Genomic DNA, 142361 nt, shown 5'->3' on the forward strand with positions numbered 1-142361 from the left:
CATTCACAGAGCGCACAATCACACACACACACACACACACACACACACACACACACACACACACACACACACACACACACACACACACACACACACACACACACACACACACACACACACACACAGAGTAACAGAGAGGGGCAATTTAGATTTGCTAATAGACCTATGTACTTGTTTTTGGGAGGTGAGAAAATACTGAAAAATGTATAAAATCCACAAGAGTGTGGGGAGATAATGCGAAACTCTAGTAAAAGCACCTAAACCTGACGTAAAATATGATGGCAGGTCAATGTTTTGGGGCTGGTATGCAGTTGGTGGCTGAAGGTTGTAGAAACACAAAATCAATATTTGGCAGCTGCTATCTTAGACTCCAGATATAAGCCCTGTTGAAATCCTGTGGTTGGAATTGCAGAGGGCTGTTCTAATGCACAAACCTAAGAATAAATATCAAAAAATATTTAAAAAGTTGTGCATAGTGTAGTGGTCCAAAATCCCTCTCAAATGTCAGGAAAAGTCTCATATTCTTTGCAGAGGCATCTTCAAAAAATATCAGCAAATAGTGATACAAATACAGTAGATTTTTGGTAGAAATTACGCTTCATAAGAGAAGAATTTTATGTTTAATAACTAGCGATTTAACAGGTTTAAGCTTTAAATATCACTAATTGTATGTCATTATTATTTTTTTCATGTTACTTAAAAGATGCTAGTAATATATTAGTTCACTGTCTAGTTTTTTTAATAAACTAGTAAAATAAGATTTATTTCCACTTTTACAGCCTATTGAATTGACTGTAAGCGATACTCATCTGGCATGTTAGTGAAAATGGCCTAAGCCTGACAACATTTCACCAAGTCAGAAATCAGCTGCCTAAATGAAAAGGCTTGTTGATATGATATGTGTTTGCCAGCCATAGTATGTCTGTGGATGAGTTTACATATTGTATTTGGGACACACAGCTGTCTGTAGGCTCTGAGACTAGTGAGAGAAAGGGCTCCAGTCAGAAAAAAGCAGCTGTTCTTCAGGAATGATCAGTGTTACAATAAACATTTATATAACAGTCATACAACTGCTCATCACGTACACTGTATTCAGAGTCTGACAACTTTGTGTGAGATGGCTAGGTTGATCCCATCTATCTATCTATCTATCTATCTATCTATCTATCTATCTATCTATCTATCTATCTATCTATCTATCTATCTATCTATCTATCTATCTATCTATCTATCTATCTATCTATCTATCTTCTTTCTCAGTCTCTGTTCTCTGTTAAGTCTAAACACAAAGAATGGATGCATCTCTCTGTCATCTGCACTTGTTTCAATTTTGGTAGTTTCAATTTTAAATTTGGCCCTTTTTCTTAATCTACATATGAACACACACTACTTAAAAGTAAAAGAATGACCAGTTTACATGTGAAATGAGTTATCCCTTATTACTATCTTATAACATCAGCAGTAACCATATCCAAATAATCTTGTCTTTATGTTGTTGTTCAAAACCAGATTTTGGGAAATGTTTTAAGCCACAGTGAAATCCATCAGGTTTTCTCAAGCTGCCTCATAAAATGTCTGCTCTATTGTTCAGTCTTCTTGATGTGCAACTGTTAGAGAATTCTCCTGGTTGATTCATTACTATAAACGACATCCTGTCCTAGATCCATATTGAATGATGAGAGCAAAAGAGAGAAAAGATGTTTTTATAATGAAATATTCAATAGATACTAGGAAGGCCTCATTCCAACACACATTCAATATTTTATAAAGCTTTTTACAGTACAAGCAAATTGTGCCACACCTCTCCTGCACAAAACATAAACAGTTCTCAGCATTTTAAAGCACTGTTGTTTGTACTTAGTTACTCCTTAGCTGAGAAGGACTCCATTTTTCTCTCCATTTTTCAACGAGTCAGTGATTTGATTTTCATTAATATAGGATCACAAGGACATTTTTCTTATTGCTATGAATGCAGTGCTGGCTCTAAAATTTCACCGTTTGGACGGCACGGCCACACAGACATGCAGGATATACATTTCTGCAGCCAGACAAACAGGCCCAATCAGGCTTGTGCAACACAGGAATCTGATAGGAATCTTATTCTGATCCATTTCTTTCATAAGATAGCGTGTTGGTTCTAAAAACTTTAAGCATATGCTAAAGACTTTAAACATATGCTGCTAATTAACCTGAGAGGATCACGGACATTATAAATCTATATAATACAATTTCTTACACATTATTCATTAAAATGATTTGAAACGTTCAACATACACTAATTTATTGCCATCATTGCACCAGTATTGCAAGACTACTGATTTTTTTTCTCCCCAATTTGGTCACCTGCCAATTCCCACCCACAGGCCAGCTCTTCCCTATCATACATCAGCTATTGAACAAGGAATGTGAAGGCTAACATGTGCTTCCTCTAAGACATGTGAAGACAGCCACCATCATCTTTTCAAACTGTTTTGTTCTCCGCATCGCCAGACACTGTAACACACTTGTAGGGAAGCGATACTACCCTTCCACTGCATGAGCTAATAGATAGCCACAATTGGTTACTGTTATAACTGTTGCTGTGATTGACACATCAGAGAGAGTAATGCCATCCCTCCTATGCAGAGGACACTTGGAGCTTTGGCTGTGGATGGCTGTAACATCATCTGGATTCAAACTCTTGATGATAGGGCAGACAACCGTGTTTGTTTGGTGCTCAAGATGAGGCACTGAGAGGATGTGGGTGGGGAGGTGTTGAGACAAACTGGAACTTTTATTATCAGTACCCCAGAAATATATCACCCTCAGCATGAAAGAAGAACCTGGAGCACAATGTGGTCTGGCTGCACAGATCCAAAGTAACTTGATCCAGAAATTAGGTCAACTCACGTCATTGTGACGAAGGTTTGGAGCAGCAGGCAGTTCAACTACGTCACATGACAGGAACATGTATGTGGATTGAACTAGTAAGAGCTAGTGCAGTTTCCTGGTGTATGTTATGAAACATGAAAAAACACGCCATTAATGGTGAAAAAATCCTTTGTCATTACTTACTTTCAGTACCTGAGCAATACTTCAGTCATCCTCACAAACACGCACAGATCTCCTTGGTGAAATTCCACACCTCTCCTGTTTCTGCCTCAGGTTACATGGCTGCTGTCGGCCCAGTCTCTTTTTTCTCTGTAGCACAGTCAGTTCATGAATAACAACAAAACCACAAGGCACAGAGCCAAGATCACTGAACCATAAGAGTCAAGTTTGTAACTTTTCAGGCTATTAAACTCTAAATTATATTTAATTGACAGTGTGTATGCTGTTACAGATGACAGAAAAGGATGACAAAATAACAAGTTCAAGAAACACACAGAGTCGTTATTAGATCCAGAAACAGTGATGAATATGCTCTCATGTCTTACTCCCACTGACCTCCACACACATGCTGCAGACTCAACATGCTGCGTTATGACGTTAGTGATACTGAGGGTCAGATGTAGACCATGACAGAAAGAAAGCTGACCTTAAATACACACACAAACACACACACACACACACACACACACACACACACACACACACACACACACACACACACACAAGATAATTAGTCCTGAAGCCAAAGTGTACACACCGACTGTTATTTCAGTCTCTTCCTGCTTTCTAACCACGTGCTCTTCACCACAAGACAAAATGCCACCAGGCTGTCTGTGGTTTTTTGTGTGCCTCTATTAAAAAGGTAAACTGTGTGTATTAAGAATTCTAAAAGTCCTCTTGTGTGCAAGCCACACCTTCCTTTGTTCCACCTGAATGTCTACAGGATTTGAGTCAGCCATTATGAATGAGACCCTTCTTATACATGAGCCTTTTGAAAGAAGCATTTAATATAGCTCAAGGTTTATAAGTAAGCCTCACCCAGGAGAGTAACACAATACTTTATAAAATGCACATTATATCTATAATAAGTCAAAATAAAAGATCTTTTATGCATTTAAAGGCTGTTTATTTTACAAATAGAAATGATCAATATGAATGAAACGAGCCCGTTCATTTTTGTGTTTTTAAGAAGGCGTTCACCATGAGATCAAACATAAATCCATTTCAAAAGTGCAAAATTATCCGTCAGAATATGTCCATATTGTAATTCTAGCATTAAATGTTTATTAAAAAAAGTGTTTATATCATTTAATGTCATTTTAAAAAGATGAATATTCCATTTATTTTATTGTTGTTTATCTTTATTTAGTTATTTATTTATTATACTATTTATTATTTAATCAGTGCAATCGAGCAAATATTATAATAAAATTATAATACTAAGAGAGTAAGAAGTGTAAGACTTGAGAGTGTGATCTCATTTGCGAGGTTTCTTGAGACCGTCATTGTTCCTATTATAGTAGCAATGTAAAAGACACCTCTTCAGTCACTTAGTATTCTATAGTGTGGCTTCTTGCACACAACTAAACTAAAAGCAGGCTTTTCAGGGAGGTACAGTAGTGCACAGACTGGTCAGCCCAATTAGCAAGAAGCAAAAAAGTTTTGGATCTATAGAGCTTAGTTTTTCCACATAATTTGCTCTTCAGCTCTTACTGATTCTCTAAACTTCTTGTATTCCTGGCATATAACAAACAGAGGTTGGCCTGGTCAGCCAGATTTGTGCGCTCTCCCTAATGATCTCTTAATGATCATTAACTTTAATGACACGTAAAAGTTTCTTGTCCAGATGAGAGATTCAATGTGCAAGGTGCAAATGTGACCGCAGTTCACCTCCATGTTACAGTACAGCTTACTGGTGTCATGTTGCTGTGTGTGCCAGCCACTTGTTTCAGACCGGTGTTGGGTGCAGTTCAGATTCAATTTATAAAGGATTTTTTGAGGACTGATTCGGAGCAGTATGTCTCTGGGGAAGAAGTTATTTCTCAGTATACATGAGAATGGCCTTATGTTACTGAGGACATGTTTTACTTACCAAAAGAAAACATTTATGCACAAGTGTCACTCATTCTTCAGTGGATAAATTAATTTGTATACTTTATACTTCAAACTAAACCTTCTCTGAAGGTTTTAAAAGAAAAAATGGATGCTCATAATGATGATCCTTTTAACCATGCTCTACTGCTTTACTGTTTCACAGTGTAGGGATCTATAATCCTAGAATTGGATAGGATGAGTTTAGTTCCTCTCAAGGTTTTTAGCTCAGTGAGATTGTCCTTGAGACTGTCTGCTCTGGTTTACTCATTAGAGATCTTAAAATACAGTATATCCAGATGTCTATGAAGCTCCTTTGTGATAATGACCACTGTTAAAAATGATATATATTTAAATTGATCTTCTTTTATCCCTGTTCCTAAAGTCCATGTTGTGGTCCAGTCCCTATAGCATTCCATGATTATCCAGAAGCACTTCTCCATAATCCATCCACAAAAAGCTTATAAAAGGCATCAATAAGCAGTGTATACAAATATCAGCCAAGCTAGTATCACATACAGGGATGTGTGCTTGCAAACAGGCAGTTGGGCTGAAAAACATATTTGCTATACACACCACAGATGGCATGGGCAGATGTCCACTGCATAATGTGTAGAATAGATATATCATCATGGTAATGCACACTAAATCTAACACATGTGGAAATAAGCAGTGACCTTGTGTGCTTATGAATATGCAGACATGCAGGCTTATGAGTCAGCTACATAGATCAAGAGACTTTTTCCAGGCAAGCTGATCAAAGGACTTACCTCCTTGACTAGTTATTATGTTCTGACAGTTGTGTTGCTATTTAGGGCTTGATAGGAAAAGACACATGCAGTGCTGCAGAAATGCTGCAGTTACTTTATGGCTCATTTTCCCCTAAGAGGGAAACTCCACCTGCCAGGCCAATGGCAGACTTAAAGACTCAAACAGCATACACCAGTCTGACTCACTCTGATGTTGTTGTTGTTGTTGTTGTGTTTTTTTTTGCCTGGCCAGTCTCTTCTATGTTAAATTTTCTGCATGCTGGAACGACCCAGTTTGGATGCATTGCCTCTGAGACATTAATGTTTCCTTTTGAAGATGTTCACAGCATGACATCCCCATTTACAACGTGAATGGGAAAGGAAGAGAGCCGGAGTAATGGTTGGTGAGGACTGAGGAGGAACAACAAATGAACAGGACTAGATGTACATATGTGTGTGTTTATGGTATATGGATGCAGTGAGTGTTGCCATGTTTTGCTTTGAATCAAAGATGTGTAGATTTATGATTTATGTGAAAATAAATGTTGCTTTGAAGTTTAAAACAGATTGATGAGTGTCTGAAAAAAATAGCTTGAAAAAACAGTGGCATGATGTAATATTAATCCTGCCACATTAATGATGAACAGAATTGGTATCAGATTCTAGAATGAAATGGATCTAAATAACTAATCTAAGTAGTTTCAGTAATTTAACCACAATGCTGGAAGAAATGTTGAAAAAACGTGTGATCAGACTGTATATATGTATATATGTATCTTCTTCAGGATGTTCATACAAGCCATTTAATAACAGTTCACGCATTATAGAGGAGGTTCAGCACATAGTTTGCGTGCATATCTGTGTGCATGTCCTCATAAAGCAGGGATGAAGAGAAGCAGGATGTGGCTGCCAAAGTGGCAAGAGCATTCCTGAGTCTTTTTCCACGCATTAGCGAGAGCACACAGTGTGCTAGATTTCACATGTTTAATTAGAGAAGGGATTTACTCTGTGAAAGGTCCCTCATTTTCAGTCTCTCATTTTCTCTGTCTTGAATTGCTTTTCAATGTTCCCTTTTGGCTGTTTCTGTCTCAATCTTGTAGACTGTATATGCTTAATTTTGTGTGTGTTTCCCACACTGTATAGACACAGAGGTCATAAGCTGGACAGACACAGAGGACAGCTGCCTGATGTTCAGGCCAATTCTAGCTGAGGTTTGTCATGCTGCTGAAGCAAACAATGCAGCCATAAAGGTTGTCAAGTTATTTCTAGAGGTAGTTGCATGTCACCTCAGAAGGTGTAATGTATTGCACGGTTCTTGATCGAAGGATGGGAGTAAGGACTGGAAAACATCAACATTTTAACCTGCTAGTTTTTAAAGTGTACATACAGAGACATGCAACAAGCATGACGAATATACTGATTTCACAGATTCTCATTTTCCTCTCTCTCTGTTTTTCTCTGTTACACACATATACACATGTGCACACACACACACACAAATATATATATATATATATATATATATATATATATATATATATATATATATATATATATATATATATATATATATATATATATACGTATATATATATATATATATATATATATATATATATATATATATATATATATATATATATATATATATATATATACATATATATATATATATATAGGCACCCACACACAGGCACCCACGCACTCATTTACTCATTCTGCCCCTCTTATCTAAGAAAACACCTGCTGTCAGTTTGGACCCCGTATCATTGCATATCATACAAAGAGGATGTGTGTCAGTGAACTGAAAGTGTTTCTGAAGGTCCACATAGACTTGAAGACTGGAGAAACAAAAATGTAGAAAAGAAATGTTAAAGGAAAATGTAAAGTAGGGCAACAAGACAGAATTGAGCAGAATAACAATGCAAGTAATTACAAGAGAGAAACCATAGCAGTAAACGAAAAAAAAAAGCAGAGATCAGCAATTGCCTGTAAACAATGAAGGCCAAAAATATTTTTTTCAACTCAACTTTTAACAAGAAAAGCTGGCTAGGCTAAAAACCAACAAGAACTCACAATATACATGACAGGAATAGACAACTATGGGAAACAGCCTGGATGTCTAATAAAGCTCTCTGGCTACTGTGTCTCAAATGGAGCCAAAAGAGCTGTGCTATTGTATTTGTCCTGCTCAAATTCTTTGTAAATGTAACAGACGTGTAAGCTGAGGTGGATGTTATGCTCTCTGCAAACAGACGGAGAGATATTTTATTCCTGGACATTTAACTGTCAGGACCCATTAGACCCAATCTGAGATTATTTCTTATTTATAGACCTAGTTGTTTCTGAGTGTCTTTTGTATTATGCAATTCAAGAAACCAATTCAACCATTCAAGAATAACAATCAAAACCACAATAACTATAATAATTTTGATAAAAATGTCTATGCATTTGGGGGTCCTCAGTCTCAGAAATAGCAAAATTCCAGCCCAACTACAGCTCAGAAACCACATCCCAAAAAGATTTTGAAAAATATCCCACAAGGTTTGGGCATTGGAAAATGAAAGAAATGTTTCCTCTGTCATTGTGTGGTCAATTATGCATTTTTTGGCCTTTGCCTTGTAGAGACATTATCTATGCCATTAAATATTTCCCTCTCCAGATCTTTACTGTATATCTTACAATGGTCCTGGTCTTGTAAACCATAGAGTCTGCACTTAAGCATTCCCCTTGTTTAGCATAGCAAATGTTTGCTGAAATTATTCAAGCCATGAAAAAGCCAGGCATGATGGTGGCAAAGAAAAACTCCCTGAGACAATATGAGGTAAAAACCATGAGAGGAACCAGATTCAAAAAAGAACCCATCCTCACCTGGGTGCCACCAGATTGTGTGATTATTAAAAAGAATTTCCTTTCTATTAGTGTTCTTTATGGCCAAAGTGCATTTGTGCATCCAGTAACAAAACTGTGAACCTCACTTTGAGAATCACTTGGTTCTCCAAAATCTTTTTATAGTATTTTTTATCTTGCAAGTATTTAAGATGTCTTCCTTCTCAGCCAATGACTGAGCATTATAGATCAAATGAATGGGCTCAGTTTTAGCATCCAGTCATGTCAGCTTATCAGCCAAACAGGTTCATCAGTGTAGTTATTTTCAATAGTCATGCCATTTTTTTGTGTGCTATAAATGTAGTTACTACACAACCCATGCCCATTCATTTGATCTATAATGCTCAGTCATTGGCTGCGTGAAGGAAGGCATCTTAAATACTTGCAAGACATAAATACTGTAAAAAGATTTTGGAGAACCAAGTGATTCTCAAAGTGAGGTTCACAGTTTTGTTACTGGATGCACAAATGCACTTTGGCCATAAAGTACACTAATAGAAAGGAAATTATTTTTTATAATCACACGTGTGAACCCAGTAAGCCACCAGATGACCGACAAATCTGAGGCCCTGCCTCTGTTTCAATATGATGTTGTACTCAAAAACTTGTATATAAAACAAACTTTATTAGCTTACAGTAACTATCTCTATTTAACTAAGTTAGCCTCTTTTCTCCGATATTGCAAACATACAGAGATTAAATGGTGTTTTTAGGCAAGGTTCAGTCAAAAAACAGCAAAATTGCTTTGAAAACAAATCAACATCTAACACTTCTGGATAAGAAATATTTCAGATTTTATCATATTTACCTTTAAAAGTAGCAAGTGTTTTATTTTTACAAGGGTTTCTTGGCTGAAAATTTTGTAATGAGTATGATTTTGAAACAATTAACGTACAGCACTTCACTGAAGAATATTGTCTCAACATTTTATCTACTTCTGTTTGCCTCACACTGTGTTTAGCTTTTGTTTATGGTAATAGATTAGATTTGTACTGTACCATTTGTATATACTGCATGTGCATGATGAGTACTGCACCTTTACAACTCTACAGCTTTATGAACTGGTTCTTCGAACATACATTATTTGGTATTTCAAATTGCAGTTCTAATTCATGGTGTTGTTAACAGCAACGTTTTGAGGTTAAAGTCCAGGAAAAACAGCACTGTTTGCACCCTTTTGCTCAATTGCTAACCCCTTATATGACATTAAAGCCTTCTTTATGCTAAATTTGCTAAAAATTCTCTAAATATCCTGTGGATCCTGTGAAACCAGGATCTATGGAATATTCTCATGAATCGGTCCTCAGCAAAAAAATAAATAGATACAAAAAAATAAAAGAGTGAGCAGGCTTTGCTGTGAACACCTCCTCCACTCACAGACCTTCTGCTCTTGGGTCATGTGTGTGTGTGTGTGTGTGTGTGTGTGTGTGTGTGTGTGTGTGTGTGTGTGTGTGTGTGTGTGTGTGTGTGTGTGTATGTGTGCGTGTGTGAGAGTGTGTGTGAGAGTGTTATGTATGAGGGAGTCTTAGAGCTCATACCATGACTCACACACTTACAGTATCTACACAGCCCATCAGAGGCCATTTACACATAACAGATTTTTTCATCCAAACTTCTGATTCTTTTCTGGGAATTTCCAAACATGGAGGTAAGAGGTAGATGACTAAAGGTGGAATCTAATAAAGGTGATAATATTAGATTGTACTGAGTTTAGAATGTTTGGAGGCTGGGATCATGGGGGCATCATTATTTTTATACAATATGACGCATATAAGAGATGGTACATAACCATCAATATCCTGGTTTTTGTAATATATATCAGTTCTGATGCTCTAGCACATTGATCCTGACACCAACCTATTACAGTGTTGTGTGTGTTTAGTGCTGAATGTTATTTCATGCAAACATACACAATCCAAGTCTGTTACAAAACACTGAACTGAATGTATCCCACATACAGACATCCACACACACACGCAAGCCTTCTTTTCCCATGCACTTAATCAGATTATCACTATACACCCCCTGACAGTCTGTGTAAGTGTGTCAGGCTGCGACATACATCAACTGAGGCTGCTTCCTGTACTGTCTACAACAGAAACAGGATAATGGGCCGTACCTTTGCTTAAGTGTTGCCTTGACTTCGTTACATATTTATTCATTGCAAAAAGAAAGTCAGTTACTTTCTCAGCTTAGTCTTGTCATGTAAAAGAGATTGTGCTGTACTTATTTGTAATTAATCTGCTTTTGTGCAACATTGCACTGTTATTTTTTTACTATTGACACAAATGCTGTAATTTTATTTTATAATTTTTTGTTTTCAAGCAATTGTTCAGCAGTCTTCTTTACTTTGACCGGTTTTCACGGATGTCACCATAACAATGTTACTGTATATTAAAAACATAACAAAGTTCACTAAAAACTACTGACCAAAAGTCAGTAAATGCTAACACATATTTAATTACATCTTTTTATAATATGTATCTCAATATATATTGAAAAACCTTTATAAAACAAACAGATTCCCTTCTCCAGGGAATCTCCTATTCTGTGATTGATTAGACTTCTGGGGTTTCTCATTCAAGCTAAGAGAGTAGTTAAGCAACATGATTGACAGGTCATTTATAATTGTACACAGGCTAGGGCAGCTATATTGACTGGATATGTTCCTTTAAGCAGGAACCTTATTGACATCTGAATTATGTGAATTAAACTTTGCTTAATAATACAAAACAAGTAATATACAGGAAAGCATTTGTCATACTGGAAAAACAAACATTCACCTATTCATACCTCTCTCTTCTTTTAGGCCAAACCCACATATTCCAGGATGACTAAACTCATTGCTATGCAGAGACTGACACCTACTCTGTAAACCCACTCCTAGTATCACTCCTTTCTGTCACATCACTCACTCTTCTCATCCTCATCAACTCTTCCATACAGAAGGCAGGACATAACTCACCAGCAGCCTTGGGGACGATCTCTCGCTGTCAAACACAGCAGCTTCACTGAATCCTAGAAAAGCACAGTGTCCATGTGCTTACTGTACAGCAGCAGGCAAAGCCCAGAGATGGCATGAGATATACAGTGAAGAACATTGAGCTACAAATTCATTAATGTGCTCTTTAAACCATTAGCTTATAAGACTGTCAGAGCTTTGAAGTTCAAACCAAAGAAGTCAGAGCAACGTTCTTTTTTCAAATACAGGATATTGTGTTACAAAATGTGATAATTAGGTCACACAGGACGGGCACAGATTTATTACACATTTATTCAGTGAGCTTTTTCATGCACGGTCTATATAAATTGAATGGTGACATTCATATATAATGTATTTTGAGACTCTAAAATATAAATATATGCAATAATTTAATACAAAGATCAATAATTCACATCCAACTCTTGATTATCAATTAAATCAGCCGTGTTAGCAAATGCCCAACAAACTGAAGGCTCTCATACAAGTAGGATTGTAATGTTGAGAAACTCTCTCAATAGAATAGAAGTATCTTTTTGCTCAAAATAGACTGTTGACTGTGTCAACAGTCAAAGCTTGATAGATTTCATAAATTAACTTAAACCAAGGCAATATTTATGTCTTGCGTAAATATTCATCCTTAAAAGAATATCAGGGATTAGTTTCTGCTTCTAAATGGGTTAGATGTAAATATGTAGTAAATACATATACATATTTTTTCAAAACATTTTCTTTTTATTAAGATCATTAGAAGACATCAGAAATTCAGTCTTTAATGACTTAGTAGGCTGACCACACAACCCTGGTCATACTTCATTGCCCAGAGAACATGGCTAAGTGTATTTATTTGTATGATTTTTACACAGGCAATATTAGCAAGTGATTTACTTTTGACAATAAGCATGTAAAAAAGTTAGACTACACACAAAAAAGCAAGCAAACCCTGAATGCTTGCGGCTTTTGTAACATTACACTATTGGTGAAAAATTAAAAAAAAAAAATGCAGAAGGAAAATGTGAAAAACAGCTCTGTCTCTACAGTTCACATTACTACACACTTCCATCAATGTAACATTTCCATTTCACAACCTCAAGCATTCATCTCCACAGAAAAGAGATTTGAGTATGTTTTTATATCTGAGATTTCTGGTCTCCTACTCGCTCAGGCTATTTCACATCAACCTCTTGCACCCATTTTACAAATGATATATGACAGGGAGAAATAGTGCTGTGTGAACACAAATAACAACACAAAAAATAAAACCCAAAAATTGTCTTTGAACATTAATGCTGGAATGTATCTCTGTTGTGTCTGTGCTTTACTAAATGGCATTTCATACATCACCTGTACATAAAAGCGTGCATGCTAACAAAAGCTTGTACATGCTGACAAAATCACAGCCATGTTTAAAAAGACGTTTAAAGGAACATGTTTAAAGCTGCTCGAAGTTCCTTCACAGTATCATCGAGTCTTGCACTTCACTAGTGCCGTATCTCAACACACCCGTTTTTGTCTCTTGAACACATTCACACCAGACGCTGATGAAACAACTCTTGCACAGTGACCAGTAGTCAGTGTGCCGAAGTTCCATTGAGTGCATGCATCTTTGTATCTGTGTGTATATATGATCATGTCTTATTGTAATGTATGCTGACTAAACATTTTGTGCTTCCTAGTCCTAGTCTTTATTCTAGACCCAAGTCTAGCTGTGGCTTGCTGCGACTTCTCTGTCTGTCACTGGGGGACTGTGGGATCTCATAAAGCTGTGCTAACTTTCTGAAACAGTACCTTGTTAAGCCCTTACAATTGTTCTCTTGACATATAGGAAGCCACAGTTTCTATATCAATGCATACTTGATTTCAGAAAAGACTAAATCTGAAATAAAGTACCTGATTATCAGCATTAACAACAGCTGGAATATTTCTGTGTTCATCACATCACTGTCATTGTCATCCATTCAATCACACTCTCATGGCTCTTAGTATCTAGTACTTTAATTATTGCTTTAAATGACTTTCATTTTCTGAGTCAATGTGCAGAGAACCTAAAGCTTGTTTCAGTCTTCTTTCTCTTTGAGGTAAATCATCACAGCCCAAATAACACAGCCAAAAGAAACAACAACAGGCTGTCATGACAAAATATCTATATTAATATAACAAATGAAATGTACAAGAACCAATATCCTTGAGCTTACTGTAAGGCAAATAGAGAATACTCCATACTGATCACAAATATACAAACACAAATATCTTCAAGAGTCTCAAAAAACATAATAAATATATTGCATGTAAAAAAGACATCATTATTATGGGGCATGTTTGATCTGTTCTTTCCCCATTCTTTTCCTTCTCACCAGATTTGGTGTTTCACTGAGGCAACTATACATTGGAAATATTTTGAGAGTCACGAGCCTGTCGGATCCCATAGAGCCACTTGATGACACGTGCATTTCTCTCAATGACCGAAATACCGTAGGGAACCCGTTCACTGGGTCTTGGAGGACCATCGTCTTCATCATCATCTTCTTCTTCCTTGTAACCGTGCCCTTCATCTCCACACTCAGAGCTGGGTGTGCTGACACTGCGCAGCTTTGAAATAGAGACGATTTCAGAATTGGCACGTCCAAAATGTTCCATGCCCATACCCTCCAACTCGCTGGGTTCTAAGCCACAGTAATTGAAGAAGCGCTCTAGGTCAGCATTGGCACGTGCATACCGGTCACTCAGGTCTGATTTGGACCGGTGCAGTGAGGGACGCCTGCGCGTTGAGCCCCGCGAGCTTGCAGAGGACAAGCGGGTACAGGCTGGTGAGGCTGGGGGGAGCATGCCTGCTCGTAGTAACAGGGGGCTGGATGGTAGGCAGGGGGATGATGGAGAGTGTGAGGGGAGGGATGGGGATTTGAAGGATGGTGTGTGGGGGGGTGGGGCCTGGGGATGTGGGGTCTGTCTGGGTTTAGGCTGGGGTTGTAGAGGTTTGGACCGAGCTGGTAGCGGCATCCTCTGGGGCTTCCTGATCTCCGCTTGTGGCCGCACATCGACCCGTCGCACTGTCACAGGGTTTGGGCTGCTGTAATTGCCCTGTGCAGGGAGTCTGTAAACTCGGGCTGGCACAGGGGGAGGCCTGTGGCTTGGCTCTGGAGTAGGAGAAGCAATAGAAGGCTGGATGTGGCTGTTGAAAGAAGAGGAAGTACATGAAGAAGGCTTCAACAGAAAATGCCCATTAAATCCACAACTTTGCTGAGGTTCTGATGACTGCTCAGACATGGCTGAGGAAGAGGGGGAGTTAGGGGTAGGGGCCAAGGGTTGGGGCCCATCAGCAATGTTAATAAGGTTGCTCAGGACATCCAGATTGAGCGGTGTTGCCCTGCATGCTCCCTGTCCCCCGTTTTCTGTGTCTGAGGGTCTGCGTGGAACTTTTCTGGCCGGTGGTGTGTGCAGCATCATGCCCGGAGACATCAGTGGCTTGCGAATGACTGGGGGCTTGATGGGCTCCTGCCTGGTGAGAGCCACCTGCTGGCTCTTCACATACTTGGCCTTATCAGCCTCCAGACGCTCGACAGCGCTCAGCTTGCGTACGCCAGTCTCAGGAACCCTGCGGAAATAGTCTGGGCCCTTGTTTAAGATTCTGAGAGGCATGGCTGAGGAAAAAGGTGTTCCAGACAGACGGCCATCTGATGGACGAAGAGTCTCCACGGGCATGTTGGGTATAGGTCAGTGAATGTGAAAGTGAGCACTTGAAAAATGGGTGAAACAGAGGCTAATGGTCTGTACCCCCTGGTTCTTCCAAATGTCCAGCTCTTGATAAAAAAAAGGTATTTTGTGTTGATGCTTTTCTTACACGTTCCTTTTTGCTTTAAGTCCAACTCCCACCCAAGGGCCCTGACTCAAGTGATCTGCTCCTGCTGTTGTTGCTTGCTCTTTTTTTGTATCACCTCCTGTCTTTTATCCTTGCTCTTCCCAGTGCTGCTCACTGAATGAACACTTGTTGAAGGGGGTCGCCAGAGGTTGCATTCCACATCAGTCTGAAGAGTGACCCACCACAGTAAGTGCAGTTGGTCAAGTCAATGCTGAAGCAGGCAAAACAGTGTCATGCACACAAGCTTGTAATCCTTGAGGTTCCCTTTTTCAGGCCGAGGCAACCTGAAAAGAAAAGAAAAAACGTTCAAAATTGCGAAAAAAGAAAGAAAGAACTTGATTTTCTGCCTCAGCTCCACACATGTAAAGCACAGTGGAGCACTGAAGAGTAAATGGGACAGATACTTGGTTTTAATGCACTCTCTGGCTCCTCCTATTCCACTCTCAGAGCCTCCAGATGCTGTTTCACCAAGCAGCCAATAAGAGGAAAGAAAGGAGGTGGGAGAGACAGAATTGCTCTCCAGTTGGCTAATATCCGGAGCTGAGACCATTGTACACACCCACCCCCACTCACAACAAACACGCCTACTGAATTTTCATTCAAATGAAATACTTTGAAAGAGAACAAAAAAGGTGGAAAGGGACGAGGTAACAGCTGCAATATTTTATGTTGAGTTGCATTAAAATGTTTGAAGGAAAACAATGAAACCTTCACTCCTTTTGTATATTATCTTTGTGTATTATCTACACAAAGCACATTACTGTCACATTATTAGCTTATTGACATAGAGCTGGAAACTAAAAATGTTAATGAGCATTGACTCAGCTCTGATATATTTCCTAAACTCAAGCGTCAGTATATTTCCTGAAGTCGCTTCATCCTGATTTTCACATGGCTCCTATAAAGCCAAGAATAAATTCACTTTCCATTCCGTCCTCTTCTCTTTTGTTATTTTACTGAAGAATTAGACTATATCACACACTCAATGGCCTTTTCTTTTGCCATTCTTATCCTTATACAAACAGATATAATATAAAGAGAGAGACAAAACAAGAGTACAAGGTACAAAAGTCTAAGACTAGTCTCAGGATTTAATTACCAAATAAAGCAACACAAACACGTCAGACCCGATGTGTATTTTCTTTATAGAAACCGAACTTGTATGTGAATTGTACCTTCGAGCAGCTCCAACAGTGGAGGTAAAGAATATGTAAAAGCAGTTGAGGATAGCTTTGAGTGAACAGTTACTGACTGCTTCACATATACACTCAAATATGTTCAGCTGTCCCTCAGTGGCAAGGCTTTTAATAGAAGGAGCATTTGCTGGGGATCCAGGCAGGCTAGAACTGTTGAGAAAGATGAGACCCAAACATACAATTACTCACTCATATCGACACGAACTTACACCCTGACACCCTTTGACACACTCACAGTGTTTTATGTCCACCATCATGGAAGACTTAAATAAACACCACAATTCAATGCCAAACCAGACTCTATGCCATTAGAATGTAGCATACACAATGTACGGACATAAAATTTAGATTTTAGCTTTAGAGTTATTTTCACTGCTGTTTATTCCATTTTCCTCTTTTTGTTTTAACAACACTGACTCAAATGTGCATCTCAAAAACAAAATATTCGCAAATATCCCCACCCCAACATTCACACATTATTGTGCAATATGTACCTTAATCACTGCTCTTAGGTCCAGGAACATTAGAGACACAGGTAAAGACTTGGGCATATAATAAGCCAGACAAGACCAGACTCGATCATACAGGAATAAACTGGACGGTGTGGAAATGTCCATGATGTCAGAGAAGTTTGGGCATTTATAGAAGTGTGAATGGATGAAGAAAAAAAAATCCTAGAGTATCATCCAGGACAAACAGGAACATAATCTCTTCCAAAATATAAGACATTTTCAAATGCTAATTGTCCATTGTCAGATATTTACAAAAGGACATCAGCAAATTCCTGAAGTTGCTGTAATAATCATTCAGCTCCCCAAACATACAGTAGACATCAATGTATTTTCCATCTGCACTAGAAAACTACCTCTTAAATCTTCCTGTTTAATCCCTATATTTAAACGCTTAATGTTACAGTAGATGTCTGTTTCCAGGAAACAGCTTAATGTTTAGAAAATGCAAAACACATCTGTAATATATGAGGATTGTGTATATTATTTGAACCACCAGTTTACATTATTACAACAATTTTATAGCTGAAGTCTGAAGAAGGAAAGTGTGACACTGCATGGACTAAAATCAACAATAAAAACAGTGGGATACCATCAGTCAACCTCACAGAATACAACCAGAGTTAAAAAAAAAATGACCACATAAATTCCAACTGAGAGAAAGTGCATGCTGTAATTATAAGGTACGAAGAGGAGACTTTGTGCTTTTACAATTTCTATCAATTATAGCCTGGAGAGGAGAGCACACCAGACATAATCTGAGACATTTGAACAACAATAATAACAAAAAAAATACAATACAGGAAATGAAAGCAGAAGTAGCAGAAAACAATATCAGCTGGGAACTGAACAGTATTTATTTATTTATTTATTTATTTTTTACAAGGGAATTCCTTGTCTAAATGATGAGGAATAAAAATAATAGATAAATGGTTTCTGATCAACAGAGGCTAGTAGGCCACTACTAAGGTCAGAGAGAATGGCTGTTTTGACAGTTGGTTTGAAGTGTGTTTTTGTGTATTACTGCATGTGTGTGTATGTGTGTGTTTGTTGAGGGTTTATTGACACGTGAAGCATTATCTGGACCTAGCAGTGGCACAGACTAGACATTGGCTCTTTTCTCTCCGTTGAGTTCTGTTTAAAACAAACACAACTCCCTCATGTTGGGAAACACACAGCGTATCCAAAAAACTGCTGATGTCTACTTTTTTCAAGCCTCAACTTACCCTCTCTCTTAAGGAGGAACATTATTTCAAATTTCACATTTTTTGGCTAGCTATTGAAACCTGAAGCTATAAGAGAGAGAATGTGTAAATTAAAGCCAGGTGAAATGCACTGCAGGACTGAGAGAATGCGACCTCTCAAGCAAACACAAAGGTCATTTCTCTCTATCAGTAACTAGCTCTATCAAGAACCGTGATAACTTTGATCACCCTTTTTACACACAATCCTCACAGTCAACTATCAGGCTACATTGTGGGGTCTCACACTATGCCTTCAGCTCTTATTGCTGATCATTGAAACTGCCAATTTTATGCCAGTGGGTCTCAATTCAGTTACTGTGTTGCACACTTTGGTGTGTTTCCTTCTGAAATAAATTTCATTTACCTTTAAAACATAATTATTACTATATCTCCAACATGGAGACTCAGAAATCTTTTTCAATCCAATGCAAAATGTCTGATTTCTAAATGAATTCTTGGTTACACCAATTATGGATGAATCTGCTACAGCTGCACCATAGTTTTGCAAGAACATTTCAAGCATTAAAGGGTTAAAGCTGCTAAATTACCGATTTTATCCTTCCCATTAAAAGAAAATTAAGATTGATCTGTGGAGAAAGCTATAACTATAACATTAAGCGTAAACTAGTGTGTCAGGCTTGGTTACATCTCCCATGGGAGACATTCCAGCGTTTACTGTGCTTGATGAAGGACAGTTTTAATGCCCCAGATGGAACATGTACACACACACACACACACACACACACACACACACACACACACACACACACACACACACACACACACACACACACACACACACACACACACACACACACACACACACACACACACACACACACACACACAGTAACTGATGCCTGGTGCCTCAAGCAGGCAACCCTATCCATCTTTACTGTGGTCTCTTTATCAGTAAACGGCCCTTTCGTACATGCAGCACAAATACAATAGGACAACTCCTTCCGCTAACAGCAAAATAAACTTTGAACACAGGATCATTAGAGCACCAAAGAGTTGTAACAGTGTGCAGCCCAACCTCCTCCCAATAGCCCACAGCCCCCTGAGTCTAAGCCCTTGGGACTTTCTCAATATTCATAATTCCACAAGCATCCTGACACAGAGGAGAGAATTATCCAGCCATCCCTGTCATTCATCTTTGTGCCCCAAGCATGAGCACCGTTGTGTACATGTGGAACTGCACACAACTGTGCCTGTCACTGGAAAAGTAAAAATTAGTACAGACATGGCAGAAACTGAACATCTTGCAACAGCCTCTCCTTATTATCAGACTTTAATAAGATAGGCAAATAAGAGCAGGTGGTCCAACAACCCCCCTGCCCTATGCAACCCCTTGTGTGAATAAAAAAGCTCATTTGTCAATATTAGGGGGGGGGGGGGGGGGGATGCATCACTTTGATAATCAGTCAAAAAACAGAACAAAAGTTCCTAGAATTCAGATTCTGATAAGCAGAGCAAGAGCCTCTACATGTCTTTTGACTGTGCAGACATCAGCCAGCGTGAAGCCCTTCCCACGGCTGCACATTCTTCTCATAATCCCCATTCTTTTCTATCACATGCTGCCAGGCTTTCAGAGATAAAAACATCTGATTCAGTTTTTGTGAGGCCAAATCCATCAGGGTGTCATTGTTCATCAGTAACGTTACCTGAAGACACACTGGAAAAGACCGAACCGCTCAGGCAGATGAGCGATCCATCAGAGGACAGTTAGTAAGTTTTCATCTTCTCTGAATCAAGACGTTCTCTTGACCCTATTCAGGGCACGTCACTAGGGCACCTAAGGTCAATCTGAACCCTGAACCAACAGCAACTTCAGTGTAGTGGCATTATCACCTTTGAAAACACCATGCCCTGATGTCAGCTTGAAAACAATGACACTGCCTCTAGCGATGTACTGATTAAGCAGGACAGCAGACAAATGGTCTAATCTATTTATTAATTACTGAATATATATATATATATATATATATATATATATATATATATATATATATATATATATATATATATATATATACATACATTATAACCATCCTGTCATTTCTAAATGCAGTGCTTATGGGTTCCACACACAAGCCTTAACTCAGTGACAGAAATTCTAAAGGAATGACATATTGTGCTGCTCAAACTCTGCACTTCACCATCTAAGCCTCAAAATATGCAGGAAAAGCCACAGGGAATTTACAGAATTTACAAAATTACATCTTTTGTATGTCATCATGAGCAGAAAAAACATTCAAGTCAATGATGCATGTTCTTGTACACACATGTAAACATAATGACACACATTCCATTTATGGTAAAAATGTAATCATAAAGCTATGGCAGTGTTGCAAGCTCCCCAACGACATCACGGCAGTCTCAAAGAATGGTCTTTATCTATCTCCACAACAATCATCATAACCACTTCTTCCTATAGTCTAAGGGACTCACATGCACAAACACACACAACTGTTAACACAAAACACATAGACATTGAAAACACAAAACTTACAAGACACCCAAACATCAGTCAGCTATTTAACCCGGTTTAGTCAGTTTTATAAAGAGTTTCTCAGAGACTAATGCCCTGGTGACAGAGGGCTTCCGTTTGTTTTTCCTGACCATATGAGCAGGAAGATATACCCACATAAGCACACACACACACACACACACACACACACACACACACACACACACACACACACACACACACACACACACACACACACACACACACACACACACACACACACACATTTAGAGTTCCTTCATCCTGACTCATTCTTTGGATATTGTTAATACTCATCAAGGATCTTTCCTACATAGTCAAAAAATAAGAAGTGCACAAAGCATTCAAATGGGAAAATCTAAACTGCCAAACAAACATAAAATATAAGGCTCACATGAGAACAATCCAAGGACACACTTTGAGGATTGAGGATGAGGGCTATTGTCACCTCATGTAAAGTGGAGCTTATTGAGCAATAGCTTAGGCTCACTCATTAAGTGGTTACTCAGCCCTCAACGATCGTACAGAGAAACCCATTAACTTTCTGGAAACAGTGTTTGTGGCATCTATGCGATCTATAGTGCTCTACACCAGTGTATACTAGTTCTTCCACTCCTTAAAATAAGTTTGTAAAATTATCAAAAGAAAAAAATTTAGACATGCATGCACATCTGATCATCAATATTCTTAAACAATGGCAGTAAATTCTATTCTTAAATTCAAATGAAATTTTATGTGCAGCAACTTACCAATGGAGGTGTGAAAATCTGTCAGCTGAGACCACAAGAGTAATGTCCTTATGAGAGCAGACAGTGTTATTGAATGTAGCGTTACACTGAAGCTGTTAAGCGCATGTGAGCGAGTTGAGCGTGTAACTAAGAAGAGAACTCAAATACTCCTCCTTTTGCTCTCCCGGCTCCACCCAGCCTACCCAATCAGCTTGTCTGTTCAAGTACAGGCAGGAAGACCACTTCCTAGTAGGCACATGACAAGAGGGACTACAACAACATGTGTCCAAACCTCCACTTTTAGTGTAGTCATACTGCTACCCTTGATTTCCACAGTCTCTGTTTTTCTTCTCGCTAAAGCTACGCAGTCATTTCCCAAAACATTGCTCACCAGTCTTTTCCAGATTTTCCTGTACCTTTCTACCTCTGTGTTACTGTTAAGGAAGTGATACAACAGAGTTAGACGGCTTCATCAAAGAAGTTGTGGAAGAGTTATGGAAACAATACACTTGCAGTGTTGCTACAAGGAAATCCTGTCCAGACTCTCTAAGGATTTACCTGAAAAAATGAAGTGTATGTGTGCTTGTGTGTGGGTGCGTGTGTGTGTCTGAGAAAATTCAGGTACTTTACCAGTTATTCCATTTCTATAAAGGTGCTCATGTTCCACAAAACTGGTCATTTCATCAATATAGGGCAGAATATGTCCAAATGGTTATTATGTATATGAGTGCAGAAGGAAATGCATATGAATGTATGCATTCAAGACAAATCTATTCATTCATACCACGGCTTCTAAAAACTTCTTGCAAACAGGAACCCCTTTCAGAAGAAAATAAATAACAAGGACCTCTAATGATCACAAGCACAGATTTCAATTTTGTTTAGTGTTCCTTGATATTTATTTGAGTCAGAGATTTTCAGTTTTAAATTTTTCACTGAGGTACACAACAAAACCGTCAGATTAATCCTGCTACTACTTTTTAAACTGCAGTTAGATTAAAGTTGATTTTTTTTATACTTTTGACTTGTGTTAATTATAATTAATAAATTAATTATTATTAACCTACATCTGGAGGATAATCACCACCATCGAGTGAATTAAAACAAACCTAAAAAAGTCCAGGGACATCCTAGAGCTACATGATTGACCCCTGGGAGACTACACAGTATGAAACATTGCTTTAAACCATTTCAGTAATTCTGACATTTAAGCAGATAAATATACAAGGATAACTCTGTCTCTCCAAGCCAAAGCTTACAATTATTTATTCTTTATTTATTATTACAATTATTAGAAATTTATACATTTTTATTTATACAACCCAGACACCCATAAAATATATAAGTATACAGTATGAGCTCAATGTATAAAAGCTTAGAGATTATTATTACCAATCCACTATAACTATTGTCCACTAGTATGTGCTCAACCAGATGCAAAGCAGGTAACCAGTTAAAAGCAGCCCTTAACCTCTACATATATGTCAGGTACAGGTATGAATGTCTTAATGCTCCTCTTCATCAAGTAGCCTTTGAAACCCACACTGTCATTGCCAGAGGCTCATATATGACTCACACAACTGAAACAAATCACAGGTACCCATGGCTACAGTAAGAGATATCAATGAGAAAGTCTGTAATTCTGTCTGAGGAGTTGGCTGGCAGCTCCCTTCTTCCCCTTTGTGTCAGGAGCCACGACAGACAGAACAAAACATCCCTGACGTGTCACAGCTCACCGCAACAGTGAGCACTACAGTAGAAAAATACACAGCAGTGGAGTTTTAATGAAATGTCACTACAGCATGTCAAAAACAGAAAATTAATTGGTTACATAACAGCAGGACACTTCAACACTTTCCATCTTCAGTTGCTCACCATGCTATCAAGTTCAGTGCAGGAGGTGAAGCTTCACTGACCCCTGAACTCCAACCTCCTCACACTCTGGTTGTAATTTCATCTCTCCACAACTTGCTGAGATGTTTATAGCCAGTCCTATTGCAGGAGCTTGTCAGTGCCTGCTGCCTTTAGACCGAGTTATTCATCTGAACAGTGCAGGAATGGCAGACTCTTTGAATAGGGGGATTAAAGAAAAAAACTCTGGGTGGAGGATTACTGCTTCAGCCCATCTTTCATACAGAAGATCACAGCCCATGCTCTAGGCTCTAACACACAGACACACACACTTGTCTGATCACCAGACTTTTTTGCGCATGGGTATCTCCCCTTACATCTCCACACAAGTAATGCAAACATTACACAAGTAATGCCTTTCAAACTACTACTGTACATTAGATATCAGGGAATACACATTAGGCCATTAAACAGAAATGACAAACAATGAGCACAGCAGGAAAGGGGTAAATAAGACACAGTGTAGAAGAATAAGCTACATATGGTTTACATCTGAATAAACATACATGTCAATTAATTCTGGTAGTTTCTCCATTGTGGTTACATGCAAATACAGAGAATTGTGTACATTAATTTCAAAATCAAAGGTGTAGCAGTGTCTGTTTCCTACGACAAAACGCACTCATCCACACACACAGGTTAATGGGGCCAACCAGAGCAGGCTAAGTGATGACACCAATACAAACATGACAAAAAGGTGAGTGTATTCTTAATCACCCAGGTCATGCTTGGCTACAACCATGTTTCTAACCTTCAGACCCGTCAGCTGGTATTGGCCCACTTAAAGACTGTAAAAGAACGGATGCTGGATCCCCTACAGTTTGCCTACCATTCAGTGGACGACGCAGTCGACACTGGGCTGCACTACATTCTGCAACACCTTGAATGCCCAGGGACATATGCCAGGATACACTTTGTCGAATTCAGTTCGGCTTTTAATACAATGATTCCAGAAATTCTCCACTCCAAACTCCAAGCTTCTTGACAGGCAGGAAACAACAGGTTAGACTGGGAGGTGTTGCCTCCAGTATTCGGAAAATCAGCACTGAGGCTCCTCAGGGATGTGTCCTCACCCCACTGCTATTCTCCCACTACCAATGACTGCACTTCAAGTGACCCTTTTAATCTCCTGAAATTTGCAGATGATATGCTCATCGGTCTCATCCAAGATTGTGATGAGTCTGCATACTAGAAGGAGGTGAAGCAGCTGGTGCTATGTTACAGTCAGAACAGCCTAGAGCTAAACACCCTCAAAACTGTGGAGATGATAGTGGATTTTAGGAAAGACCCCTCAACACTACTCCCCTTCACAATATCCAACAGCCCTGTGTCATCTGTGGAGTCCTTCAAGTTTCTGGGCACTACCTTTTCCCAAGACCTGAAATGGGAGTGAGCATGAACTCCATCATCAAAAAGGCCCAGCAGAGGATGTACTTTCTACATCAATTAAGGAAGTACGGTTTGCCACAGGAGCTGTTGAGGCTGTTCTACACTGCAGTCATTGAATCTGTCCTGTGCACATCCATCACCATCTGGTTTGGAGCAGCAATAAAACAGGATAGAAACAGACTGAAACGCACAGTAAAAACAGCAGATAAAATAATTGGTGCCCCCTACTCACTCCCCAGGACTTGTACCATACAAGAACCTGAAACCAGGCAGGAAAATTCACTACTGACCCGTCACACCCTGAACACAACCTCTTTCAGCTCCTCCCTTCTGGCAGGCGATACAGAGCTTTGTTTACCAAAACTGCCAGGCACAGGAACAGTTTCTTTCCCCAGGCAATCACCCTGATTAACAACTCACCATAATTATATTCCCTGCTTCATATCTACAAGTAATACATTATCAGAACTGTCAGTCATCACATCATCCGTGTATGTTACACACACTACTGCTGCTGCATATTACACAAAAAGAATAATATTGCACAATAATGTTATTTGCACTACCATGCACTTCTCACACTTTATGTACATAACTGATCAGTCATATATTCTATATTCATATTTAATACTCATATTGTCTTTACTGTATCACATCATCTGTATTGTCTTGTATAGTATAGTGATATTTATGTCTGTACTTTTGAGAGTCACAAAAGGCTGGAACCAAACAGCTGGAGACAAACCAATAAACCTGATTCTAATTTACATATTAGCCTGGTTACTTGTCTTGAATGAATTCAGAAAGCTTTTTTGTCTCTGATAAATAGACAGAATAATATTGCATACATTTAATTAATGAGCCTAAGTTTTAGATTTCAATAGATTAGATGAGAGGTTAATGATTGCAAAATGTTTGAGAACCCCTGGCATACGGCTAAATTCCTTAAGGTCCATAAAAGCAACTAACACACCTGAATGTTGACAGCTTTTGATTATGGAACTTGTAATGTTTTGTTTTTTAAGACTACTCACATGCTACATGTGTATGCGTGTGTATATCAGATCAGGAAAAATAAACCCAATGGAAAAACTTGTGTGGTTCCAGAATACATTCCCAGACTAAACCCATATGGCTGGAACGAGTAAAGTCAGCACATGAACAAGGGCATTTAAATTATGTCATAACCACATCATAATAAGCAGTGCCTATTAGGTCTGAGATATGTGAGCACTGCTGTGGAGTAGACAACATATTCTGTCAGCACAAAGTCATCCCATTGTTTATCAGGAGATATTTATTATCTGTGCATTCTTTAGAATCCACATTACTGTTTCTAACCCAGTCAATAGACAACAGGAAACCCCAGATGTATTTAATTAGTTGTATTTAATTAGGGGTCCAAGCAACAGTATCTTGTCTGGCCTTAATTTAAAAAAAAAAAAAGTCATAAAGTTTTTTCATCTCTGATGAGTAGAACTATACAAACACTTTAGGTGAACATAATTGGGCAGGGTTTTTAACTCGACAAAATTTGTTCAAAATAAAAAAAAATCATCTCTTTCCAGAAGCTTTCAGCTGCTATGTTATGTTGTGCAAGTTGAAGCTTAAAAACATAGGCTTCATTTGTGTTTGGGAAAGGTGCAGCTAAGCCTCCCAGGAAGATAATTGTGGAATTAAGCTCTTTTTACAATACAAAATATTCATTCCAACAGGCCTTAATCGTTTCCACAACACTGATAGCTCATTAAATGCTGTAGTTTAGGGTAGGGGTAATATGAGGTACTGGAGGAGATTGTGTGTCTGTAAACACTTCCAGAGGGGTAAAAGAAGAATGGAAGGAGTAACCTACACTTGGAATCCCCACAGATCCATCTATTTTGAGTGTAGACTTTTAAGACCTGCTCAAAATGCCTCAAGGAAAGCAGCGTTATGAGGCAACCTTCATCATGAACTACAGTCAGTAGAAACCTGGGGGGAGATGGTAAGCATGATGTCAGAAGAAGTCTCTGAGAATAGAACAAGGGTGTCACAGAATATCCAACATTTCACAAGGGCCTGATAAAGGCTTATCTCCACAACAGAGACATTAGCACCAGGACCGAGCTGCTCGGAGCAAAGTCATCAGCACATGTGAAATAACAACATTGCTACGGAGTGAGCAACAAGATGAGAAAAGCAGACAGAGATAAGCGTGTGATCAATGACCTCCTGTCAGAACCGTGACAGGATAAAATTGCTGGAATAATTTAAGCAATATTGAGGTTATGAAATAGCGGTCAGTTTTGATTGAGGAAACCCTGTAAAATTCTTGAGACCTAACTCTGGTTACTCAGAGTACAAGTAAAGGCCATAAAGTTAGCCTTAATCTCTAAACACAGGAACTTAGATATATAATAATTTTCTAAAGCTTTCAATATCAAACATATTTGACAGTGTGGCTGCACATTTACTATTTTCTCCTTTCAAGCATAGCAGACAGACAGACAGACTGAAAAAAACACACTCACACACAGTTTGCTTGTAGGTTATACATCTTACATTAGCATACAGCTTGCACATCGATATTTATTTATTATCAATATTGTAATCAAGGATTTTTTATTTACCCTGAAAGAAATGTCACAAAATTGAATTAGACTGTGTGATTACACATAATAATTAAATGTAATAATAAAGTAATAATATACTGCATAGTAACATGTGTTCATGTCAGCTGACCTGCAACTGATCATTTTCTTGTCCATTACTATCTTTTTTTACACTTGGCCTGTGACACTATTATAACTGTGACAGTGAAATATTCAAACACTGCCCAACCTCTGTGTATATAGGTTGTTTATAATTCATTGCATTCTGATGAAAGATTAAAGGGGGGAAAAAAGGCTTCAATGTTTGGTTCTGATTAACTTTTCATGTTGCATTGAAATTACAACTGAAAGTACCAGTGTCTTGGAAGTAAATGCAAAAGAAAAGGAAAAAAAAGAAAATGTTTTTAATGCTCGTGCATGATTAAAACTAATATATGAGAGCAGTGCATTGACTCTTAAATACAGACGTGTGTTTTTGTGAGCCTGAGAGAAAGCTGTGGCCTAAAGCCTGTAGGGAAGAGCAGTGATGAGCGTCTCCTCCACTCTGTCTGCTTCAATATACTTACACATTATGTTTAAAACTAGGACCTGTGTGTAGCTCAGCGTAGGTCTGAATATTTGAGGTTACTGGGCGTTCACTCTATATACAACGTTTTAAGCAAACTTGCCAGTGTAAATACTCTAAATCCAGCGTTCAGACACCAAATTTTCTGTAGTATATAATAACTAGCTTGACTACTTGGGGTGTCAACATAAACACTGTTTATTTCACAAATCGGCCATTGAACGTTATTTACTTATTAACTAGTCAAAGTGTCAGCAGAACAACTAAATAAAGCACATTTTAATATTCAACAAAATAATGATGAAAAAATATTAAGAATTAAAACTTAATCTCACCTGTCAGAGGCTGCAGAAGCGTCTGCATAAACCAACACTGAAAAACTGTATAAATATAATTTATGTTATAAACTCGTGCACAAAACCGTCACATTTTGTTTAAAACCACCGGCTATGAAAAGTTCGGCTAAGTTCCCGCAGGGAGTGTACCTCCACGGGCAATTTTATTTAGGTGGAAATGGGAACCGTTATGGTAAAATGTATTTACTGCCTATACCAGAAAGAGTTTTTTTCTCTGTTAAAATAGCGGTATATTAATAAGCAGAAAAAATGCTCAACTTTAAGGACCCCAAAATTTTGTACACCCCCATTAAAGACATAGTACAACCCAAATCCAGCCATTGGTCGATTTGTAGTTCGGAGGACGCAGCCAAGTTTCCAAGGTAACAAGAAACAGCTGCGGTGGGAACCCGAAACTGCTCTTTGGGTGACGTCATGTCCATGAGGCCTACCTTAACTGACAGAACACTGAACCCTATTCACTATTTACTATATAGTGCAGAGTTTGTAAGTTTTGCCACTTTGCATCCATGACTGAAAATGCAGTAGATATCCAGTGTGCTCGTAAAGTTCAACATGTAAAATGTGCACAATAGATATAATGCATGTTCAGATGGGACACGTTGGGGACACGGATTTCTTACAGTTTTTGGTGGTCCGAATATCAGTTAACAAGTTAAATGTACAAAATTGCCAAAATGATGATGGAAAAACAATCCAAAATAGAGCCACCACAGGGAAGTTCCTCTTGATCCTATAATTATTGAGAAGAGTAAATCCTGCTTGTAGAAATGGGTGTCTATAGAAAACAGCAACACTCTCCAGAGCTACAATTCCCATTGTGTATTGGAGACAAGCCAGTGTTGTGAATAGTGGGGTTGGGGATGAGTAGGGGGATGGGAAGATAGTGGGTTAATCCACAGCCACTGTTTTTTATCTATACGAAGGTGGCACCAATTATGCAAAATGGTGATTAAATTTTTTGGCTTTAGAGTGTTAATTACGTTAATGAAACACTCGTCTTTGTGGCTAGACGTGATAGTGTTGAAGAAACCTTGCCACTCTGGTCTGAGATTATTTCATCTCAGCCAGGCAAACGCTCTTTTCACATTCATTATTGAATTACACTTGAATACTTGGTTAGGAAATTCAGTTTCATAATAGAATTCAAATGTAAGAGCAGTTAGAGGAAAATGACATGTCTAGACCAAACTCATACCATCTTGCCAGCAGTTAATTCTTTATATCTTCAGGTCTCTTTGGGTCTAGCACAATAAGCACTCCAGTGACCTAGACCCAAACTAAACAGTGATAGGTGAAAACAGAGAACTCTGGTAAACAAAGCAATTCAGTCCTTGAGGGAAACAACCTCAACCGTTGATCAACTCAAATTACCATCACCTGTCATTTTTTTTCGAGGTCTGCTATTATTGAGGGTTTTTTTCCATGGAACAGAAAAACATGCAGTTTTCCATACTGCCTATGTAATTGTGGCCAGAGGCAAGAGAGACATGACAGAACCATGAATGTGTAAATAACAACATAAAAAGCCTGGACTATGACAACACTGACAAAAGCTGTTACAACAAAAATATTTTATTGCATATGGGCCAAAAAAGCATTCTCTTGTATCTATATATGGCTTTGTATCTATAAAATTCATAGAATTGATTGGTTCATTAAGTTATTAATGAATTCATCTTCAGTAACCACTTTCTCATAATCAGCTTCACATTGAATCATAGCCTATCAACAATAACACAGGGCAACCGGAATGGGTAAAGAAGAAATAAAAAAAAAATAAAAAAATCTAATGTATACTAGCAAGTATTTTTGTGTGTTAGGCTCCACAGATGTTTCTTTATTATGAGAAGTAATGAGCATGGTCAAAAAGTGTTAGGCCATTATTAGTTTATAAAATAATATCAGTTTGAACCATCTTCTTTTATAAATGTTAGAAATATACTCTTATAAAATACTTTTAACAGTATATAAATAAACATTTGGGATATAAATATTACTTTTGGCAACAGCAGCTCTATCAATCAACCTCTTTTTTCCCTCTAGTATTGAACTATCTGATAGTAAAACATAATAAATAAGTCTAGGCTATCAACTATTGTTTTGGTTTGTAAAGAGTCAAGTTACCATGTGTATTCAATGACTTTCCTCAAAAAGAACCGAGGGCTTCTTCCTCTGTCTGATTTTACTCTAATGATGCCCACCATTAAAGAGAGGAAGTCTCTAGAGCTCCTCAAACATATAATTAGAGCTTCCTCTGGTGTTTTGGGCAAGTCAAATTTTCTCACAGAAAGAAATGCTCTACTTTATGGACCATCTTGCTAAGATTAGCCAATTGTGAGCTGAGGTTATCATTCATTTGCAAAAAGTTAGAGTTGTTCTAACTCTAACTCTAACTCTAACTCTAATCTAATACATGTACACAGTACACTGACGTCCATGCATCCCTTTTCTCATAAAGCCATTTTTATTGCAGTAAAATATTTCATTTCTTATACTACTCAATATCTTGAAGTACCATTTTCAATAATAAGAAACTTAAAACTGTAGCACAATGAGTCAAGTACATGCTTCACACAGTTCTATATATTTTTTAGGCTACCATTGATTGTTTCATGTTTATGATTGGTAAATTGCAACTGATCCACCACTGTATTCTTTCTACCATGTATTCATAGAACAACATCTATTTTTAATCACCATTTCCTTCCCACGTATTCTGGAGGCACAAAGGCCAACCCAGGATACTAATACTCAGTCAGAGCTCTCTCTCTCTCTCTCTCTCTCTCTCTCTCTCTCTCTCTCTCTCTCTCTCTCTCTCTCTCTCTCTCTCACTCTGAATATATACTCTCAGATATACAGTTACCAACCTGTACATTTCCTCATTGCTGATGATTTTGCATAAAATGTTCTATATTTTCTATGTATGTTTTAGATTCAGTGATCTGTAGAACCTTGCACTGTGTGAAAAGGTAACTTAAAAAGAAAGACCCACAATGCACTAGTATTCATTTGGGTGAAAATCTGCCTTGCAGTGAAAAAAACTGTTGTTGCTTAGGATAGAACCTGACCTCAGCAGCAAGGTGTTTTGGATGCAAGATAAATAAAGATTGAGGTGATGCTGCATCTCATCAGTTACTCACACCTCCCTTTCCATTTCTGTAAACCTGCAACATCAACTGACACCATTTTCTCTGTGCACTTGATTTCTATCTCCACCCCCTATCCCCCCCCCTCATTATTCTTATAATATGGTCTCCATTATTAGACCACTTCATTCATCAGCTGGTCCCCTCGCCCTGTGGAAATTACCCATCAGACCCACTGTGGAAAGATCAGCAGATGCCAAGCAGCAGAGACACACACTGGATTAAAACAGAACAAAGACCTACATCAACTCTCATTCTTCCCCATCTCAGAAACCAGCAATGATCTAAAGCTAGGAGTCACAACCCTCACCAGAATAAAGCCGTTATTGAAGATTAATCAATAAATGTTATTGCAGGAAGGAAACATGTGTGTGTGTTAGAATTCTTCAGAGCTGGTGTCACTCATCAAATAATGCCAACATAATGCATAAACCTCACAAAATCCTACAAGCATAAAGTTTGTACTGCACAATGAAAATACAATTCCTGCTAACTGGGAGTATTAATGATTGAACAAATCACAGGGAATTGTATTTATGCTTTAATGTCACCGTTTTGGGGGGGCACGGTGACTTATTGGTTAGCACGTTCGCCTCACACCTCCAGGGTTGGGGGTTCGATTCCCACCTCTGCCTTGTGTGTGTGGAGTTTGCATGTTCTCCCCGTGCCTCGGGGTTTCCTCCAGGTACCCCGGTTTCCTCACCCGGTCCAAAGACATGCATGGTAGGTTGATTGGCATCTCTGGAAAATTGTCCGTAATGTGTGATTGCGTGAGTGAATGAGTGTGTGTGTGTGTGCCCTGCGATGGGTTGGTACGCCATCCAGGGTGTATCCTGCCTTGATGTCCGAAGACGCCTGAGATAGGCACAGGTTCCCCGTGACCCGAGGTAGTTCGGATAAGCGGTAGAAAATGAATGAATGAATGAATGAATGAATGAATGTCACCAATTTGGATTATCAGAATACCAGTCAGGTTTATTGGCCAAGTTTGTTTTGTGCACAGAAGAAATCTGGTTCCAGCCGTTTGAAATTACCTCAAAATTACATCATAAGTACCCTTAATGTCACTTATAGGGATTTTATAACTATAACAGTATGTGGTGTATGTGATATAAGCATGTTCAGATGAAGGCCAACAGACATTTTTGCTTTTGGACGGTCAGTGTTTTGGCTTTGGGGGTTCAGGCTGTAGCATTCAGGAGTCCAGATGTGCAGTTTAGATCCATTTATTGACATATATTTAGCATAATGGATTTAGCACCATTATGGATAGGCTTCATAGAAATCAAACTCTACACAGCCACTGTAAATATGTCAGAGTTCCCCTTTTCCTGTTCCTGTCCTTACTTTTCAGAACTTCCCTAAACACTGCAGTTCCCTACATCTACCTCCACTTCCCTTTTCTCTCTTCAGATGAGCAGCTGCTCTGCCTCTGAATGGCGAGCCCCAGGAGAGAGTAAAGGGAGGAGGAGGGCAGGAGAACGGATGAGTGTGCCTAGACACCAAAGGTCATGGTTTGAGTCTGCATGGGCCATGGTTCTTTGTATAAAATCATGGTAGGGCAAGCAAACACGCCTACAACCCATCCAGATATAGATAATCTATAAAAACACATGCTGTTGTATTTGCACGTATACATATAAATAAAACAGAAAGAAAAACTTTTTTTTTTATTTGCATTTTTGAATTATTGATAGTGCACCCCTACTTTCCTGTCAAATTTTTGCACTTTCTTTCTCCCTGCACTAATCTAACACAGTTGAAGCTGCCTGGGAGTAAAGAGGCACAAGTTACCTGCTCACTATGTTCACGTACATAGTGATAGCTCCTTTCACAGAAGCACGTGGCTAAACTATGAATTATAAAGAAGGATAAATAATGGATGGTGCTCAGTGTTCTTGTCCTGGAACTCTGCAAATATGGCTGAAACTCAGTGACAGATGGCTGCATTGAAATAGCATTAGATTTGCACTGAAACAAATCCACCATTCATTCATTTCCATCATTTGAAATTATAATATCTGTCTTTTTGTTGCCCCGTGTCTCTGTTGTGGGAGTTCGATTCCCACCTCTGTCCTCTGTCCTGTGTGCACAGAGTTTGCATGTTCTCCCTGTGCTTCAGGGGTTTCCTCTGGTTACTCTGGTTTCCTCCACAAGTCCAAGACATACACTGTAGGCTGATTGGCATCTCAAAATTGTGAATGGGTTATAAGTGATGCAAAATTATTCAACTGTGAAAATGTCAGTTGAGTAGAAAAAACTTGAGTAGTTGGTGGAACACTAAGACACCAATGTTTTTCAAACACATTTCTGTATCAAATTTGTGTATCTCCATGAATAATCTTAATATATTTCTTTACCCTTGACACAAAGCCTTTAGACACAAAACATTTTTATTGTTTTATCACTATAAGTTTTGTTATATATTATATGTTTTTCACACTTCACTTATTATTTCCTTAACAATAAGTGTACGTACAATAAGTGAATTAAAAACTACAATAAAATGCACTCTAGAGATTCTAAACCTTGAGGCAATAAAAATAAAAACCACAGTTAATTACATTTTCTCTACAGTTTTGTCATGCCCATATACATATTTGTGCATCAGATCCAATTATTTAATTCATTTACCAGTCCATTTGACATTAAGAAAGAATTTTGCATTAAGAATTAAACTCTTATTCTAAATCTCTCTAACTCTCTTACTAAATCTTAACATAATAGCATGTACACTACAAATGTTGTACATAGTTAGAGATAGCAACACTGGAAAGCTTCTTTAAAGCATTTGATTCGATTTGTATTGAATTGTATTGTATAGAGTGACCAACACAAATTAAGGAGCACATCAGCATACAGGAAAACAGTGGCCTGAGCACAAAAAGGAAGTGAATGATAAAAAAACAAAAAATAAAAATAAAAATAAGGAATTTAAACATATGGGGAAAGAGTTCAGCATGACAGAAAAAGATGAGGAACAGAGGAACCACAATGAGGTCTTACCTCATGAATGGTTATAACTAGTTATGAGGGTCTCTGGTAGTTCAGAAAGGTTAGGTTTCTTATCTCTCACTTAGTTGAATTCAGCATAGAAACAATGCTGCCCTGATAATCTTGCTATGTGGAAAAACGTGCATTACAAGACTATTCAGACCCATTGGTTTTGTCCTAGACTCGCCCTTTGCCCTTGCACTGGACCTAGACATGCTGTTAAAACTTAATCATTATATGGTAATTTTTTTTATGTTAAATAAATAAGTGAGAATATTCCAGGATATTTAATATACAGTTCCTTCCAAAACTATTGTTTTTGCTATATTCTGAAGACATTTTGGTTTAAGATCAAAAGGCAAGTTAGACACATTCTAAATACGTTAGAACATAGCACAGTTTCATTAATTTAATTATTATTAATTATTTTTCCAGGTTTGTGTTGCACCTTCTTTAAGTTGCTGTTTGCTTTGGGGGTTTCAGTCACCTCTTCAGGAAGTGAAATGCAAGACCAAGCCATGACACTTCCTCCACCATGTTTGACCTATGAGCTCATATGTTTCAGATCATGACCAGATCCTTTCTATTTCAACAATTTGGACTTTCCATCACTATGGTTGAGGTTAATTGTTTTTCCAGACCTTTTGTGACTTATCTCTGGATTTCTTTATGAAATCTATTCTGGCCTTCTGAGTCTTACTGCTGATGAGTGATTCATATATGGTGGTATGGCTTCTACAGTATAATGCAGCAATAAAAGTCTTCTTCCCACAGTGGATTGTGATAGCTTCACCCCTGCCCTGTCCTGTGGAGGTAGCTTATTATTTTTCTTACAAAGTTTCTGTCATTAACTGCTGTTGCTTTCCTTGATTGAGCAAAGTATTGTACTGGCTATGACCAATGTTTGTGCAATCATTTTTCCTTTTTTTCTTAGCTTTAAAATCTAATTTATTTATTTTTTTCAAATAACAAAAAACTCTGATCTTTGTGTTGGTTTATCATTTTCTTAACTTAACATATATAGTTTTCACAGGTGAAACCCAGGCCTAAGCCTAAGAGTAGATATTCAGAGCTAGTAACTGTTCACACAATCAGACTAACAGAGCACGCCTGTTCAACAAGAAACACCTGTCAGTTACATCATCCAATATATTTGATCACTTGAAAAACTAGTGGGTTCAAACAAAAGGTGCCATGTTGTAAGTTGTTTAATACATGTAGATGTAAAAAAAAGTCTTTGGTGTATAGTGAAACACAGGTAATGCCACACACATGAATAAGACTTGCATAATGCTTTGTATGTAAAAACACTCTCATTTTAGGTAACTTGTGTAGTCCTGTAGTTTCATGTTGCTTGAGAAGTACAGGTTAGGAACCACCAAAGATTTAATATATATAAAAAAAAAAATTAAAAAAAGAAAAGACAAAACATTTTTCAAGTGTATGGATCGGTGTTGCTTTTTCTAGATTTTTATCATTACAAATACAGTTTGATGCTGCTATGTGATACGTTTATTTAGTAAAATGAAGCTGGAATCATGATTTGGCATTCAAACAAATATGCACGCATTCACACAATCCTTTGTAAGAAGCCAAACTTGTTGCTTGGGCTTTGACTGTGCCTGCAGAAGAGGCAGAGCACTGCTGTCATACCCTTAGGCACAACGCTTAATCTAATTACCTTTATTACATATCCTCTCTGTATTAATCTTTAACAAATGCAAATAAGACTGCTATTCCCAACCGATCTTGGATTTGTGTAAGAATATGTTCAATTTGGCAAGAGGTATTGTGTTGCAGAAGAAAAAAACTGGAACAAAGATGAAGGAGCAGTAATAAGTGGATAAGTGAGGTTATAAAGGGTCTGTACACATCTACACGCACTCCGCTTAGGACATTACTGCTATTGAAGCAGAACTTGGCGAGGAGTTACAGCTCAGGACCCAACAAAAAGCTGTGGTGAGCAAACAAAATGAGCAACAGAAAAGAAACAAGGCGTCTACAGAGAGTGACCCATTTACCCAGCATGCCTCGAGCTCTTTTGTGATGCCGGCATTCAAACAGGCTGAAGAGTGAAGAGAGACAGTGAGATGAAGACCAGCCAGTAAACTGGTGACACCGGGAAATACAAGAAAGGGTCATATTATGCTTTATGCCATCTCAGGTTTTGGAAACTAGTACTTCCACCTCCTACGCACATGCTGCTCATGTTTTAAACAGAGTTTGGAAAGAACAGCAAAAGAAAATGTGAATGACTGCATGATACCTTCAACAAAAAACAATAAATACAAAACATCTGAACATAAGAAAGACATAAGACAAATACAGTAATACAAACCTTACACATATACTGTATTCATCATTATGCATATATTCTTCTTCATTCGATCCACTTTATCTTGGTTAGATCCTGGGCACATGATGGGAATACACTCTAGATAGGATGCCAGTTCATACCAGGGCACCATGCAGGTGGTACATAAATCAGGCATGTTTGTATTCAGGATTTCTGATGCACAAATTTAAATTGGTGAAAGCAAATGTACTGTATGGAAAATCTCATTCTCCTGACTGCCAGGAACACTCAGCCCTCCAAACCGTAGCTAAATGGCCCAATCATCAACCACTCAGTACCAAATTAATGACAACTTTCATTTAGGGCTACATGTGGGTTGATCTGTCATAATATTTATTAAGAAACCCAGTAAATATAGCGTAAGTCATTACAAGTTTTTAAAAAGTGTTGTCAGTGATAGCTCATTGGTTAAGGTATTAGAGATCAGACAGATTTGAGTTCAAATCCCATAACTAGCACTTGACCACTTGAAAGTTTCTCAGAAAAAAAAACATCCACGAAATAAGCATGTGCAAGTGTATGATTAGATTGTGCAAAAAAAATAAATAAAAAATAAAAGCTAAATGACACCAGTATGTTTCTGCCTATGTGGCCAGTTACAGCTTATCCCACAAGTGTTGGTTTAAACCATATGCTTTCTTAAAATACTGTACCATGTCTTCATGTCAACCCACTGCTCGAAATAAACCATTACCAATCCCCACTTTTAGCATAGTATGAGGTCAGTGGTACTTTTTAGAACAGAAAAACAGCAAATAATATGTGGAACTGTTTTCTATGATTGCTTCATGGATTTGAACACTTTCTCCAGATATTGTATGAGTCTGAGCTACTTATTTTATATATACATTACATTTCCATCTATTCCAATATACAATATAGTATTAATGGCAAAAGCATTAGTCTTTGACTCTAGAGTTTTGTCTGTTTTAAATAAAAAATACTGCATATGTTGGTGGGGAAATGGTTTAATTTACATCTGAGTGTGGCTGTACTGCTTATAAGAGCTAGTATACAGTATGTGTTTATATATCAATATTCTTATGCAATCTGAGTCTATTGTAGTGTTTGTAGATAATGTACAGAGTCAATACTGTTTGTGTATATACATTGTTTATGATATGGAAATAGACTTTACAGAAATGGCTACATACTCAACAATGTAGGGCCTGCTATAGACAGATTCTGCATTTAGCTCCTCCACCACATTCGCAAAAATAAACAGACAGTGAATTTCTCTTGGCCATGTTGTAATGAGCATCCAACCCAAGGCCTAGTGGTAAGAGACTCCTGCCGTTGGGAGACACCTGTCATATAGGAGTCTGTTCAGAAAACGGCTATGTCACATGGGACGTCCTGTCGCATGCAGTACTGTTGCTGCGGTTCTGACTGCATGGCTGGACAGTCTTATAACACATGGCCAGACTGACCCCAAGCTATCGGTCAAGGGACTAATTTCTCTTTCAATCTTCATCTCAGCTCTTTTATTGTTGTGTAAAGAGACAGGACAATGTGAGAGAAGAGCAGGACAAAGACAAATGGTGTGCATGTTTCCTCCAGAGAGTAAAAAATGCTAAATCTGAGATTATATTAAGGCTGAGTGGGAGGAAAAAAGACCTTGTAGGACTGCATGATAACAATGGGGTAACGACTGGAAGGAGGGGTGAGGTTTAATGTATATTTGGGGGAAGCTGATGGGGACACGTGCAGGGGCGGTTCTAGGCCTTTTTTAGGGGGGCTCCAGCCCCCCTGTCTGTGATCTCAGCCACCCTAAAACTATAAGTATAATTTTTAACTTTCAAAAATAAAAAATAAAAATTATGTTAAAATGCAGGACATGTTTTCGATGGGAAAGAAAATTATTTATCAGTTTGATCCAAGAGCGAATTTTTTTTACTTTGCTTTTACGTGCGTGTGTTGTAGTCTTTCAAAGTGCGTCATCAGCTGTCTGCTTTATTTGAACGGAGAAGCACAATCAGTCAGAGTGCAGTGAAATTTCACTATTCTTATTACCAGAGTTGATAGCACAAACAAAATATTAATTCAACCAATCCATTCAATACTAAATAAAAATAACATTTATTGATTTGTTCTTTTGTGAATATTTATTTTATTAATGACTGCATTCATTGGACACACTGTTCGTAGAGAATGCACACATGCATGAACTGATTTGGTTCAAGACTGGCATCATTACATTATGCATAAAATTTTATTGTCCACTTTTGCCATTTTAAATAATACCATAACATTTGGCTTATTATGTAGTCATGTATAATATAAAAATTCTCACTGAGGGCTAAGCCCCCCTAAAGATGAAATCCTAAAACCGCCCCTGGACACATGCCAGTTTCTGTGGAGTGGGGAGATGGGCAAGTCTGTCATGTCTAATTTGATTCTGGGTTTTGTTCTGCCAGCTGCCATTGGTACCGTCTACAAACCATGTGACATCAGGGAGCTGATCAGAGAATTTTACACCCTAAATGATCCCCGAAAGACTCAAATCCTGACTTGATTTCACTGAATTAGTTCATTATTAAATAATCTGTATTACAAGAACAAGTTAAACAGCACTAAACAAACTTACCAGGCTAACTGTGAAATCAGATAGTTCATATTAAAATAAATATTTACTAAATATGTAGTTCTGTCTAGTCTAATTTAAATATTTCACCAAAATGTATCAAAAAATAAGACTTTTATGGAAGCTAAGCACACTAAACTATTCAAGACCCCCTAAAGAAGGTTTTAGTGTATTTAAGACCGTTTGTTAACATTAGTTATTACTGACAGCCAAGTGACACTGAAGAACACACCACTGCTCCTAGTGGTGATCTGACGAACTATATTTTAAATTGGATAATTGCTGCCACCTGGAGGCCACATTGAGTAATTACACTTAAACAAAAATTCCCCAAAACCTTTATGACAAATGGATCTTTGACGATGGAAACTCTTATCAGGGTTCAAGCAGGACAGCAGAAAAAAAACAATTCAAAGTATAAAATGTTTCGACATGCCTCTTTTACTTCCTCTCTGTGTTTAATTATAATTTCACCTCAGTCTTGCCAAGTTTGTTTTCAATCACATACAACAGACAATTTAGAAATGCTGGTCAGCCTAAAACACATCTCTAGACTGGGGAGGAAACCAGAGTACCCAGAATAATTCCCCAAAGGACATAAGAACATGTAAGAGGCAGGAATCACACTATCCATTCTTACAGGTGCCCGGAAAATGTGCTGACCACTAAGCCACACTGTCCCCTGAATCACTTTATGTTCATTTCTCTAATGTCATGACAAAGCCCTTGTATCAAATTGGCAAAGGAAAACAATTTTTTTTCTGTCAGTGTTATGCTTGTTGTGTTTAAACTTAGTGCTTCAATTTTTATTATCTGTCAGTTCTATGTACACTGCAACCAGTAGACTTTGTTTACTTATTAATTGTTATTTTCTGCAGTAAGATATTTAATGTTGTGTTATTTAAGATTCTCAACCCTGATTCTGTTTTTTTTTTTTACCACTGGCAGGGCTGATAATTATCCGGTTAGTCAAGTTCTACATAGAACCTTTAATGATTTTTCAGTGGAACCCTTAATGGTTCTAAATACAGAATGTACATTGTAGTTTGTAGCCAATCCATTTAATATGTGCACAGCAGGCATATGCAAAACCAAGAAATGTGTATTACAGCATGTCCTCCAGGAACCAGGGCTGGGAACTCACAAATGTAACCAGCTAAATTTATCCTTCTTGTAGCTCATAAGGCCTAGTGCGAGTCAAAGGGTTAGAGTTTTATTGTAGAGGTCTGCTTGCCAGAAGGGACCTTAGGTGACCCAGAACGAGCTGTGTTGCCAGGAAGAGATATTTCACCTCATCCTACTGAAATTAAACTGGCAACTTTCTTCTAACGAGATGCAGAATGTAAATGAAATTAGGTTGTTTTCATGTCACAGGATATAAACCACTTTTTTTAATGAGAGCCTTAATGAGTCACGTGACCACGTCAATTTAGCAATTAAAGCGTTTGTAAATAGAAAAGCAAGATAAGTAATGCAAACACGTATAACTTAGAATTTCATTTTAAATTCGTATTTAATTGTAAATATAAATGTACGTACTCTCATAGCTGTGTTTAAATGGGTTAATTAGACTAACAGTCGAATGAATATCTTCCCACAGGCCTGATTGGTAACTGGGTTGCCAGATTGGCCTGTGTGTACCTTTTCAACGTGTTATTTGTATTTATATCGACCTCGGGAAACTGCTCTCAGTATGTAGGATATAAATGGTATTTACAATTTACAATTTATTTACAATTTGCGTTGGTTTGAGCATGTACTCTGTGCACCAACGTGTTTGGAAAGAGATTTTGGTTTCAATCTGGCAACCCGCAATAGTTTTAAAGGCTAGGTCTTGCGCTCGAGGAGGATTTGAGGCAACATTTTGAGGCAAAAAATTTCTTATATTCGTTCGATTATTTGTGGTTTGTTTATACCCCTGTGGTCAATTCTCTCAGTGCATCCGTAAGTAGTTTTATTCAGATTTCCACCAAAGAGGGTGTTTGCGACGCGTGGCACAGTTTTAATACGAAGTTGTTGCGCATTTTTAATTTTGATGAAGGCCGCTTTGGTTTCATATCAAACCTGCAGGAAAATGAAGGAAACCACTGCAGCTTACTTATTAACATCACACACAAGGAGTTATAAACTTTGGTTTTGGATAAAAGCAGACATGCATGTTCTAATTGCAGCGAGAGGAAAATGCAAACAAGTGTAAAAAGATTTTTGTTTATTTTTGGAAAGTGCGTTGGATTTTAGTTTAGCAGCTTACATCGTGTGTTGCACTGCTTTTATTGTACAATAAAGCCAGTCAGAATATTAAAACGAATTATTTTGGATGTTTCTCTTTTCGACGTGTTGTCTTGGTTAACGTAAGAAGAGCGGCTGTTTATTCTGGCGCACAGTTTGCACTTGGACTAATGCCAGATTCGCCCATTTTAGTTACGTGTTGTTGCGCGCTCTCTTGCGTCTATTAAACACCTCGTTTTCCACGTGTTTTTCTTTCTTCACTTATCCTTACTGTATGGAAATGATTCCAACACTGAACAATGTCCAATTTGGCGATTAAGACGCACTTAACATGTCTCTGTTGCACGCGTTGTGATTCTCCACACACACACACGCAGGACGAGCTGATGCACATAAACAACCATTAATTAGTTTTTCACTTCTTATAACTTGAAATTGGAGATTAAAGCTGTGATCCATAAAATTATTTTATTAAAATTATTAAACAGAGAAAAATATATTTGGATTTGAATAAGTAAATCCATCTGATGTTTAATGTATGAGATGAATGTGTGTGTCCATGAAATTATCCTTTGTGTCTCAGATGCTGTGCCTGACTGCAGGACGGTTGAGGACGCTGTTGTCCAGAAGGGCAGCGGCTGCTCTCAGCACCACTAGTGTCAGAATGGCCAGTCATGGCCAAGGTAATAGTTATATTGTACTGTCTGCTTGCAGTGTACATTATGTTGCTATAAAAATTACTTGGTGTTAGTTGTGTGTCCACTAGGGGACGCTCTTGACTTAAGCTAGGGTAAAAAGCAATAGTTATGACCTCAGCGTGTGCAAGTTCTTATTTTATTCAGTTGCACTACTGATGTTTACCTCTGTTCCATCCTGACCTGAAGTGTCACAGCAGACTGACATGTCTCTACCCTTATACTACGATCGTCTGGACTCTCCGCTACCAGACAGACCGTACAACAATACCCTTACTGCTACCGAGAAGAGTTTGAAACAGAAGGAGAAAGGACCATGGAACAACCTTACAAATGAGGAGAAAGTTGCCTGTTTGTATTTTTTTTTTCTTATTCGTATTTTCTCTTTCTTATATATAATAATAAAAACCATTTCCATTGCTAAGAATCGCAAACGTGCATATATTCGATAACCTATGCTCATGTGGTGATGCTTTTATATAATATGTAAAATCTGGAACATGTTTCAGTAACATTACATTTTGTTTTGTTCTCAAAAATTTAAGGTTGCCAATAACTGATGTGTGGTTTTGTTGTGTGTCTCAGTGTACCGGATTATGTTTAAAGACTCTTATGCAGAGATGAAGAAGCCCTCCAGTGAGTGGAAGACCGTGCTGGGTGGAATCTTCTTCTTCATGGGTTTAACTGGCCTGGTGGTGCTCTGGCAGCGCATCTATGGTATGGTGGACCAATCATGTCTGAGTTCCAGTGAACTAAAAAAAAATGCATCTCAAAATTTAGTGTGCTACTGCTGAGGTGTTTTATTTTTTCCTCTTCCTTCCTCAGTTTATCCTGATCCTCCTCACACATTTGATGAAGAATGGGAAGCTAAGCAAGTGAAGAGGATGTTGGATATGCGAGTGAACCCAGTGCAAGGTTTCTCTGCTAAATGGGACTATGAGAAGGGCCAGTGGAAATAAATTTAGAGTCGTTTCAACAGCCTCTTCTGTTATAACCAAGGTGTCTGTCCTCAACTGTCCATGAAAATATCTAAAGGAAAAAATATACTGAATAAAAATCTCTAACTCTTAGTGAGAGTTGATGATGCTCTGACCCAATTCTTCTGCCATTAATTGTTGGAGTAATGTTCAATAAACTCTTTGATATGGAATAAATCAGTTTGTTCATTTTGGAATAATCTTTTCTACATCTGTATACAACCACACATGCATTCTAATGACCAGAAGCACAGACATTCTTTATTTGATTGGTCTTTATTCATTTTGATGATATCAGACATTAAAAAACTCCTAAGACATAAAACATTCAATTAGGGGCATGGTGATGTTTTAAATAAACCAAAAGCTTTAAAAAAATAGTTTCTTTTTTTGTCTTATTCAGTTGAACATAAAGTACAAGTACACATTAACAAAACATTTCAAAGAAATAATGGAGTTTAAGGCCATAGGAAAAAGAACACTATGTGTTATAAATATTGTGAAGACATCCAAGAGGCTTTAAATATTTTAGCTATGCTATTATGCTACTCTAAAAGTAATTTAAGTTACCTAGTTTACATAGTGTCCTGCCAAGGTCTTCACTCTACCAAGCTGTTCTTACACACACACACCACAAAACACTCAAGTCTTTCTCATTTAGTAAACACACACACGTGCACACACACACAGCATACAAGCAGCGAATTTTCTTTATATGGAATGCATTCTGTTAAAACAGTGTCTACAGAGCAGCTGTAATATAGATTTTCGGGCAGTTGTCTTCTCAGCATGGTTCAGCTTGGTTTGAAGTAAAATGTTTCTCTTAATTAGTTACTCTTGAATGAGATTGTGACTATATGGTATATATTAATCCTATTTGTATATTTAGATATGAAAAAAGTAGCATTTGGAGAAGAGCGGATTTCTATTTTAGCTATTCGAATGTAGTTGCATGTAGTATGTAGAGCATGTAGTTCACTAGATCTGGTATGAAGAGCATTGAACCTATACAGAAAACAGGAGGCTGTTTGGGATTCAGTACAAGCTAACATAATGACAAAAATGTACCCGCTAAACAAACACCATTAATGTGATCAGACAGAAAATGTTAAATGCATTTTGAAGCGAAGTATGTTGCTTCTGGTCACTGTAAGGTGCAGAGCAGCAGGCGGCCTTACTGAGTGATGTGCAGCTTGAGCCGCCATGACAGCAAAAATGACTAAGTTACAAATAAACACAACAGTACAGATGTAGACATGCCAGGTAAGAGTAAGACATCTGTGAGAGACTGCCTGTTAGTCCTAAAGGCTCACAAATTAAATAAAAAGACAATTTATATTTGCATACTCAGGCGCTGCAGTAGGAATTTTGAGCCCACTGCCTGGTTAATCCTGACAGTTTCCATTCCCAGGTCTTCGCAAATAGTCCTTACCTATGGAATAAGAAATATGCCACTTCAGTCTGAATCTGTGCCTTAATTTGAATTTGTGATTTTGTTTTCTAGTTTGTATGGATTGCATGTGCACAAGGTTTTAAATTCAATTTGATATTAGTCTTCACCCATTCATCCATACAAAGAGGTCAAGAGGATCTAGAGCCTAACTTGGAAACATTGGGCATGGTGAGGGTTCACACTGAATGCAATGCAAGCCTCTTGCAGGGTAACATGAACACACACACACTCACACATGGCAATTTAGCATTAAACCACTGCATGGACCATCATGTTTCTAGAATGTGGAAGGACACCAGAGAACATGGAGGAAGACTAATGACTAGGAAATATGAGGTTGTGACCACTATGCCATGCATAAATTATTAAATTTATGGCGGTATGATCCATTTCAAATTCAGTTCTTCAAATTCCAAAAATGTGTGCATAAAACACTACATCTGAACCTGAAGAACTGCAGTGGGAATGTATCGATTATTATAAAATTGAATTTGAAGCCTTGATCACACATTCACCATGGAATATAATTTCACTTTGAATTTAAAACATCTTCATTTTCTAAACAATTCAAATAAAGGCATAAAAATTCAGATTTATACATTTTTAATAGAGATTTCAGCAGACATTTCTCATTCCATACACATCTTCAACTCCTTTATAGCACGTTAGTGCACAGTAGATGGTAACGCTGTTAAGCTATCAAGCAAATCTGGGCTAAATGCTAGAAAGCAATGTGAAACATTCATTCTTTTTTAAATAGCAAAATAAAACGCTCTTCGCTGTAAATAATCAAGGACGTACACTTACACTAGAAGCACCCACCGACTCACTAACACACACAGAAAAATAGCATTTCAAGAATTACTAGAAATCACTGGCTGATAAATTAATTCGAACTAAAGTAAGCTAGACTCAACTAAGCATCTCATCTACAACCTGCTCTGATGGTGTTCTTAACTTTTAAAGCCAAGTATAACATAGACCACCACCAAAACCACACAAGACACAGTGGACTCTTGTCGAGATGCGTTTTAATCTAAGTTTAGTCAATTACACATTACGCTTTTATGATGCAGTGTGGCAACAATAACAGAGAGGAAAGGGCCAGCTCTAGCTCTCATTACAATACTCCCAAAGGTGTAAAGAAAGTTACCACCAATTTCAACCAATTTAGGTTTAATAATGAACATAAAGAAACACACAATGAAATTTAACTGAATTGCTCTTTAATCAGAACAGGCTCACACATCTCGGTGAGCACTTGGTAATCTAGAGAAATGAAAAGCTTCTGACCCTCATCATAAATCCCACACGAAGAATCACACGTCATTTCTGGGCACGTTTTAGACACAAAGCCTGGAACTCTACATTAAACTACAGAATTTTCCGGAATTTATCTTCAAAGTTGACCACATGGGTTAGGCAAAAATCTGTCCCATCATTGTCGCGTACTGGTAAATACCCCACATGGGAAAAGCTCCCACGGTGGACTCAAAAAGGGCTTGAACTGTAGTGCAAGATTTTCAACATGTCCGCTAGTTTATTTTACAAACATGACTGAGATTCCATTTAGACTCTATGAGTAGTAGCTTCACTTAAACTCCCCTCTCAAAAAAGCTCTGCATCATTGCTACTTGCTGTCATCTTTGAAGATAAAATTATAAGGTGTATATATTTTTTAAAAGACTAAAGCAGTAAATGATGAGTTTTGGTTAAACTCAGAACAAACAGAAATAAGCTGATCCGTTTGGAAAGTCTTTGAAAATCAATCAATTCTTTAAAAAAAGTGACAAGTAATGCAAGTCATGATATTGAGCAACATCACTGTTTTTGGGCCAAAAAGTCATGTTTCACCAGGTTGGGACTGTGTATATTATAAGTTTACAGTTGTGCTTGGGCCACTCACATGGCCCACAATGCACCACGAGAGTATTTGGAGGAGGTGGGTGTAAACATGACAATGCTTGGCAAAGAAAACAAAACAAGTACAAAACAAAAAAAATAATCAAATTTCTCTTGGTAAAAGTTCCTTCATGTATGTTTGAGGTGTATACTGGGTGGAGGCCGATGATCTGTCTTCAGTAATCTTTACAGGCGCCTATGAGTGAAGTAGGAGCCCAAAGCCACCGCCATCACCAGCACCATCCCTGCCAGCAGCCACTTGCCCCTTTCCTGTAACTTTTTGCTCTCTGCTGCTGAACCACTCCCATAGATTTCTGCAAAGCGCTCCTGTGAAGAGAGAGAGACAAAAAATCCAATCTGTAACATCACATTCACCATCAAGTGTTGAACACACATGAATCCAAAGTGGGAGGGAATGTGGGGAAAATTCTAGAAAATGCTCCATGATCTTTCTAGAAAATTCCTGCAGCAGTAACCCACTGTGGATCCTACAGCCAATCGTACGGCTTCTTTAAGGACCTGCCCATCACAGGCCTCCTTCTGACACGCCTCTTCCTCCAACAAGCTTGTGTGTGGTTAAAATAAAATGCAACCACCAGAGGGCGCACGCCTCTTTACACAGGGTTACAGGCTTAACAACTGGCTTTTAGAGCAGAATTCTATAGCAACCAGTTTTATGCAAAGTGGGCTTAAGGCTTGAACATGTTTCCAAAGAGAACAGCAAACAAATGGAGCATGCTCTCTGACTGAGCTTTAGCTGAGCATGTCAGTCAAAATCATGTGAATCTATTGCTCAGATTAGCCTGTCTGAGCACATATTGCAATGACATTTTCTATTCCATCCTTTTCTCTAAACAAGTCATTCAGAACTGAGATTTTTTTTGGTGTTCTGAAGGCTGTGTAGTTCCTGTGCCTTTCTCCTCTTCATTACCCAACAATGAGATCAGGCACATGTCAAATACAGCAAAAATATTTGGAGCACGTAACCCTGCTTACACCTCATGCTGTAGTCATGCAGACTGATGTCATCCCCCAGACTTGCCTTTCGCCCCCGATCCTGTGTCTGTCTGTTCCGGTGTAATAATCAGAGAGAAAAAATGCTAAAGGGTTAGACCAAAATGTGTCTGTGTATAGATGTATAGATTTTTTCCCCCATGGATGAATCGAAAATGAGGTTTATTACAGGCTAGATCTCATGTCCTGGAACATTTTATTATAGCCTGTACAGACTGCATGTGTGTGGCTTCACACTGTGAAATATTGCCATCTTCAACTGTAAATTTTTCAGAAAACTACAGACTTTACTGAACCGGATGTAAAAATATAGCCATCCACCAACCCGATCGAGACCTGACATGCTTTTATTCACTCAAGGAAAGGTTTGATGCTGGTTGTCAGGGACACATTAGCATTCACACAAAAAAAATGGAATGTGGCCATACACGTCTCTGAATGCCTCTGGTGTGTCAGCACACAGAATTCAACCTGTTCACACCTTAAGTTAATGCTGTCCATTTCTCACAAGAAACTGATGATTACAGACATGTTTAAGCCATTTCTGGCTATACTAACCATTTGTTAATAATTATACCACGATGTTGATTTCTCAAATCTGATTGGTCAGACGGTGCGCATTATTTTTGCTCGGACAGTAATACCAATTGCTACATAAATAACAGGTTAATATTAAATGTGTCTGTACAAGTCCCTGTGTATGAGTTGTTACTATAGAAACAATAATGTGTTTGTGCAATCAAATGCTCCACATATTCTAGGATTAATAATAAATGGATTTTGAAAACAAGTGTTGAAGTGTCAGGTGGCCTGAGGTAAAGCAGCAATTTGCCAATGATTGGAGTTTTTAAATTAAATCACAGAAAAATATTTCAATGTGTTTTTTTTAGCTGTTCCAGAACTTTAGTTCTTTCCTGTTACCAGTTGTGTTATAGCAGCTATAAACAGTTATTCCTCTTCGGCCTTTGTTGACATTCAGAAGAAAATAACTGCAGCTTGATGTTATGTGGACACGGTACTATTCCATGTATAAGCTGTTACTATAGAAATGACAATGTTAAAATGTGTACTGTCGGAAATGCTGTCGGAAGCACCACTCTGGAAAATGAGTCAACTTCTAAATCAATCAATATGCAGAATTCGAGAGTGCTGTGGTGGAAAAAGATTTTGACAACTGAAAAGATTTACAAGATACCCTATGATCCTTTACCATAATGGAAACAAAAATAATTAAATAAAAGATGATTTGTAGCCATGGTTTGTGACGCAGATACGCTGACCATCAAACCCACTTAGCAGCAAGGTACAAGGTGTACACACACATGCACAGCCAAGAGCAGAGACAGAAGGAACATTGTCTAGCACTTCTGGGCAAGGGTGGCTGAAGTGGGGCCCTTTAAATCCTGTCACATTTGCAGCAGCAGTGTCAAAAATAAACTATACGCAAACTGAGGACAGCAAGACAAAACAGTGCAGGAGGACAGGAAAGGTGGAAATAATGTGATCAAAACTGCTGAAAGGGTGATCAAAGGTTTCTGCTGGCTGGAGAGCTAGATTACGTGTCTTCAAGCATAAAGTAAAAGAGAATTAGAAATAGAGAATTTCTTTGGAAATTAATGAGAAAGGGAGTGGCGGTTGAGCACATGGAATGGTGGCAGCTGATAACGTTTCACAAGAGTTAAGAGTGATGTGACGACGTAAGCTTGTGACCTGCAGCTCAAATGCACATCACCGTCAAACTAAAAAAATAATAATAAATAAATACAGAGCATGTATCCATCTGGCACACATTGCTGTCAAGCACAGTGGGCTCAGCTTGCAATAACAAGCATACCTTAAGCTACAGGACATTCCTGCACACAAAGCTGCACTGAAAACAAATACTGTGCTTTACAGAGCCACTATTCATTAGAGCCAAGAACACACAGAACCACACGTTAAACTCAGAGAGGATGAGGATGTTCTGATGATCACGCCACATGACTCCTCATGATCAGCTGCTTTAGAAAGAATGCAAATATTGACTGAACTGAGGCAAGGTTGTGTAATGTACACTGTCTCATGCACACCCATGGGCTAGAACATATTGCATACATACAAGGTGAACTGGTATGTAGGGAATGTGTGAGAAAAGTAGGCAGGAGTGCAAACAATGGCATGTGACTTGCCTTGCAACATCATAATTACTAGTGCTGATTATTATTTATTATTTTTTTTCATCTTTGCAGTGAGTCAGTCGAATCACTCAAATAAACGATTCATTAAGATTCACTCCACAAAACATTTATCTACATGGTTTGGCTAAATGTGCACTCTAATTATGACAAGTGACAAACAGCTTAACTGGAGTAAAATAGCTCAATGTGTGTCTGTATTTAAAAGAATTATTTTTCACACCCAGCCCAACCCAGACTATTACTGAAATAGTGGAAATTTCCAGCTCTGACCAAACATGGCAAAAAACATCCAGTGAATGTGAAAATGTTGTGATGGAAAAGTTCACTGACTTAAAAACAGACGCGCTGAAGACACAAATCTCAGTCATAACCGAACCAAAAGCAGCTTCACAATTAACAGGTGTTTGTTGACGGGTAAAACAAAATGTGAACCTACATAAAATAGATGTCTGAAAATCATAAAACCAGAATAAAGGGACTGATTCTTATAGCGGGAATGATTCAGCCTTTTCTAATGATTCCTTATATAATACGTATCTACAGGGAGGTTGAAGGATACAGTTCTTTCTAATTAGGCTTGTGTATTATTATGAAATAAAGCTAAAATATTAAACCTTAAACCAGCACTTCATAAATCTAATCTCACTGCAGTTGAACAGTATGTGTGATTACAACAAACAATAATTCGGACACAAATTTTCCTGTACAGAGGAAAGAACAGAAAACCTGATCTCAGATCCTTAATAATAAAGTCTAAATGCAGATGTTGGGGCAATCAAATGACATTTATTTTTTTTTATTGTAAAATGTTTTAAGTCTTTAGGTAAATGTGTTTATACATCAATTTCTATAAAAGTAAAAGATGTGTGTTACAAAAAAGGTGAAGCCCAAAATAAATACAAAACTGTACAGCGAATGTTTTGGAAAGTTGTATAAAAAAATTTGAAAACAGTTTGTGTAAGACTTTCATATCTATGGCCTTTATTGTTGTTATTGTACCGCTTGTAGGTTTTGCATTGTTTTGTAGATAATGGACTATTTTAAACACCTATTAACTGACTACCCCAACTACTGCCTTTGGGATTACATTAAGTAAATTTTGAGTAAACAAGTTTTCCTTTCTTTTCTCAGAACAGGGAAACCTGGCAAAATGTTTGTGACTCAATCACTGCTACATATACGCTACATATGTGACGGGTTACAGAAAAAGTTAAATACTGGAGTGTTCTCTTACGTGTTCTTCTCTTAATATAACATAAAACAGTACACAGTGTCTGACTGGCAACATAAACAACAAAAAAGATTAAGATTCTTACAGTTCACTAAACCATAAAGTGCTCTTTGAGATTCCACATGTGCAGGACACAAACACACCAGTCAGTTCTTTCTGCTTGCTGATCATGTGCAGTGTTACTCAGACTGGTCATGTCCCCTAGTCATGTCTGCCAGTTGATTGAATCCTGCTTCATACAATCAGGTAGTGAACATGTCCAAACATGTTTGCATCAATACCATCCAGCACACAAGACATTGGGAGAGAAGGTTTCCTACACTATTCTTCTTATCAAAACTTAAGGCCTGCACGGTATAGTATGTGCTATATAAATGGTGATGGTGGGTGAACGATCACACCTGCACACAAAACCTCATCTGCCAGGTGCCTGAAGTATTGTAAAACACCCAAAGGATGGGTAAGTTTAGAAGATGTGTGCAGTGGGATTGCTGCTGCTAGGCAGCCGTGTCTGCAAACATCTCTCCAGTGCACAGAAAAGGGGATCAGGCGGAGCCGGGACGAAAAATCACAAAGGTGCAATTTACACTAGTCTTTATTACCACGATTATTTTCTGTGATCATGAGCGTATAACATTTGACATGTCTGTCAGGCAGATATCAATGTAGTGTGTACAGTGTATTTATCAGCTTTGCATTTTGAGACAAAGGACACACCCACAGGATATACTGCCATTAAATCATTAAACCGGAAAAAAAAACAACCCTAAAATGGTAGACGATCCTTATCATTATTTATATAGTAGAATTAAAATAATCTCGGTCAAATCAATCCCTGACGGCCTTCCTAGCTATCGTATTTGCATAGAAAAATAGGATCACAAAGTGTACACAATGGGAATGATGAAACTGCGTCTGTATGCCAGGTGTAAACATGAGTCTTTTTGTTAGCCAGATGATATCGAGCTGCATAAGCAAGCTGTAAAGGAGACACAAAGAGACAAGATTTCTCTCACTCTCTCAAAAAAAAAACTTGATCTCAAATCAGGAATATTCCCTTTAATTCATTAAGAGTGGAATTACGTGATCTAGTGACCTGGGAGAGGCAGAGACGACGCTTTAAGATGCTTTGTGAATACGCACTACAATGGAAACAGAGGTATGCAGGGGAGAACTCTTCCTGAAATAGGAAAGACATGGAAAATATAAAGCTAAAGTTGGCAAGAGAGGAGCGGTAGGGAGATATCACTGGTACATTGCCAAGGTTACAGCAGAAATATTGAGAGGTGTGTACACAGTGTGGCAATGTATATGTGTGAGTCACTGATGTCCTGAGTGCTTCAAGAATGAGTGCACTGGGAGGAGTAATGATGCAGCAATATACTGATGGAAACTGATGACTGAAAGTGTGTGTGTGTGTGTGTGTGTGTGTGTGTGTGAGTGAGTGAGAGAGAGGATTGTGCGTGTACGCGCACGCAGAGAGAGCCACAAGTCAAGCAATCTAGGTTTCTACACTATTGCAATACAGTGACCCCTTGACCTCTTCTTACCCCACTGGTCACTGGTCACTCACTCACACTCACACACTCACACACACACACACACACACACACACACACACACACACACACACACACACACACACACAGAGAGACAGAGCATCAAGTACTCTGTTGTGGCTCAGGCAGGTCATTATACCAAAATAGAAGCCATTGTCTGTGTCATCTGTCTGGTACAGGATGCAAAAAAGGCATTGGTTCGGCTACCTAAGGTTACTAAAATAGATATTCCTTTAAGAATTCCTTTAAAACATTTAAGATGTATGCATTTTTTTTTTTTTTTTTTACAATTTTGAACAGTTGTTAGTTAGCTCATCAGACAAGGAAAAACTCAGGTTCTGGTTCTATGTAAAGTGATCAGGCTTAAAGATGGTAGCTGAAGCAAAGGTCTGCTAGTTTGGTATGTAATCATGTTAAAACAGGCTAGAATGGAAACAAACAAATGTATGATTATGATTGTTATACACAGTTGAGAGGCTGTTTTAGACAAAAAGGTCTAGCAAGTTGTTGGTCAGCCTTTCGGCTATACCTGAGGTGTTAAATCCTCAGGTTGCTGCTAAAAGATGTCATTTGAGTCTTACTAATGTCTTTATGTTCTGTTGACCACAGGTTACTGTGTGTTGTCCTAACAGGGGAGTCATATGTCAGTTTCACAGCAAACAATCATTTTGTCAGTTTTCCCACAGGTCTAGAAAAGACTGATTAATCATTGTCAATTGTGACCACAAATTAACATGGCTAGTAATCTGTGTGTGCGGCAGGAGCTAGGATTCGAAAGCGTGTGATCTTGTTACCCAGTTACAGCATCATGGTGTGTTACACATGATATGGATTATGCTGAAACATGCTCTAAATACAAAGTGGAAACTTTTGTTTTACGAAAGTCAATAAGAAGTCAGGACTTCTTCTTTTGGCTGTTAAACCTACATGTCCACCAGGCAACTACTAAATAAAAAAAGACAAACAAACAAACAAACAAAAAAAACACGACATCTGCTTGTCCCAGGCTACAAATTTGTCCCGCCCCGAAGCCCTTAACTGGATTACAGAAATCTGAGAAACACAGAACGCCATCGCTGTCCCTGACTGTAACTTAGTTCTATTTCAAATTCATCATGTTTTATTGGATAAGCTTAACAGAAACAAGCAGAGCTCTGTTCCACTTGTTCCCATGAGCCGGCCCCCGGACAGAACAATCAGTGCTGGCAGGAAGGGCAGAACTTCCTGACACTCAATGGAATGCTGCTTGTCAAAAGTTTTTTTATTTCAGGCAGTGGGACAGAGGTGGAGGAAATCAGCTGATCTGAACCAAAAAAGCTGCTCTGAAAGGTGACATGACCCTGGAGAATAGACAGGAAAACAATTTGTGGATTTGTTCGGGTTATTTGGCTCAGTACATGTGACGTCACTTTCACAGAAATGTTTAACACCAAGGCACGGCTGATTATGTCAAATCTGGTAAAAGAGGACGGCTTTCAACGGTCACAGAACAGGATATGTGACAAGATGGGGTTGCTGAGAATTACAAAGCACTTTCAGAACAGAGCAGGATGTGTTTGGATGTTTGTCCATGTCTTTGATCAAAGAACATCAGTCAATAAGTTGGCCTGTGTTTACCAGAGTTACATCATCCCCAATAGAGCTTGTCATTTTCTTTAATCCCCCACAGGTCAATGACATCAGCATGATTCAGACCATCGTTTATGGGGCACCAGACTTTCAGAGAGGTGAATGTGGTTAACAGTGTTATTCCTGCCACTTTAGAAAGAGTGTTGCTGAAATAATGTCCTGTTACAAAAGGAATGTCCTGTTACAACCTTGTATCTCTGAGACAATAGTTTTAACTGGACATATCTCGCACTTCTTTAAGAAGCAGGCATGTGGAGTTAAGCTTTGTGTACAGAGCATTTTCAGAAATCCCCAAATGGTACAACGTCTTCTTGCACACCAAGACAACCAGCACCTAGATAACCGGGTCACTCGCTTAAATACAATTCATGCTACACAGAGTACAAAGATTATTATACAGCCATGAAAATAAATAAATTAAATGTTTGCCATTATGATGATTTTCTAAAAGAATTAAAGTTAATATGGCACTGTGTGCATGAAAGAACTGTGATACGCGAGGTGATAGTTTCTAATCTTTATTACTCGAATGTCTGCATTGCTCCTGGGTGTGTTCAGCATCTGCAGTAGTGATGCCAATAAAGCTCTCCTGAACTGGTGATAGAGAGAATGTTAAGTTGTTGCTCTCTTGAACAGCAGAGGCGATATTAAAAGAGAGGAAAGCATCGAGTCATTTTTTTCTCCATCACTGTGCTACAGAACTCATCCCTTCCACTATTTTAGGTCACATCTCTAGAGCTTTGTCTAAAGGAGGGTTCCTTGCTGTTACTATGGCGATATCTGTGTGGCTTTGTGTGTGAGGAGGATATGTAGAAGTTAAAGAGGAGATTAATAATCTTACTAAGGAGATGTCACCTTCACATTTTCGTAATGTCAATCTCTTACACACACACACACAAATAGCAAAAATAATTAAATTCTAAATATTTAAATTCTATACATAAATAGAATTAGAAAAAAAAGGAACTGTGAGTAATCAGCCCTGTTGCAAATATTAATCACCTAAACACTGTTACTTCATGAGCTTATTGCTTTTCCTAATTACAGAATCACTTTTTTTAAGTAAATATAAAAAATTTATTTGAAAATATAATCAACAGATATAATTAAAATGTGCCATAAACTAAAAGCATCCTCACTGGAAAAGGCATCATAGCTATATAATTTGCTCGTAAATAGTTCAATGACCTAAGACCTATCAACTAAATACTGTAGTTAATGATAAAAGTTAGAATCTACGTGTAGATGTGCTTCAAGTTTATCAAGGATTATTACACTAATAATGAAATTAAATCCATAAACAATTACTTAGAAGCCAATCGTCAACCCAGGCATAAACACACTTCTCCAGTCCTGTAGGTCTAGTACATTTGTTTACTTCATTTCTGTTGTTGCCTTTGTGACCTAATGACCATGCCTTTGCCTGCAGTGTGTTTGGGAAGCAGAGAGTACAAAATGATCAGAGCACAAAATGATCAGTGCACGCTGTGACGGCTCACATGGGGAGCTTGCGATCGAGCGCAGAGATTGAGCAATAAGTAAGGAATAAAACAACAGAATCTTGCTGTTCTAGAAACTTCACTTTTGATTCGTTTTTACAACAGTTATGATTTGTATCGCTTCAGAGTTCCTGTTATCGCTTATATTGCACCAGTAATAAACTTTCAATCGCTAGCCTCTTTTTTCCATCTTGACATTTGTAAGATGGGGGGAAAAGGATAGTCTGTACTGAAGACTCTCCCATGTCGGAAACATACAGCTTTACCTTATTTGTTCAAAAATCTGGACAAACAGCTCACAGGGAGTATCATATCTAGAATAAAAATGTATTTACATTCATACATACATACAAGCATCACTTGTTACTATAGAAACGATAGCGTATTAGTAGGAGTGCACTAATATGAACATGCGCGTTGTAGCAATGTTATTGGAAATTAATAAGCACCACATACAGATAAATGAACACCGTAAAGCAGACATACAGCAAATCCACTGGGACGTCTAGCAGGAAACAGACTGCAGGCTGTGGATAATAGACACACAGACTCTGTGTGTGTGTGTGTGTGTGTGTGTGTGTGTGTGTGTGTATTTTCCAGACTCATAGTCATGGTATGTTAGCACCATCAAATCCATGCCCAACCATGCCTGAACACATGAGCACAAAGAGACATGTTATCTGAGAGGGAGAATGAGAGAGGAATTAAAAAGCCAGAGATTAATGTTGTGAGGCAGCCATGAAGGAAACTGCTAGGAAAAATAAAGTGAAAGACAACTGATTGGTGAACTGCACTGATGAGCTGCATCCTAGTCACATTGTATTACTTACTGGAATTAATCCTGAGTCTCAGATGAGCTCAAACTCTATGAAAACAAACAAATAAGCAAATCAATAAATAAGATTTCCAGTCAAATGTTTGTGGAAATTTAGCTTTTTTTTGTATTGTAAATGAGCCAGTGAGTTAAACACAACACGAACCCTATCCTGATTATATACGGCGGGTCTACAACCAGGTCAGAAACCAAAAATGGTTTTCTCCAACATTTTATCCTTTCTTCACGAAGGCATGAGAAGCTTTCACTGTAAATTTTACTTGAACCACATGGACACAGAGTGAGCACGTCTACTTTTATGTCCGTGTTATCTAAGAGTTATTGATTGGCTGTAAATAACATACATCTCATTGAGGACTAAATACACATCACATACATCTTGAGTTTTGGATTAATTAATTAAACAAACAAACAAACAAACCCTCATCATATTGTTAAAAAAAGAAAAGAAAAAAAAAGGCGTTGTCAAAGTTGACAGATGCCCAATTTGCTATCAGCTCCAAGTGAAAGCAAGAATTTTAAGAAGAGGAGATTGCTGCAGGGGCGGGGTGCAGGCGATGGAAAGAACATCACGGAGGGAAACGGAACCATTAGAAACATAACAGAGCTGCTGGGAGGAGACGTGGAGACGTAAGAAGACAAAAAGGAAACTGTGGGAGTGATACTGTGGTTCGGAGGAGGGAAGAGAAAGATTGAACAGGCCAGTGACATGGCCTTGTGGAGAGTAAGAGCAGGAAAGAGAGAAAGGAAGCGAATCAATGAGTGAAAGTGAGGAGAAACTGCTGATGGTCTGATTTCTAGACGAAGCCGGCTTGAGCAGGGATTCTGACTCAGCCAGGGTTCATGTACATAACACACTAGTGCTCAGCCACAGTCTGAAGATGTGTAAATATGTACACACACACTTATCAAAATCAAGATAACTGAAGAATCAGGAGACTAAGACGCAGGATCAAGTCAAAGAGACGGTTCATTGTGAACAACATTGTGGGACTTAGAAATACATGTAGAATAAACAAAATCTGAAAACAAGAGACTTTTATACTGAGGTGAAGTACACGCAAAGGGCAAGCTCAAGACAGTTTGGATAATGCTCAAGGCTAAAATAAGAGAAAAATGGCAAAACATCACAAGTGAACAAAAGATCAGGCACTTTTACAATGTGATTAAGCAAAAATCACACAGAAGTGAACTGAAATAATTAAATTGTGAATTGCTCATCACATAATCAAGAAATAATAGAACTAAAACTGCACTGAGGGCAGGTGCACTGCTAGTCATCGCTGTTACTGTCTGCTGTTGTTGATGAGGATGCTGACATTTAAATGTGCATGTGGGTAAAGAAACAGATGCACAGTCTGAGCATTCTCGCTGATGTAGGATGTGTCTGATCCAGGAATCCTTTATGGAAGTGACTTGGGTCTGATTTGAGCAGATCAGATTTTTGTATCTGCACAATTTTTTGAACTATTACTAGTAATTTCTTTGCATCGAGGCACACTGACCTGCTCTTCCCTGTTATTGATGGTCAACTTAAGTCCCATGATGCTGGCTAATCTCAATGCAAGTGCATTAGGAGGGGACTCAAAGCTGCACATCATTCTTCCACAAGACTGAATATCACACACACGAAAATGTGACAGACTATTAATAGCAAAGAGTGGAGCTGATGCACAGTAGACTGATCTGTTGTACGAGACCCAGTTGTACACAGGCACTGTACAGTGAGGAGGAGAGGAGAGAATAAAAAAAAAAAAAAAAAAAAAAAAAAAAAACCCCTTTTCTGCTGCAATGTAAGGTTCACATACACACACACACACACACACACGTACACACTCACAGTGACTCATCTCAGTGGTGACAAATCACAATCTGTGAAAGCAAGCAGAGAACTGTACACACACACACGCATGTACGTACATACATGGACACACGTACATGGACACACCACTTCTTTCCTACTGAATCTCATGAAATAAATAAAAAAAAATCAATCTTTTACAATGGTGTATATTACAAAAAACAGAAACCACATGACAAAAACAGAATCACCTTCCCCTCTCCACCTCCACACCCATGCTGAAATGGATCAGCCCACCTTCTCCTTCTTTCCCAACCCCCCTCTGCAAAACAACTCAGAGGAGTGGTTTACCCTGTCCAACATCTTGTTCTTTATCCTCACCACTTTCCCTGTCTCTCCATCTCCCTTTCCATCTCCCGCACAGACACACTGGTGACGAGGCACCAGCACACTAAACCTCACCATCTGTTTGCTGCCATATACACTTAGCCCATATACACACGCACAAAACCCCACCAAATATGACACACACACAAAATCACAAATATATCTCAAACACTGGCCTTGATTTTTTCACTAACCATCAACAGCCGAGGATTGTGACCTTGAGAGCGAGTGGATGAAGTTGCGACAGGATAAACAGCTGGTGCCCTCAGAGAAAGAAAACACCATTCTAAATAAAAAAGGGGGCTGGGTTGATGGGATGTGTTTTGTGTAAAGCTGCTATGTCTGGGGGGGCAGCGATAGGGGATGTAGCGAGAGATCAGTCATTCATTTAGATCATCCTCTCTGTGTTTAGCTATTGGCTATGGCCTGTTTACCGTCTCTCAGAGATCTTTACCTGGACCACTGCAGGGTGTGTGTGTGTGTGTGTGTGTGCGTGCGCATGATGCATGTCCTCTGTGTCTTTGTTTACGGCAATCACGTGCACAGAGGGTTTCCTCACACATTACAACGTACAGCCAGACAATAAATTAAATAAGTACTGGAATAGAGAAAAACACACTCCCTCACACACACACAATGTGTGGGGATAAATGACAATCTTAATTCATATTCACATGCAATGCCGAAAAAGATCAAAAACTGCTTAGTGTTGAGGAATGTGTGCGATGCAGAACCACCGAGTCTACAGAAAACTGGAGGGAAATGATTTCTGCCTCATGTTTAGAGCTTGTTAAGACAATAGATAACATGAAAAGAGCAAACTGGACTGAGTGTACTTTCATATTTTTCAATTTATTACTTAGAAATGAATTTATATATATATAAAAAAAATTCATGATAAAGTGATGATTAAGGAATATGTTTTAGTATATACCTGAGTTACACTGCAGTTACAGCTGCACATAAAGAGATGTTAACCCTTGTTTATCAGAACACAGACCAAAAAAAAAAAAAAAAAACAACAGAAACTAAAAACAAATTCCTGGAAATGTAAATGTTCAAGCAGAAATACTGTATACTGCTGTCGTACACAAAAAAAAAAGTGTCAGACAATATGAAGGAGAGATGGAGGGATGAAGAAGTACAAAAAGAAGGGATCTATGATGACGACGCACACGTGTTGTTGCATGTCGGATCTGCAACACGTTTACCCACTTGAGAGAAACAAACAGACAAACAGAGAGACAAGGAGAGAGAGAGTCAGAAAGGGGAAAGAGGACCATGACAGTGAGAGAGATAAGTAGTCAGAGATGAAGAGAAAAAACAATGAGAGCAAGAGAAAGTGAAAGTGAAGTAGGATGGGAAATTTCTGTAGGTTAAGGCAGGGCATGATGATGGATCTACAGAGCAAATCCTTTCACAAATATCTTACACATAAAGCCCTGGTCATCTGAGAGAGAGTGTAAAAGAACTAGAGATTTAAACAGAAATCAGAGATAGATTTCTCATTATAGAGACAGCAATTAAAAGAGGCTAAAAACAGCCCTTATTTAAACGCATGCTTGAGTGCATCCTTGCTCGGCTGTGTAACTGTTGGGTGAGAGTGTGTGTGATACAGAGACAGAGACAGAGACAGAGTGTGTGTGTGTGTGTGTGAGAGAGAGAGAGAGAGAGAGAGAGACAGAGAGAGAGAGAGAGAGAGAGAGACAGAGAGAGAGAGAGACAGAGTGAGAAAGAGAGAATGTCGAAAGCTCTCATTAGCACAATGTCCAAACAGGGTTTTTCACCCTAGTGTCACCACACTCATCCCTGCCAGACCACCCACTTCCAAATACACTGCCTGTGTCCTTAATTAAACACACACATATGCACGCACGCACACACACACACACACTGAAGGATGAATAAAGGACAAAACCTCCACAGATACAGTAACATCTCTCTCTTCCTCTATCTTGGTTTCTCTTTGCCACATTCTACCCACTGCTCCTCTTATCACCCAAACTCTCAGCTTCAAGATGATGTTCGTGATTTCGGCCTGACTGAAGAAAAAACTCCCTCCCTCGAGCAATTCACCTCACGTGCACACAAACACCACACACAGACAGAACCACAGGTAACATGGTCCTCAAAATATTAGTGCAGATTCTTGTTCATGCTTCTCAAGGAGAGACAGAGAAAGGGAGAGTGGGAAAAAAACACCTAAATGTACAGACAGACTCAGGTACTGAGACACACCTGCAGCCATCAGCTGTCAACGGCTTCCCCACAGACACGTGTACGTGTGTGTGTAAAAAAAAACGAACCGTAAATATAAAGTGAGTCAGACAGACAGAGTGATGTGATGAGTGATGGTGGTGTAGTTAACAGGTCACCCAGCCCTGAATTCAAGATGACTCCATGCTGGAGTATGCAGTGCTTATAGGGGATGGCTTTTCTCTTTCAGACAAAGCTGTACTTCTCCACCATGCTGAATAATTGTTTGGGTATTTAGTGCATGAAAAAAAAAAGGGCTTACAGGTAAGTACATGTCTGGTTTTATCGGCTGTAAGATGCGTTAAATGGCCACCAACAATACTTTCAGCTGTAGAACACAGTACTAGATCAATTCTAGCCATTAACCAAATTTAACCACCAATTAACTAGGGGCTTGTTCTTAACATGGAACCATTATCGTGCATGCGAGTGTGTATGCGCGAGATATGGAACATTGTAAGTGAGTCACTGAGGGTAGTTGGCCTACATTCAATATGTTCATGCACCATATTCGTGCTTGCCTCCTTCTTGTCAGACTTACAGACCTACTTTCTCTTACCACAAAGGAAGTGACATCAGAAACACATGCCTGCTTCCTTTCATGTAAGAAGAAGTGAAATAAGTATTTCTTTGTTAAAACCCACGTGATGACTTCATTCAGCCATTTTTGGCTCATTCAATGCTGAAGTCACTCACTAGAGCAAGGAGGAATTTCTTTGCAAAACAAAATCCAAATCAGAATTCTGTGTTTCCCCAAAAGGAAGAAGAAAAATAAAAATAGTGTGAATTAAAATGGGCTCTTGACTCAAGTTTAGATCATTTCTGGTATGTTGACATTTTGTTACTATGAATGGTTTAGACATCATGTCCTGCGAGGCATGGACATATTGCAACAGGAGGAAAACACAAGTCCATGTGGAAGCGTTTCGTGTCTTCTGATGCCTCGTGAAGTTCAGTTAAACTCCAGCAGCACCAGCAATACGTTACCCAATCAGAGGGACTCAAAATAAAACAACGACCAATCAAAGAAAACAGCCTCGAAAATGACCTTTCCTATCAGACAAGGACTTCCATAACATATCCCCAGTGGACCACCCATCGTCTGGTTCTTACCACAAAGAGAAAGCACTGCTTTTTATATCGACTGTCCACAAAGCACACTGCATATGTCCTCACTGACAGCATAGGTTTTCATCCTCTGCTTAGTTGACCAAAGAAGAAATAAAAAAAAAAAAAAAACACAAAATGGGGAAAAAGCCAGGACAATGGCATACCAACAGGGAAAACAATAGAGCATCAGGGGGACCGTCCCCTCCACCCACCATATGTAGCTTACACGTGATTCTGTCTGCTGTGCTCGGCTTCATTCGGTTATGATTCAGCTGAAAAGCAGCAAGGATGTTAAAAGCTCAGCTGACCATTCTCTGGCCTTTGCGTTATCTATCGCTTCTTTTCGCCATTTCGTGCTGCTTAAAGTCCCCACCCAGACCCAGGAGAGGACAGACACTAAAAACAGCTCTCATCTCAAGGGGGCAACAAATCAAGAAAATGCAAAACACGTTTACACAATTACTGGATCTAGCGGCAGAGCATGATCAATAACATCTGATTTTGCTTCTTTCATGCCCTTAAACAAGCAATCAGGATCCCTAATTGGGAAGCACACACACACACACACACACACACACACACACACACACACACACACACACACACACACACACACACACACACACAAAAACAATCACATTTATCGCAGCAAAGTGCAAAATATCAATGAAACTAACAATTTATAGTGAATGACTAAAATATAAGAGTGAAAATCACCAGTAAGTTTTTGGATGATTAAGCATTTCACCTACCCATCCTCCTTGCTCTTGGATCCAGGGCTGGATGTTGGTGTCCAGGTAGGTGGTCATCCACTCTGCGATACGTGGCACTAGCGTACTCATCTCCTTTTCCACACACTCGACACAGAGGGCACCTCCGAAGACAAACAATCCCACGATCCGCCCCCAGTTGACACTGTTACGGAACACCTCGTGCATCACACTTGCAAAGCTTTGGTACACCGTGACTGGAGTGATATGCAACTGTGACGACATGTCACTAAAGGCGCGGGTATAACGCTGCTCAAACTCGTCGGCCGAGTCACGCAAAGCCTCCTTTACTGCCTCAAGGCTCGCAATGTCGTTCACCTGCCCCTGGCGGGACAAAGCCGGCGATCGTGGAGGAGTCCCTGCTGAACCTGTCCCGTTCACTGAGCCGTTAACTACCGATGTCAGTGTCTCCAGTTCGGCCGCTCCCTCTGTGTTCCTTTCCTCCACTTGGCCTCCTTCAGTTCCATTCGTATTTTCTGTGAGCCAAATGTGGTTGCAGGGGTAGTTTCTCTGGGAGAGCTTGTACTTGATGTAGTACATAACCAGTTCTCTGTTGTAGTAAGTCATAATTAATTGTGATTAGTTCTATCTGTTGCTGGATACTGCACCCGATTGCTCGTCAGTGTCTGAAAAACAACACGCAAATGTTTGCGTCTCCACTCAGACTTGTATTGCTGGCTCTCTCATCACTGATCTTAAACCAGGTTGACCTCCGATCTTTATTGATTTCCTCTGCTTCTTATTCTCCGTAAACAGATACAATCAAGATGGTGCAAGGGCTCAAACACTGTGGTCAGAGAGCAGTGAAAAGGGAAAAAAAATGATTAGCGAGAGTGCTCTCTCACACTAATAGATTTAGACATACTCTCTAAACACAAGGGGGAAGTCAGAATTAGAAGGTTTAAGAGAAGGTTAAGAGCTACTAAAAAATATACAATAATAATTATAAACCCTACCTTGTGTTTAGATTTTTTTTCCCCCATTGTGAGCCATTATCCAAGATGTAAAAAAACATTTATGATACCATTATAAAAACAAGTCAAATAATAAGTTTAATCAATTATTTTATTTAAGGCTAAAAAATGACTAGGAATTATTGGTACAAACATTTCTTTAATATCCAATTATTTACTTACTTAATTACTTACTATTCCATTCTATCATCCACATCACAACTGCACGTACACTGTTCATTTTTAAATTTCGTTTTGTCTATTTGTAAATATTTACACATGCGTATTTTTGTTTTTTAATTCTCACCTTATTTTTACTGTCTGTGCGGTGTTGTCTCTGTGTACTGGAAGCACTACAACACTATGGGGTTTTTTACACCTGGTCACTTCATGCGTTTTCTGTGATCCGATAGCTATCCGATCGGAAAAATTCCAGGTGTAAATGCCCTCCGAACCGTTTTCGAGACGGATATAAATCCGATCGTTCAAACCACTTCAGGAGGTGGTCTGGGACGCATTTCAGATGACACTGGACAGGTGTAAATGCATGTGGTTGTTCAAGCCACATACGTCAGCGCTATACTCCCCCCAAATGGAAGTACGTCACTCGCAGGTGACTCGCAGGTCGTGCATCGCGCCAGAAACAAATGTTTTCCCACCAGCGCCTGGCTCCGATCTTTCACCCAGGTGTCTCGTTTGGTCTTAAAATGCACTGCTGCCACCAGCGAAAATGCAGCAAACAGTAAATGCTGTTTTTGTAGCAACCGCACACACCAAAGCGTGTTCCATTTCAATTACCCCGGAAATGAGGTAAAATATATTTGCATATTGGGCGGGAGTAGAAAGATCGGATTGATATCCGATTCGCCAAGACGCATTTATGTGGTCTAATGTAAATGGAACAGTTTTAACAAATTAGATAGCTATCGGATCAGAGAAAACACATGAAGTGACCAGGTGTAAGGCCCTAAAACAAACTCCTCGTATGTGCAAGAATACCTGGCAATGACTCTCCTTCTGATTCTATATTTCTAATTCGAATAGAACAATTCTCAGTAAACGCTATAACGTCACTTGACAATACAGAATTACTCAGAAATGTTTACCGTGATATTTATCACAGAGCTCCATCATCTGCCCCTAAGCCTTATCGTAAATAAACATTTATCCCCATAACCTGATCTCTAATTTACTTGTCCAGAGAAACAGATGGTGCCAGTGGCGTGCACAAGGGGGACTCAAGCCCCTGCCCCGTTTGTCTAAAAGTGTAAAGTGCCCCTCTCTTATTAGTAGTAGTATTATTATGAATAACAATACACTTCTATACCATTTGCCAGTAACAATAATAATTAACACAAAAAAAATAGGCGGACGTATTTACGCGGAGGTGTAGCGGAAGGCGGATTTACCTTTACAGCGCTTTGCAGCCGCATCTTAGCCGCGAGTCTTAAAAAAAAAAAAAAGGTAACAGGTAACGTGGAAAATGGACATTTCTCCTACCATAATGTTGTTGTAAACTTAGCGAATGCGGTAGCACGGGACTTATGATTACTTATTAGTATTACTGCCACGTTTCTGACATTGACGTGTCTTTTTTTTATCCAAGGCCGTTAATAGGCACTAGCATAGTTTAGAATGTGCTCATGTCATTAGCTCGAGGAAATGCATTTAGTGACATTAAATCTAATTCCACGTCCAACTCTAACGTAGAACACATTTATATCTTTGATTTAATGATAGCTAACGCTTCATCCATGTAATACAAATAAAGTTTTCAATATCAACAAAACTAAACATGAATTCAACATGATTAGCTTATTGATTCTCACTGTTATCATCATCTCCTTATTTTGGAAGAGAGATAGAGATGTAAAGGGAGGTACAAGAAGAGATGAGACAAGAAAAGGATAGAGAGATAACAATGAAGGAGCTGCAGGAGCAGATATTGAATACCAGATTCAGGGTACAATGAACAAGACATTAACCAATCCTTGTTGGCCTTACAGTTGGCCTCCAACAGATCCAGCTCATGTTGATCAGCTTAAAATACAGGTTAATAGCGACTACATACAGTTCTGCTGCTCTCTTGGGCCATGTCAGCCAGTAGCTGGCTTTCCAAAAAATCCACAAGGACGGTCAACTGTTAGAACAGTTAGTAAATTCTACGGGATTGAGGAAGAGAAGGTCTTCACAGAACCTAAAGTGTTTCATGATCACTCAATCCCAAAAGAATAAGGCACAGGTGACACTTTTATCCTAAACATTTATGCAACATTGCCTGTCTCCACTTCTACAGTCGAGAGGTCATTTTCTAAGTTAAAACTTGTGAAATGCCGTCTTCTAAGTATGTGTAATGAAGAGAGGCTTTCTGACCTACTGCTGGTCTCCATTGAGCGAGACATTCCAATTAATCGTAATGAAGTCATTCAAATATTTAAAAAGACAGCAGATAGACGAATACTGATTTAAATAAAGGCAATTTCATAAGTTAAAATCTGTACAAAAATACATTTGGTTATGTTTATCGAAGTAATATTTTTGTCTTTTTTAGTGCCCTTTTTGGTCCTTCCGCCCTGCCCCACTGCAGGTCTGTGCACGCCACTGGATGGTGCCCCTTAGCACCTGCCTCTGATGAAGAACAAAAACACCCCTTTCCCTTAGTCTCAGAAATCTAAACTAACCTCGACCAGAGTGAAATCAACCAGCAGGGGAGTTTAAATAACCACATAAGACTTATGATTTCATCCAAGTTGGACATGATGAAATATGAGCTGTAGTAAATAAAGTAGCGCGTGCCCAGTGTCTGCATGTTCAACGCGCGTGAAGAGTTTAACAAACACAAAGCGTGCTGTTCACCATCATTTCCCAACACGCCGTTATTGCTGTTGAGCAAAAGCGGTGACACAAACAGCCTGTAAGAAAGATCGTTCTTAGGAAACAGCACAATCTGCGCTTTAAAATTCACAACTCGGTTGAAAAGCCATAACAATGGGCAGGAATGAAACAGCGCAGTTGCGCGTGGACTCAGACACGCAGCCTGAGCAGCAGCACGTGCGGCACGTGGTGAAGCGGAGCAGCTAGGCTCGTCACACTGCTTTATTTAAAAACACGTTTCGGATAGAAATCAGCATCCAGACATTCACTCGCGTGGGATCGAAAACGAGCTAGGAGCTTTAACGTGGCTGTATTATGGATTAATGCACGCAAAAGGCTGTGGAGCTGTAACAGAAAACGATTTGTTGACACGATATTCACACGTCGAGAATGCATGCCCTTAAGGCCAGCAGTCATGAAGAACGGAATGAGAAAAAAAATCCCAAATAAACGTACTGAGAAGACTAAAATTCTAAAGATCAGTCTATGTAAAGCTTAGTTAGAAATGAACTGCAACACTGGTTTGTTCATCAATAACAAGATCTCTTCCACTTTGGACATTGTACAGCAGCTCGCATAATCTCGGCTGTAAACAACATACATACATGACAACCCGCTGAACCACAAAGTTAAAGAACAACCCTTACTTACCAATATGGAGATCCGTTCCAAAAATCCAACAGGCTAACTCCTATGTTGTTTAGTTATACAAGAGCTATGTTACCAATCTCTAACAACTGCTTTCTAGACTGTACTGTAAAGTGCGAGAAAAGAGGCATAATACAGGAATCTCTTTTGGGCCCGCCCCTGTTTCCCACGCATCGCTTTAGCCCCGCCCACATATCAGCAATTATGTAACTATAGGAACCCGTTTCTGTACAGCGCCCACTCCGTGCGCGTGATATATAGAGACCACTCACTGTTATAGCGCATACATTCGCGCAAGTGCTTTAAAAACAAACAATCAAAAACGATCGGTTTTCGAACGACGAAGTCTTGCGGATGCCATTAAAGTACCGTGTTAAAAAAATAAATTTCTCTATAATCGTTAACCTTAATAATTAGGCTTGATTTACATCAGAAACAACATTACAAGACAGCTAGCTAGCCTAGCCACAATGCTGCAGCAACTTTACTATAACCAAATGAGAGAATAATTATTTGAATACCTTCGAGTTCAAACCATTTTTAAATAAGGAGCCTTCAAACGTTATAGTCTGTATAACTATTGAAACAAATCTTTAAAGCAATGAATCAGCAGAATAAACAGTAAGGTCGAAGTAAATACATTCTCAGCTAATATTCCTTTTCCTGGACAGAACTAGCAGAGCTAACTACGTCAGTCTTGGGCTCCAAGGCTAGCAGCCCTGACGTTAGCTTACAGAATCGGCCCGGGATTCACAATAAAGGACCAAAGAACAGATAGTTATGACCCCAATGCATGCTACTTACTCAGATCATTAAGAGCGCTATGTCTTGCTCTCCCACATGGTCGAAATATTGAGCAAGAGTCCAGCCTGTAAAGCCAACATTTCTTGCTCAACCTACACTAAACCCAGCACTGCAGCCTAGCAAATCTACGCTAGCTACCTAACCTGCTTGTTTTAGAGGACCACACTCCTTTCCACACTCCTTTTGTGACAAATCCCACCTCCTGCGCAAGGATAGGCAAATAGATAACCTTGAAAGATTTCCGCCCATAAAGCTGACAAATCGCCTTAGAGCAGGAAAAAAAAACAAATACGATACAGGACCGACATCTGCGCATGCGTGTGGATTCAGCTTCTTAAGAACTTATTTCATTGCGGTAGATAATGTTGGTGTTTAGGTGGGATCGAAAACAAACCCTGGCCGGAATTCAAAGTGTGTTTTTAAGACTTAAGACTCAAACGTCTATTTTGTAATGATTTAAAAGACTCTGAGAGTGAACTACTCGTGTAAAACCACCCCTGAAACTATTACCCTTAATGGTCTTGCTGTGGTGTTTACTTCCTTTCACCGTCAGCATCCTCTGCTCAATCCACATCAAACAAAGCTTTACATTTAGTGGAGTTTATCAAAACATTATTTTTTCCCCCCAGGCAGGGCACAATGAGAAGTATAGTCTAACAATAAAAAACATATACGTTATGTACTATCTCTCTCTCTCTGTGTGTGTATAATATATATATATATATATATATATATATATATATATATATATATATATATATATATATATATATATATATATATATCTCACACATGATAATCTGTAATATATAATCTGACACATGATATCATTAAAATAATACTAAAATTGCAGATGCATCCCTGGACCACACACTGATAAACCACTGCAGGTTTGAGAGCGGGTTCTCTGTGTCCATGGGTTAGTGAAAATGCCCCTTTCTCTGTGAATGATGGCATTTTTAAAACGTAGGTTACTTAAAAAAGAAAGAAAAAGAAAAAACCACCATATGAAGCCAGTTGAAAGTCAGAGTTTGAGTGTAATGAGCCAGAGATGCAATTGACTGCAAGTGTAAGTGCATGTGGTTAAAAACCTTATCCGAGTTCAGTCCAGATACAGGAAGCATGAAAAGGACTGGAGTGAAAGAAACATTGTTTTTTGAGGGAGAAAACCCCATGCAAGGAAGTTGACACCACAATGTGTAGTGCATTTAATTCTTTATTTTACATGAAAACTTTACACTTCATATTTTTTCTTACTGTATATATTTATATTCCCCGTACATCAGGGGCGCAAAGTAGACATATAGTTGCAAGGGAAGGAATGCTTTCAGAAAATATTTAAATGCACTTCAAAGAATTAAATACATCCGCATAAAATCGAATCCCAAGCTTCATACGCTCTGTTACTACAGAGGCTTTATACTGTTATACTCAAGTATAAACAAATCTGCATTATACAGTAGATGTAACCTTTTTTTAATCATTTGCTTGGTGTTGTTCATGGCAACACTGCAAGATAATGAAGCAAGCTGACTTGATCACACTGAATACTGGGGGGAAAAGCTCAGCTGACGATGGATCTGGAAAGACGATGAATCCGTCCACTAAGCAGGGACTTTCCACCTAGTAGGAAAAACAGAAAGGCAACCTACAAGTTTCCTTAAATATAGGCAAATGGACCAGGCATTTTCTTAACATTTTCCCAGCCAAAGAGTTTGTTTGCACGTTTATGGTGGTGTGTAGTGTGTATTACCGAGTTAATGGAATGAACAGAACATATGATGAAATCAAAAAGAAATGTGAGCAGCTCTACTGTCCCTGGCCAATATTAAGTCAACTCAATTTAACCGTTAATCTGTATTCTTATTAAAATGCTCATCAGAAGAGGAGATAATCATCTCCATTTTCAAAATTCTCACTGGTAACCTGGCACACACAAGACCTAAAGCTGGAATTCAAAAGTTATGTTTCACTTCTGTGTTATATGAATGCAGTATGATTGGAGAAACCAGCAGGAGTGTGTCATTTGCACTGCTGGTCATTAATGCTCCTAATAGAAATGATCAAATTATACCAAAAGAGATTATTAACACAGCAGGTATACATTCACTGCCCAAACATTCTATCTCTTGCTATGAATCCTGACTGAGGATTTAGTAAATCGTTTATCAGAGAGAGGCATAATCTTGCTTCATGTACCAAATGTGTAAATGGTAAATTTAGCTCTTGCTCTTCCAGCTCTGTACTTTGGGACATTGCTGTTTGTTGACATAGTGACAAAAATGATAGAGATCAACAAAAAATATATATAAAAAAACAAAACAAAAATCAACAAGTAACAATCAGGAACAGGATAGATAACCATATGGTTAATAAATTAATTATTTTTGTCATACTGCCCCCTCTGTTGTGGTATAAATGATATGATTTGACTGAGCTGCACAGTATCTTCAACAGTCAGCATAGAGAAAAAGCTCTGCTGGCTCACAGTGCTGTTCTCTCTTCAAAAGGAGCAGAAGGGTGAAAAGGTCATGAGATCCAGACACGGCGAGTAAGTTTTACACACACAGAACCCAGATCCTGCATGGTTCTTCACACCCGAGGAGGGATATGGAACACTTAAGGTTTTTAAATCACTTCCTGCCTCCTCATCCCATAGTACACACACACACAGACACACACACACACACACACACGTCATGCAGAGGCCTATGAGTCGGTGGCTCGTGTGTGTGCCATCTCTGGGGTGGCGATGTGGAAGACTGAACCGATGCGGAGGAAGAAACGACGCAGGACAGCACGCAGCTCAGGGATAAGGTCAAATTGCATCATCTCACATAGGTGGGGGTAGTAACATGAGGCATGTGGCTTGAACTGGAAGGTGATAAAAGAGTGGGTTTATTAAGACAGCAATACAGTGAATACACACAAAAAAAGGTGTGAGAAATTTAAGTAATAATCACAAATTTTAGGAGGATGTTAGTTACAGATCACCACTGAAAACTAGATCCTATATTACTCTTAATTTTAAATTGTCCAATTAAGGGAACAAAAAGCATATGGTGTTTCCAGAGAGGTGGATCAGTACTAATGTTATCTCTAGCAGGAAAGTCAGGGAAAGCTCCTGAGGCTGTCAGCTTTCTATCAGTACGATGACCTCTGTATGTAAAGGAAGATCCCAGATTTACACTGACAGTTTGACTTATCAGTTAGGAGTTTCCTGCAAGTGAGGTTTACCATACAAACCTGAGGGATAAGGGGAATATATTCAAATCAGGGTCATCATGCAGGAAATAACAAGCTCATCAGCAAAACCATTAAACTCTCCTACGCAGCAGTGTAAAAGAAAACCATTCAGTTTCCTGACACCAAAAATTTGAATATGCATCTTAAACTGACTGGTGACAATGAAAAACTGTGTGGGCTTTAATTTTCAGTTACAGTTTTACATACATATACACATACATTATTGCTTGAAAGTTTTTGAACCCTTTATAAATTTCTAGATTTCTATATAATAGAACCCAAAACATCATCCAATTTTCACACAAGTCCCAAAAGCAGACAAAGTGAACCCAATCATAAAGGTCAGACAAATATAATTTATACTTGCTAATTTTTTTATTCACGAAAATGTTCCAATAGTATATATCTGTGAGAGGCAAAAGAATGTGAACCTCTAGGTTTAGTACTTAATTTCAAGGTCAAATTAGAGTCAGTCCGATTTCAGTCGAGGAGATGACAATCAGGTCTCTATGAGTGGCCTAATTTATTTAAAGAACAGAAATATATCAAAATCTGATGTTCATGATGTGTATTTGTGGGAGAGGATCATTGCAAACACAATGGAGATTTCTGAGGCCTTTAGAAAGAGTTATTGTTGCTCATCAAGCTGGAAAAGGTTACAAAATTCTCTCAAAAGACGTAGGAAAGTTAAGTCCATTGATACATTCCCAGAAGTGGTCAACCAACAAAGATCACTCCAAAAGCAAATGTAATAGAAAGGAATACAGGGTAACTTTTAAGCAACTAAAAGCCTCTTTTACTTTGACTTATGGTAATGTTCATGAGTCTGCCATCAGGTGAACACTGAACACCTTGGTGTGCAAGGCAGAGTTGCAAGGAGAAAGCCATTACTCTTCAAAAAGAATTCATTGTCAAGAATTCATCATGCCCATGATGTTTGCTAAAGATCATGTGGAAAAGTCAGAGGACTATTGGAAAATTAATTAGTGGATGAATGAGACCAAAATAATACTTTTTGTTTTAAAATAAGAAGCATTATTTTTGGAGAAAGGAAAATACTGTGTGTTCCAGAAAAAGAACCTTATACTTGAAGGACCTGAAGCAAGCAGTTAATATGAAGAAACCCAGTAAAATCCAAGTGTTGAAGCTATTAATGTACTAAGGAATGGAATACAATTCTTCTAAGCTGTTGTGCAGAACTGATCAAAAGTTACCGGAAACTTTGCTTTCACATGTATCTGTTGTAAGCCCTTGTGCAGCAATAACGGTAAGTAAAGGTTCACTTTTTTTTTTGCAAGTCACAGATATGTAATGCTGGATCATTTTTCTCAATAATTAAATGAAGAAGTATAATATAGTTGGCTCATTTGTTTGATTGTGTTCACTTTGCATACTTTAAAAAAAATCTGATGATGTTTTGGGTCATATTTATATATATTTAAATATAGTGTATATATATATATATATTTTACCTTGTCATCAGGGAGCCTGAGTGTTCTTGTGAGTAGGAGCAGCAGTAAGCTGGTCCAGGCCTCTCGGTGACTCTCTGAGGTTAGGCTGATAAAGTAGGCCAAGGCTTCACTGCACACACTATGGAAGAAGCAAGAGAATAAAATGCACAATTACTTTAGTGAGGCGAACACTGACGTTTCAATGAGCATCTACTCATTATGAATGAACATACAAATGAAAACTCCTGATAAACTCCTACTGAAATTTTAAATCGCAAGAACTTCAAAGCCACCCTCTCATGTGATAACCATGTACATAAAGTCTGCCACTCCACCAGCCTTACACTGGTAAAATAAAAACATTAAAGAAGACACTTCATAAATGTTTTTAGAAATTGTCCTGACCAGCCACTTTATTAGGAACACTAGCATGCCTGTGCATTCATGGAATTATGTGGTAGGAGCACAATGTGTATACAACTCTTTTAGCCAAGAACTGAAATCTGAGGTTGCAGTGGGGACGAGTTGGCTGAAACTAAAATCTGTCTGGACACCCAGAACTAAAAGGTGCACTAACTAGTCTCTACATCTATTTCTTTCAAATTACAAATTATGAATATCTGTTACAAAAGCAAAGTAGCAATCAAAATAAATGACAGTAAATTGCGGATGTGGATTAATACACGTTATTACATCCAGATGTTTCATTTGCTACTTGCTAGCATGAGTTGTTATAAGAAAGCATAAGGTTATTGTTAACCTCTGTGGGCCCTTCCGAGTGCAAACTCACAGTAGCAGTCGAGTCTGGATGTCGTGCCATGCGCCCTGCAATTGCTTGTCCGAATACATTTGGAACAGTATCCTCAAACTGCAGGCCAAGCTGCTCGTCTCCTGCTTCAGTAGGTTAGGTTTGGACTTTCCCTTGAATCCTGCATTAAGAAACACAAAGGCAGGCAAAACCTCATTATCAACCAAATAGCAAGTACTTTGTAATTGCAAGCAAGTAATTGGCAGATTATTGAATAGCTGATCAGAGAACACCAGGAACATGCATACTAATTGTTGACAAGATACTTTACAGATTGTGATCTCTTTACAGACTGACATGAATAATCAATTTGTGTTGACGTGTGTACATACCAAAAAAGATACTGATGTTAACTAATACTAGTGAATTGTGTTACTTGAAAAATCAGTGGCTAGCTCATAAACAATTGAGCAAATTCTAATTATGTAAGCAGACACTGTTGTAATCTAAATTATATTCATGAAAGTATCAGACATTCTAAGTATGCTGTAACTTTGAAGACTTAGGTGATAGTTTTCTTCAAACAAAACGTCTAGATAGTCTTCTTCAAACAACAAAAATATGGCTCTGGCTTAATGAGCAAGTCTAATTTTCTATATGTATATATGGAGGAGACTAACCTGCCCTCCAGAGCGCTGTCCTCTGCTCGTTGTTGGAGTTGAAGGTTTTAGCGAAGCTGTGTGACTCAAGTAGGCAGTCGAGCAGCTTGAAGAGGTGCTGAGGAGAAAGATGCCCATACATGCCTTGCTCTGACTCACCCTTTGGTTCACCCACCTCGTTCTCCTCCAGAGAATCTCTCTGAATGCGAAGGACACACAAAACACCAGAACCTCAACTCTGCTGGCTCTGCAAGTCTTCTGCATGGCTGCACCCACGTTAAAATACAGCTTCATTCTGTAACATGCAAATGCTAACCCATGCGGAAAAAAGGAACATTTTAAAAATAAAGAATAAGATTGAGAGACATACCAGAGCAGCAGCCATGTTCTCAGCGTCTTCCTTTTTGCTGGTGGCTGGGTAGAAGACAATGTTATCTATGGTCTGAATGAGCTCCAGCTGCACCACACACTTGATGAGGAGCCCTGCAAACAGCCTCTGGTCCGAAACTCCTGCAACACACAGAACACAACTCTTAGAACAGCACAATATTACACAGCGTATACACAGTTGTATATTAGAAAGCATATAAAGCTTTCTAATATTTTACTGATTATGAATATCATTATATTAATCAGTAGACTATAATATTTCTTCACCTCCTTTATTACTGAACATTCCTTTATTCAGTACTCGTGTCTTAGCGTCCATGTGTACACGGTGAAGCATGTTCATGATTCCTTAAGCATTGTCATGACAGACACAGGTGGGAAGTGAAAATGTGAAAACTACTTTTTGTTACTACAAACCACAAGGTCAAAATTATAATAGCTGAAATGTCTTAAGGTGACATTTTGGCATTCTACACTTTCTTATTTGCTATGAAGTTCTAACAGATTTCCCCTTCATTTGAAGGTAGTGAGTTCAAATCCTAGCAAATCGTTTAACTCTCAACTGCTTTTGTGATTAAGATAAATGTATGTTGCATTAGATAAAGGCATCTGCCAAATGCCAGAAATATTAATGTCAATGTAATGTGTAATTTGTCTGTTGCTGAATACACTTTGTATTTATCGAGGCAGTTTGTATGGTAACAGCTAGCTACCTAGCTAGTAATGAACCTTTTAACATTTAATGAAACATTTAACAGAAAGAAAACTTATTTGTTAGCCATAACACAACATTCCTTGGTGAAAGGAGCCTTAATTTACAACCAGTAACTAAAATAACATGCCAGTCCTTGCTATATAAGTGTTTATGCTTTTCTACTATAAACTGAGTAATGAATTTAATGCCTATATTTTACAACCTTAACCAGAACATGGTTTTCAGATGGTATTTGCATATTTATGAGAGTATTTAAGCATGATTATCAATTTCAAATCTGAGATAAAACTATGGAAACAGTCGGCATTATTAACAGCAGGCAAGGTTGTGGATGACAGAATGACCAGAATAAATTAACTGTATCAGGGCTCCATGTTAGATTGAAAGTGTTCAGGTTTACTGTGTTGCACTAAAACAGCTGATGATATATTAAGTGTCATTTTCTTGAGATGCGTCTCAGTCAGCTCAACTCAGTTGGAAAAAAAACTGGCAGTTGAATCCTGATTGAAGTACCATAACAGAAATGTGTGTTATCAAGGTAACAAATTTCGATTAAATCTATAACAAATATTTTGTTTGTTTTTTGCAGTGGAAATTTGAATGTCACTAGAGTCATCAGTGTCCTGGTGTAATGAGAGCCAGAGTCTTTACCAGTGCCTGAACTCATATACAGGATATACTAACTCACACCCCAGGGAGCTATGAAGCTATTTGAGACGTAACCATGGGTTTAACTGTTGCTTTATCCATCCATCAGGGACCATTCATCTGAAGCTCTTCGTATACCATTCTGTCTATTTTAACCTGAATTTACGTCAAGATATAATTGATTTAGTCTGTGAGAGAAGTGATGTGGTAAGAGGAGTTATTTCCTCCTGCATGACCATCTACACTTTATTTGACAAGTGTTTCTTCATTAGGACCATAGAACAACAACACTATTCTATCACTCTTATATTAGCATTTGTTAATTAATTAATTTGTGTGCTGTTTATTACTTAATTTTATACTTGTACACAAGTAAAACATAAAAAAAATAATCAAGAAGTATTAAAAACTGCCCCCCAGTGTTTCTTCTACACTTCCTTTCAAGTCTTTCCTCCTTTATAAAATTTACTTGTGTGATCACATCAAAGACAGCACTGATAACATTTATAGATCATAGTAAATTTTTTCCAGAGTATGACAACAAAGCCTTAAAATAGAATACACAAAATAAGATAAGTGAGATTTACTCACAGTTAATATGGATTTCATGCAAACTGGGAACCCCCAGATGATTCTATGGTATCAGAGAGAATAGGAAGTTCATGGTAAACATAGTAGATGAGAAAAGATACGTTTACTGCTTACGTGCATGGGGCTTTCCCCTCCAGGCCTCATCACTAGCTGTGGACATCTGACTCTGTCCTCTCTCTGACAGTGTCCTCTCAAAGCTGCTCTGAGACTGAGAGTCCATTTCCACATCCTGAAAAACACGGTACAGTTTGTATTGGATGTCATGTCAGAAATATAGTTTGTTTAACGTGATCTCTAACAAAGGTGTGTCAGTGTTCAAAGACATCGAACAAGATTGTTACTGGCACATGAACATCAGAGTGCCATTTAGTTGATGATTATCTCCATGTATCTTTATCATGGTGTGTGTATATGTGCGTGTGAGATATTTGCTTATGTTAGTCATCTCACCATGTGTTTCCCATCTCCCACCTCCTCTTCCTGCCCAGCTGGTCTCCATGTCAACAAGCTATTAAAAGGACAATAATCACATCAGGTCAGGTGTATTTAATTATAAGCATTTCATACAGTCACACAGTTGCCTCACAAACCAGCTTCATGAGCCTGTTGTTAGCATTAGGCAATCAAGATGGTTAAAAAAAAAAGGTAAATATTAATATCATTAATAAATGCAGGTGTGGCCAAATCATAAATTCATTAGTTAGTAACTTGGCAAGCAGTACTGTACTGTTTCAATTGGCCAGAATCCTAACTGACAACACCAAAGAAGTGCCAATGTAATAACATATGATAACCTTTGGTATACTGTTCTCTCATTGCAAGTGAAATATATTTGTCTCTGGGTAGCATCTTTAATTTCTCCTCAAATGTTTTTAGTCACAAGCTGTCTACAGTTTGTGCTAAATGAAAACATTGTGCTCAATATATTATTAGCATCAACATGTACTGTGCAAGGCTCTGTAGTAAGAACAGTTCTTCAATTCTGTGTAGTACAGGGAGGTGGATAGATGCAGAACCAGTAGCTTGTGCTACACTTACGGCGTTAACGTGCACACCACTGTAAGGTATGTGCATTTCATACGCATAGGGGAGTGGAGAACATGTTCCCACAAGAACAATGAATAAAAAAAAATTGCATTGTCGTGAAACCTGCTTGTCCATCTCTGGCACAAGCTACTGATTTGTACAATCCTGAAAAATTAATTTAAAATAAATATTAGTGTGTTCATCACTAAGCTGAAAGCAGACAGTAGTGTGTGTACAGTAAGTGTCGTACGCATGAGGGCTGGTAGACTGGAAGATTTCCAGCATGCAAGTACAGGTGATATCCCAAACTTCCCCACTGAACTTCTCTCCATTCTGGATAACCAAGTTTTCCAAGCAGTTGGTGCCTGAACGTGCTAGCTGCTCATTATCTAAGGACACAGAGTAAAGAGCATGTAAAAGCAGCAAAAGAACTTTTGCCACCAGAAATCTGGAGCTGTTATTTTAATGGCTACATTTTAGTAGCAGTTGTTTCAGTTGGAGGTTTGGCACATTGACATGTATTTGTGTCATCAAAAACAACATTGTGGTGCTTTATTTCTTAACTTGAATGAACACAACAACAATTTATAGACGGCAACATTAGAGACATTTTTACTATTTCGATAACGATATTTTCCATTAAACAGATTTAGTCAGTCATGTGCAGATTTATGGTTTTATTATTATTGACAAAATATCCTTTTCACCAGTAATTTGATTGAGGCCTGTATGTTTGTTAACTAAACAGATAATCAAACAAAATAATGGTAATATAAACACTTGCTCCATTTTGACTGTCTTGCAAAATGGTGGGAAATGAAATAGAAGCAGAACAACAAGTTTTTATTTACTTGTTTGGGCCAGGTTTGTGTTTTTTTTAAACCAGTGAAAAACACCTTAAAGATAAAAAATCTGACCTTTCCTCTGCATTAAAGTGATCACCAGCATGATGAGCATCACTAATGAGCAATGTTCTGTAGGTCACATACCATGTGATGCATGAACTCATGTAGCAATGAGTGTGTTTGGGTGAGTAATTGAAAGCTGTACCTTGTCTGACACACCACTGCAGCTGAGCAAAAACATCGACCAGCAACACCTCGCTGAGCGGCTCGTAGAACTCCGTGAAGACGTCACAAATAGCATAGAGTGCATGGTTACATGTAGTGGTCATCCATTCGGTTTTCTGTGGAAGACAAAAGAACAGCAGAGACTGTCTGATATTTGCTGGTTATTTGTTCTCGAAATAATTGCAAGGATTCAACAGGTCACTAATTTTGCAGCAGAGAGATAAATCTTAAAAGAATGGCTTTCTAGCAATGTAATACTCTGTATACCAAATCTGTGCTGTAGGGGAAAAAATTACAAGAACAGGTACAGAAAATGAATGTAACAGAAAAGTATGTGTACTGCTTTTACCTTGTAAAGAACTGACACCAGCTCATAATTGTAGTTAAGAAGGAATCAATAATGCAAATATATCTCATACAAATGCAAATAGGTTTGGCTTAATAATTAAAAATTAAAAATCCTTTCTAAACATATTTTTAATATAAACATTTATTAGGCCCCCAAACTTTGCCTTTAGACATCTATAATAATAATTTTGTTAATCAGACATGCACAAGCATTACTTTAAATACAAGTTTTCCATTTAAGGCCAATGGCCTAGCCTATACTTGTTCACCTCAGTCTGCTGTTCTGGAAGTTTCATGTTGTCAAAGATGCGGAAGACGATGCGGAACAGGTCGTGCCACCAGTGTTTCTCAAAAGTGTGTCCATAACTCTTCATAATCTCAAACATCACAGTCAGCCCTCTGAAGACATGCATACATGCACACAATGTAAACAGCCTAAATTTCAGTAAGAGTGTGACTGAAGGAGTTTTGGAAGCAGGTCAGCTCACCTGGTCCTGATGTCTAGCTTGCAGCGGTTGATGATACAGGAGAGCTCGAACAGGATAGGGAACCAGCCTCGCACCCACACCCGGTCACCAGGAGCAACGTTCATGTCATCACTAGTGTACTCTCTCAGTACCTGTGCAGGTAGACATTGAGAAACAGCATAGAAGAGTGATCTGGTCTCTAAAAGATCACTCGTGTGCTACAGTAAAGTGTGAGTGCTCACCTGTGGTCTGTCAGACACATATTTGGCACAGTGTCGAATGAGCCGGATGGCTTCCATGCTAGTGTCAGGGAACGCAGCATTGCATACAAACTCAGACAGACACTTTACCGCATCCTGGAACGAGTCAATGGCTGCTGCAAAGTGCTGCTGAAACGTTTTCACTAAGAAGAAATGGGGAGAAAATGAGTGGAAAGGCTTACTTATTGTACATTTAAAGCACTTTTATTAGTGTTCTCTCGGATGAGGAGTTGCTGACACTCACTGACAATGTGTCCTGTGGTTTGGAAGGCAAGCTCCACTATGGACTCATCGTGGTCTGATGCTGCCTGGTGGAACACAGAGAAGATGTTCTTCCATCCTGAGCGAATGTTCGCTGCCTGTGAGTTCACCATCTGAGCTACACAGCGGATCACCATGTCCCGGATTGTCGGAGATCTTCATTGGGGGGGACAGGGAAGAGAGAAATTGAAGTAAAACCACTGCTCTGCGATCATCATTGATTTCAGTGGATTTGGTTTCACGGACCTGTTCTTCTTCATAATGTGCTCAAACGGCCTAAGGAAGTCCTTCTGGAAGCGGAAGTTGGCCAGCTCCCCTTTCTCCAAAAACTTCATGGAAAGTTGTCTCAGAGAGTCAACAGCAAAGATGGCCACATCCTCGTTAGGGTTGCAGCCCACCTTTTATTTTATTAATTTTTCATTTTTAAATAAAACAACAACAAAAAAAAAGCATGAATGGTGTGGACACATCAGAAATGAACTACTACAGCTTAAGAAATCAAATACTAGAAATGATAAATCCATTGGAAGCAGAGATGTAGTGGACCTTGTTGAAGTGGTCTCCTATGACCTGCCAAATGCGGGACCACTGCAGTCGGATGCGGTTCATGTTATAGTAGGAGATCTCCACAATCTTTTGCAGGCTGAACATGCGTGGTTGGTGAGCAGAAGCCAATTCATCCATTGACACCGCACATAGCCAGCGCACAAAGTCAACTGGAGAGAAAAGTTCATCATTTAAGTGTGATTTGAACACATTTTTTTCAGTGCTGCTACTGTATGTATATTAAAGAACTCGAGGGTATAACCAAATATAAAATGTTATGGGTTTAAGTATAAGATCTAATATAAAGCTACACAGCTACACAATGAACTCCAGATAACTCCAAACAAATATAAATACAGAAACTACATATGCAGGAATAAAGCCAGAAATGGTGACAAATCAATCGACTGTAAACATATGCTCATACCAATTGCATTTCCATCAAGCCTGGTGGATCCTGTGAAAATTCTGGAGAACAAAAACGGAAAATGAGAAACACAAAAAAGCATTAAATGTACAGCTTTTCTGCAGTCATTGTTCTCTCACCGGTCCACTGCTACCACTACACTCTGGGAGCTGGTTTCCCCCACTGACTCCTGAATGTGAGCCATCTGACGTCTGTCTGGACCTCCAACCAGTGTGCCTGTGATCAAAAAGGAAGTCACAAACAATACACTGAAAAATAGTCAAAAGGCAATTCATACTATTGAGTCTTGAAAATACAAATCTTCAAAAGTTCTTAACATAATGCCATGAAATGTTTGTCTTTATTCCTGGTGTGTTTTCCTCTTTTTCTTTGGTGCAGTTATTTAGACATTTGATGTTCTTGAGATTTAACTTAACAACAAAAATGAAGGATGCAGACACAAAATGTTTGATATGATTCGGTGCTCTCCATTCTAAGGTAATTTTTGTGAGTTTTTTTACAGTAAAAAAATGTGTATTTACCTTTATTTAAACACCAAATATCTGACAAATGTGTTTTGTGAGTACAATTACAGACCTACAACGTCCTCAGCTGAGGATTTTTGATTATTTTTAGTTATATGCAGTTTAAAACCAATTCAAATACCAAACAAACCCAAAGTAACTATTTTGTTCCTTCGAACTCTGCAAATGGATCAATAAGTGTAAAGTCATCTTAAGAACAGCAAACATGTTCACACACTGGCTTACCTAAACCAAGAGGCATAAACTCTTCTCCACCTGTGGGAAAGCCCTTAATGCTTCCTCCCTGGTCTCGGACAACACCGGAGATATAGCGCGTCTTTACTCCTGTGCCAATCAGCTGAGCCAGTTCTAACTGACTGATACACTGCAGAATCTATGTAAGTGAGTAGAAGATATCAGATAATGTTTGAAATTATTGCTTTACTTCATGGCTAAACAGTTAACAAGATCCAAAATGGACTGCTGAGCTGTAATGTTATGATCACCTCATGCCAAGAATTGCCCAAGTAGTTCCCGTCAGTGTGTGCTACAGTGATGAGGGTCTTAATGGTGTCAATGTTCTTCTGCTTCATTTCTGTAATGCTGGAGCTAGCAGTGAGCAGTGTAAACCTGGCCAAGGCCTGAATATATGCATCACGCTCCAGCTGCACACACACCATACACAAGTGTTAAAGGTCTAGTAGAAATAAAGAGATACAAATATTCACTTCACTGATTAGTGTGCAGTGTGTTGAATTCACCTGCATGCTGAAAATGCAGGCAATCCTGATAGCACAGCGGATTCCCTCCAGACACTGAGACGCCACCTCCTGGTCATCACAGTCCTGCAGGCCCACACTGAACGCTGCCAACAGGGGTGTCCATGCCAACTGTAATATACAAACATCATTTGTTTTTCCACTATGCCTAGACTGAAAAACATATTTTCTACATCGTAAAGCTGGATCTAGTAAAGCTTAAAAAAACAGAGCTAGACACATGTCTCACAATCGAGCCACCCCGGATGCAGTATGGTTTAAAAAGGGGGAAGGGAAGAGGGAAAAGTCTGGTACCTTAAACATTGGGCGGACATGCTCTAGGTGGGTGGCACTGAAGAAAGGAGCCTGAGCGTGGCTCACAGCTTCCATCAGGGCTTTAGCTGTCTTAGCCATCTGCTCCATTTCCACATTATACAGCAGCCGTCTCTGTTTCTCACTAGATACACCTGCTAGGAATAAGTAGCCTTATTTGATTAGTTTCCTGCTCAGAAAAATTTAAATAAATGAAAGAATACTAGTAATATGTTAAAACATATTTATTAAATCTACATAAGAGATGCAATAAAAGCACTGGGTAAAAAAAAAAATCCACTCAATCACACTGAAAAAGCACTTACCCTGCTTGTTAGACTTTGGGGTGATGGAGTACTCTTTACTCTCCTTCATGGCAATCTTCTTTCCTGCTATTTCATCATAAATAGAAGAAAGGTACTCCTCAGGCAGATCCTTACTGTCATTAATGCCACGGTTCATTTTAATGTACTGTTCTTTTGTCATTTTGCTCTTCACCTGAGATGAAAAACGTACTCATTAAGCAAACAATCTACTAATAAAATAAAAAAGCCTTTTCAGACAAAAAGGACGATGAAACGACTAATCTCATGTTCTTTAAACTCACTTGTGGGCTGTGCAGATCGGTGGTTAACATAATGATGGAGTATGCGAGCACATAGGCCGTGTCAGCACTAGCGAACAGAGTCTGCCTGGAAACAAACAGCTGAAGGTCAGTGCAAAAGGAAAAACCTTCACTAACAAGTGGGCCATAAGTGGAAAAAAATATGAATAAGTATGGGACAGAAAACTGTGTCAATGTTTTAATCTGTAGGCTGTTGGTTGGACTCTGCTAGACCCTCACCCCTGATTGCACTCTAGATAGCGTGCTGCAAACTTCTCCATGAGCCGATCGATTTTCTGTGCCTCTCCTGGCAACCTGAAGCCTTCGAGGAACGTGCGCAATGCCGACACAAAATCCTTGCCACAGAAGTCAAGCTGGTCTACGTAGCAGTACATCACCTCCTTATTGAACTTGGCGTTCTCACCAAGGAACTCCCCAACTTGAGTCTTAAAAAAAGAGGCAGGAGATGAGCTGAGAACATTCCAGATCAAAGCAAAGGCACAGAAAATAAATACACCTACTGTATCGAGTCTCTCCTCCTGGTGCAGAAACTGAGCGATGTCCTCTGCAGAGGATCCCAGCATGCCTTGTTCCTGTAGGTATTGCACACCCCTCTTGGGCTTTTTATTAAATCTAGCCAGAACACGATTGAAATAAAGACATTACTTTTCAAACAAAGCTAAAAAATATTAATAATGAAAGAAAAACATACAGCAACGAAAGACTTACAGCTCAATGCCATGCTCAATAATCTCTTTCTGATGTTTGATAACCTCATACTGTTCAGGATGGTCAGGCTGGGAAGCCTGAACGCTGGACGACACGGCTGAGTCCTGAGAGCCGACACTGTCTCGGCGAGAGGACAAGTGTTCAGGGAGTTTAGCTTCTATTCCTTCTCCATCAGCCTGATGCTCCTGCCCTATACACACACCAAAACACAGCAGAGTCCATCAGTGCAGACATCTAAAGCACCGAAGGTGATTTCGACCACCATGCAGACACAATATGGTAAGAGAAAATCCGTAAATATCCTACAAAGCTTGTTTGTTCACCTAGATTGGCCTGCAGGTTAGGGTTGACATACAGGTCTTTGCTCCACTCCACCATGCATTTCAGAATAGACACCAGGCATTCTAATCCTTTCTTGCGTAAACTCAGCTCCTGGGAAGATAAGAAGGGAGAGGGGGAAAAAAAAAGAAGACATTTCTAATTATCACAGACGTATCTGACTTTCATACAATTACGTTTTGGTTTAGGTCGGTTTTGCTATCTGCCACACAGCTATCCAGCCACCAGTCTTGTGGACTAGAGGTAGTGTTGCCACTGGTTAAGTAGAACAAACTGAGCTATTTTCAGTAACAAGCTAGCTGTTTACCCCTTTTCTGGATGATGATAAGTAGTTTTAAAACCTTAATACAACTGTATACTACACAATAAAGTAGCCACACAAACAAATGCATATATCAAAAAACAATGTAGTTTCAGTGATGCCTAGTTTTATATAGTAGCTTGTAGTTAAGACAGCTACTATATCAGAAAGGGAGTATATCTAGTTTAGCTATTTAAACCAGCCTGAAAAGTTATTCATAAGCTGCAATTTAGCATATGACTTTTTATGGGCTTTCCCGAGTAGACTGTCTCACAAGTCACTGTACTGTACATACAAGTTTTAATTAAAGGCTTTACAATTTAGCTGTCTCTAAGTGCAGCAACATCAATAATAAGACTGAAGAAATTACCTGCAGCTGAGTCATTCCCAGCTCCTGCCCACTCCGACCTTGAGCAATTTTTGACAGATCATTCACCAGCCGCTCAAAAATATTTGCCGCATTTAGGTCACAGTCATAGTTCACGTAGATATCCACTACACACTGGGCATCTGTGAGAGAAGAGGAGAGACATGTGCAAGACATGCTAGCATAATTAATATGTGCTAATTCACTAATGAAACCAGGTCATAGTCAAAGAAGCCGCGTGAGTACCTGCACAAATGCGAGTCAGCGTCTGGATGACCATCCACTTGTGCTCAAAAGAGCTGGTAGTAGTTTCTAGAATAGTCAGGAAAATCTCTCTGAAAAACACCTGAGAAAGCCGAAGAGAAGCCATCAAGTTTGTATCCAGTTCTGCAGATATGACCAATTGACAGTTAATACCTTTATCCATGTCTTACCTCAATCTGCATCTTAAGGTGTACTTTAAAGTGGGACAGCAGGGTGAGGAAGATGGCTAGGGAGAGTTCAAACACCTCAGGCACAGATGAGACTCCGTTTTTAGACAGTGCCACACACAAGTATTGCTTGATAGCGTTCACAAACATCTCGTGTGTGCGAAACACAGGACCAGCCCCCTGGAGCACTGACAGCAGCAACTGAAGCGAGACCACCTTAGAGCGAAGCTCATGAGACCTAAGAGTCAGAGAATGATACAAATATCCCCACTTAATAAAAAAGTATACATAAACTTTACAGAAATAAATGTTTAGTTCATTGGTCCACATTTAGGGAATGAGAGAAGGAACTTTCATGACACACCATATGCCTGTTTCCTGACTTTAGAGATATTATAGTTACAAAGGTGATAGCATGCTGTTCTGCAGATACTGCCCATGTTACAACGCAAAGTCATGATCAAAAATGATTAATAGATTCTTGGCACACTTCTGGCCTTCATAGACTGAAAGTAGAGACATGTCTTTCTAATTACTGCCTCTTTCTCAAGTACTATGTAAATCCTTACTATTTAAATGTTTACTGTTCTCATGCCAGATATGTATGTATAAATGTATATATGCATGTATGTACCAATAGCACCTTAAAAACCATAACAGTGTAAAGTAAAAGAATAAGAATAGATTATGGAACACTATAGCATTTACTGAGGTTTCAAAAGATATGTTTAAGTGCAACAGAGTAAATCCTAAATGTTAAATAGGATCTTATATATAATCTAACCATATGCCAGAGGCCAAATCACTGTAGCAACTAGCGGAATAGCAAACTTTGAACATCTGTGTAAAAAACACTGATAAGATCTAAGACGTATCTGGGAGTGCTACTTGTGTCTCTATTAACTCCAAGATCATTTACATCTTTTAAATCATGTGGGTCAGAAAAGTCTAGTGAGAAAAAGGAAAACTGTGCTGCCTCAGTGTTCGTATAGGACAATAATTTTACAATTATTGGTGCACTTTAAAATCATCCACACTTTCTGAAGCACAAAATCACAAAGCTGAAATACACCCCTAACTGGTACTTGAAAACTTGAAAGACCATTTAGAAACTCCAGCTTCACTACAGGCGTGTGTCTTCATGCTCATATTTCGTAACATCTAGCAGTCCGACATGTGTAACTGGAATTGTTAGTCACTAGCAATTAATCTAAGACACTATATGAAATGCATCGTTAAAAATATCCAGATAAGCTATTAGTTTATACAATCCTGCCAGAAATTCAAAACAAAGTGCATTATTTCTATGCAGGTTTCAGTGTAAATTTGCCTTGTGGAGGAAAGAGAAAAAGGATTAATGTCCCACTTAGGGTCTGGTGGGCCATCAGCCAGCGGCTTCATGGATAGTTTGCAAAGGGAACGGAAAACCAGGAAAGCGTCTTTCTGTAGGATGTGTGAGAAGCGGGCTGCTGTCTGTGTACTCTGAAGTGCTTCAGTCTCCTGCACACATAAGGCATGAACATCATATACATTATTTCCAGTTCTGCATTAGTAATAAGGTCTCATTTGAAGTCATTTATACAAATTAGTTTACTTTGTTTGTTTATTTATTTTGTGTGTATATATATATATATATATATATATATATATATATATATATATATATATATATATATATATATATACACACACACACACACACACACACACACACACACACACACACATATATATTACATTTTATTAAAAATATTTTAAAGGAAATGTCTAATTTGAGCTAAAATTTCTATCAAGGTTTGTAGATCAAACTATATTGTCACATATACTAAAAAAATATATATGCATGATATTTAAAATAAAAACGCTAGTCTGGTTTATTTGACATTTGTCTGAGGAATGCTTGCGATCATCTGGTATGTCAAAGTACCTCTACATCAACTGTGAGCTCCACCTAAAGATGTTTCAGAAGCTACAAAACCTGTGACGCCAGTGAGCACACACCATTGTTTCTTTGGGTGTTCCTTGGCATAGTTTAAGACAAATACAGAGCTAAAATTTCTATCAAGTTTTGTAGTTCCAATTATATTGTCACATATTCTAAAAGAAAAAAAAAGTTTAATATAATCAGGTTTTATGTCCTCTTTCTAGTACAAACCAATGTGTTGAAATCCTTGTGGGCTTCAAAAGTAAGTAGATTTTTACAGCTGTAGACTAAGCTGGGGACTTTATAATTATTACTTTTTTTTAAATGTAGCATAAACAGCTTTTCAATGAAGAGAAGAAAGGTAATGTCCTGGCAACGCATATCTCCTGAGTTCAAAAAACAATGGGCTGAGTAAGTGCAAGGAGACTTGTAAAAACAAGATAACAGTGAGACAGAATGTCACCTTGACTCGAAGCCACAAGAGAAAAAAGCATTACACAGCAATAATAATTTAGCAAATTTCCAATGCTTAAGGGTCAAGCTAGAGATGGCTACGGCCCAAATAATAGATGCCCGTATTTGTATTTACCAGAATGTCTGAGGACACAGAGGTTTGGTCATCCACAACACCATTCATTTGCTGAGTGTCTGTCCTGGTCACAGGCAGTGCCACTTTGGACTCAGAGTCAGAATGCTGGTCCAAGCCTAATGAAGCAGAAATGGTAGAACTAATAAAAGATCACACATGGGTCTGAAATGCAATGTTCACAACATGATTAAAAACACAGAAGTCATGCTTCTCAAAGTGGGATCTGTGATGTATATAAAGATTTGTTTAGTTTGTTCTAATGTTAGAAAGCATAATACATTATTCTAAAAAGTTATATCATTAATTTAGGTTGGTTTGATTGTTTACTTGAAGTGAACATTTCAGGCATATAAATAATGTCAGTTTGGATTGAATGTTTTGTATGGGTGAAGATTTTAGGAAAATTTTGGCTCCATTATATATTTTATTGCGTATATACAGAAGTGTACACCCCTCACATTTTTGTAAATATTTTATTATATCTTTTCATGTGACAACACCACCGAATAGACACTTTTCTACAATGTATAGCAATGTCCAAATGAGGCCCAATTAGCCATTTTCTCTCCCCGGTGTCATGTGACTCATTAGTGTTACAAGGTCTCAGGTGTGAATGGGGAGCAGATGTGTAAAATTTAGTGCTACCACTCTCACTCTCTCATACTAGTCACTGGAAGTTCAACTTGGCACCTCATGGCAAAGAACTCTGAGGATCTGAAAAAAGATTGTTGCTCTACATAAAGATGGCATAGGCTATAAGAAGATTGCCAAGACCCTGAAATTGAACTGCAGCACAGTGCCCAAGACCATACAGTGGTTTATCAGGACAGGTTCCACACAGAACCAGCCTCACCATGGTCGACAAAATAAGTTGAGTGCATGTGGTCAGCGTCATATCCAGAAGTTGTGTTTGGGAAATAGACGTATGAATGCTGCCAGCATTGCAGCAGAGGTTGAAAGGGTGGGGGGGTCAGCCGGTCAGTGCTCAGACCGTACGCCGCACACTGCATTAAATTGGTCTGCATGGCTATCGTCCCAGAAGGAAGCCTCTTCTAAAGATGATGCACAAGAAACAAACAGTTTGTTGAAGACAAGCAGACTAAGGACATGGATTACTGGTACCATGTCCTATGGTCTGATGAGACCTAGATAAACTTGTTTGGTTCAGAATGTGTCAAGCGTGTGTAGTGGCAACCAGGTGAGGAGTACAAAAACAAGGGGGTCTTCTTGACTACAGTCAAGCATGGTGGTGGGAGTGTCATGGTCTGGGGCTGCATGAGTCCTGCCAGCACTGGGGAGCTACGGTTTATTGAGGGAACCACGAATGCCAGCTGTATGTGACATACTGAAGCAGAGCATGATCCCCTCCTTTTGGAGACTGGGCCCCAGGGCAGTATTCCAACATGATAATGACCCAAGACACACCTCCAAGACGACCACTGCCTTGATAAAGAAGTTGAGGGTAAATTGAGCATCTGTGGGGCATCCTTAAACGTAAAGTGGAGGAGTGCAAGGTCTCTAACATCCACCAGCTCTGTGATGTCATCATTGTGGAGTGGAAGAAGACTCCAGTGGCAACCTGTGATGCTCTGGTGAACTCCATGCCAAAGAGGGTTAAGGCAGCGCTTGAAAATAATGGTGTCCGGACATAATATTGACACATTGGGCCCAATTTGGACATTTTGACTTGGGGGTGTACTCACTTTTGTGGCCAGGGGTTAGGACATTAATGGCTGTGTCAAGTTATTTTGAGGGGACAGCAAATTTACACTGTTATACAAGCTCAACACTCACTACTTCACGTTGTAGCAAAGTGTCATTTCTTCAGTGCTGTCACAAAGAGATATAATAAAATATTTACAAAAATGTGAGAGGTGTACTCACTTCTGTGAGATACTGTATATATAAAATATCTGAGTGGCTGATTAGTAGTGGGTCACAACCATGATCAAAATTTGTAATTATTGTGATATGGAACGTTCAACAACATTACATTTTCATGTCCTAAATTGAATGCTTACACTGGAAAGTCCCTTACCTCCCTCCACAGAGCTCTCTCCCAGGCCACTGTCTGGCTCTGCCTCCTCCTGAGCCTCTGAGACTTGCTCCATCTCAGCCACCAAACGACCCTCCTCTCCCTCACCAACCCTCTGTTCCAGTGGATCTGACTCCTGCAGTTCTAGACCAATACATAAACAGAATATTACCAACCAAAATAAATAAACGTACATCACAAACAATGGTCGTATGTTCAGAGTTTTTAGTTTGTATGACACAAAAAAGTACCTTGTTGAGAAGTTTGGGTTGTATTCTGTACTTGTGCAGCCGCTTCCTCTTCCGTTAATGGTCTCTCTGACTGTCCGTTGATGGAGGTGTTCTGAGGAGTAGGGGGTGTGGATGAGAGTGCAGGAGGGCTCATACACGGCTCTGGCGGGCCGTTCTGTGGGGACGCACACACTCTTGGTGTAGGCGAATTGTTTTGTGAGGTTTGGACAGGATTTGGGACGTGAAGCCGCTGCCTTTCTTTCTCTGCTTCCTGGGCTTCGAGAGCCTACAACATGGCATGCAATTATAACAGGAAAAGCACAGCAGTGGCAGCTTGGTGATCTTAGGATTTGAAAGTCCAACATCCTAAGCATTGATCTACAACTCCTCTTTAAATATAGTTACATCACTGATCATTTTCTAATATTAAAATACATGAAGTGTTTAATTCCTTACTTAAACCTGCAAGCACTGTTAATACTAAGTGTTTATACTGACCGCTTGGCTCTCCATGCGCGTAAAAATAACATTAAGCATCTGAGTTAGTGTGGCCTTGGCTGTGGTCTGGTTGATCAGGTTACGGCTGGCCAGGTAGATGTTGTAGCAAGTGCGCACAGTCAGCAGAATTGTCCCTTCATGAATCTCTATGTGAGGAGACGTGACTGCAGTGAGGAGAGCCTGCAAAAGCAAACAGTAACAGCAATAAGGAAACCAGAAATTAAACAAACTATTGTTTTAGCATCTAAAGTCATTTAAACATAAGGTTAAGTTAAAACATTTTGTTTATTATATAGTAAGAATTATTTTAAAGATAATATGAATAATATGTACTAACATCTGCACTAGGGTTCAGGCGTTCCTGTGTTTTGGAGGTGAGGTTTTCAAAGGAACACTCAAGGGAAGGGCTGCATTTGTTTGAATTTTGGCTTTCAAAACAGCTTTTTTGGCAAGGCTTTTGCAAAATTGTTCACTACACCTTTCATTTTATTAGTGCTAACTAATCTAATAGAATCTGATGGTGATTTAATCTGCCTTAACTATGCTACAAAGACTGGTGTGATCTTGGAGATGTCTAACTGAAAGGATTATAAAATGTCGAGTGACATTATTAAGTTCCTTCTTTTGTGTTTATCCTGCAAGCCTACTGTTCATCACACCACTGACCTTTACAGGATCATCTCCTGCTATCCATCTGGCAAGTAATTAAAATTTTAAATCAGTAAATCTTAGGGAGCTCTCACTTTGATAATCTGGAGCTGCACTCCTTCATCGGTCTGCGGACCCTGAAAACAGTTGCAGATAGTCTCCAACAGTCGGTCGATCAGCCGCTTTCCTGGTGCACCGCTGTCTGGGGCATTGCCAGTGATATGGCCATAAGCAATAAGTTTCTACAGGGCACAGGAAGTTCAGGGTTAGAAACATTCCACACACAAAAATATGGGCTGCGTTTTATAGTCTCTAATTTCTATAAACCAGTGTAAACCAGTAATAAACTGGGTATGAGAACACACAATACCTGTAAGCAATCCAACGACGTACTGACAATGCGTGGAGACTTTGATTGACATGCCAACTCAAAGGGTAAAACATACTTGTCGGCTTCGATGTAATTAGCTTTGGGAGGGACCACGGTACCATCCCTGATAGATATCAATAACAAACAAATAGTTAAACGAGTACAGCATTGTGTTTTTCCTATCATAAACAATCATAAAAATGGCAATGAATTGTTCAAGAACAATTTCAGCTGCAGATGCATTAATGCTCCATAACACACACACACACACAGATATACACACACAGTACAGATATACAGATGCATATAAGAGTACTGATGCATCCATACCATTTTTCAGACGGAATACAAATACTTTTTTTTTGTTTGTATTTATTAATACCGGTCTTGACACCAAAAGGAGTAACTGTAATCACAAACATTTTGTGTAGATATTATTATCTTTGCTGGTGTTGAACTCCTTGTAGTAAATATATGACATTTAAACAGCATATTTATTAAAGAGTATGAGTATTTAAATTCTGGTTGCGCCACTCGCTAATAAACATCATTACTATGACAACCAGTAGTAGATGCACCAACCAGCAATTTAAAAATAAAGCGACTGGCAACATGCAGTGATATGCAAGCTGTATGTGTGATGGTAAAATTTATTTGACTGAGCTGTAGTGTCCCTGTACCCATCAATCCCTAGAGTCAGACTTTCCTCCATAGGTAACATCAATCAGTGTTATGGAATTTACTTCCACATAGACTTGTCTGTGTCCTCCTTCCTCTCTTTACTCAGTGCTGAAGCTTTCTGATTGTAAAGGAGTCGCTCAAGAAACTTCCACACAATAGTTTTCTTCACCCCATACTGATAACCATCCTGTGTTTTTTCAGATGAGGATGTATGTATATCATACTTGGGTTGGAGAAAGTTATTACATAAAACCGATTATCATCATTAATTATCATTATAAATAGAAGTAGAAGTAGATGCTGTAGATCCTACTCTTGAGATTTTTGTCAATCTTTTGTGGTCTGCTTGGTTTCAAGCATTAAATCATAATCCACCTAATTACTTTTATTTCATGTCATCTGTTCAGTAGATGTGTGTCACATAGTATCACATGGCATGGGGTTGGTATCAAAACATTTACAGATATGAATAAATGAGCATGGTAACCGACAGAAACCTGAAATCAGCATCAGTATCAACGCATCCCTACACAAGACTAGAACATATGTTCCAGAAATCCTCACGCAGGTGTTTTAAATAATGTTTTTAACTTTAGCTAAAAACCATGGGAAGACATAGTGAGAGTAGAGAAGATGATGGACTTACTTCTGGTTTTCAAGCTCAAGTTTGATCTCCTCTGAAAAATAGAAAGGGGAAAAAAGTGGAATTACTAATGAGCAGATCAATAAACACACAAAGAATCATTCTACAACAAGATACCTCTATAATCAAGCATAAGTGCTTTCCTTTTCTCTTAGGATGTGTGCATGTATGTATTTGGGTCTGTGCTGTTGGCCAATGATGGGCCACAGTGTTGCTTGTGGCTACAAATATTATTAAATAATCTGCTACAATCTTCTGCTTTATGACCACTGTTTATAGAACACTAAGCCTCATGTTTAGTAAATGACTCCATTCTTACTTCAACTTTCCTACACTTGCTTCAGGCCAGCTGATGGCACTTGTATCATTGGCAGGACATTTAACCTTCAAATGCTTTCATAGCACAGTTTAGTTTTCCGATTAAGTCATAAGTTCTGATAAGCCGGACAGCTGCAAGAAAATAAAAACATTATGGTTTTTGTATTTTTTCCTTTGATTCAGAAGGACTTGTATAGCTGATTCTCTACTCTGCTCCACAAACAGATTATAAAGATGGATTTCTATGGATTTTTTTTGACAATAATGTCAATTGGCTGTGGAGGTTGAGAAGCCGGGTCGAACTAGCAGACAACACATGGCGATTCTCACTCCCAGACTACTTATTTGTGACTCTTTGTGCTTTCCGTTTTCCATAACAGGGGAGAGAGAGAGAGAGAGAGAGAGAGAGAGAGAGAGAGAGAGAGAGAGAGAGAGAGAGAGAGAGAGAGAGAAAGAAAGAGAGCGACACTATGCACACAGACAGGCAGGAGGGCGAGTACATGCACACATACCGGCAGGCGGGCGAGCACACGCACACATACAGGCAGGCGGGCGAGCACACGCACACATACAGGCAGGCGGGCGAGCACACGCACACATACAGGCAGGCGGGCGAGCACACGCACACATACAGGCAGGCGGGCGAGCACACGCACACATACAGGCAGGCGGGCGAGCACACGCACACATACAGGCAGGCGGGCGAGCACACGCACACATACAGGCAGGCGGGCGAGCACACGCACACATACAGGCAGGCGGGCGAGCACACGCACACATACAGGCAGGCGGGCGAGCACACGCACACAGACAGGCGGGTGGGTGCGCACACGCATACAGACATGGCTGATGCTCGACCATACTCACGGCCACAAATAAAATGCTGAAGTTTTTTTTATGATGTTCTTGTATATGAGGAATTAATCATTTCAGGACATAGGAAAATAATCACCTCTCATTCACTTATTTTCCTATTACAGCACATGTTCCAGTTCACACTCTCCCTGTGATTTAAAGCCTATAAAATCATTTATGTTGATCTGAGGCTAAACAAAAACCAACCGACTGCCAAATAAAGAAAGCAGCTAGCTCAGCATGAAGAAGCAGAGAAACAGCCAACAACATGACCATGAGGAAAACAGCAAGTTATTGCTCACATTGATACTCAGCCACATTGATACACAAACACACACCCCACACAAACACCAAGCACACCGCACATCCACACCACACACACACACACACCCCATACACAAACACACACACCCCCCCATACACAAACACACACACCCCCCCATACACAAACACACACACCCCCCCATACACAAACACACACACACACCCATACACACACCCATACACACACCCATACACACACCCATACACACACCCATACACACACACACCCATACACACACACACACACCCATACACACACACACATACACACACACACACACACACCCCCATACACACACACACACACACACCCATACACACACACACCCATACACACACACACCCATACACACACACACCCATACACACACACACCCATACACACACACACACACACACACACACACCCCCGCACCAAAGACCCCCCCCCACCCCACACAACGCACCCCCCCCCCACCCCCACACACCCACACCCACACACCCACCCAGAACAAGGAACACCCACACACCACACCAGGGCTACCCCCCCCCCACCCCACACACACCCATCACACCACCACACACCACCCCCAACACCCCCCCCACAAACCCCATACCCACACACCCACCCCGCCCCTCCACACACCCCCCCCACCCCTACACCCCCCCACTCCCACCCATCCCCCAGCGGACCCCCTCACCCACACCGCTACACCCCCACACCCACCGCTGGCCCATACACCCCACACCTGAAGCCCCCCTCATCCACCCCCCACCCCCTGACCCACCACCCGACACCCTCCCACCTCCCCCACCGCCCCCTACCCCCCCCCCACCCCCCCTACCAGCCCCCACCCACACCCATCCCCACCACCATCGCCACCCCTGGCGCCCCCCCGCGAGAAACCCCTGCCCTCCCCCACCCCCCTCCACCCACACAAGGAAGAGCCCATCCCCCAGAGGCCCACCCTACACACAGCCCACATACCACCCACCCACACCCCCCCATACCGCCCACCACCACCCGGGGCCCGCTAGCACACCCCAACAGTCGCCCTGACCCACACCCCCAAGGGCGCGCCCGCTCACCCCCCTACCCCCCCACACGCCCTACCCCCCACCCCCCCATAGCCACCCACGAAGCCAGCGGCCCATACACACGCCCCCCTCCCCCGCAGCCCACGTAGACCACCCATCCACACCCACCACCCGCTCCCCCCCCCCCGGCCCCTCCCCACACACCCCCACCCACACTCTCCCACTGCACCCTCCCCGCCCATCTCACTCTCCCACACTCTCTCTCCCCCCACACCCACTCACGCTCCCACCCCCCCGCACCCCTCCCACCCCCCTCTCACCTCTCGCCCACGTCTCGCGCACACCAATACACACACACACCCAGACACCACACCCAGGACACACCCACACCCAGACACACACACGACCCAGACGACCACAACACACCCAGACGCCACACACCCCAGACACACACACACCCAGACACACGACACACACCCAGACACACACACCACACCAACAAACAAACACCACCCAGACACAAACAAACCCAGACACACACCAGACCCCAGACACACAACACCCCCAAGACACACACCCACAGACACACACACCCACCAGACACAACACACACCGACGACCACACACCCAGAACCACCACACCAAGACACACAAACACCCGACTACAAAAACACCCAGACACACCCAGACACACCCAACAAACCGAGACACACCCACACCCACACCCCAGACACACCCCCCACACACACACACACAGACACAACCCAGAACACAACACCCCAGACAACACACACCCCAGACACACACACACACACCAGACACACACCACACAAGAACACACCCACACCAGACACACACCCACCAGACACGACAGCACACCAGAAACAGCACACACACCAGACACACACCAGACACACACACACCCCAACGACACACAAACACACACACACCAGTACAAACACAAGACACACACCAGACACAAACACACACGACACACCCAGACAACAGCACACACAAGACACAACCAGCACACAAACAAAGAAACCACACCAGACACAACCACACCAAGACACACACAGACAAACACACACAAGACACACACCAAGACACACACACACACGCACCACACCAGACACACACAACAAGACACACACCAGTACACACGCACACACCACACAAGACACAAACCCGACACACACACCACACACCACGACACACACACAACACCCCGGGACACACACACACACACCAGGACACCACACACAACACCCGACACACACACACCACACACACACACACAACACACACACACACACACACACACACACACCAACCCACACACACACACACACACACCAGACCACACACACACCGACCACACCACACCAGACACACCAAAACAACAGAAACAAAACACACCAGACCCACCACACCAGACACACACACACCAGGAACACACACCAGAACACACAACACCATACACCCACAAAACAAGACACAACACACAAATAAAAAAAAAACACATGAAAAAAACACCAAGAAACAAACACAACATACACACACCATACACACACCATACACACACACACCATACACACACACACACACACACACACACACACACACACACCATACACACACACCATACACACACACCAAACACACACACCATACACACACACCATACACACACACCATACACACACACCATACACACACACCATACACACACACACACACACACACACACACACACACACACACACACACACACCATACACACACACACACACACACACACACACACCATAGACCAGGGCATAAATAAAGCCGATAATGGACTAAAATTTAGTAAAAGGCTGAGTCTGGAGCAGAGCACTGTGGTTTTTTTATTCTACGTCGTTAGCAGATAGGTATCTACACGCAACTGCATGCTTAACTTAAGCAATACTTCATTTCATAAGATGAAGAAAAGCCACAGCTATTGCAACCTGATTTCTTGTAATAGATCATCAGATGAGTGCTGCATCTGGTTGAGAAATGAAATGCAAGTTATTTTGGAGAAAGCTGGATCACTAAAACTGAATAATTATAGAACCTCTTTACTTAAAATAGCACAATATTCATATGATTAATATAATAGTGTTCAGCAATGGAGCTATTATTTTCGATCACTGACTAAACCTTAGTTACACATTTGGTAGCTTTTCACTGCTGTACCATGAAAACACTACTTGTTATTCATCAATATAATATTTCAGTATTGACACTATAAACATAAAAAGAAATGATTGAATAAAAGTTATATGAATACTTGACTATTTTTTATTATAAAAATCCTGTATAAACCTAGGGACAACACTACATTGTGAACTAACTAAAAGACAGTGTTGTATTACAGCTACAGATCCTCTCGGATGTCAGCATCTACAAGATAATATCTTTTAACCAAGAACAAATTAGACAACAAGCCTCACTTCATATTTCTATCAAGTTTCAAAAAGAGCTTTAAGGAAAGTCACCAATGAATAGGTGGACTGTGTGCACAAGGTAAGCCTTGCACTGCAAATCCGGGAAAACTGCTGTGCAAACATCACGGCTGTGCCATTTAGTCAGAACCAAAAACCCACTCAGTTTATCAAGGTTATTCTGTAATGAAAACTTCATTAATGAACTACATCAGACATATTAACCCCCTGAGATTATTTATTTATTTTCGGAGGATGTTCCAAAACAAAGATCAAAGGTCTGGAAATGTCACCAGGAAACACGATAGTTCACCTTCAGCGGTATCAGTTAACTCCCTTAATAGAATGCATTTGAGAGCTGGGGTAAAAGTAGCTAAACCACTTTGTTAAAGGTTTACCCATGCACACCAAAAAAGCATTCAGGAAGTGCAGACAGCTACTGTATAATGCTTCATGTACGTTTATATCAATGCCAGGCAACCCTAAATAACTCCAGTGTTAATTTTTAGAATTGAAATGTGATCTGTGATTTATGAAGAAATGTCAAGTTTATTCTTTTCATTGTTGCCATTCTAACTTCTTATCAATATGGATTATTTTAAAGTCTATTTTTAGTTTGATTAACATCGGTTTCCTACATAACCATCAATTCTGCTTGACGTCCTGCTGCCACCTAAAGACACAGATGCAGCAGCACTTTAGTACAATAGTCTGTCTCACCTTCTCCACTCAACCAGATCAGAACAGGTTTCAGTACAAAAAAAAATCCAGTTTCTCTCTCCACACCATTGTGCATCAGGGAATTTGAGTCCAGTATTCACTATTTCTAAACTGGCCATTTCTTTTCTAACGTGACTTCGATCATCACCGGAAAATAAGCACTAACTGCAAAATCTGACTTACTGGCAAAGTATCCTGTGATCTCAGCTTGACACACAAACCACTCTGACTAACCTCTCACAAGAAAAACAAAACACACCACTAACCAACAAACGAGCTGCAGGGACACTAAAAGCACATCAGAACTATTTCACCAGAAAAAAATATAACGTGTTTTAGGGTGAAGTTTCCCTTGAATAACTGTAGTGATTCAGACACGTGTATACAGGTCAGTCAGAGATCCTCTATTCACTGATCAATGAACGTAAACAAATCTAAAGTCACAAGACACAACAAGAGATTAGCACAAGAAGTTAGCAAACTGACTCATCTGAGCAGGCTACGTTTAGCTTATTACTGAAACACTACGTATTCTCATACGATTGGTCCATCAGCTGACATCCGTGTTAATGTAAGACTCCGGAATAATCAGTACACGTTATTTATTCAGCAGTCAATGAGCGATAAGGAGAAGATATGCGGTTAGCTGAAAGGACTGACGACAATTCTCAAATCAGTGTCAAACACAGACAAACAAAATAAATATACAGCTAAACAAATCCCCGAGAGCTTTCTAGACGACCGCGATGATGTTAGCGTGATAGCTTGTTAGCCTGTTAGCCAATACTGCTAGCTAAGTAGCAACCGACACATCATGGTGAGGACCAGGACTAGCCGTGTAAACGCTGTGAAACAACACTAAAGCAAAGCGTTTGGCAGATAAACATTAAGGAGTCATGTTCCTAATGTAGTACAGGTTAACAAGGAAATGACGAGGCCCTGTAAACCCCGACACTTTAGCCACATTTCTGAAGCCTGTTATTGTGATGAAGGCGTTAGCTTTCCGTGGACAGCTGTTTGTAGCTAGTGAGAGTCTAGGTGTAAATATAAACACAGCTCACCCAGAGCCACCTGACAGGCCTTGCGCAGCTGGCTGTGTTGGCTTCGCTTCACCTCTTTATCCGACAGGATTTTCTCCAGCGCCCGAGACACAAACATGCTCTTCGTTGTAGCGCTTTCTGTCTCAGTGTGCCGTTTATTTAAGTCAGCTTGTTGCTCTTTCATTTCTTGCTCCGGAGATTCAGGCCGTCATTGTCGGCCTAAGTCCTGCTTTCCTGCAGGTGTCAAATTGCTACCTGAAGCTTGCCGACGTCGCCGCTGCTTGTATCGAAGCGACAGACGTTGCTGTCTCAGCACTGGGTCGCCATGTTAATGACGCGTCACGTCACGTGGTCTTCAGTCACTCCGCATGGGCACCATCCATAACGTCTGTCTAGTTTTTTTCCCCTGAACTACTATACAATGTTTTATATTGAAGTATTATATACACTCATTAACAATCTGTATCTAGACAGATACGTTTCCTGATGGTTGGCGAATCAGAATCAGAATAAGCAGATTTATTTCCATTACAAGGAGTTTGTTTTAGTGTCATATTCTTCCAGTGCACAGAGACAGCACACAGATGAGAAAAATAAGATGAGAATTTAAACAAAAAGAAATGAAATACACATATAAATACAAACAGATAAAACAAGAGAATACATTGAAAAAGAAATAAATTGTATGCACAGTGCTATAGATGGTAGAATGGAATAAAAATGAATAGAATTGAATAAGATGCAGGGATGTACTAGGAGGTGGTAACAAATAAATATATGATTATTGCACATTGTTATTGTGTAATAGTCAAGTCAAGTCAAGAAACTTTTGTTGTCATTTCAACCATATATAGCTGTTACAGTACAGAGTGAAATCATGGTGCTACATAAACAAAGACAGAGCTATGACCTAGTAAGTTAGTCCTAGATACATAAAGTGCATCTGTGTGACCTGGTGCAAACAGTGCAGGACAAGACAAGACAGAGGGGAACATGTTAACTGTTTATTAGGTAGATTGTCTGGGGGAGAAACTGTTGGTGTGCCTGGTTGTGCTGGTGTTTGGAGCTCTGTAGCAGCCAGATGGTAAACGTTCAAAATGTGGATGACTTGGATGTGAGGGATCCAATCATTATTTTTTTGAGCCCTTTTTGTTGGAGGGCAGGGGAACAACAATAATCCTTTCACAAATTGCCCACTAACCAAGCATAGTAAGTGTTGGTATACATGTTAGATGTTTTGCCTGTAGGCACCTGGTTGACTTTTTTTTAATGATATAAAGATAAAGATCACTGACAGTCGAAATGACTAACAGCGATGATCTCAGTGGCAGTTGTCAAGTGTGACATATTAGTTAGCAAGTCAACAGTCAGTTCTAGCAGTTGATGTGTTGGAAGCAGGAAAAGTGGTTAAGTGTAAGCCTTCAGGAATAAAACCCCCATATTGAAAACCTAACTTACTAGGATACTTCATGTTGGTTTTTCCTTTAATTATGTTGGCTTTGTAGAAGCCAACATTCTGTTTTCCTATTTCAGAGTAGACAAAAATGTATAAAATTTAATGCGACCTAGAGCTTTCGAGCCACATGCACCAAATTCGGATATGTTGTAGACACTGGTCTGAAGTTTGTTGCTATTACTTTTCTAAGTGATCGGAGTACCAGTACTTCCGGTACTGGGTCTCAAAGTGGCCTTTTCCCCCATAGACTCCCATTATAAACTTTGGAGGTTTATAACTCGGCAAGCTTTTGAACTATCTACACCAAACTTGGCCAGCTCCTTTAGGGTGATGCTCTGAACAAAGATTTAAATTGGTGTACCAACTGGCCTTCCGGTTGTGCCGCAGCCCCGCCCCCAAAATATGCAAAATCAAAAAACTTTTTACAACATGGACATGTGACATATCAAAACACTCAGAACAATGAGGGAACTTCCTCAGGAGTATTCGGATGACATCACATGCTCGTCTCCACTTGCCTCCAAATGTTTTGGCACCCTAGCTTTCTGTCCACTTGCCTCCAAAAGTAACACTGACCCTTATATCCACTTGCCTCCAAAAAGCGCCGGCCTTTGCAAATACTTGCATCCTCAAAGCCAACATCAAAGTTTGTCACGACGAACTTTACAAATCTAGTTGACTATTTACAAATATATAATAAATTGATTTCACATGGTTGGCTGTGTGTTGCTTACCTGGGGAAGAGAAGGCACCAGGATGCACCATGGGAAGAAAACAAGCTGGCAGAGGCAGTCTGATGCTCTAAGCAGTGTTCTGCTGAGAAACCTTGGGTCTTGACATTCATTCCTAATTATATGGCTGATCAGTATATAAGGTTTGTAATATGTATTGCAAAATAGGTCGGAGTTGACTACTTACACATTTGTACAAATTTGCTTTCATACTTATTAAGGTATTATTAAGGCAAATTAGGAATGATTTATTTGCAGCACTGTGACCTAATAGTATGCTACATTGTTGAACCATTTTCATTGTTGTATTACTTGTAATTAGGCCTCAATATTCTTTCACATACAAGAATTGATCTATTATAATATTGATTTTTTTTAATAATTATAATAATAATGTCATATTTGATATACTTCACAACATTATTTATTCTGAACCAATTCATTTAATGTATGAAACTGTAGCTGTTCTAGACATCAACAGGACTTAAAAAGCACCAGGATGTAGGGTTCAAAATTAGCCTTTGAATAATTTTATGCCACTAAAACTCAGCTTAACTTAAAATAAATAAAGACCTTTGGAATGATCGAGCTAATAAATAAAATGCAAGAACTTTGGTGGGAACGTCTTTGAAATATTTACTTATTGGCAATTTGTATACCTCTGCCTTAGAAGGAAGTGACATTGTGAATGATCCACCCTTTAAATGTTCTACGCAGTGTCGTACGGAACATTTCACACAGTTATTCAAACATTACAATTTATACATGCCAAGCCTTCTATAAATCCCCCAAATCCAAAACTTAACTTATTAGGATACTTCATTTTGGTTTTTCCTTTAATTGACTATTTACACGATATATAATAAGTAGAATAATAAGTATATTAATATAGTATATCAGAAATTTTTTTCCTGTTTCAATCACCTTACATCACATCTTACAAGAAGTGCCTTATAAAGACCACAAATTGTTCTCAAAAAAGGCTGGTACAGTATAACGATTACGCTATAACTAATACATGACCCTAACGCTAGGGGGAAGTATTACATCACACATGAGGGTAGCCCTCCACATTTATGTGTGGAGACATAAATATAATATTTAAAGAAGTTTAGCAGGTGATCGTATTCAGTAGAGATCTTATTGTCTTAAATTGATCATACTAACAATGATACATAAAAGAAACATGACAAAACAGCCATTTCTACACATTAGTTTATTTCATCCAGCTTGTAGACTAATGTATACATGTGCACCTATGTCTTAATAGAGTATTTATTCTTTTAAACAGCTGAATTAATGCGATACTAATTTACAGTATATAGCATTATGAAAATACTGGTCATTTCAGTAGAAATCTATACCGTAGGATTTATCTAGCAAGCAAAAGAATCATTGCTCATTATTTAAAAAAAAAAAAAAGAAATAAAAAGGAGTTGACAAACACAAAGAAATATAAAAAAAAAGCCCATTAGTAGGTGGTTCATTCAGGTCTCCTCCAGAAATAATATAAATTCACAGTATGGAAAACAGCACGTAATCTCCAGCTTATGCTCTAGAAGAAATTAAAGCCTATTAAAACAAATCCCATAAAATAAAAAGTGTCCCCATATTGAGTTTACAGAGATGCTCCTCTGAAAAAAAAAACAACAACAAAAAACAGAGATACATGTAATCTTAAAAAAAGAAAGGGAGAAAGAATAAAATCTGTAGAGATGATTAGAAAATAAATAGTCACTTTGATAACAATCAGAAGTGTTGTGTAGTGATTAGCAACCAAATAAATAAACAATGCTTCCTAAAATGCAATCTGATCATGTTATAATTAAGAACAGCTTGGAATTATAGGATAGGATGAGAGGACAATCTTGTCATAGTACAGTATAATGTACCATGAAAAGCCTTTGTAATGGTGTGTTTAATAAAGTGACTATGTATGGTGATAAAAGTAGAGAGGAAGGTGTTCTGGTCACAGTCATCCAGTGTTTTTGATTCTCATCAGAGTACAAGTGAGGAGAAGGAGAATGCTACACATCCTACACTATGGATAAAGATCCAAGAACATTGGTTTAAGAATACAGGAGGCACAGCAGTCTATCAAAATATGATCACATTCAAGATGTATATTCATTACATCCATTAATATAAAATCTAGTGTATTTGTTATATCACCTTTGAGCTTACAAAAGCAATAATCGTGTTATCTTGAAGCAGTAGAATGTTAAGTGGGGTAGAATGTTAAGTGTTTCCTTATGATTTAGTCTCATTTATAGATGTCTATACATTAGCAAGAGTGTCAGAAGCATGAGAGGAATTGTTCTCGGGTCCTAAAACTAAGCAGACTCTTGCCTCAATGGGAAACAATGCAACTTTTGTCTAGGTGAGTCAGGGATGCGAAAACAAATACAGGTGTGTGTTTTCCATGATAGAAGGTGCCTTTGTAGAGCATATCTTTATGAGATAAGAATAATTCAGCCAATACCCACATCACACAGGCCTACAAACCACTAGCCACCCATGTTCATATCTTTAGGCTGCTTCTGTTATAACCACAGAAAGGCTCCACAGTGATCTACTGCAGGTCAGAGTTCAGTTCAAAGTTTGTCTTCTGAAAAGTCACGACATATCACCTGGAAGAAAGTTGTTATAAAATACTGTGTTATATTTTATATCCAGCACAATTCAAAGAGGCATAAACACACTCCTCATACATGAAACACTTCACTTCAGAGTGCACAGTAAAAAAATGTTAGTGGACGTGTCTGTTAGCTGCGTTGAAGATCAACCATTAGTGTCGAATTCTGGTGATGTTTTACGTTAAGAAAAACAACAACACGTAAATCAGATGACACAGGGCAGAGACACGGCCCTAGTCATAAACATAAATGGTAAAAAAAATGTTTTTTTAAAATATCTGCTACAAAAATATGTTTGCTTTTTTGGGCCCTTGGCAATGATTAAAAGCATTAGCAGTGGCCAACTACAGGCCTAATAAACCTAAGAAACATTCATAAACAGAACATTTTAGAATCATCCTAAATTTAGTCAACGTTCGATAAAAAGCGCACCAGGAAGCAAATATGACAGTTGAACTATTGTCAGGCCTCCACGCACCTCTCCTAGATGAACAGTGTAACCACAGTGTGTTTAATGTGCTATTTGTGAGATGCAGAAGTCACTGAAATTTGTTTGTGGTTCGGATCATGACTCTGGAGAGGGCGTTTAAACAGATTGTCATCACTGATATTGTGTCTCAGAGAGAGTTCTGTCTTTGTAGTTCCACAGGCAAGAAAAACCTGCAAACATGTGCAATTATTTGTTTTCCACACACATCAAGTCCATTACCTATTACTGTGCTCCCAGGGAAGGGAAGTGTTTATCCCCTCCAGCAGGGAAGAAAAGCTCTGTGCTTAAAGAGAAGTGCTTTGAGTTTTGAACTGAATTTACAAAAACAGATGCTCTTTTTAAGGAGCGGGTTCAGTAGTCTCTCAGAGTAGAGACATTGTTAGTCCTATGGCACAAAGAATTGCCTGTGTGTGGATAATGTGGTTAGGATCATTTTATATACTGTATTTATACAGTATATTGAGTGTGTAAATTTCAGCTGTGTGTGGTGTTGTTGATGTTCTATTGTCTCTAGAGTGTAATCACTGTGCCATCCTCTTCCAGGCTCCGTGTATGCACACCTCTGTCATGGCTCCTCGGTGACCCCATGCTGGTGCTGCTCATAACAGTAGGCTGAAAGGTCCCGTTGGAGTTTCGGAGGTCAAGGTGAGGCCTGTACCTTGGAAGGGTGGACATGCTGATGCTAGTAGCCTCTGCGCCTGAACTAGAGGCAAGCCTGCTGTCACCCCCTGCCTCGATCACCAAGTCTTCGTCATCCTCATCGCTGTCCACTTCCTCAGGATGGAAGTTCTGGATGATGTGTGCAGGTGTTGTCGCCATGACAGCCGGCGTCGTGTAGCTGTAGTAGCTGGCTCCACTGTCGGAGGATCGACCCGAGCTACCTGACGCAGCTCCACTGTTGTTTTGGCGCACCACATTGTTGCGTTGGTTTGCTGGTTTCACAGTAATGATGAGGTTGTGGCTGTTTGCTATCATCATGTCTGTGACCTGATCCAGAGACTTCCCGGCCACCTCGATACCGTTCACCTCAAGTACCTCATCGTTGACCGCAAGGAGACCCGTGCTCTCGGCAAGGCCACCAGGCACCAGACGTGAGATGAAGATGCCGGGTGCTTTCTCCAGGCCGTGTGGCGTGACACGCACGCTTGATCCATCTCGGATGTAGAAGCCCAGCGGCTTTTCCTGGCCGTGTTTGTAAAGGCGCACACGCCGGTGCGTCTCAGGCAGCACGTCTACGTCGATAATGGACGAAACGGGACGGAAGTCTCGGGGCAGGCTGATGACTACTGCTGGCTTCTTCCTTCCTGCGTCAGGGCGCAGGAGCACTGCAGCGAGTGGAGGTTTCTTTCGTGTCAAAGAGTTTGTGCCAAATGTAGAGTAGTCTGCCTCCTCTGCAGAAAGAGATTACACAAAGCAAAAACTCATTAGCATTAGCCATTTATGTACAGAGAAATCTACAAAAGAAAATATAAACACACATAAAATCACATACAGTATAATAACACTGAGGACAGCAGCCTTTTCTAATGTATACATCTCAAAGCATTATGATAGAACTTTTCTTTCAGTGTAACAGGCTTTTTTACAGACACCAATCAAAACTTGCCTATCTTTCCTCAGCAAAAACCTCTTTCCACTGCACAGGCCAAATGACTTTCATGCTATAAAACTCCATTCCCACAGAACTGCTGTAAGAGGAAACCTAAAGGGGATCCCATGGAGAAAAATGCCTGCCTCGTTAGTTTCACCACTGATCTAAAGTTTAATGTACTATAAAGCCAGGCCAAGACTCCCGTCGCCCTCCCTCCCTTTTCACAGTGTCTCCTGTGCTCCTTCTCTCTGTCAACAGCCGCTTGCAAATTCCACAGAGACTTACTCACACGCCTGTGCTCGTAGACTTTCACCAATGTGAACAATTGTAGTCAGGATCAAAGTACTAACATGAGATGAGAGAGAAAGCAAAGTAACAAAGGAAATGGAAATACAGTTTATATATATATATATATATATGTAAAAGGAAAGGGCAAAAGTCAAACATTATCACAACTGTCTCGTGGAAATGGTAATGTTTATCCAAGCTTCTAATCATTAACTTGGTAAGCATTAGTTTCTCTGTTGTGTCTCTACTGCTCACTGTCCTTCACCAGAAACAAAAAAATCTCACACCCTGCATTTTCCAGTTGGGGCAAAAATGTATCCAAGACGGTGGCCTATAATAATGAAATTTAGGGGCAACAAACCACAAAGCAGAACTTTCTCCTTCTATTAAACACACACGCATCCATCTCCGAGCAGACTCCTTTGGAAATAAGCATGTAGAGAGTTACAGTACAAGTAACAGGTGACATACTGTCTCTTCAATTAAATGTAGCAAATCAAATGAACCAAATTCATTTTAGCGACTAAACCTACACATAGGCCAAATAAACACACATACATAAGTGTGCACAAAGGATTAATTAACACATAACTAATAGTGCAATGGTCCCCCTTTCAATTTCCCCATGAGGTAAAAACATAAAGGCTATCTGGAGCTGCTCTGTTTTAACCTGAATTCATGACCATGTACAAACAACATCTCGTGATATCATTAGGCATTATATATAAGCCAAAGCGCTCCCTTTCACTCACATCCAAGAGCAGAACCCAGGCTCTATATTGAACCATCCTCTCTGAAACATGCATGCGTGTGCTCAGTCTGTGCAGCAGAGCATAGCGCTTCAACGCTCGTTCATCACCACTGCGCCAACTCTTCCCCCTCATGCCAAATGCTCATCACACATTGCTTGTCTAATCAATAGAAAGGTGAAATTAATCGATAGGCTGCATACTGCTAAAGGCCAAGGCCAGAGCTCTAGTCAATGTAAGGAAGAGTCAATTCTTCCCATGGCCCAATTAGAGGGAAAAAACTGCTGCCTTTGAGAAGAATTCTGCAGGTCCAGTTTTCTTTAAATAATTCCATCACAAACATGTACAATCAATCGTTCCCCTTTTTCTGAAAATGAGATAAAAGCTAAATTCGTCTGAAAAATGGTGTAAATGTAACACAATACATTTTATCCTTCATTTTAGGATAAAATTTATTGTGTTACATTTACACCATTTTTCAGACGCCTTTAGCTTTTATCTCATTTTTATACAAGTGAGCAATGTAGGGTTAAGGGCCTTACTCAGGGGCCCAACAGTGGTAGCCTGGTGGACCTGGGATTCGAACTCACAATTTTCTTATCAGAAATCCAACACCGTATCCATTAAGCTTATGACACTTTTATAAGTGAAAGGTATAACAGCAACAGTTCAGAAAAAAATTTTATATTAAAAAAAGGAAACACTAGGTGTACCTAATGGTGTCTAAAATCTTGCAAACTAACTGTACTTTCAAAATTTGATCAAATTTTGCCCTTCAAAACTGCCATAGGGAAATGGACATCGGACAGAACAACCTGCCGTTTTCTGTAGTATACAGTAGAAAATATCTATTAAGAACTCCACACCAGCCTGTCCTGTGGCACAATTGTCCTAAAATAGTTCCATGAACATTATAGGGATCTGAATCTGAAATAGCACATTTGGGACATGGATCAATCATGTCTACATGGCCATGAGCTTTTAACACAATACGATTTCACCAAGAGTTTTAAAGATCTCTGATCACCACTATTCAAGGTTATTTTTCATCTGCATTTCTTCTGCAAAGTTCTCTAGTATCCGAATGTGTAACCCAATTCCAGTGATTCTATCAATATCCATAGGTTTTCTATTTGCTTGGTGCCCCTTATTATTATGAAATAATTTTCCCCTTATGAAACACTGAGATCTTTTCCACAAGCCCAGGATTTGTCTTCTGCCCTTTTAGTTTGTTTTAAAAGCTCCGCACTGCATCAGTTAGGGTTAAGGAATATTTGGCAGCTAAAACATATTAATCACTGCATAATGCATAATGATCCAATCTTAATCTCTTAAGCATTTGTTCATTTAAATCCAAACAGTGACCATTTTTTGGGCCAGGCAGTGTGTTATTTGGCTTAGACCATTATATGAACCATGACTGTTCTGCTTGGAGCTCAAAGCAAAACTCTACTCTGATGTAGTCGGACCATCACTGACCTCAGAGCAGGAAACAGCGTCTCAGCCATTGGGCAACAGAGGCTGTGTGTCAGTGTGTGAGAATAGGGCCTCACATCAATGAAATAAAACACCACTGTCACAACTGGCTATCCTTTTTCACATGGTGAAGGAAACTCTTTCAGAAACAGGTGCTTGGAAATGCACCTACAATGATTTAGCTTCAGTATGTCACTGATCAATGTTGCTCTTAAGCAAATACGGTATATAAAAGCATGCTTAAATGTAGCACACTCTGGCTCACCCGAGCACCATGTTTATAACATTTTGGCTGAAGCATCTCAAGATTGTGAAGAAAAAGTATCCTGTGAAGAATATTGTGTATTATGTTACATTTTGCTATAATGTGGTGTTGTTTTTTTCTGAATGAATGGCTCTGTGTGCCGGCCTGTCACAGCCTCTGACACGGCCTCGCCTCATCCAATATTCAGTAGTTCTGTAGCAGGCCACATGACAGATGTGATGGCTCATGTCTCGCTTTACTGAATGGCTCCCTTCAAGGCATTTTGTGTCAAGCTGCTCTACAGCGCTGGGTTTACTACCTAACAAGTCAGAATGCTTTGTTGGACAGCCTAACACTGAGTGTCTCTGAAAGGCATCCTGTTTCTTTAAGGTTCTCGGGCCGTGTATGTCTCACGTGGTCGGTGTGTGCCACTGTGTTCCAGTTACGGAGAGATGGAGGGGGGCATAATGAGTGCTTCTTAAGGACCAGAGAAAGAGTGGGTAAGCAAGGGTGTGGGGGTGCGAGAGGGAGTGAGGGGGAAAAAATCCTTTCAACAGGGAAAAAAATTCCTGAGGTGTTGCTATTCTGGGCCCATTCTGCGAATACCTCGGTGGCACTGCCTGGATAAAGTACACCTTCAACTGATAACACACAAGGAACAAAGGTACATAGAGGAGAGAGAGAGAGAGAGAGAGAGAGAGGATACATTTATGGAAGGAGTCTCCAGCTCCAGTGTCCAACTGTCAATGAAAGAGCTGTAACAAATGTTTCAAACACTAGAAATAAGTTGTTTTGTAGTTGTTTCACAACTTTAAACTGTATAAACTTTTAACTCTATAAAGACATAAAAGGAATATGCTATACTTCAATATATTAAACAAATGATCGCACTGGGAACATTTAATGACGTGTTATTTCTATAACATCATCATCAGCGTGATGTAAGATGCCGATCCATAGTCAAAGATTTTATTAAAACAGCATGCCCTGTAATGTTTTATTAATAGCAGATTGTGATCATCTATTATAGATTCGTTCACCCCACCTATAAATCAGTGTTTATAACACTGTGTATGAAAACATGCTGGAATGTATGTAACCATGACTATGAGCATTGAAACAACTTAGGCTAAGCCTTTATGCTACACTGTTTATTAGGCTAAACATCATTATAAATACCTGAATGACAGACAAGCTATTTATGTTCATTTGTCTGAAAAGAATAAAACATGACATGAGCAGTAGCGTTAGAGCATCCTGACAGACACTACATTGTCAAACGACGGGTGAAGACCAACCTCTTCCTGAAACACTTGAACTAGCACTTTTTTTAATGATTTAAAAAAAAAAAAAAAACCCTGAACAGTATTAGGTTGATGGTATCCTCAGTACTGTAACCTAGTGAACCAGTGTGATAGTATTCATCGATAGAGACTTGAAAGCACTTTTGTATGTCTGGACTCTGGAGAAGGAGGTCTGCCAAATGCCATAAATGTAAATTTATGCTCTGATGCTCGGCATCCAGAAGTAAAAAGTCTATCAAAAAGTCAATCAATACATTGGCAAAAATAAATAAATAAATATATAATTCTATCCATTTATTTATATTATTCTTGCTCTTTAGTAAAATTATAGTTTTAAAGTCTTAATGTCATTATAGTAAAGCCTTAATGTCTACAAGCACTCTACTGACTTTTAATAAGTGAGATTTTAGTTAAATATAACAGAGCTGGCAGGAACTTTTGTGGTTTATCGATTTTTACTTATTTTCAGGCAAATGTTTTATTGCATGACAACAATCTTGACACTTCTCACATCATTAGATCAGGGTTAGAATGTAAGGCACAGAGAAGCTGAACACAACCTGGGTTCATCTGTTTATGTGCTGCTAATGGCGTCTGTGTTCACAGTGATTTAGCTTTCATATATCATTAGCTGGATGTAGGTCAGACTGCGGTGCTATTGTACAGAGAACTGGTAGAAAGACAAGGCCAGGAAGCTGTTGTAGATCTTGTGTGTGGGGCACAGAACAGAAAGAGAGGAGTCCTAACCTCTTTATTTGAGCTAGTGTGTTGTGTGTGTTTAATAAAACAGAGTGGGAGGAAACAGGAGTCTCATTAATTGTGCATCTTGCCATTTCGGATACAGGCTTACATCAGCTGTGAATTTGCTGACCGTAGTTATCTCTCTCTCTCTCTCTCTCTCTCTCTCTCTCTCTCCCCTCCTCCTCCTTCCTTTCTCTGCTATGACATTCATTCGTTCTTTCTCTCTCTCTCTCTCTCTCTCTCTCTCTCTCTCTCTCTCTCTCTCTCTCTCTCTCTCTCTCTTCTTTGTCCCACTCCTCCACCCTCTTGTACAGGGACTCTGGCTTGTTTTGAGTCTCTTTCTTTCCCAGTTGAGGCTACTGTAGCTGGTTTAAAGCTGGTGTCTGGAAGCACATTCCTCAGCAGCATGGTGATGTAGGGAACAAGGGGACAAGGAATACACATTTGCTGTACTGAGCTGTAGTTGAGAAACTGTAGGTGAGGAGACTAAACAGCAGTCTACCTGGACATGTTACTGACTTGCTCTGTCTTGCTCTGAATGACTGATGAAGTCCCTTGAATAGTCAAGAAAATGAGTTTGCAACTTAACAGCTCCTCAGTTAATCACAGAGCCATACTGATAAGATTTTAAGCCAATTTTTAAGTAGGACCATCTTGGTGTTTTTTTCTATAATCACGGTAATCACATAGCAAATTTATGATGACACTGAGACATTCTTGCTCATATAAACACAGATGGATGACAAATTAACGGAAAATCTTTACATTCACTTTCATGTAACTTGAATATCATGAACATAGCAGCCAATTTTGTATGTTTGCATGCAGTGGTTTTGTTTTTTTAGCAGAAGTAGGGCAACCCTGTGTGAGTGGACACGGTTTTACGGTTGTGCAAACTGGATAACACCACCATATTTCTCACCAATTTCACGAGTCAGCTTGCAAATGCCTGAGGGTACAGCAGCAACCACACTTTGTGCTCTCTGGATTTTCACCATTTAATGGACAGTACAATAGATTTCCAGCATGACAAGATTTCTTCAAAGACAACCTTTTTTTAAAATCCATTTTATCATGAATTTACAATATTTGCTTCCTCAGTTTTAGTGTCAGTGTCACACGTCTTCACAAGAGATGAATTTGCAGGTTATTCACCAAACTTGCACTTCCATTCACTAACATGCAAATGATGATGACCGGAAATGAAAGCTCAATGTGAAAGCGTTGCTCATCTCCAGCATTCGCATGTATATAAATGGAAGTCCCTGGAAACAAAAAGTGTAGTGCGTCTACCCCTTTAATTTTTACCCCTCCTGTTTTCCCTGTCATCCCCGAATGGTTCATTCACTGTACGCGTATGTCTGATGTGCTGTCCTGTCCAATCTGGTCAGTGTAGACGAACAGAGACTGGCCACATTCCAAACAGCACAACCCCCTCACCTCTATTGCCTTTTCTTTAGAAATCCTAACACAGGCCTTGCTTGTCTGGAACAGGCTTTTCTCTGCTCACCACTCATCACATCTTATCCTACCTCTGTGTGCACACACATGAGCACACATGTGCTTAAACACACAAACCTTAGGGCATTATGACATAATACAGTTCCTCGGTTACAGGACTAACTACGTACCATCCTGAATTTTTACTCACACTCTCCTCTTCCAGTTCAAATATAACCTGTGGGGAGGGACGATATTACTCAAACTGAAACAAAAAATATCACTGTGTACGTCACAGGTATCGAGCACACACCCCCTACTGGGTGATGAATGGAAAATTAAACAAATTCCTGGTTTCACCTGAGAAACAGGAAGACTGTTACATATTATCACCTGATTCTGTTGGCTCAGGAAACTCCAGCCTGCAAACTATACAACGCCCATTCATACTAAAGTCTGAACATTACTCTACTGAACTCTGAACTAAAATCATTCCTGTCTGAAAGAATGTCAGGCCATAAACCGCACCTTAGACCTGGAGACGATCACTGAACTCATTTTATCTTGCTGTTGAAATGCACCTCACTATAATGCAGAGCTCAGTTAGAAGCACAGAAAACTCTTCTCTCTGACGTGTAAGCCAGTCTTCTTAAAAGTCCATTCAGGATGTTTTGTTAATCACTGTTGCAACATGATCTCATGCTGCGTTTGGATCGATCAGAATGAGGAGATCGGTGGTTTGAGGCGGTGAGCCGCTTCAAATAGCAACAGTTTCAGGTTACAATAATGTGGATATTATTAGTTTAGAAATAAGTCTGTGTCTAAGGACATGAACATAAAGAAAGGAATACCTGTTTAAGTTTAATACAGTCTGGATAAAAGCTGCGGTAGTTAAGGAGTGACCAAAGACAGTCACTCTCAAACAAAGAGGGACAATTGAGCGTAACCTATCCATTCTCCTAGCATTTTTTTGGGAGAAAATCAGAGAAAATCAATATGGACAGGTGGAGAACATGGAAAAAATCTCCATACAAAGAGTAACACAGTGGCTGAGAGATGGCAACACTACACTGCTGTGCCAAGAAACAAACTAGCAAGTGAGCTGAACCTTGTACGAACAAAGTAAAAATACCTAACAAGAACTAAAAGCCTAGGAGTTTGTAGATATACCTTGTAGCACATAGGAGGAGGTGGAGGAGGAGGAGGAGGAGGCAGAAAGGAAATGAAGTTGGGTTACACTAATGACAGTCAGCACTGCGCTTGAGAATTTTACTGGATTAGCAGAAGAGCTTGAGGAAAGCAGTGAAGGATGGAAAGGGGAGGAGAAGGAGACAGCTCATTTCCTATACTCGTTGAAGAATTAATTAAAATCCTGACAGGAGGTCTGCGGATCAGAGCATGAGGTGATTTGTCATTTCTTGCTCAGGTTTGAGAGAACACACATTGAACAACTTTCTCTTCCTTAAACACAAATTTTACGCATTGATATTTTCACATCAGTTAGTTGATGAGGAAAATGTGAACAGCAGAATAAAGTCATGCAGGCTTTTCTTAATAGATAAAAAACAGTTTAATCCTAATTTCAAATATAATTCAATAAAAATAATGATTGGGACCACACCATGGTTAGGTGTATATTACAGAACTGTCATTGGCTCCAACAATACATACTGTTTTCATACCTTTTCACTTCTAATGCCACCCAATTTCAGAATCTCATTCCTATATAAAGGAGTTATAGTCCAAATGTTTTAGACAATTCTCCTTTTAAAGGGAATAAATCACCTACTGTAACAGATTTATGCTTATGCCAGCTAAAACTAACACGGGGTGTTGAACCTATTGCCGTATTCAGATCATCGTGGGATCAGACCATGAATGCAAACATGCCGATGAGTCACAGAGAGACCAGAGAACAGGACGTGTTATCGGTGAAAACAAGCCTATAGACTCACACGTACCACCACACCTTAACCAAACAAAACATCCATGACTGCGCGTGATAATGAGTTTCCAGTGTGTGTCTGGTATGTGATTGGTAATGTGTGTGCATTTTCATGGTATTTAACCCAGCATGCCCTGCTGTTCCAATCAGCCCTGAAGAATCTCTCGTCGCTAAGTGCAAAGAGGCTCGGGCCTCTTTACTGCTACCATGGCGACAGGTAAACAGGCGCAAGACTGATGCCATTGCAGCCGTCTGTGCATTGTGCGAAAGAGAGTGAGTGTGTATGGAGGGCACAGGGGGGGGGGGTGGTACACATGTACAATGCATGCTAAACCACTGAGTGGTTTGACGTAAGAATATCATTAAGGCAATACCGCATACCAGCATGAAAAGCTCATCACACTGACTCACTGATTCAGGCCACTTCTGTATGCAAACTTGTTCCTAGTGAATAAAGACAAAAGAAAAAACACACGTGCACACTCACGCGCAAAGGAAGCAAACTAAAGAATCGTTAATACAATCTTCAATACAATCTCCAACCACACAAATAACCACAAGTCTACGTGAACTACATTACACAACACTGGGGCTTACTGAATTGTAATCAGATCTAATCATAATCTGTAAATAGGTTCCCCTCGGTGGGACATTAGGAACAAAAAGGGGACTGTTACACATTTAGAGACTAACCATGATTCGTGAATCGTATCACGTCATAGGTTGGACATAGAACAACATGCCTGGATAGAAATCCACTGTAAGTGGATGAAGTGAGTGGTTTAGTTTTACGCTAGAGAGATAAAAGTTGATTAGAAAGTGAGATTCACAAAACAAACTAGGAACAGCGTGTTTCTCCACTACCTTATTTTAACTTTACCTTGAACCCATTCCCGTTCATACACTTTATTAAAATGATGTTCTTAATTTAAGAAAGATACACTTATAGCCAAAATGCTCTTGTAACAAGACTATAGAGTGAACAGCACAACATGATTTAAAAGCTTACCCATAAACTCTAGTGCGGTGAGCTTTCAAACTTTTATTAGTTTAAGTCAAATTTAATCAGGAAAATCTCAAACTGACTAGTCTCATGCAGAAGCAAGTGGAAACAAATCAAATAATCTTAGTTGTTATACAGATGCTGAAACAGATGCTGTGAGGCACCTTACATACTATATACTAGAGTCTTCTATATTTCTGTAATAAACATTGTCAAAACAAGTCCTGCCTTCCAACCACAGAAAATCTGACCGACATATCACTTGACCAACCAAATACTTTTTCCTTGAAGACTGTTTAAAAAAAAAAGTGAAACCATCTTGTTTATTCTGACTAACTGCTACAGACAAAACAATTAAAAAGCTTTTTAAAAGTGGGGTTTCATCACTGTCTTCCTCCACACAAAGGATAAACACATTATTCACCCACTTGAAACTGTTGCTAGAATTGTAAGTACACAGAGATTGCAGTCTTGAAGAGCCTGATGATTGTGGCCAGAAAAGAGTACAAATGAAATCTGCGCTCTGTGGCTCTGATACTGAGACTAGGCACCTAGATACTTGCTGATTAAAATTGTATTATGACAAATTTGTAAACAGGTTTCACTCAATTCAGTAATGTGACCAAATTGTAATAATCAGCTAACCGTTCTAATATACTTTCAATGACAATTACAACTTGCATTGATCATCAACCTAAAGGAGACCATAAAGAAGGGCAGGTTTTGGGGGTATAATGTTGGGGTGGTGAGATTATGGAGCAGACAGAATTGCAAACTGAGCTGATAATGAGGTGACAATTTAACAGGAAAACAAAGGAACACTGTGATGATGCTTTCACATACACAGTATTTAGTCTGTTTGAATCAATCGGTTTGTCAGGGCAGGTGAGAACACCACAAACCACAAGTCTCAGATGTAGACAACTGGCCTGAGCCCATCTGAGCGAAGTCAGTGTTACATATAGATGTGGATGTGTGCTGCTAAACTGATTTGTGAGATGCAAACTGAGCCATAGAATAGCAAAAGTGCTTAGGAAATGCCATATGTTCTGGAGAAAAAATAAAAGAAATGGTGGACACGAATAAACAACATGCATTAATGTGGACATAATTACCTCGTCTAGTCATTTGGTAAGCATCAGCTGCCTCTCTTTTGTGCACTTTTTATTATTTCTGTGTGTGTAGTTGGTGAAGCTTATGAAGATAATGAAGTATGGCTTGTGTGTGTTTTCAGTCCTGCATGCATGGCATATCAGTGATCATTTACTGATATGCCATGACAAAACAAACTGGAGCAGACAAACAGGTGTGAAAGCACCCTGCAATTTGACCCAAACTGACCCTATTAAAAGCCTATGAACAGAAACACAAAACCAGATTGACCTTGAATCGAATTAACTGCATTACAAGGATCATAAATGTTTGATCCTGTGCTGGTACAATTTGAATTACTGTCACTATGTTTAATTTTACAAATTCAATACAATGCATATTATATCCATATGTTTGTGGACACCTCACCATGTCACCCATATGTGCTTGATGAACATCCCATTCCACATTGTTCCATCTTTTCTGTTATAATAATCCCCACAATTCTGGCAAGAGTATTCCAATGGGGATTTGTAGTGTGGCTGTGGGGGTTTATGCTCATTCAGCCACAAGAACATTAATGAGGTTGGGCACTGGTGCTGGGTGAGAAGGTCTGGGGAACAATCTGCAATTCTAGTTTATCCCAGAGATGTGCAGTGAGGTTGATTCCCCAGCTCTGTGCAGATCACTTGAGTTCTTCTACTTCAGGCATGAGTAAAAAAAAAACATGTCTTTATAAACCTTTAATTGTCAGGCTGAAACAGGTTTGGGCCCTTTAGTTCCAGTCAAGGGTAACTAAAACTTTAGCACACAAAGAAACCCAATACCACTGCATGCTTCCAAATTTGTGGCAGTAGTTTGGGGAAGACTGAGATATGAGTGTCATAATCAAGTGTCCACATATTTCTGGCCATATAGTGAATAATATGCATATTAGCAAAATCGGCTAATTTTCTTCTACTGGCAAAGAGTGTGTAATCTGAGCAATTTGCACTCTGTCCAAAAATGCACTACAGCAAAGAATATTGCAATACTTCCAAAATTCTTATCTTGATACAAGCTGAGTGGAGACATTTTTTAAATTTGGACATACTGGAGTAAAAAAATCAAGAATAATGTGTCTGTAGCAGGAACAACCTGATGTGTAGAGAATCCTGTCATGACTTGTGACTGTCTGTCAGACTGATGGCAGGGGAGAACCGCCAACGTATTTTTCACTAACAATGATAAACAGAATCTCATCTCAACAGGGTGTTCCTCTATCTGCATTTAAAAGGCTGTGCTGCTAACTAGCGGGTGGTTGGGTGGGTGAGAGCAGCCAGATACAGGGCACAGCAGGATGTTAGCGTCTAGCATGTAATTTAAACACAGGCACATGCGGTGATACACAGTGACCCCTGTAATCTCCTTCTGACAAAGTGGCTTAGCGTCTATTTGTCATATGGCACACAGACACAGCTTAGACTGAGTCCACCTGATAACACACAGTCACACTGGGAGCTCTGCTAAAAGGAAAATACACCATTATCAAATGTTCCCTGAAGAGAAATTAACAACACGCACAGCAGAACCCAATACAGTCAACTATACTTACTGTTAATAGAGCAGCATTTAAATTCCATTAAACCTATGAAGCCATTTAAACACATGAACACAAGCTGACCATAGTTATGACAGAATAAAATTTCAAACAGAATTTTTTTCTCTTTTTTATCGAGAATCTCCTAAAGAACTGCAAAAAATCCTTAGCACTTAATAGACAAATGGGAGAGTGTGAGGGATAATCTTCACAACATCTCAGACTTGTTACAACAAGAACTCCACATAATTTAATGGCACATTTCACATTTTAAATTTCTGTCAGAAATGAAGTACGAAAAAGAACACAAGAGCTTTTAACACGTGTGTTTTTCCCTTTAAACAGAAGTGTGTTGTTAGGCTACAGGCTAACCAAAATAATGTCATTTTCTGCATGACTGCTGATATGAAAACCTGACAGAACCATAAAACATTCACAGTTCAAGCAAATTCTTGTTACATTATGTGTTTAAAGATAGTTTCATCTAGGCTCCATTCTTTGGATTTCAAAGCTCGGCTTATCTCTGAAAGATATATATTGCATAATTCTGACATCTCTCCCCTGAACCAATCCTCACCTTTCCTTTGCAGGAAGAGGCGGAGCAGGGGTGTCGCCGTGGTGATAGCCTTGTGGTAGTTGTCGTCATTGTTAATTGGCAACAGGTCCCCGTGGATGTCAGCATAGCCCACCAGCAGCTCCACGTTGGGGATTCGGTGCACATGCTGCAGAAGGCCGTAGAACTCATCGAAGCGGCCTGGTTTGGAGCGGTCAAGAGAGAAGCGGCGGAACTCTGCTCCAAACTGGCATGGGATGCAGACATACATCAGTAAACAGCAGGAATTATACACACAAAACACAGGCAATATCTGCAACTATTAAATTTGTAAACAAAATTTTTTAAAAACTCTAAATTACAGACACATAACCAACCAATTATTATAAACTACATAGGAATAAACAGATTATCCTGTCATGTTGCAAAACCCCATATGGCACACAGAAATCCAAAAAGATCAAGGTTCAAAAACACTTTGAAATATATTTTTTTATAGTAGGCCTAAAGTGTTTTCCTTAATTATTCTGTTGACCATTATGGGTCAGGGCTTGGAAATTCTCTCATGCATGCATATGAATATGCTGGAATTGTTGGGTTTAATGTTTGGGATTTGTAAGCCCAAAGCAATCACATTTAATTCAGGTTCAGGTGTTAGAGTGAATCCACAAAAATATTTAACTTCCTTTAGGTTAAATACAGTTTGTGATGCACAAATCATTAAAAAACAGCTTAATTTCTGTAGGTTAAATTGGTTACTTTTAAGATAGTAAGCCATAGTAACAGTGCTGAAGTGCCTAAATAATTTAAACAACAGCCAATAGCATTTAAGATACACCACATCCTTGTCAAGTCTGAACATCGTCCTTACCTTAAAAGTTCTCTGGTATAGAGAATTAGCAAAATAAATAAAGAAGTTTAACAAGAAACTTTTTCTGCTGTGGAGGATAACATACCAACACCTTCACCAATGCCTGTCAAATTTAAACAAGACGATAATCTAGATGACAAGACTACATGAGTTTTTGATGTTATGCTGTACATTTTTAAAATATGGTCGACCGTTAGCCGGTACTGATGATGATGATGGAGAGCAGCAGGTTTATCATCAAGAGTCGTCAGACACTTCTGAACAGTAGATGAAATATTTTTACTCATGCTTCCAACAGATTAGCTGAAGTAGTGACATTACATCATTGTAAAGCCCCAAAATTAGAAATACACTTTTGTAAACTTGTAAATATTTCCCATTACTGCAGACTTGCCCATACACCTTCTTTAGACCATTTAACTGGATGAACACTTGACTAGTACAGAACGTGTCGTCAAACTTTTAAAATAATTTTCTGTCTGAGAAGTGATGAACAAACAAACAAACAAACAAATAAATAAAAACAGGAATTATGATGATTAATAAAATCATTATTAAATATCCTGGGAAGAGATGAGGTTTTTCCCATTTCAGGTATCAGGAGAACTTTAATGAGAGGAAATAGAGCCTAACAAAGCTATAACATTAAACACTGTAATAATGAAAAGACTGAACACTCACTAAGCCTGGCTCATTTGTTTTCTGTGAATTTTTTAGGCAAAAACATGTCTGGAATAGCAGACATTTAAGAGAAATACCTAAGAAAATAGAGAAAATGAATTGCTCAGCTCCCAGTGACCACTTCACTGGTGAGCGACACCAACTTCCGACTACAAGTGATTACATATATGTGTGTATATATAACTTCTTTTTGTAACACTGTAAATCTAAGTGTTAAATTGATTGTGTTAAGGACAAGCTGTAACCTTTAGCAAAGCTTGAGCACTTCATCAAAGAAAAACAACAACAACACAGAGACACTTCTTTAGAGTCATCGAAGAAACCAAACCACATCCATAAAACAATGTCGGAGTGAAAAACAGAGGAAGTGTTGTGATATTTTACACTAAATGCTTCACTAGGTATCTTTCCCACGCAGCTACTAATGATTAACACAATTAAGTGTTGATAAGGTTTGGTGGAACAATCCAGTAGCTAGAGATAAAAACACACAGTAAAGGCTAATGGTGGCCACACTGAGATGAACCACACTGAGACTAATCCCTGTGGTGGGTAAGAAGTGATTAACGCACCTTGCTCTTCACCTCCACGGAGCTCAGAGATTGGTTGCTCGGCACTCGGTGGTTTTTGTTCATCTTTCGCTAAACGGAGCCCGCCGCAACACACACACACGCACACACACACTGTCGCACTCATCAGCTTCCTCCAACTCGACGGCCAAAAGTTCCTTCTCGACGTAAAATCCAGGTGAACACGAGCGTGTCTACGTCTCACTTTCTGTTGTCCTTCAAGCGAAACAGTGGAGACGGCCGCTGTCAATACAATGTGTTCCTCAACTCTCTTTCCCCCGCCCTCTCTCTCTCTCTCTCTCTCACACACACACACACACACACACACACACACACACACACACACACACACACACACACACACACACACACACACACACACACACACACACACACACACACACACACACACTGAGGGTTGCCAGGTCTGCGAATCAAAACAGGCGCAATAACAAAACTACATAGTTTAAAAAAATTATTTAAATTGAAATTGATTTTTCATTAATAGACGCAAATTTCCTAAATAATGATTTCCCGATATTTTAGAAGCCTCGTTCCATTAAGCATATCTATAAGGCATATTCAGTGTCTGATGCACAAAATACCCATTCATATATGCTTATGTTCTCTCTCTCTCTCTCTCTCTCTCTCTCTCTCTCTCTCTCTCTCTCTCTCTCTCTCTCTCTCTCTGTGGGTGTGTGTGTGTGTGTGTGTGTGTGTGTGTGTGTGTGAGAGAGAGAGAGAGAGAGAGAGAGAGAGAGAGAGAGAGAGAGAGAGAGAGAGAGAGAATTAAGAACAGGGATCCCATGGTAATGAAATCTGTCTGCATCTCCATAAAGTTGGTCAGCAGCAGGAAGCATGAAGTGCTCTAAAACGTCCTGGTATACAGCTGCGTTAACCTTGGACCTCAGAAAACACAGTTGACCAACACCTGACTGAGGAAAGTTTACACTGGACCTCAAGCAACGTGGATTGTGTGCCTCTCCTCCCTTCCCCCAGACTCTGGGACTCTGATTTCCAAAGGAAATGCAAAATTTACTTTCATCAGAGAACATAACTTTGGACCACTCAGCAGCAGTCCAGTCCTTTTTGTCTTTAGCCCAGGCGAGATGCTTCTGATGCTGTCTGTGCACTTCATGCTTCCTGCTGCTGACCAACTTTATGGAGATGAAGATTTCATTTTCCAACAGGACTTGACACCTGCACACAGTGCCAAAGCTACCAGTACCTGGTTTAAGGACCATGGGATCCCTGTTCTTAATTGGCCAGCAAACTTGCCTGACCTTAACCCCATAGAAAATCGATGGGATATTGTGAAGAGGAAGATGTGATATGCCAGACCCAACAATGCAGAAGAGCTGAAGGCCACTATCAGAGCAACCTGAGCTCTCATAACACCTGAGCAGTGCCACAGACTGATCGACTCCATGCCATGCCGCATTGCTGCAGTAATTCAGGCAAAAGGAGCCCCAACTAAGTATTGAGTGCTGTACATGCTCATACTTTTCATGTTCGTACTTTTCAGTTGGCCCAGATTTTTAAAAATCCTTTCTTTGCATTGGTCTTAAGTAATATTCTAATTTTCTGAGATACTGAATTTGGGATTTTCCTTAGTTGTCAGTTATAATCATCAAAATTAAAAGAAATAAATAAACATTTGAAATATATCAGTCTGTGTGTAATGAATGAATATAATATACAAGTTTCAATTTTTGAATGAAATTAGTGAAATAAATCAACTTCTTGATGACATTCTAATTATATGACCAGCACCTGTATATATGATTTTATGCAAATTATTTTTTAAAATAAAAATACATACACAATATAAATTAGAAATTCGAAAAGTTATATATTGGATATTATTTTATGTATATGTTATATAATATAATATTTATAAGTACTTATTATATATACATAATGAATGGGGAAGTCGTGGCCTAATGGTTAGAGTCTGACTAACCCTAAAGCTTGTGGGTTCGATTCTCGGGCTGGCCACGACTGAGGTGCCCTTGAGCAACTCACCGCACCCCCCCTCCCCCCAACTGCTCCCCGGGCGCCGCAGCATAAATGGCTGCCCACTGCTCCGGTTGTGCGTTCACGGTGTGTGTGTGTGTGCACTTTGGATGGGTTAAACGCAGAGAACGAAATCTGAGTATGGGTCACCATACTTAGCCGTATGTCAAGTCACTTGTAGCAGTCGTCAATTGAATAAAATGTATACTCAACACAAACTCCAACCAGTTCAAAAGTCTTAAAGTTAAATCTACATACATGGCAACACGTCCTCACACACTCCTTACACACTCCGCCACATAGCTACTGCGCTGCTAATGACGTCAGACGCACCCAGGAAACGGCCAAGTGCTCAATGCCCTGAAGCGCCCCCCCGCGGCCACCACCTGTGTGTACACACAGTCAAAAGTCCAAATATTTCCTGATTGGTCATGTAGTTTACCAGTTATTCTGTGAGAGGGATATATTTACACAATATTTATGTAGTGCATATATAGCCTTACAGGATTCTGTCGTCATCTCTAGTCCCTGCTATTCATTACACCTTTATTGAATACATGTAGGCTGGGTCTCGAATGAGAAACTTACATCCTAATTAATTAAAGTTTAAACTCTAGTGACAATACTTTTCCAAGCAGCAACCATATATAAATATCTGGAAGAAATTGTCAGCAACGTAAGAAATTGGAGGATAACGTCTTTTACGCGTGTTAAATAAAAGCTATATAGAAAAGTTTGATTCGAATAAAAATAGCGAGTTACGAGCGCCACCTTGTGGTTGAAATGAAATTATAATTAATCTCAGAGATTATTAATAAACCAGTCTCTCCAGTCCGATATGTGGTGCTAAAGCGCTGGGTTTTTGAGAAAACACTCACATCGCAGTGTCGGAAGTGGGATTCATGGTAGTTAGCTTCTTGATCAACGTTAAATAGGTAATTAGATTTGATTCCTATATTTTAGAGTCGTATTATTCTACGTACCTTAATTGATTCCTAAATTGATTCCTAAATTAATTCCTTTAGAGGCGCACGTGAAGCGCTGAAACCGTGATTGTTACATATGCATTTGTAATGAAGTGTTTCCTTAATTAAAATAAACATAACCAAGGCAAACCGTAGACAAACAACTTTCTACTTTTTTTTTTTTTTATTTTATTTTTTTTATACTTGTTCTAGTGTTTATGGGGTTTTCCTCTTTTCTTCCCATGGCAGGAAATGAAACTTCCTATCATATCCTGTCTGCACTTAGATTTAGGTTTTCACCCATTGTTAATCGTTTTCTTTCTTTAGGCATCTTTAGAAATCATTTATGGCCACGGAAGTGACGAGTGAAAGCTCATGGATATCAGTGAGTCCTAGTGGTCTTTGGGAGGTGCACAGAAGGTGGAAAGGGGAGAGAAAGCGAGGAGACGACACACCTCTATTAGGGTCTGTATGCAGAATCAGAGTGCGTCTGAAGAACCACACAGAAGATAATACCCAGCCTGTTAGCGTGGATGAAGCTGTGCTGGAAGTTAGTGACAGTTCTGTGCAGGTTACAGAGTATCCACGCTCACAAGATTCAGTGCTCCAGGTTCCACTGGGCAGGTGGATTTTGCTGTGTGTTGGGGAGGGACAGTGTGACATTATAGAGGGCTGTTTGGAGGGAATGAGAGTTGGAGAGACCTGTGAGGTAAGTGCGAGTTTGAAGCTTGTTGCTGACGGTATCATTTTGACCCCCCCCAGTTGATCGATAGATACATTAATGAACATACCATACAGTCCTTACAGTAACCACCTTAATTCACAGCTAGTAACTAGCAGCAGATGACTGAGTGTTTCTGATGCTACTAGTAACTTCATTTTTCCTTCATTCATCTTCATTAACCCATTTATCCTGGCCAGGGTCATAGTGGATCTGGAGCTTATCTCCAGAAAATCTGGGCAAGGGTTAGAGATGCATCTCGGATTGGAGCATTCCTGTTGCCAGGCCGCTTACCAGCATGTTTTTGGCAGGTGGTAGAAATCCCTCACAGACATGAGAGAACAAGAGAGATTCCACACAGACAGGAGCTCAATATCAAACCAGGTGGTGCAGCGGGTAGATTTGCTACCTCAAATATCCAGAGTCCTGTAAGGTGACAAAGCTACCCTGTTGCATTCCCATGCTGTCTAAAACCATTCATTCATTCATTTTCTACCGCTTATCCGAACTAATATCGGGTCACAGGGAGCCTGTGCCTATCTCGGGCGTCATCTGGCATTAAGGCAGGGTACACCCTGGACGTAGTGCCAACCCATCGCAGGGCACACACACACACACACATTTGCTCACGCAATCACACACACTACTGACAATTTTCCAGAGATGCCAATTAACCTACCAATCGTGTCTTTGGACCGGGGGAGGAAACCGGAGTACCCGGAGGAAACCCCAGAGTCACAGGGAAAACATGCAAACTCCCTGCCCTGTTTGAACAGACCTTTTTTGCCCTGTTTGACTTTGTGAAGTGAATACTTAAACAAATAGAATGTTAATTATTTCAGGTGATTTAAGGTAATGCAATTGTATTATTGTATTATTCAACTGGTTATTATATGGTATAGTTATTGTGATGAATAGTAAGCATTTACATATCAAACATTTAACATGTAATATCTAAACACAGTATAGTTTGCAGAGAGGTGATTTTATTAGAAATTTTATGCACTTTAAATCATGCTGTTTCTTAAAAATGCTGATTCTGTTTCCTTTAGTTCACAGTTAGGGCCCATCAACAGCATGTGAAAATGACACCCAGTGATATTCATGATGTTGGGATAGAGAAGACAGGAGAGGAGCAAGAGAGAAAAAGTGAGTGTTTTTCTCTGCAGCTCCACTCATTCACTTCAGGGAAGGAGTCCTGGCAGATGCTCCCTACAGAGAAGTGGACCTGGGTGCTGTCTCACAAGCAGCGGGGCAGCCAGCGCTTCAGCAACGGAGACATTTGGGGAGCAATGCATTCTTACTGCTGTGCTGTTAAGCTGCTCATTACTCTAAAGAGACATACCAAAGGGAAAGATGGGGTTCCAAATGTTGATGGAAGCCAAGAGCCAAATGCCTGCGATAAGGAAAGTGAGTTAAATAGAGAGACAGTGGCAAAAAGCACCCAGATCCTAACTGAGGAGTATAGGACTATGAAAGCAGAACTCCATACTAATCTTTCCCTGTGTCAGCTCAGGCTTGGCCAGCCAGCAAAAGCCAGGGACAGCAGCAGCAAAGCCACTGCACTAGATCCAGCTAACATTAAAGGCTGGTATCGCCTTGGCCAAGCTTGTCTCCAGCTAGAAGACTTTGAAGAAGCACGTCATGCTTTTGGCAAAGTCCTAGAACTCCAGCCAGGTTCTACCTCTGCCCAAAATGCCTTGAAACAAGTAAATGCTAAGGCAAAAGAGTTTGACAATAAGCTTGGGCAAAGGCTGAGCAAAATGTTTTCCTAAGGATCTGCAAAATCGGGACATGAATTAAATTATTAAAGGCAGTAATAATTTAGTAATAACAGTAATAGCCCAATGTGTATACTTATCAAAAATATACAACACTTTAACATTACAAGAGCCCTAGAAGCTCATGCAGTGATGTGAGGATTATATTGCAAGATATATTGTTCTATGCATGGTGGATGTATTACGGTTGTATGCTGTACAAATGGCAATAAAACTATTTATATTTGTGTAACATGGTTACTGTGTTTGTTTGTATTGTGTTTAAATGTTTAAAACCAAGTGAATTGAAAAATGCCACAGACCACTTTAACATTAATATATCTCAAACAGTCGTGAGAATTATGCCGAGAATTTTATGGTTTTAATTAAAACCTCTTTCATGTCTCTGTGGCGCCCTCTGGTGGACAAAGAGCTGGTTACACCGGCCAATCCGAGCTAGAACTTGACATCTCTCTCGGCCAATCCCTGGTAGTTCGAGCCCACCCAGGGACGAACATTTTCGACTGGTATGTTTAAATGCAGATTTTTATAGTTGAATTCCGTATTCTGAACAGAGAAGAGAATCTCCTTGTACATTCAGGTATCTAATGAGATTCGTAGAGCAAAGTTTACTTCAACTCCAACCATAGCGCATGAAGACAAGGGCTTGTATTATAAATGTATTATAAATGGGTATGTAATCCTCATCAAAGAGAGAAACTGTGCGACCGCATTAAAGTCACTCAGTAGTCATTCATAGTCGTCTCAAGTATTGCAGAAATTGCACACGGTGTCTCGCAGTTGTCTAAAAATTAACGAATGTGCAGTGAAGAATATTTCAATCATCAAGAAACATTCAAACGATTTTAAAATGCCGAAACCCGGGATCGAACCAGGGACCTTTAGATCTTCAGTCTAACGCTCTCCCAACTGAGCTATTTCGGCGATGAAAACTAAGCTTAGAGCCACGCCTCTCGACCTCGTCCTAAGTGGAACCCCTGAAGGCATTAAGTTTGATCATCCAACAGAACACGTCAGGGAAATTATGGGGTTCTGGGTTACGTCAGAAAGCTATGACCGAAAAATATCGGTAAAATTGTACTTCATCTAGTTTTTAAAGCACTGTGACGTCCGACTGCTTCCAAATAAAAACAAGGATATTCTAAAACCACTACAGTGTCATTAAAATACCAGATTCGGTTTACGCCTTATTTGTGACAACTACAAAAAACAGCACAAAAAAGCAAAGAACGTCGAGCAAAGTTTTGTCTGTTCAAGTTTTACGTCACAAAAAATTGCACATGCATAGATTTAGCTTTTATTGCGTTTTAACAGTGACTTTCGTCTCCATTTATATCAAGTTTCCATACAGTGCTCACGGCGGCTTTGTTTACCTTTTAGAACAAGGTTAGTTTAGCTGTCTTCAGTATATGAAGGTAAATTAAGTATACTAACCCTCAAAAGATCATACTATCCTGTTCAAGCTGGATGATGTTTTTTTAATGGATGCATTTAAATAACAGACACGCTAAAACAGGCATATCATTTTCAATACTTTAAGTCAGGTCAACAGCACTCCATGCAGGTAAAAGCAAATTTCAATTTTAATCGTTTGAAGCAAAATAATTTTTTTTTACAATTTTTGTTTACCCATATAGTGTGATGAATATAATCTGAAATAACTACAAGCCACAATTACATTTAAATGTCACATAGAATGGTGCACAGTAACGTACAGTATTACCGTTTCTAAACAATTTTCACATCTATTTCATCTTTCGTTTGGGAACTGTTTTGTCTGACAAGGCTTGGGTGCTACTCAGCTGAAACCATGAGTCCATGATAAGAGTAAATGGGATCACAATCCATAGGACATTCATAAAGACAAAGTAGAACCAGAAATAGATGGGGTGTCCATACTCGCTGTGCATATACCCATCTCTGTGTTCAGTGAAGAAATAGAGCACTGCTCCATACAGCTGACCTATGGACAGAGAAGATTATTGTTAATCTGTTGATACAAGGAGCTGATATAAGTATTCAAACAAAATATCTCACTTACCCTTAAAAAGGACAAATAATGCTAAATAGTATACACTATGTACATATTGCACTGTATGTTTAAGATTCCTCAAAAACCACCATTTCATCATGAGATCATTTTAATCAGAGCGTTTACATACAACACAGATGTATTGCTTTGTTTCTCCTGTCTAGTTTGGCCTATTTAGATAGTACAGGGCTATGGTCTGGGTCGGCAAGGCCTTTTTGAGTTTTGCATTGCATTTGAGTTAGTCAGAGTTTTGCATTGTGCATCTTGATTAAGGTGTTAGACTACCGATCAGAAGGTTGCAAGTTCAAATCCCAGGCCACTGAGTAAAGCACTTAACCTTGAATTGCTCGGTTGTATAAAAAGATATGAATGTAAATCACTCTGGATAAGGGCGTCTACCCAATGCCATGTTAATGATCAGATAAAAACGAGAAAGTCTTCAATCTATTAAATGTTTCCAGACTCAAACTTTGATGCCTTTGCTCTAGATGAAACCCTATATGATTTGACTTAATAATGAACTTAATTACCTGCTTATATAACAAATACATATAGATAAAGCATTTAGATGAATAAAAGAAAGAAAAAAACATCTCACCTAGAGACACAATGAGCTGTAGAACAAATCTGTAGGAATGATTATACAAGAAGGCCACAACAATCCACAGACTGAAAGGTCCCCATAGACATGCAGTCACTGTCTCCATGCACACAGTGAAATTATCTGCTCTAGAAAGAAGACAGAGGAAGAAAGTTGTGAAAAAGGTAGACCCAGCACAGCATAAATTACAGAACACAAGTTATGTTTACAACTTACATGACATATCTGCTATCACCTTTTGAATATTCCTTCCCTGTGGAAGACAAAGAAAATTCATACTGACAGGAAATACAATATCAACTGGATACACAGATACAACTGTTGTGATATTACTTCAGACATATCCAACATTTTTTGCAATTTCGTTTTATGGATTGAAGGTTTGGATGGTCATAAGGGTCCCAATATATACAAATCCAGAGATTCTATTTTGTTTTATTCATTTAAATATTACATTTATTCATTTACATATTAATAGGCTTACTGAATACTGAATGAGGACACATTCCATGGGGTGCCAACCCATTGCAGGGCACAATCATGCACAAACTCACATTCTACAGACAAGTTTAAAAGGGCAATTGGGCAATTTGGACAGGGGAGGAAAACAGACTACCGGGAGAAAACCTGAAAATCCAAACCCCGATCTGGAGAGTGTGAAGTAAATGTGCTAACCACTAGTCTTTCAAAAACTAGTTTAGAATTCTTATGATTAAGTCTCATATGATTAAAATGTATGGCATTTTACAGTGTGCAAGAATTTTAAGTCTTAAATATTCACTCACAAAGTTGAGAAAGGAAGCTCTGATCTGCTGGAATGATGGTGTAGTACAGAGAGAACCAACCCTCAATGACACCATGGATAAAGCCACAGACGGTAAACCAGCACAGTGCTAACCTTCTCCAGCTACTCAGTCTTCCTCCACCCATGCTCTTTCCTGTCAAAGTCCAGGCTAACAACATCAACAATCCTGACACAGTGAAAAGGAACGTGACGATCTCTAACATTGAGCGCTCATTTTCTGTGTAGTTTGGAATGGACAGATCCCTGGGCCAGTAAGGATGACTTATAGTTTCAGCTGTCATCTTTGAAATCTGCAAAGACACAGAGTTTATCACAAGATATTCAGGCATTATCGTATGAAAAACAACACACCAGTTACTTGCTCAAATTCTGCTTTTCAGATAATCTCTTCAACAAGTCACACACTGGCATGCTTGTATCAACACTTGTCGAAAATACATTCACACGGTTGTATCAACAAATGTATCAACATTTCTGCAAAACATTATGGGAATTCATACGAAGACAGTTGCACAAATGTTACTTTAATATTTCTCTTGAACAAATTCAAACATATCAATGCGCCTCCAGTTTTGCACTTATCCCATTGAAATGTGGAGCAAAGGTCATTTGTGCACCTGTAGACATGGCTGGGAAAAAAGTTGTTTGAGTGCCTGACCCTTGAAACTCGAGGGAACACACCGTCCAAGCAACCTTATCTTCCGTAACTGGCTCCTGGTGTTTAATGCATGCATTTTCTGACATCACTGCTGTATAGTAGCAGCAGTAAATGTTAATTAAAGTCAATGTACCTTTTAGGAATCAAGACGAGCTAAGCCAATAAAGAAATGTTGATTACTAAAGTAGCTGACGATCATGTGTTGGCTCATGTACACGTTTGATGTGGACATGGTTCTGCTTTATTACTATGAGCCATCTGGAAAAAGGTACTGAAGTGTTTGGGCCCTTACAACCAGACTGTGTAACAGTTTCTTTCCACAAGCCATCAGACTCCACAATAACTGAACTGTACTGAGCACAACATGCACATCAACTGTACACTAAATACACACACACACTTCCAATATATATCCATCAATCTGTTTACATGCTGTTTTTGCACACTTTTTGCCCTTTGCACATGCTGTCTCACAGTTCAGTCGTTTACTGTTTTGCACAGTCCTTCACAATATCTCAGGTAACTTCTGCTATAACACTGTGTTCATTCTAGTATTTCTGCACATGTAATATTGTTTGAACATACAGTATTTACACTGGTTAGGGCCGTTTCTCTCTATTGTATATGGTGTATTGTCTTGTAATATTTTGTCTTTTGTCCTGCACTGTCCTTTTGTGTTTTGTCCTGCACTGTTTGCACCAGGTCACACAGATGCACTTTATGTATATAGGACTAACTTACTAAGTCCTTATAGCTCTGTCTTTGCTTTTATATTACACTATTATGGTCCCGGAGAAACGTGTACCGCAACAGCTATATATGGTTGAAATGACAGTAAAAGCTACTTGACTTGAGATGAGTCCTGCACGTGTTTAATAAAGAGATCTTAATAAAGAGCCTCAGTAATATCAGTGCAAAATATCCAGCTGTAAACCAGCAGGGTAAAAAATGAACAAAAAAGGAAAAATAAACGAACCACTTAATTATGTTATAGATATTTATTTAGTCTACTCTGCGACAACTTAAATAAAATACACCAGTTATTCAAAAAAAAAACATTTTTATTACGAATTATTTCTTCATTCTAAACTTACCTTGGATTTCAAACACAATTAGTATCCATCAAAATGCACGACAGATAAAGAGGACCGAGATTAAAACACCCACGGCCAAGTTTATGAACCAAACATGTCATAAATATCAGTGAACTTGTATAAACATATCGCGCCATACAGTTACAGCCCACTACAATATACTCCGTGACCAATAAACACTCGCGGTACTGTGGAGCCAGACAGCCAGTAAAAGAACACTCGCGATTTTACTGGACGATAAACTCGGAACACGATTACGTCAATGAAAATGGTGAATCAGGATTGGTTACAAACATCAAAAGGTTGGACCATGCTGAATAGATAAACCCAAGCACATGTTTTAAATTATATTTTTTATCCATTAAACATACACCCTGTTTGTGCTGATTTGTGGTGCTTTTGTCCAACCTCATCATAATATCCCACTGCATTGCGCAGGTGTGTTCATAAAACTTAATAATATATAATAATTAAATAAATTTTGTATTTAATTTATTTATATGCCCTTAAAAAACATCCAGTTTTAAACTACATGTAGCATGTGTTGATAGGGTACACTGTTAGCATATTTTGACAGGTTATCTTATGATCAGAGAATGCATCAAGTATTAAAATCATTCAAATCAGATGAGCAATAGTACATCCTAAATGAAACTCGTGCTATGTAATCACTGCATTTATAGGTATCCTAAATGCAGGTACTACCATAATAATACGTAATAATACATAATAATACATAATAATACGTAGAAAATCTGAAGCTTTGAAAATGAATAAGTTAGCCGCACTATTTTCTTTGCCGTGACCCGGATTCGAACCGGGGTTGCTGCGGCCACAACGCAGAGTACTAACCACTATACGATCACGGCAAGCTATCGCGGCGGTGAAAACACTCTGAAAGGATAGCCTAAAGAGTATGAGCTACGAGCTATAGCTACTTACGTTATAAACGAATTTCGTTTTGATGCATTTTATTGTAGTGTATGTAGTGTAGTTAAACCAGAGCGTCACATCTTCACTATCTTGAACAATGTCAGGTTTTTTAGCTATATATATATATATATATATATATATATATATATATATTAGTACTCTTTATATATATAAATAGATAGATAAATAGATATAAATAAAATATTTTAATTGAGACAACTCAATTAAAAAAGGCAACGGATTAATTTATTAGAAATAGAAAAGCAAAGCTACTGTAAAAGTTTTAGGTCCCTAAACTGCCCTTGAGTACGACGTGACATTTTGCTGAACAGTTTAACTACACGCCAAACTCAATTAAACAATGTTGATTACTTACGTGTTTAGTTGAAGCGGGTGAAACAGGAAAAGCTTATAAGCGAGTCTAGAACACGTGCGTTAATACTGACATAATATGCAAATAAGCAATTAACTGGGCATAGTATTGTTAATAGATTGATATAATAGATAATATTGATAATTTATTGAAACATTATAATAAGTTATAATGACCGAAGAAGACACAAATAATAAGTCCCATATGGTCTAGCGGTTAGGATTCCTGGTTTTCACCCAGGCGGCCCGGGTTCGACTCCCGGTATGGGAATGACTGTTTTTCTTTTTTTAATTATCATAAGAATGAGAACATTTAAAAATTGCTTTTATTTAATGATAAGAAAGCACTGCCTATAAATTACGCGTATTTTTTTTTGCATGGTTCACTTGTGGGGTTTTATTTTATAAACGTGTCCGTTGCTTGCAGTCACAGAAACTCGGAAGTATCGTCATCACTTATCAGCTGACTCTTGATGTCATGTGACCTCAATGGCGACGCGGTGAACGGAGAAAATACAACCGAACAAACAGTGAAACGCACAAATAATGAAGCTTTATCACAGTATTTGAATTATTCTGTCATACTGCACGAACCTGAATGGACCTTTCTTAATTCTCAAGCCACGAATCACACGTGTTTGGAAATGGGTCTAGATGCTGCCTCTCTGAGATTAGACCAACATTTACTTTATTTTATGGATCAGCTTGAAATTTTGGAAGAGAAAAGACAAAAACTTAACACACTCATAGAAGATGTGAGAAACTGAAAATGTTATCTGTATTTTAGTTGAGTATTAATTTTGTTTTTCTATTTTTAAACCAGTCTAATGCGTCTTTTCACAGGGATGGTTTAACATTTCCAAGGCCCGGTACTCGATGGGGAACAAGCAAGTCTCAGCTTTGCAGTATGCCAGTGAGATGGAGCCACTTGTACATGTTCATGCCAGGTGCTTCTAGATATTTCTGTAATTTATTGATGTATATTTTATATATATCTATACATATATTTTTTTCCTTCTTTTTTTTATCAACAAAAATGTAGATACAGTTTAAGATAATCATAAATTGTGGAAGCAAATAGCTTCCTGAAGACTAATATGTCTCAGGGCCTGTGCATAGAAGTGCTTGTACATTTTGTTTCTTTGGTTTTGCAATGCGTTAGCTGCAGTTTTTACAGGCACTGGTTGCTATTTAGTATTGTAGTATTTAGATTTAGGGTATGAAATGTTGGAGCAATTTGGAGAGTTATTTTTTTCTTGAATGTTTACTTTACATTTGTGTATTTATGTCTGACATTCAGCCGGTCAGAAAAAGGTGAAGCGGAATTCAAGTGTGAGAGAATAGGTATTGAAGATGAAGAACTAAAAAGGAGTGAAACAGTAGAGAGCATTGGAGCAGCAGATGGAGGTAGGACTGAAATTTATGATTTTCTATCATTTTATGCATGGAAAAATGATTGTGTTGGCTATATGATTGGGTCAGAGCAGCTCCAAAACTGTAGTTCTTGTGGGGTGTTCTCGGTCTGCAGCAGTCAGGATCAACAGGGTCATAGGTGGGCTTATTGATGCATGTGTTGAGCAAAAGCTGGCTGTGTGGTGTGGTCTGATCCAACAGACAAGCTTCTGTTGCTGTAAAAGGTAATGCTGGTTCTGATGGAAAGGTGTAAGAATGGGTATGGGGCTGCAGATCAGTTAGGGGAACGTGCCAACAATGAGCATCAAAAGAAAGTGCCAACAGCGTGCATCAGAACTTTTCCATGGAGCAAAGGAATAAGGTGGCCTGGTCTGATGCGTAGATCACCTGGGGAACACATGGCAACAGGATGCACTATCACTATACTATTTTGTCTTGTATAGCATAGTGTTATTTATGTCTGTACTTTTGAGAGTCACAAACAGATGGAACCAAATTCCTTGTTTGTGTCAACACACTTGGCCAGTAAATCTGATTCTGATTCTGACTATGTGAAGAAGTCAATGTTCTGCTGGAAAACCTTAGGTCCTGCCATCCATGTGGATGTTACTTTGACATGTACTACCCACCTAAGCATTGCAGACCATGTACACCCTGTTGTGAACTTTTTCAGAGAAGATCAGGCCACTTGCATTTCCTTGTGCAGTAGTCTTTATTCTAAAGACACGATGAACATGGGTCTTCAAGTCAGAACATACTGGTACGGGTGCTGCAGTCATCTAGTCTTACTTAAAGTTGTAATGCATTGTAATTATACACATTTTAGGGGCAGTCCCTTCAGATATAAACAAAACACTCATGTAACAATCAAAGCATGAAAGCATGTAACAGTCACACACCAAATCCTGGAATTTCACCACCCTTAATCCCACCAGCATAACAGTCTTACTCAGACCACTTTATTATCATAAAAATGAGTTCATCCTTTATGCTTGGCATTCCTTCTTGACTCAGACCTTGAAGTGTATCATGTTCAAATGGCCACCTTACACAATGGGACAAATGGCAAGAAGAGACAGATGATGTCCTGAGTTCCCTTGCACTTTTCTTTCATATTAATGTGAGACAGGAACCACAGGACTAATGTAAAGTTTTTATTTAACTAGCATTGTCACTTGATTTGGCTTCTACATGATCAAACAATAGTACACTAGAAATAAAAGGAAATAAAATGACTTAAAGGGTTGTGGGAAAATAATTTTAATGGAAACAGTATTCCCTAATGGCTGTGCTAACATCTTGGTGCCAGATACCACAGCACACCTTCAGGGGTCTAGTGTAGTCTATGCCTCAATGGGTCAGGACTGTTTTGAAGTACTGTATTGACTGTATTGTATTAAAAGCCAAACTGAAGTCGACAAAGAGAATCCATATGTCCCTGGGCAGTCAAGGTGTTGCAGAATGTAGTGCAGCCCAATGTTGACTGCGTCGTTCATTGATCTGTTTGCCTGGTAGGCAAACTGTAGGCAAAATGCATCCAGCATCTGTTCTGTTACAGTCTTTCGGTGGGCCAATACCATCTGTTGAAAGGTATTCATGACGACAGAGGGGTGGGTGTGGGGTGAGGGATCTCTTGTAGTTTGTGATATCTTGCAGGCCTTTCCACACTGGTGCAGGATTTTTAGATGAAAACCTGCTGTTCAGTGTAGCTTATTTTGGCTATTCTGATCTCTTTTGTCAGTAGGTGACCTGCTTGCTTATACAGGGCTTTGTCCTTTCCTCTGTAGGCATCTTCCTTGGCATGTCGAAGTTTTTTCAGTTTGGCTGTGAACCATGGCTTGTTGTAACTGAATTTGTAGAATTTTTTGGTTGGCACTAGAGGTCTTCTCGGGTCGAAAGAATGTACCCGACCCGAATCACTTTTTACCCGAACCCGATGTGCATAATTTTATTTTTTTTTTAAGAAAGACCCGACCCGAGACAAACCCGAAAAAATTAGATCTGAGTCCGACCCGACCCGTTGGCAATTTTTTTTTTAACCCGACTGGACCCGAATGTTGCATAATTCTACACTAATGTAACCGCTAGAGCGTGGATTCAAAATTGATTGACAGGTCTGTTTCAACGAAAATTAGCTTACCGCCAGCCACATGTCACAAGTGGTCTTGGCAAACAGAGGAGAGGTTGGAAAAGGACTCGAGTCGATGCACACACACGAGATACAGTAGTTCGGGTTTTCTCGGGTCCGTTCAGTAAAAACACATTCATTTTAAATTACCTGAGACCTGATGCCGCTATTATTAGACTCGACCCCTGTCCGTGGCACACGTGAAACATTTATACCCGAACCCGCTCGGGTCGGACCTCGGGTTTTTGGATCTAAGTGGACCCGTGAAGACCTCTAGTTGGCACACTCACGTTGGCCTGTGGTGGGATGTAGACTCTGTTCAGAGTGAATTGCCACGGTGAATAAAATGGTTTGCAGTTTGTGAACAGTGATTCCAATTTTGGGCTGCAGTATTTATTCTGAACTGTGACATCTGTGCACCAATGTTCGCTAATGTAGAAACATTTTCCACGCCTTTCATTTTACCAATAGCTCCGTTACTCAATCCACTCTGTGGAAGTGGAAGCCCGAGAGAAGTAACCCACTATCCGGGATTGAGTGACTGAGCCAAGTTTCGGTAAAGCAGAGAGAAATAGAAAACAAGTTTCTAGTAAACATCAGAGCATGCAAAGTCTTTGTTTGTTCTGTTAAGAAGAATTAGTTCACATCCATTTTGTTCGGCAATGAGCGGAGGTTTGCTAGGTGAATCGATGGGAGCGCAGTTGTAAATCCCTTCTGTCGTAGCTTTACTAGCATGCTGGTGGGGCACTAGTAAAGCTACTCCATGTACCATAGAGAGCAGCTCCTCCTCCGACTAAGAGCTCCAAAAAACTTTCCGGGTTTGTAAAAACTGGTGAAAAAGTGTCTGGAGTGAACTACCCGATGTTAAGCAGTTTTTCTCTATTGTAAGTTATCACGGGAGGGTGACCAAACACACAGACCATAAACAAAAAGAAAGAAAGTACTAGAGAGAGTCGTGCTGAGGCTGCAATCCGCGGCACCATCTTGTCATCTTGTACAGTCCCAACATGTTTATAATATAAAAATACTTTTATTTTCAGGGCTCAGAAGGCGAGTAAACGTTAAAAAGAAGGAAAACATGGAAGAAAAAGACACTTCAAAAGATGAATGTGAGAAGGAACCTCAATTAAATACAAAGAGTGAGAAATCTCAAGGTCAGCATCAAGATCCTATGAAATGGTTTGGGATCCTTGTACCACAAAACCTTAAGCAAGCTCAGGCAGCCTTTAGAGAAGGTAAGTGTAAAACTATGGAAAATTAGAATAAACACAGACCTGCAATCAGCAGTTTTTAATATAATATATATAATACGTATATTATAGTAAATTGTAACCTGTTAGAAGACCAACATTTGTGTAAAAAACTGATGTGTGGACATGTTAGTTTTTACTTGTAACAATGTTTAGGCTATTTATTAGAATTACTTATTATGCCAATTTGTTCTTTAATAATGTTGTCTAGTAAACTTCTAAAAGAAACTTACTGAATTTCCTTGTGGTCCATAGAAACATTTTTATTAATCTTTACAGTTTTACAGTTTTTCCCTGTGCATTCAAATTGTATTTATTTTGTTCCATTGTTGCAGTTATTACTCTAGCAGCTGAGATCTCAACCCTGCAGAGTGCAATTGTGAAAACTAGATTGGAGATGCAGACTCTGATGAAGGATAAACAGAAGATTGCTTCTGAATTGAAAGAATAATGCATTGCACATGAGTGTTTTAATTATTTCCCAAGTTAATTTTTCAGATGTTACACCCATCCCTTTTATGTACTTCAGTGTGAGTGATAAATGGTAATTGACAAAAGTCAAATTGACAAAAGCGTGTCTACACAACTATATGGCTACCTCCCTGTTAACCAGGGACAGTATTGGAAAATATTAATAAATCTGAACACTTTTTCTAACTGAATTTTGCTTTTTTTTCTACATTGAATTTCTGACAAATGGATGTCTCCCCATTCCCCAACGAAATAAACTAAGGTGACTTTTAATCACTTAGATCACCAAGAGGAATCCCTGAAAGGATACTTCAATAAATACTTAAATAGTGTTGCTTGAAAGTTTGTGAACCCTTAATAAACATGTCTATATGTCTACATAAATATGACCCAAAACATCGTCAGATTTTCACACAAGTCCTAAAAGTAAACAAAGTCAATCAAACAAATGTATTCTATTTCTTCATTGTGTTATTTCGAAAAATGATCCAGCAAATGTATGTGAACCTTTGTGGAGCAATAACCGCAAGTAAATTTTCCAGTATGTCTTGGAAAAAAATGTATTCCATTCCTAATTACAAAACTGTTTCAGCACTGGGATTGTCAAGTCAAGTCAAGAAGCTTTTATTGTCATTTCAACCATATATAGCTGTTGCAGTACACAGTGAAATGAGACAACGTTTCTCCAGGATCAAGGTGCTACATAAAACAAAGACAGGGCTAAGGACATGTAAGTAGTCTTAGCCACATAAAGTGCAACTGTGAAACCTGGTGCAAACAGTGCAGGACAAAAAACAGTGCAGACATAAAGTTACAAGACAATACAAAAAGTACAAAAAATGCAATACACAAAAGACAATAAACAGTAACAGAAACAGTGCTGACTGACCAGTGTAAATACTGAATGTTCAAACAATATTTTGTGCAGTAACATTAGAATGAACACAGTTTCTTAGCAGCAGGTCCTTTGGATAATATATAGAGTTGTGCAAAAAACAGCAAATGACTGAAATATTGTATAGTATGTGTGTAATGGCTGACTATTGTAATGGTACAATATTGTAATGGTACAATATGTGCAAAAACAGCTGAAATGTTGGACAGTATGTGCAAAAACAGCAGTGTGTGTGTTTTGTGAGGATCTATGCAGTCCATACAGATGATGTGTGTTTGTTGTGCTCAGTATAGTACAGTTCAGTTATTGAGAAGTCTGATGGCTTGTGGGAAGAAACTGTTACGCAGTCTGGTCGTGAGGGCCCGAATGCTTCGGTACCTTTTTCCAGACGGCAGGAGGGTGAAGAATGTGTGTGAGGGGTGTGTGGGGTCATCGACAATGCTGTTGGCTTTGCGGATGCAGCATGTGGTGTAAGTGTCAATGATAGAGGGAAGAGAGACCCCAATGATCTTCTCCGCTGTCCTCACTATCCGCTGCAGGGTTTTGCGGTCCGAGATCGTACAGTTCTCAAACCAGACAGTGATGCAGCTGCTCAGGATGCTCTCAATGGTCCCTCTGTAAAACATGGTCAGGATGGGGGGAGGGAGATGTGCCTTTCTCAGCCTTCGGAGGAAGTAGAGACGCTGCTGGGCTTTTTTGGTGATGGCGCTGGTGTTGAGTGACCAGGTGAGGTTCTCCGCTAGATGAACACCAAGAAATTTGTTGCTCTTGACGATCTTTACAGATGATCCGTCGATGTTCAACAGAGTTTGGTGGGTATTGTAAGAAATTACAGATAAATGCACCCAGATTCCACTCCAAGATACACATTGAAAAGAGCTCATTCCTAAAAAAAAAAAAAGCTTACGTATCATAAGGTAATGCGTTTAAAACTCTATGAATCAATTGATTCAATCATTAGTATGGGAGCGGAAGCAGGAAAGCAGGGTCTATGTGACTGCAATTACCATTTAAAGTGACCATTTGGTAACAATTATAAAAATACCAAGCCAAGTTGTACGTGACCATGATTAACATTTTAAGACATCCGGCTAGACAACAAGTTGTATCCCACCCATTTGGGAGGCATTCAGTTATTACGCTCAATACACATTCAAAGCAGAAGCTTATTTAAACTACAAAGAGGAAAACTATAAAAAGCAGGATTTGTCCTGGGTTTTTACTGACTCCAGTGAACCCAAGGTACTTCATGTATTTTGTCACTGCTATACTGGAATAAACTTCTTTTTTCTTCATTAAGATCTTCAACCTCATTGTTTTATTTTCACACTTTTTTTTTATTTATTACAGTATCATGACATGAATTGATTGCTTCAGCACCTTTCATAACATTCATTTTGGATTAGGTACACTATAATCAAAGTTTTGGTTGACTTTGAATTGGCCTTTCCAAATAATCATCTTTATCCCTTTTAAATAATTTTTTGGTAGACAGACTTGTGGTCTTTATATTTCTGAATTCAATGATGGCAAACTGTCGTGGAACAGATGAAGCATTACAGGCCCAAAGCATGATACTTTCACCACCATGTTTCACAGATAGTATAAGGTTATTAATACTTCTCATTTAAACCAAAAATTTGTACTTTGGTCTCATTTGTCCACAAATTTTTTTCCAAAAAATCATCTGGCTTGTCCACTTGATATGTATGGGCATGTCATGGTACGAACTTCATGGTATGAACTTCATGTTCTTTTTGGAGAGTAATGAGGTTAATGGCTTTCTCCTTGCAACTCTGCCATACACACCAACGTTGTTCAGTTTTTATGATGACAGACTCACGGACATTAACATTAGCCAAAGTTAGAAAGGCCTTTAATTGCTTATAAGCTACCCTGTATTCCGTTCTGACCCAACAGACATGTCTTGCTTTTGGAGTGATCTTTTTTGGTTGACCACTTCTGGGAAGGGTAGCAATGGACTTAAATTTGTGAATTCTTTAGAGATGGCTTTGTAACCTGTTCCAGCCTGATGGGCAAAATTCACTCTTTTTCTCTTTCTAAGTCCTCAGAAATCTCTCTTGTTTATGCCATGATTCACTTCCACAAACATGTGTCGTGAATATGAAGAATTTGATATATCCATCCATCCATCCATCCATTTTCTAACGCTTATCCGGGGCCGGGTCACGGGGGCAGCAGTCTAAGCAGGGATGCCCAGACTTCCCTCTCCCCAGACACTTCCTCCAGCTCTTCCGGGGGAATACCGAGGCGTTCCCAGGCCAGCCGAGAGACATAGTCCCTCCAGCGTGACCTAGGTGTTCCCCGGGGCCTCCTCCCTGTTGGACATGCCCGGAACACCTCCCCAGGGAGGCGTCCAGGAGGCATCCGAAACAGATGCCCGAGCCACCTCAGCTGACCCCTCTCAATGTGGAGGAGCAGCGGCTCTACTCTGAGCTCCTCCCGAGTGACTGAGCTCCTCACCCTATCTCTAAGGGTGTGCCCAGCCACCCTGCGGAGGAAACTCATTTCGGCCGCCTGTATACGGGATTTTGTCCTTTCGGTCATGACCCAAAGCTCATGACCATAGGTGAGGGTAGGAACGTAGATCGACTGGTAAATAGAGAGCTTCGCCTTGCGGCTCAGCTCTTTCTTCACCACAACAGATCGGTATATCGACCACATCACTGCAGAAGATACACCGATCCGCCTGTCAGAAGATCAGAACCCCAAGATACTTAAACTCCTCCACTTGAGGCACTCTCCACCAACCTGATATATGATTGGTCTTAAAATGAAACAGGACACTCACTGACACCTGATTGTCATCCCATTTATTGAAAACAGAGTTTCAATAAGAAAGAGTTTCAACAGAGACTGAAATTGAGGGTCTTCAAATTGAATACTAAT

The 142361-nt window shown here is 39.4% G+C and overlaps 8 protein-coding genes and 3 non-coding genes across 28 annotated transcripts; 4 read left to right on the plus strand and 7 right to left on the minus strand.

The window, feature by feature from the left end:
- Positions 1 to 12294: 12294 nt before the first annotated feature.
- wu:fa11c10 (protein FAM110B) lies at positions 12295 to 28846 on the minus strand. 6 transcript variants are annotated; one of them, XM_027170647.2, is made up of 3 exons: positions 28414 to 28694; positions 16612 to 16782; positions 12295 to 15720 (listed from the first exon to the last, which is right to left on the minus strand). In XM_027170647.2, the coding sequence occupies exon 3, from the start codon at positions 15277 to 15279 to the stop codon at positions 13960 to 13962; it is 1320 nt and encodes a 439-aa protein (XP_027026448.2). In that variant the 5' UTR covers positions 15280 to 15720; positions 16612 to 16782; positions 28414 to 28694; the 3' UTR covers positions 12295 to 13959. The 6 variants fall into 6 exon arrangements, 5 of the variants coding, with proteins under 5 accessions (XP_027026448.2, XP_027026446.2, XP_027026447.2 ...); XM_027170645.2 differs by lacking the exon at positions 16612 to 16782 and adding an exon at positions 26775 to 26893; XM_027170646.2 differs by lacking the exon at positions 28414 to 28694 and adding an exon at positions 21644 to 21772.
- Positions 28847 to 40835: 11989 nt separating this feature from the next.
- On the plus strand, positions 40836 to 43595 carry LOC113658332. 4 transcript variants are annotated; one of them, XM_027170696.2, is made up of 5 exons: positions 40836 to 40859; positions 42330 to 42429; positions 42631 to 42792; positions 43027 to 43158; positions 43267 to 43595. In XM_027170696.2, the coding sequence occupies exons 1-5, from the start codon at positions 40851 to 40853 to the stop codon at positions 43398 to 43400; spliced, it is 537 nt and encodes a 178-aa protein (XP_027026497.1). In that variant the 5' UTR covers positions 40836 to 40850; the 3' UTR covers positions 43401 to 43595. The 4 variants fall into 4 exon arrangements, with proteins under 4 accessions (XP_027026497.1, XP_027026498.1, XP_027026499.1 ...); XM_027170697.2 differs by lacking the exon at positions 40836 to 40859 and adding an exon at positions 41071 to 41226; XM_027170698.2 differs by lacking the exon at positions 40836 to 40859 and adding an exon at positions 41248 to 41461.
- Positions 43596 to 45457: 1862 nt separating this feature from the next.
- bcl2l1 (BCL2 like 1) lies at positions 45458 to 68485 on the minus strand. 7 transcript variants are annotated; one of them, XR_003444360.2, is made up of 4 exons: positions 67520 to 68271; positions 63024 to 63828; positions 46645 to 47100; positions 45458 to 46608 (listed from the first exon to the last, which is right to left on the minus strand). XR_003444360.2 is itself a non-coding variant. In XM_047807550.1 (4 exons), exons 2-3 carry the CDS (start codon positions 63606 to 63608, stop codon positions 56718 to 56720), a joined length of 615 nt encoding a protein of 204 aa, XP_047663506.1. In that variant the 5' UTR covers positions 63609 to 63828; positions 67520 to 68295; the 3' UTR covers positions 46992 to 47100; positions 56713 to 56717. The 7 variants fall into 7 exon arrangements, 6 of the variants coding, with proteins under 6 accessions (XP_027026496.2, XP_027026493.2, XP_047663505.1 ...); XM_047807550.1 differs by lacking the exon at positions 45458 to 46608 and adding an exon at positions 56713 to 56747 and having other exon boundaries at positions 46992 to 47100; positions 67520 to 68295; XM_027170695.2 differs by lacking the exon at positions 67520 to 68271 and adding an exon at positions 68321 to 68485 and having other exon boundaries at positions 45458 to 47100.
- A 1038-nt stretch (positions 68486 to 69523) lies between these two features.
- On the minus strand, positions 69524 to 100340 carry arfgef2 (ADP-ribosylation factor guanine nucleotide-exchange factor 2 (brefeldin A-inhibited)). Of its 4 annotated transcripts, none has more exons than XM_047806916.1 (40): positions 99899 to 100340; positions 93139 to 93169; positions 91812 to 91935; positions 91537 to 91683; positions 90794 to 90973; positions 90317 to 90581; positions 90069 to 90209; positions 88031 to 88146; positions 86884 to 87017; positions 85521 to 85755; positions 85333 to 85432; positions 85090 to 85229; positions 84403 to 84511; positions 84080 to 84269; positions 83872 to 83983; positions 83591 to 83796; positions 83354 to 83438; positions 83073 to 83244; positions 82750 to 82901; positions 82438 to 82566; positions 82183 to 82341; positions 81923 to 82070; positions 81293 to 81389; positions 81174 to 81214; positions 80747 to 80916; positions 80447 to 80598; positions 80184 to 80356; positions 79922 to 80082; positions 79701 to 79831; positions 79482 to 79611; positions 78845 to 78980; positions 78045 to 78183; positions 77219 to 77276; positions 76883 to 76997; positions 75082 to 75162; positions 74795 to 74934; positions 74446 to 74623; positions 73808 to 73946; positions 73039 to 73156; positions 69524 to 71194 (listed from the first exon to the last, which is right to left on the minus strand). In XM_047806916.1, exons 1-40 carry the CDS (start codon positions 100059 to 100061, stop codon positions 71030 to 71032), a joined length of 5562 nt encoding a protein of 1853 aa, XP_047662872.1. In that variant the 5' UTR covers positions 100062 to 100340; the 3' UTR covers positions 69524 to 71029. The 4 variants fall into 4 exon arrangements, with proteins under 4 accessions (XP_047662872.1, XP_047662871.1, XP_047662874.1 ...); XM_047806915.1 differs by having other exon boundaries at positions 82750 to 82904; XM_047806918.1 differs by lacking the exon at positions 75082 to 75162 and having other exon boundaries at positions 99899 to 100339.
- Positions 100341 to 103263: 2923 nt separating this feature from the next.
- pard6b (par-6 partitioning defective 6 homolog beta (C. elegans)) lies at positions 103264 to 121614 on the minus strand. The gene is made up of 3 exons (XM_027170654.2): positions 121320 to 121614; positions 119220 to 119442; positions 103264 to 106581 (listed from the first exon to the last, which is right to left on the minus strand). Exons 1-3 carry the CDS (start codon positions 121380 to 121382, stop codon positions 105701 to 105703), a joined length of 1167 nt encoding a protein of 388 aa, XP_027026455.2. The 5' UTR covers positions 121383 to 121614; the 3' UTR covers positions 103264 to 105700.
- A 2520-nt stretch (positions 121615 to 124134) lies between these two features.
- On the plus strand, positions 124135 to 127026 carry fkbpl (FKBP prolyl isomerase like). Its single transcript, XM_027170279.2, has 3 exons — positions 124135 to 124267; positions 124625 to 125006; positions 126071 to 127026. Exons 2-3 carry the CDS (start codon positions 124644 to 124646, stop codon positions 126791 to 126793), a joined length of 1086 nt encoding a protein of 361 aa, XP_027026080.2. The 5' UTR covers positions 124135 to 124267; positions 124625 to 124643; the 3' UTR covers positions 126794 to 127026.
- A 624-nt stretch (positions 127027 to 127650) lies between these two features.
- Positions 127651 to 127723, minus strand: trnaf-gaa. The gene has a single exon. It is a non-coding gene; the product is annotated as a tRNA-Phe (tRNA).
- Positions 127724 to 128364: 641 nt separating this feature from the next.
- LOC113658103 (EBP cholestenol delta-isomerase) lies at positions 128365 to 132165 on the minus strand. Its single transcript, XM_027170291.2, has 5 exons — positions 131990 to 132165; positions 130218 to 130527; positions 129649 to 129685; positions 129430 to 129560; positions 128365 to 128762 (listed from the first exon to the last, which is right to left on the minus strand). Exons 2-5 carry the CDS (start codon positions 130516 to 130518, stop codon positions 128545 to 128547), a joined length of 687 nt encoding a protein of 228 aa, XP_027026092.2. The 5' UTR covers positions 130519 to 130527; positions 131990 to 132165; the 3' UTR covers positions 128365 to 128544.
- Positions 132166 to 132786: 621 nt separating this feature from the next.
- On the minus strand, positions 132787 to 132858 carry trnah-gug. Its single transcript has one exon. It is a non-coding gene; the product is annotated as a tRNA-His (tRNA).
- A 635-nt stretch (positions 132859 to 133493) lies between these two features.
- Positions 133494 to 133565, plus strand: trnae-uuc. The gene has a single exon. It is a non-coding gene; the product is annotated as a tRNA-Glu (tRNA).
- Positions 133555 to 138898, plus strand: ccdc115 (coiled-coil domain containing 115). The gene is made up of 5 exons (XM_027170246.2): positions 133555 to 134049; positions 134138 to 134241; positions 134595 to 134701; positions 137876 to 138070; positions 138421 to 138898. Exons 1-5 carry the CDS (start codon positions 133768 to 133770, stop codon positions 138534 to 138536), a joined length of 804 nt encoding a protein of 267 aa, XP_027026047.2. The 5' UTR covers positions 133555 to 133767; the 3' UTR covers positions 138537 to 138898.
- The last annotated feature ends 3463 nt before the right edge of the window (positions 138899 to 142361 follow it).

Source organism: Tachysurus fulvidraco, chromosome 23, assembly GCF_022655615.1.
Source record: "Tachysurus fulvidraco isolate hzauxx_2018 chromosome 23, HZAU_PFXX_2.0, whole genome shotgun sequence".
NCBI classification, from domain to species: Eukaryota; Metazoa; Chordata; class Actinopteri; order Siluriformes; family Bagridae; genus Tachysurus; species Tachysurus fulvidraco.

Coding starts and splice junctions, on each gene's coding strand:
- pard6b (XM_027170654.2), bottom strand. CDS start 121,382: ATGAACAAAAACCACCGAGTGCCGAGCAACCAATCTCTGAGCTCCGTG. Junction 119,443..121,319: donor CCGTGGAGGTGAAGAGCAAG/GTGCGTTAATCA, acceptor ATCCCATGCCAG/TTTGGAGCAGAGTTCCGCCG. Junction 106,582..119,219: donor CCTCTTCCTGCAAAGGAAAG/GTGAGGATTGGT, acceptor CTCTTTCTGCAG/AGGAGGCAGACTACTCTACA.
- ccdc115 (XM_027170246.2), top strand. CDS start 133,768: ATGTCATGTGACCTCAATGGCGACGCGGTGAACGGAGAAAATACAACC. Junction 134,702..137,875: donor CATTGGAGCAGCAGATGGAG/GTAGGACTGAAA, acceptor TTTTATTTTCAG/GGCTCAGAAGGCGAGTAAAC. Junction 138,071..138,420: donor TCAGGCAGCCTTTAGAGAAG/GTAAGTGTAAAA, acceptor CCATTGTTGCAG/TTATTACTCTAGCAGCTGAG.
- wu:fa11c10 (XM_027170647.2), bottom strand. CDS start 15,279: ATGCCCGTGGAGACTCTTCGTCCATCAGATGGCCGTCTGTCTGGAACA.
- LOC113658103 (XM_027170291.2), bottom strand. CDS start 130,518: ATGACAGCTGAAACTATAAGTCATCCTTACTGGCCCAGGGATCTGTCC. Junction 129,561..129,648: donor GGTGATAGCAGATATGTCAT/GTAAGTTGTAAA, acceptor TCTTCTTTCTAG/AGCAGATAATTTCACTGTGT. Junction 128,763..129,429: donor ACAGCTCATTGTGTCTCTAG/GTGAGATGTTTT, acceptor CTCTGTCCATAG/GTCAGCTGTATGGAGCAGTG.
- LOC113658332 (XM_027170696.2), top strand. Junction 42,430..42,630: donor AATGGCCAGTCATGGCCAAG/GTAATAGTTATA, acceptor CCTGACCTGAAG/TGTCACAGCAGACTGACATG. Junction 43,159..43,266: donor GCTCTGGCAGCGCATCTATG/GTATGGTGGACC, acceptor TTCCTTCCTCAG/TTTATCCTGATCCTCCTCAC.
- bcl2l1 (XM_027170695.2), bottom strand. CDS start 63,608: ATGACTTACTACAACAGAGAACTGGTTATGTACTACATCAAGTACAAG. Junction 47,101..63,023: donor TCCAAGAGCAAGGAGGATGG/GTAGGTGAAATG, acceptor CTCTCTTCACAG/GAGCGCTTTGCAGAAATCTA.
- fkbpl (XM_027170279.2), top strand. CDS start 124,644: ATGGCCACGGAAGTGACGAGTGAAAGCTCATGGATATCAGTGAGTCCT. Junction 125,007..126,070: donor GAGTTGGAGAGACCTGTGAG/GTAAGTGCGAGT, acceptor TGTTTCCTTTAG/TTCACAGTTAGGGCCCATCA.
- arfgef2 (XM_047806915.1), bottom strand. CDS start 100,061: ATGAAAGAGCAACAAGCTGACTTAAATAAACGGCACACTGAGACAGAA. Junction 82,071..82,182: donor TGGGCAATTCTTGGCATGAG/GTGATCATAACA, acceptor TCACTTACATAG/ATTCTGCAGTGTATCAGTCA. Junction 80,917..81,173: donor GCTTGATGGAAATGCAATTG/GTATGAGCATAT, acceptor TTTTCTCTCCAG/TTGACTTTGTGCGCTGGCTA.